Source organism: Schistocerca gregaria, chromosome 6 (assembly GCF_023897955.1).
Source record: "Schistocerca gregaria isolate iqSchGreg1 chromosome 6, iqSchGreg1.2, whole genome shotgun sequence".
In the NCBI taxonomy this organism is placed as follows: Eukaryota; Metazoa; Arthropoda; class Insecta; order Orthoptera; family Acrididae; genus Schistocerca; species Schistocerca gregaria.
The window spans coordinates 640,056-779,467 of record NC_064925.1 but is presented as its reverse complement, the minus strand read 5'-3'; the positions used below and the strand labels follow the sequence as shown (position 1 = coordinate 779,467).

The 139,412-nt window shown below is 46.5% G+C and overlaps 21 protein-coding genes across 21 annotated transcripts; all 21 read right to left on the bottom strand.

Moving 5' to 3' along the window:
- Positions 1-32,356: 32,356 nt before the first annotated feature.
- Positions 32,357-33,694, bottom strand: LOC126278283 (U1 small nuclear ribonucleoprotein 70 kDa-like). Its single transcript, XM_049978293.1, has 2 exons — positions 33,334-33,694; positions 32,357-33,267 (listed from the first exon to the last, which is right to left on the bottom strand). Exons 1-2 carry the CDS (start codon positions 33,692-33,694, stop codon positions 32,357-32,359), a joined length of 1,272 nt encoding a protein of 423 aa, XP_049834250.1.
- A 2,141-nt stretch (positions 33,695-35,835) lies between these two features.
- On the bottom strand, positions 35,836-37,205 carry LOC126278281 (U1 small nuclear ribonucleoprotein 70 kDa-like). The gene is made up of 3 exons (XM_049978286.1): positions 36,845-37,205; positions 36,431-36,709; positions 35,836-36,296 (listed from the first exon to the last, which is right to left on the bottom strand). The coding sequence occupies exons 1-3, from the start codon at positions 37,203-37,205 to the stop codon at positions 35,836-35,838; spliced, it is 1,101 nt and encodes a 366-aa protein (XP_049834243.1).
- Positions 37,206-38,687: 1,482 nt separating this feature from the next.
- LOC126278280 (uncharacterized) lies at positions 38,688-39,482 on the bottom strand. The gene has a single exon (XM_049978284.1). It carries the CDS (start codon positions 39,480-39,482, stop codon positions 38,688-38,690), a length of 795 nt encoding a protein of 264 aa, XP_049834241.1.
- A 2,929-nt stretch (positions 39,483-42,411) lies between these two features.
- On the bottom strand, positions 42,412-43,206 carry LOC126278278 (uncharacterized). The gene has a single exon (XM_049978282.1). The coding sequence runs from the start codon at positions 43,204-43,206 to the stop codon at positions 42,412-42,414; it is 795 nt and encodes a 264-aa protein (XP_049834239.1).
- A 2,380-nt stretch (positions 43,207-45,586) lies between these two features.
- On the bottom strand, positions 45,587-46,519 carry LOC126278277 (uncharacterized). The gene has a single exon (XM_049978281.1). It carries the CDS (start codon positions 46,517-46,519, stop codon positions 45,587-45,589), a length of 933 nt encoding a protein of 310 aa, XP_049834238.1.
- A 315-nt stretch (positions 46,520-46,834) lies between these two features.
- On the bottom strand, positions 46,835-47,899 carry LOC126278276 (U1 small nuclear ribonucleoprotein 70 kDa-like). The gene is made up of 3 exons (XM_049978280.1): positions 47,815-47,899; positions 47,332-47,679; positions 46,835-47,196 (listed from the first exon to the last, which is right to left on the bottom strand). Exons 1-3 carry the CDS (start codon positions 47,897-47,899, stop codon positions 46,835-46,837), a joined length of 795 nt encoding a protein of 264 aa, XP_049834237.1.
- A 108-nt stretch (positions 47,900-48,007) lies between these two features.
- LOC126278275 (uncharacterized) lies at positions 48,008-49,141 on the bottom strand. The gene has a single exon (XM_049978279.1). It carries the CDS (start codon positions 49,139-49,141, stop codon positions 48,008-48,010), a length of 1,134 nt encoding a protein of 377 aa, XP_049834236.1.
- Positions 49,142-50,215: 1,074 nt separating this feature from the next.
- On the bottom strand, positions 50,216-51,280 carry LOC126278274 (U1 small nuclear ribonucleoprotein 70 kDa-like). The gene is made up of 3 exons (XM_049978277.1): positions 51,196-51,280; positions 50,713-51,060; positions 50,216-50,577 (listed from the first exon to the last, which is right to left on the bottom strand). Exons 1-3 carry the CDS (start codon positions 51,278-51,280, stop codon positions 50,216-50,218), a joined length of 795 nt encoding a protein of 264 aa, XP_049834234.1.
- A 108-nt stretch (positions 51,281-51,388) lies between these two features.
- Positions 51,389-52,522, bottom strand: LOC126278273 (uncharacterized). The gene has a single exon (XM_049978276.1). It carries the CDS (start codon positions 52,520-52,522, stop codon positions 51,389-51,391), a length of 1,134 nt encoding a protein of 377 aa, XP_049834233.1.
- A 315-nt stretch (positions 52,523-52,837) lies between these two features.
- On the bottom strand, positions 52,838-53,902 carry LOC126278272 (U1 small nuclear ribonucleoprotein 70 kDa-like). The gene is made up of 3 exons (XM_049978275.1): positions 53,818-53,902; positions 53,335-53,685; positions 52,838-53,199 (listed from the first exon to the last, which is right to left on the bottom strand). Exons 1-3 carry the CDS (start codon positions 53,900-53,902, stop codon positions 52,838-52,840), a joined length of 798 nt encoding a protein of 265 aa, XP_049834232.1.
- A 108-nt stretch (positions 53,903-54,010) lies between these two features.
- LOC126278271 (uncharacterized) lies at positions 54,011-55,351 on the bottom strand. Its single transcript, XM_049978274.1, has one exon. It carries the CDS (start codon positions 55,349-55,351, stop codon positions 54,011-54,013), a length of 1,341 nt encoding a protein of 446 aa, XP_049834231.1.
- Positions 55,352-58,996: 3,645 nt separating this feature from the next.
- On the bottom strand, positions 58,997-60,937 carry LOC126278269 (uncharacterized). The gene is made up of 3 exons (XM_049978272.1): positions 60,232-60,937; positions 59,749-60,096; positions 58,997-59,613 (listed from the first exon to the last, which is right to left on the bottom strand). Exons 1-3 carry the CDS (start codon positions 60,935-60,937, stop codon positions 58,997-58,999), a joined length of 1,671 nt encoding a protein of 556 aa, XP_049834229.1.
- A 5,845-nt stretch (positions 60,938-66,782) lies between these two features.
- LOC126278266 (U1 small nuclear ribonucleoprotein 70 kDa-like) lies at positions 66,783-68,308 on the bottom strand. Its single transcript, XM_049978268.1, has 3 exons — positions 68,155-68,308; positions 67,535-67,882; positions 66,783-67,399 (listed from the first exon to the last, which is right to left on the bottom strand). The coding sequence occupies exons 1-3, from the start codon at positions 68,306-68,308 to the stop codon at positions 66,783-66,785; spliced, it is 1,119 nt and encodes a 372-aa protein (XP_049834225.1).
- An 8,788-nt stretch (positions 68,309-77,096) lies between these two features.
- Positions 77,097-79,401, bottom strand: LOC126278252 (uncharacterized). Its single transcript, XM_049978246.1, has 5 exons — positions 79,248-79,401; positions 78,490-78,768; positions 78,145-78,354; positions 77,663-77,941; positions 77,097-77,458 (listed from the first exon to the last, which is right to left on the bottom strand). Exons 1-5 carry the CDS (start codon positions 79,399-79,401, stop codon positions 77,097-77,099), a joined length of 1,284 nt encoding a protein of 427 aa, XP_049834203.1.
- A 722-nt stretch (positions 79,402-80,123) lies between these two features.
- On the bottom strand, positions 80,124-81,257 carry LOC126278250 (U1 small nuclear ribonucleoprotein 70 kDa-like). Its single transcript, XM_049978244.1, has 2 exons — positions 80,690-81,257; positions 80,124-80,623 (listed from the first exon to the last, which is right to left on the bottom strand). Exons 1-2 carry the CDS (start codon positions 81,255-81,257, stop codon positions 80,124-80,126), a joined length of 1,068 nt encoding a protein of 355 aa, XP_049834201.1.
- A 2,100-nt stretch (positions 81,258-83,357) lies between these two features.
- On the bottom strand, positions 83,358-84,491 carry LOC126278248 (U1 small nuclear ribonucleoprotein 70 kDa-like). Its single transcript, XM_049978243.1, has 2 exons — positions 83,924-84,491; positions 83,358-83,857 (listed from the first exon to the last, which is right to left on the bottom strand). The coding sequence occupies exons 1-2, from the start codon at positions 84,489-84,491 to the stop codon at positions 83,358-83,360; spliced, it is 1,068 nt and encodes a 355-aa protein (XP_049834200.1).
- A 1,762-nt stretch (positions 84,492-86,253) lies between these two features.
- LOC126278242 (uncharacterized) lies at positions 86,254-87,944 on the bottom strand. Its single transcript, XM_049978228.1, has 4 exons — positions 87,647-87,944; positions 87,302-87,511; positions 86,820-87,098; positions 86,254-86,615 (listed from the first exon to the last, which is right to left on the bottom strand). Exons 1-4 carry the CDS (start codon positions 87,942-87,944, stop codon positions 86,254-86,256), a joined length of 1,149 nt encoding a protein of 382 aa, XP_049834185.1.
- A 33-nt stretch (positions 87,945-87,977) lies between these two features.
- Positions 87,978-89,387, bottom strand: LOC126278241 (uncharacterized). The gene is made up of 3 exons (XM_049978227.1): positions 89,234-89,387; positions 88,475-89,098; positions 87,978-88,339 (listed from the first exon to the last, which is right to left on the bottom strand). The coding sequence occupies exons 1-3, from the start codon at positions 89,385-89,387 to the stop codon at positions 87,978-87,980; spliced, it is 1,140 nt and encodes a 379-aa protein (XP_049834184.1).
- A 5,420-nt stretch (positions 89,388-94,807) lies between these two features.
- Positions 94,808-95,872, bottom strand: LOC126278239 (uncharacterized). Its single transcript, XM_049978220.1, has one exon. The coding sequence runs from the start codon at positions 95,870-95,872 to the stop codon at positions 94,808-94,810; it is 1,065 nt and encodes a 354-aa protein (XP_049834177.1).
- Positions 95,873-96,532: 660 nt separating this feature from the next.
- On the bottom strand, positions 96,533-98,011 carry LOC126278238 (uncharacterized). Its single transcript, XM_049978219.1, has 2 exons — positions 97,099-98,011; positions 96,533-97,032 (listed from the first exon to the last, which is right to left on the bottom strand). The coding sequence occupies exons 1-2, from the start codon at positions 98,009-98,011 to the stop codon at positions 96,533-96,535; spliced, it is 1,413 nt and encodes a 470-aa protein (XP_049834176.1).
- A 108-nt stretch (positions 98,012-98,119) lies between these two features.
- Positions 98,120-99,805, bottom strand: LOC126278237 (uncharacterized). The gene is made up of 3 exons (XM_049978218.1): positions 99,652-99,805; positions 98,617-99,516; positions 98,120-98,481 (listed from the first exon to the last, which is right to left on the bottom strand). The coding sequence occupies exons 1-3, from the start codon at positions 99,803-99,805 to the stop codon at positions 98,120-98,122; spliced, it is 1,416 nt and encodes a 471-aa protein (XP_049834175.1).
- Between the last annotated feature and the right edge of the window lie 39,607 nt (positions 99,806-139,412).

Sequence of the window (139,412 nt, the reverse complement as noted above, 5' to 3'; positions counted from 1 at the left end):
GAAAAATGTAAAGGAAGAGAGAGATTGGAATACATCCAGCAGAACATAGGTTGCATGTGCTACTCTCAGGTGAATAGTTGGGCAGAGGAGAGGAACTCATGGCGGGCAACACGAAACCAGTCTGAAGACAAATGATCCAAAAAATAACACATCATTACATAAAAATAAAAAAAAAACGAGAGAGTGGCCTTCCAGTGACTTATAGAGTCAATGCTATGTCAAGTTTGCTTCACTATGCCGCGGGAAAGAAGGTCCGACACGATACTAGGAGGTATCCCCTGACTTTCGTCCCTTCATTGTACTCGGTGAGAGTACAAAAGAAACCATGGAAATTCTACTTTGTCTTTGAATTCACTGTCAGCGGATCGGATGTGTGAACAGACAGTCAACATCGTAAAGTTACCTAAAGCTGCGATTGTAGAATGGCCAAACACCTGGTAACAAATAAGGCTACAATTATGGTACAAATAAGACTTTAATTTACACTAGTCAACAAATTTAAACTTTTTTTCTGCATCTGAATGGATTTCCTAATTTTAAGATGCTGAATTCACAAGTAAAATACACTGCTGGAAATTGAAATAAGAACACCGTGAATTCATTGTCCCAGGAAGGGAAAACTTTATTGACACATTCCTGGGGTCAGATACATCACATGATCACACTGACAGAACCACAGGCACATAGACACAGACAACAGAGCATGCACAATGTCGGCACTAGTACAGTGTATATCCACCTTTCGCAGCAATGCAGGCTACTATTCTCCCATGGAGACGATCGTAGAGATGCTGGATGTAGTCCTGTGGAACGACTTGCCATGCCATTTCCACCTGGCGCCTCAGTTGGACCAGCGTTCGTGCTGGACGTGCAGACCGCGTGAGACGACGCTTCATCCAGTCCCAAACATGCTCATTGGGGGACAGATTCGGAGATCTTGCTGGCAGGGTAGTTGACTTACACCTTCTAGAGCACGTTGGGTGGCACGGGATACATGCGGACGTGCATTGTCCTGTTGGAACAGCAAGTTCCCTTGCCGGTCAAGGAATGGTAGAACAATGGGTTCGATGACGGTTTGGATGTACCGTGCACTATTCAGTGTCCCCTCGACGATCACCAGAGGTGTACGGCCAGTGTAGGAGATCGCTCCCCACACCATGATGCCGGGTGTTGGCCCTGTGTGCCTCGGTCGTATGCAGTCCTAATTGTGGCGCTCACCTGCACGTTGCCAAACACGCATACGACCATCATTGGCACCAAGGCAGAAGCGACTCTCATCGCTGAAGACGACACGTCTCCATTCGTCCCTCCATTCACGCCTGCTGCGACACCACTGGAGGCAGGCTGCACCATGTTGGGGCGTGAGCGGAAGACGGCCTAACGGTGTGCGAGACCGTAGCCCAGCTTCATGGATACGGTTGCGAATGGTCCTCGCCGATACCCCAGGAGCAACAGTGTCCCTAATTTGCTGGGAAGTGGCGGTGCGGTCCCCTACGGCACTGCGTAGGATCCTACGGTCTTGGCGTGCATCCGTGCGTCGCTGCGGTCCGGTCCTAGGTCGACGGGCACGTGCACCTTCCGCCGACCACTGGCGACAACATCGATGTACTGTGGAGACCTCACGCCCCACGTGTTGAGCAATTCGGCGGTACGTCCACCCGGACTCCCGCATGCACACTATACGCCCTCGCTCAAAGTCCGTCAACTGCACATACGGTTCACGTCCACGCTGTCGCGGCATGCTACCAGTGTTAAAGACTGCGATGGAGCTCCGTATGCCACGGCAAACTGGCTGACACTGACGGCAGCGGTGCACAAATGCTGCGCAGCTAGCGCCATTCGACGGCCAACACCGCGGTTCCTGGTGTGTCCGCTGTGCCGTGCGTGTGATCATTGTTTGTACAGCCCCCTCGTGTAGATGACTCATGCGTTTTGGTTTTTCTATTTCGAGAACTTTTGTAAACAGGATTGTCTTTATATGTTGCAGACAAGTTAGATTCTGCGCCATTTAATGAATGGAGTGAAATTCACCTGTAATTTATCTGAGCTTGAAATACTATAGAGCGTCGCGTTGTATACGTTGAATTGCTTGCCTGTATTTGTCTTTTATTGGCGAGAAAATTTTTATAATAATTTAATAATTTAAAAGTCCTTTCCTATCGTAAATTGTGACTTATTTGTTAAATGATTGTTGTTTTCTTTTTAAATATCGTAAAGTCTTGCACCAAATTTGAATAAAGAGTGTTACTGAAAATTGTGTGTAATTTAACCAGTTATTCCTTGGCATCTACTTCCACTTTACATTTTGTGTACTGATTGAGATTAATAACCTTTGGTGAAACAGTAATAATTTTACGGTTCAAATCTTTTTTTTTCGATGTCTTCACATTTTTCCTGCAGCCTTTTCGTTTTAGCTTCCCCTCAGTTCCTATTTATTTGATTCCTCAATGACTTGTATTTCTCTATTCCTGAGTTTCCCGGAACATTTTTTGCACTTCCTCCTTTCATCGATCAGTTGAAGTATTTCTTCTGTTACCCATGGTTACTTCGCAGTTACCTTCTTTGTACCTATGTTTTCCTTTCCAACTTCTGTGATGGCCTTTTCAGAGATGTCCATTCCTCTTCAACCGTACTGCCTACTGATCTATTCCTTATTACTGAATCTGAAGCCTTAGAGAACTTTAATCGTATCTCGTCATTTCTTAGTACTTCCATATCCCACTTCTTTGTATATTGATTCTTCCTAATGTCTTAAACTTCATCCTACTCATCACCACTACTACATTGTGATCTGAGTCTCTATCTGCTCCTGGGTACTCCCTACAATCCAGTACGTTATTTCGGAATCTCTGTCTGACCATGATGTAATATAACTGAAATCTTCCCGTATCATTCGGCATTTTCCAAGTATACCTTCTCCTTTTGTGATTCTTGAACAGAAACTTCGCTATTACTAGCTGAACCTTGTTACATATCTCAGTTAGTCTTTCTCCTCTCACATTTATTGTCCCAAGCCCATATTCTCCTGTAACCTTTTCTTCTACTCGTTCCCCTACAACTGCATTTCAGTCCCCCATTACTATTAGATATTCATTACCCTTTACATACTCTATCACCCTTTCAATATCATCATTCAATTTCTCTGTCTCTTCATCTACAGCTTGTGTAGTCGGCATGTATACCTGAACTATCATTGTCGGTGTTGGTTTGCTATCGATACTGATCAGAACAATCCTGTCACTGAACTGTTCACAGGAGCACAGTGTCTGCCATACCTTCCTATTCATAACGAATCATATTCCCGTTACACCATTTTCTGCTGCTGTTGATATTACCCTACACTCATGTGACCAGAAATCCTTCTCTTGTTTCCACTTCACTTCGCTGAAGCTTACTGTGTATAGATTGAGTCTTTGCAGATTTTCTTTTCAGGTTTTCTAGTTTCCCTACCACGTTCAAGCTTCTCACATTTCACTCTCCGACTCGTAGAACGTTATCCTTTCGTTGATTATTCAATCTTTTTAAAATGGTAACCTTCCCCTTGGTATTCCCCTCCCAGATATCTGAATGGGAGACTATTCCGGAATATTTTGCCGATTTATTTATATAGATATGGTGTCTCTTCTTTAGGACATGTCCGAAAGAACAGACACCATTGATGACCTGCAGCCGTCTAGAACGAAATTAGAATTATATATTAATACTTTCAGCTGCTGACGGGCGTTGATATATATCAACGGGGACAGGTGAAAATGTATGCCTCGACCGGGACTCCAAGCCAGGATCTCCTGATTACAAGGCATACGCTCTATCCATCTGAGCCACAGAGGGCACAGAGGATGGTGTGACTGCAGGGACTATCTCGCTCACGTCTCCCGCGAGACCCACATTCTCACCTAATATGAAGGGCTTATTTCAATAGTGGTACAAGCCCATTACCTTCACTTTTACGTCTATAATGCTTCTGAAATTAGTGAGCAAAATAAAAAGAAAGAGAGGTTCATCTCTAGCAAGAAGCCATATGCTTGAATATTTCTGGTATCTCAAATCCAGATTTTTCAGAGCTCATTTAACTTTAGGATTCTGCATCTCAATATAAACAAAAATGCGCTTGTACCACTATTGAAATGAACCCTTCATATGTCCTCATACAACATTCGTAGTGTCCCTACCCAACGCACTCATTACTCGTGGAAGACATTTTTACAAAGTCCCATAAGAGTTCGGTGTCAGCAGGGTGAAAGTGATAGAAATTCTTGCTGGCTCTTGGGTTGTTTTATTACGAGTACTGGAGTACAGACAATTTTATTGTTTTAAAATCAGGTGAGATCAATTAAAGGCTAGCGTCCATGCTACCTTTCCTGCACTGTATTTGAAGGGGCTAATGAACGACATCAGCTTGCTGTTTTTTTTTCTCAACTAGTTTTTTTTATCATTGAAAAGTCTAATGCCCACTTTACCTCCGACATATTGAAATTACTTTAATATTTGAACAGGCTAGTGTCCAGCATCTATTTGCTAATTTTTCTGTATTAATTGTTTTTAGTAACTTATCATTAAAAGGGGATAGCGCCCGTTTTATCTCCTTCATATTGAAATTCGTTTCATATTTGAAGGGACTCGTACCTGACATCTACATTTATAGTTTCTGTGACAGCTTGCAGGGACCAGTGTCCGTTTACCTTTGCTGTATTCAAATCGTTTTTGACACCTTAAGGGGCTGCTTCTCGTACTTCATTAATTACATTTCTTGTCATGGCTTTCAATGTAAGGAAAGATCAAAAAATGCCTCTGAGCACTATGGGACTTAACTTCTGAGGTCATCAGTCCCCTAGAACTTATAACTACTTAAACATAACTATCCTAAGGACGTCACACACACCGATGACTGGGCAGGATTCGAACCTGCGACCGTAGCAGTCACGCGGTTCAAGATTGTAGCGCCTAGAGCCGCTCGGCCACCCCGGCCGGCAAGAAAAGATCATAACTTATCTTTGGTAATCATACGGTTATCGCCCATGTCAACTAAGTAAACAAACTGGAAGAGCCTCTGAACATTAATTGATAGTATTTTAAAGAGAATAACTTTCAAAGGTTGGTTTGAATTATTGGAACTGTAAATTGTTGAGGTACCAATGTACGCTGTTGTTGTCTAATAAATGCGTTTAAACACTAAAATTAGTTAATCTCCAGACCGCTTACCACACCAGGATCCCTGTATCCTAGCCATCACGCTCCGAAAATGGTTCAGATCATCGTGTCAGAACCAACTATTTGAAATTTTCACACAACAGATCCAGTTCCTCAAACGCTATCGCATCAGAAATTAAATTTGCTTTATCCCGACTTCGGAACGCGAAACTTGGGAAAGCGTCTAAACAGAAAGTATTAACAGTCTCCCAAGAACTAAGTACAAGGGAAGTCAGCTGCCGAGCTACGTTTCTGTACTTGGCTGTCACCACGACCTGACCCCGCAGCGGGATCGACTGGCCACTGTGTATGACCACCTTGCGCCGCGGTGGGCAGCTGCCGCGCCAGTAGGTGTTCTCATTTGTTAGGAACACGACCGCACTAGCGACCAGCTGCAAATCGACCGCCACCCCACCGACGTACAGTTGGGACATGATGCCCTGCATCCCGTCTGCTGCTGCCCGCAGCAGCGGGAGGGTAGCGTGCAGCATGCTAGCGGCCGAGACAGACACTCACGAGACGTTCTGTCTTGCGGCAAGCATAACTGATGATGTCGCGTTGCGGGCAGTGAAGTCGGTGATGACAGGTGCCTCACTCTGAAAGTGATTGGATTGCACAACTTGTGCTGGGGTTCTCGTACAACGACGGGCAGTAAGGTTCTTCAGGCTCCAACGCTCGCTTCGGGACACGTCGACGGGGACCTAACCGGTTTTGCGCGTGTACGAACGTGGAGGGTGCAGAAGCACTAACTACACTCCTGGAAATTGAAATAAGAACACCGTGAATTCATTGTCCCAGGAAAGGGAAACTTTATTGACACATTCCTGGGGTCAGATACATCACATTATCACACTGACAGAACCACAGGCACATAGACACAGGCAACAGAGCATGCACAATGTCGGCACTAGTACAGTGTATATCCACATTTCGCAGCAATGCAGGCTGCTATTCTCCCATGGAGACGATCATAGAGATGCTGGATGTAGTCCTGTGGAACGACTTGCCATGCCATTTCCACCTGGCGCCTCAGTTGGACCAGCGTTCGTGCTGGACGTGCAGACCGCGTGAGACGACGCTTCATCCAGTCCCAAACATGCTCAGTGGGGGACAGATCCGGAGATCTTGCTGGCCAGGGTAGTTGACTTACACCTTCTAGAGCACGTTGGGTGGCACGGGATACATGCGGACGTGCATTGTCCTGTTGGAACAGCAAGTTCCCTTGCCGGTCTAGGAATGGTAGAACGATGGGTTCGATGACTGTTTGGATGTACTGTGCACTATTCAGTGTCCCCTCGACGATCACCAGAGGTGTACGGCCAGTGTAGGAGATCGCTCCCCACACCATGATGCCGGGTGTTGGCCCTGTGTGCCTCGGTCGTATGCAGTCCTGATTGTGGCGCTCACCTGCACGGCGTCAAACACGCATACGACCATCATTGGCACCAAGGCAGAAGCGACTCTCGTCGCTGAAGACGACACGTCTCCATTCGTCCCTCCATTCACGCCTGTCGCGACACCACTGGAGGCGGGCTGCACGATGTTGGGGCGTGAGCGGAAGACGGCCTAACCGTGTGCGGGACCGTAGCCCAGCTTAATGGAGACGGTTGCGAATGGTCCTTGCCGATACCCCAGGAGCAACAGTGTCCCTAATTTGCTGGGAAGTGGCGGTGCGGTCCCCTACGGCACTGCGTAGGATCCTACGGTCTTGGCGTGCATCCGTGCGTCCCTGCGGTCCGGTCCCAGGTCGACGGGCACCTTCCGCCGACCACTGGCGACAACATCGATGTACTGTGGAGACCTCACGCCCCACGTGTTGAGCAATTCGGCGGTACGTCCACCCGGCCTCCCACATGCCCACTATACGCCCTCGCTCAAAGTCCGTCAACTGCACATACGGTTCACGTCCATGCTGTCGCGGCATGGTACCAGTGTTAAAGACTGCGATGGAGCTCCGTATGTCACGGCAAACTGGCTGACACTGACTGCGGCGGTGCACAAATGCTGCGCAGCTAGCGCCATTCGACGGCCAACACCGCGGTTCCTGGTGTGTCCGCTGTGCCGTGCGTGTGATCATTGCTTGTACAGCCCTCTCGCAGTGTCCGGAGCAAGTATGGTGGGTCTGACACACCGGTGTCAATGTGTTCTTTTTTCCATTTCCAGGAGTGTATTAAATCACGTGGCGCTGGACTACCGGATGTACATGTACCAGATGATGGCTTTGACAGAGAGCCATCAGATGATGAAAGAGTACGACGACGACGACTAATACTAGTAACAACGCCGAAACCCAAAGTATCATGGAACAGAGGTTCTGCTGAGACAGTCACGTCACTCCAAGTAGGATCCAATGTTTCTAACGTCTTTGCAGTAAGATCACGGTCCACATCCAGGTGGTTGATAACTTACCAAATTAAAGCATCTGTATACGACGCGCTACACTTTTTTACAGACAAAATCACACTTTCGAGCTGAGCCTCGTAAATCAGCAGCCCACGCTGCCTAGGATCGTTTTGTTTGCTGAACGTGCTGATTGAACTTGAGCCTAGCTGCAACTAGGTGCGTTTGACGAGCGCAGTATTCAGTCATCAAACTGTAAAATTCAGCAATATTTAAACTGGGGTCGGAGAGAGGGCGTAATTTTTGCACCACTCCGTACAATTTAGTACAAGGCGACAGCAACAGTGCACAACGGCGTTGAGGGTAGTCAATTTGCCTTGCTCTGCAGTGCAGTTCGAAACGCTGTAAATAGACTCTCCCTTGGGTAGTCGCAGGAAGTGAATGGTAGAGTAGGGGAGGTGAGGCGGGGGGCAGTCCGAAGCAGCAGCCGCCACCTGTTGTTGCTTTTGGAGCGGCTGCTGCTGCCACAACTTGACTCACACGTTGACCAAAGGAAGCGGCAGTGTGAGAATGTTTCGTGTCGCCAGTTTTTGTCCTGCGTGGCGTATCGTCATTTGTTTCTGTGGTTGCACCAAAGCACAGGGAAACGAACACGAGTTCCTGTAAGTCCGTAACAGACTAAGTTCACGAAGTGAACGAGGCACTGATAATTCCAGGTCGTAGCGTAGTCGGGATAGAAATACCACTGAAACGCCCACTAAACCCTCTGGGCAGAACAGGTAATTAGAATTGTGGAAAGGGCCAACTAAGGTTGGGGTCAGTTTCACCTTCTAATGGTAATTTATTGTAATTTAATAACACATTTACAACCAAAGCGGCACACAGCTGAACCCTTACCAAATGCAACTCTTTCACGGCTGAAGGCCTCCAAAGAAGAAATCGTAACAAATCAACAAGATAATAATCCAATTAAAATAGCAAAAAATAATTTAAGGAAAAACATCTATCACAGGTAGGTGGAAAGCCTCAAAGCAAAGTAGATAGAACAAACATATGCAAGTTGCAATACAAATGGCTGAAGGCCACAATTAAGTTTCAGAATTTTAGAATATATTACCATAGATTTTTAAAGGCAGAAGGCCACAGTGTTTAAAACAAGAAATCTTAAAAATAAAGAAGTTAAAAATGCAATTAAAAAAGCAAATATAAGAACACATGTCACGGCTAAGTGGGAAACCTCAAGGCAAAGCAGATACAACAAACATACGCAAGGTGCAATACCAATCGCTGAAGGCCACAATTATGTTTCAAAATTTTAAAATATATTACCCTAAGCTTTTAAAGGCAGAAGGCCCCAACCTTGAAAGATAATTTTAAGAATAAGGTTGCAAGACTAAAAGCCCACAATTAATTTTGCAAAATTTTTAAGAAAAAAAAACCATAGGCCTTAAATTTTAAGTAGCTGAAAACAGATAATGAAACACCTGTGGAAAAGACAATAAGGACAACGGCACTCAGAAACTTCCATGGAGGTCGGTCTGCCCTCGTTCACTTAGGCGAGACAGGTGGTGAGCCCAACTATACTTGACCCGTCGGAACACAACCAGGGGAGAACCACAGACCGACCGACATAACTAGTTGGTTGCCATCAATCAGTACATGAGAACTCAAACACAAAAGGTTACGAACGTGATAATTCCCAATGATGTATCTATTAGCCGTCAAAATTACACACTATGTTGGACAGCGACAACAAGCGAGGAAAGAACGCTGCCTGAGGCAATGCCCGAGTAGTGTCAGACCAAATGGCGCAGTGGTTAGCACACAGGACTCGCGTTAAGAGGACGACGGCTCAAACTCGTGTCTAGCCGCCCAGATTTAGTTCTTTTGTGATTTCCCTAAATCGTTGCAGGCAGATGCCGAGGTGGTTCCTTTGAAAGGGCGCGACCGATAACTTTACACGTCCTTGGCACAATCCGAGCTTGTGTTCTTTCGCTAATGATCTCGATGTCGACGGGACGTTAAACACAATCAACCTTCCTTCGCAGATCTGGTGTCAACTCCCTTCAGCGACCAACCAAGGCCTCACTGCTCCCTAGCCACAAGACGCGTCGCCGCTGTTATGCGTGCCAAAGGTGGACGTACTGGCTATCACGAACGTGGTCATAATGTCTGTCTGGCCACAGTATATTAGAACCGATTCATGTTCCTCCCTAGTTCTAGTATTGGCGTGACCGAATTGTAACGTACTAAAATGTGCCTATGACATGTGTAAATATACCGACGGCTAGCGTATATTTAAGCACACCTCCTATATATAGTTACGTGCATATCTGTACACTCCACAGTGCTGGCCGGCTCTCGAGCGAGACAGAGGTAAGTTTGCTCGGCAGAGTCACGGTGAGGAGCAACAAAATTACTCTACGTTAATAATAAAAAGGCGGTCGAGAACCATAATTTCCAGCTAAAATACTCATTAACAGAAGAATGCTGAAGATTAGGTTGGTAGATCATATAACTAATGGGGAGGTATTGAATAGGTTTGGGGAGAAGAGCAGTTCGCTGCACAAATTGACTAGAAGAAGGGATCGGTTGGTAGGACATGTTCTGAGGCATTAACGGATCACAAATTTAGCACTGAAGGGCAGTGTGGAAGGTAAAAATCGTAGAGGGAGACCAAGAGATGGATACACTAAGCAGATTCAGAAGGATGTAGGCTGCAGTAGGCACTGGGAGATGGTGGAGCTTGCACAGGATAGAGTAGCATGGAGAGCTGCACCAAACCAGTCTCAGGACTGAAGACCAATACAACAACATAGTTGTTCAAAGCAGAGATCCAACAGAAAAATGCCAAAAGTCTTACAACAGGTTAAATCGACATTTTATAGACTCTGACACGTTAAGCCTCAATATTCGGAAGCGGCAGCAGGCCGACGGGGAGTCCAGCGACCAGCGGAGTTTGCGCAGCAGCTGTCAGCACATCGACAGATTGACGACCGAGCAGGCGGGCAGTGAGAACAGCGACCAGCGCAGTTCGCATATCAGCCGTGGGTGCTCCAGGAACTGTACTCACACTGGACTCATGTGCGTCAAGTATGTGGCGATGCGGAGGAGAACGACAGGAACGAGGGGAAACAAGGAAAGCCGGCACGTGTGTCGACATGGGTCACGTTTCTGCTCAACGTGAGAGGCATAGCTCAACCACCGAAGAGTCAGTAGCCGCCCCAGAACTTTGCGACATGGTGCAAACTTCGAATAAATACCTGTGCCAAACGGGAATTAGGGGGTTCTTTGAGGGTAGAAAGATGAGACAAAGATACGTCGCCTGGTAGTCAGTAAGCGGACGTGATGCTTTACTGCAACGACTTAGCCGCTACGCTGCTGGACGGAAGAAGATATCGGTACCGCGCCAACAGGTCAACACCGAAGATTCCATCTCACATGTTAGCAGAAAGAAGTTCGTGTGGTACATACCCGGGTGGCTGGTGAGAACTAAGGGACTGTGGCCTCACCGAATGGGTCACCTGTGAACCTAGAGGTTGATGAACTCCGCCAGAAGACGCCGAAACTGAGGGACACTTGTTCAATTCCGGGATAGAGCCGCTTGTTAATAACGCAACGAGCGAATTCGCAAGGACAAGACGGCGCCGCAGCCACAGTGCGATTCTGAACGGAAGAATACGCGGCCTGGCGCTTCTCTGCAACACGAGCCGCAGCCGCATCAGCGGTCACTGGAATCTGCATGTTACGACTCCATGCCGCAGTGCTGCTGCGACTAACTGATCGCGTTAAAACACAATGCATTACTCTGTTTGCTTAAAATGTCTTATGGGTCAATAAACGACTGATAGTGGAGCCGCCAATGTGTCACTCACACATCACCCACTGAGCCAAGGAAAGGACCCATTCTACTGCCCACAATGTGTCATCTTCCCTCCCGGCTTCCCTGACAAAATAATGACCTTTGCTCCTCTCAGTCACTGACGCTCAACATCTAGTTTCACAAAACCGCGACTCGCTACATTTGGCATCTGATAACGATGGCTCTATTTTGATGTGTACATGGTAGGGAATTTATGGTACAAGAAATTCATGGAGCCTTTGCTAGCGGTGGGGCGCGAATAGCCACACACAGCATACGGCAACCTGCAGCCATCGGACAGTATTTCAGTGCACAGGTGAGTGCAAATTCGTCCCAAATGCTTCTCCTCTTCACGGCTCGTGTTCACGCCATTTATTGTTTGTTACCTTCTATTACGGTACTGCCGCCTCGTTTTCTTATTCCATTTACTGGCGTCACTATCTTCCTGCCTTCCTTGCCCGTCAGAGGCAGTAGCAGCGCGTATCGATAACTGCACTGTCGTACCATCTCTGGAGCGACCGATACTATTTCCGGGTCGCCATCTGTCTGGCAGTCAGGTCGGGACGGACCAACGGTGAAGTCGGGACGCAGCAGCAATGAAGTGGGGGGATGGAACGCCGGTGACGTGCTGACAGCCAGTGCTCGCCGACCACTGGCGACTCCCATTGAACCGTGCGACGGAGGGAGAATTGAGTGGGACGACCGTTGGTTGGTTGTTCGGTTGGTCGACTCATTGGCTGACGTATACTTGGTCCTTTCACCATTTCCAGGCCTCGGCCGTTAGCCAATTGGGGTGGAGCAGTGAGGAAATCCCCGTGGCTCGTGATTTGGCCGGGCCCACTAGCGGCCTCTATACAGTGTCAGAGTGTGTGGTGCTGTTCCCATTGCTACGAGGTTAGTGGCTCACCGATACTGGACATGAAAGTTGGGTTTTGACTTAAGCTACCAGCAAGTCACGACTGTTCACATTGTGTCGTTTGGAGTTCGTTGTCGGCTGTTGGGATATTCCCGCGACCAACAACGTGTGTTTTCAAGTTGCCAGATTTTAGCCACCCTGGCCGTTGACGTAAATTCAGGCAGTGTATTTTCCTCATCGTGTATCGCTGTCCACCATAGTGTGCAGTTTGACAGCTCAATGTACAATTGGTTGTGGGCGCCAATACCTTCTACGTTGTTACATTGAACTCCCTGTTGTGTGCTGGTCGGGTGAAGCGGAGGTTATCTTGTCGGTGGGTCCGTTGACTGTCTGTCGGTTGGGTTGTCGTCGGTTCAACAAAGGTTGGGCCGACTGCCTGTCTCACCTAAGTGAGCGTTAGTGTTTGAATGCCAGGTCGACCCTCAGAACTTCTGAGCGCCTTTGGTTGTACTGCCTTTTCTTGTTTGTTCTTGTTGTTTGCACTTGTATGGCTTCTAGCCGATTTTTAGATTAAGGCTGTTTTGCCCTTAAGGCGTCAGATGGTTTGGGCCTTCAGCCTAATTTAAGAAATCTTTTACGTAAAGCCTTTGGTATTTTTTAAATTATGTTATTGAGTCTTAAGTGTTGGGCCTTCAGCCGATTTTGAATTTAAGTTGTTTACTCTTAAAGTGTCCGATTCTTTGGGCCTTCAGCCTAATTAATGAACTGTTTTAAGATAAGGCTTTGCCTTTTAATTTTCTGATTTAGGTTGAGCTTTAAATTATTGAGTTTCAGCCGTTTTAAAATTAAAGTGGTCTTGCCCTTAAGGAATGAGATTGTACAGCGCATTCAGCCGCTAATTAAGTTCCAAAACTAAAGCTGAGTTTTTTTAATTTTTCTTGGCTCTTGCAATGTTTGATCAAATAAAAGGTTGTATGTTCGAGTGTAACTGAGAGCCGTTCATTTTTGCCCATTTCCACAACTTAAACTACCTGTCCTGTCCTGCGGGTTTAGCAGGAATTTCATGGTATCACTTTCGTGGTATAAAAATCAAATGATGAAAAGCTCTCATTCTTTCAAGGAAACTTGACAATAGGAAATTTCTTTCCGGATGGTGTTAGAGGTTCTTGTTATTTGAACGAAATTGTAATCGAATTTCTAACGTTTCTTGTTATATAGCTGAGTCTACGTTCTTCTGGGAAAATGAAGTGTATTTGTGGGAATAACCATCTGTCGAACAGGAAAGCATTACAATGATAGACACTGAGACACAAAGATTTTCTACCCACGAGAGTACTTAATCAGGTGGCCCATTTATCCGAGTGTGGGTCGACATCTATCGCAAACCCCTCCCATACTAATTTCATCATCAGCCACCAATGCGACTCCATTCTCTTGCGAGCCAACCGAGGATATAGAACCATTTTTAGCTGATTTGTTAGCAGCCGCTAAACTTGGTTCCTGGTCAAATGAACAGATTTTGCAAATGACAAAGTTACGGTAAATTGGGGAAACTACGGCGCACGCATTATATAATTAGGAGTTATGGAATGCATTAACTTTTGAACAACTGAACCAAGGGTTGCTCAAAAGCTTTTAAAAAGCAGAACAGTTGCCGTTTTTATAGGGAGCAGTTGAACACAACGTCCCAAAGGCACAACGAAACAATAGCAAGCTTTGTGGATAGAGTACAAAACGTTAATAGTAACACTTACCCATTGACAGCCAGAGATGAAGCCAATTAGTATATTATACAAAATGTCTGAAGAATTTCAATGACGGAGTCAACATTACTAAGGCATTACAGGAAATAGACGTCGCAACGAGCTACAAGGGAAAATATGTATTTTCCACACGGGTTTGTTGTTTCAGATGTGATTGGCAGGGACACATCGCAAAAACTGTCGCCAACCACAATACACAAATTGTCAAAGTGTGGGCTATACATATCGTGAGTGTAGCAGTACAGGGAAACTTGCAAACAGGGATCCGTTAAAGAGAAACGGGAACCCCTGAACTGTTGCCATTCGTCTCCATTAAAATTCTATGCTGTTAGAGTGCATGCATGCACAGGCGGAGCGCTGCTTACCAGGCACTGTTGAGAGTAAAACGCGTGGATTATCAGCCGACGCCGGGGCTCACGTGTGTCACTCATAAGTAAACAGTGCACTGAGGTCAGGAGATACGACCCTCCCACATATACGTTAAGTGGTATAAGCGGAGGTAGCATACATTCGGTAGGCTGGACGTGACTGAACTTCCACATTGAGGGTGTAAGATTCCACGAGATTCTGGAAGTCGTATCAAGAGTAAGCGACGAATATGATTTTATCCTCGGGTTAGATTTACTGAATAAACATCACGCCCTAATCAACCGCGGGCAGCACACAGTAAAGCTTAGCGGCACGTTGTTTCGATTTGATGACACAGCTTCCAAGGGCGCTCTGCCGCAATGTCCCTCTCCCCGAAAAGAGGTATTTACGAAACTGCGAGCAATGTCCTCGAAGGTAGATTCACGAGGTAAAATACCATTCGGTACAGGAAAGCTACCTTGGGTGGACATTAATGCTGTTTTACCCGTGAACACACTATATGTAGTGGAGCCGTTAGAGGAAAATTATGAATTGGACAACAGCGCACTGTTTTATGCGCAGGAATATACACTCCTGGAAATTGAAATAAGAACACCGTGAATTCATTGTCCCAGGAAGGGGAAACTTTATTGACACATTCCTGGGGTCAGATACATCACATGATCACACTGACAGAACCACAGGCACATAGACAGCACGTTGGGTGGCACGGGATACATGCGGACGTGCATTGTCCTGTTGGAACAGCAAGTTCCCTTGCCGGTCTAGGAATGGTAGAACGATGGGTTCGATGACGGTTTGGATGTACCGTGCACTATTCAGTGTCCCCTCGACGATCACCAGAGGTGTACGGCCAGTGTAGGAGATCGCTCCCCACACCATGATGCCGGATGTTGGCCCTGTGTGCCTCGGTCGTATGCAGTCCTGATTGTGGCGCTCACCTGCACGTTGCCAAACACGCATACGACCATCATTGGCACCAAGGCAGAAGCGACTCTCATCGCTGAAGACGACACGTCTCCATTCGTCCCTCCATTCACGCCTGTCGCGACACCACTGGAGGCGGGCTGCACGATGTTGGGGCGTGAGCGGAAGACGGCCTAACGGTGTGCGGGACCGTAGCCCAGCTTCATGGAGACGGTTGCGAATGGTCCTCGCCGATACCCCAGGAGCAACAGTGTCCCTAATTTGCTGGGAAGTGGCGATGCGGTCCCCTACGGCACTGCGTAGGATCCTACGGTCTTGGCGTGCATCCGTGCGTCGCTGCGGTCCGGTCCCAGGTCGACGAGCACGTGCACCTTCCGCCGACCACTGGCGACAGCATCGATGTACTGCGGAGACCTCACGCCCCACGTGTTGAGCAATTCGGCGGTACGTCCACCCGGCCTCCCGCATGCCCACTATACGCCCTCGCTCAAAGCCCGTCAACTGCACATACGGTTCACGTCCACGCTGTCGCGGCATGCTACCAGTGTTAAAGACTGCGATGGAGCTCCGTATGCCAAGGCAAACTGGCTGACACTGACGGCGGCGGTGCACAAATGCTGCGCAGTTAGCGCCATTCGACGGCCAACACCGCGGTTCCTGGTGTGTCCGCTGTGCCGTGCGTGTGATCATTGCTTGTACAGCCCTCTCGCAGTGTCCGGAGCAAGTATGGTGGGTCTGACACACCGGTGTCAATGTGTTCTTTTTTCCATTTCCAGGAGTGTAGTTCGTGCCGCAAACATTGATGGAGTGCAGAAGGTACTGATGCATATAGATTACTTTGGAACAGAAAATAAGGAGATACGAACGGTATGTTAATACGTAACGTATGTTCCTTAGAGGAAGGCGACTGTGATTGGACAGACGTAGACAATAGCGACAAACTTGTCGTTTACAGAAGTGCATTGCGTCAGAAGGTACCACACTTAAAAGGAAACGTACGGGATACACAGAAGCAGATCACACAACACAGGATTCTAACTATAGATAACACCTCAGGTTATGAGAGACCATACAGAGTTCTTCACCAATTACAACCGTAACTTGATGAATTCACAGATCAGGAATTAAATAATGGTATAATAGAGTATTAGGATTCGCCAAACAGTGCAAATGTAACTGTGGCAAAGAAATCTGCTAACGGTGCAAAACAACACAGATTTTGTTATGATTACAGCATTTAAATAGCAACACGATTTCGGACGTGTATCTACTACCGAATATCGCAGATACTGTTGACCATCTCGGAAACAGTAAATATTTCTTCACAACTGACTTGAGGAGAGGGTACAGTGAAATAGAAGTTTTTATTTATCGTGGCTTCTCCTGTCTGGTTTGAGAATATCGGAGAATAGAGAAATAATAATAGGTAATGATAATAGTATGTGATCAGAGTATGTTAATACAAACTTAAAGCGCTTGACAATGGCTTTTTGCATAAGGTCCGTGATTGATTTTTCTGAAATATTTCTTTATCGGACTTCGTAGACCAAAGTTTTGGTTCATGCTGGACCATTTGTAACACGGAACCTTTAGCCTTGCCAAGACACCGTTTAATTCGAACAATAGCTTGAAACATAAATGAAACATCAGAGTAAATAATATCGCTGTATTCACAAAATATTATACTTAAGTAAATTAACTCTGTTGCTATGTTCAACTATGAGTACGCCTAGTGAGGTAGCATCTCAATAAAATAGAATAATGGTGGTGTGCCAAATAATTATCTGCAGTGATGACAGATATACGTCCTATCTGGACGGCTTCCAGAACAAAGTAAGTGCCGTCTTCTTGGCAAGACAACTGAACTGCATAATTATTCTAATGAATCAGCGGTTGCACGCCAGACTCGATACAACCGCTTATACTAATTAGCATCTTAAGTAATTCATTTATATTCTGAACTTATATCTACCTTTTTGCCCATCCTGCAAATGTGCCTTTTAAAGTTGCACGATAGGAGAGACATAAAACTGCTTTCTCTACCATTTCAGGTTATTGCCAGTTCTTAAGGATGCCTTCCAGATTAGTAAATCCCTCCGCAACGCTCCAAAGATTGCTAGATGATATGTTACGTGGGTTAAAACCTCGACAGTGCACGATATACCTTGATGACATAAACGTATTTTCAAAAGACATTAAGGATCACGCGAATCGCTTACGAGGAGTTTTACAACATCTCAGGGACGCTAAACTAACCCTTCGAGCGGTGCAGACGTGAAATCCCTCCAAGCTCCACCCTTCATCAGGGGCTGCGGACATCGTTGGCCGCTGCATTGGTATTTCCCATCGGCGATGGAGACGGCATTCACCGTCGCGGCCTGGCCAGTACCTGAGTCTTAATGACGGCATTTACCGTCAGCCTGCACCCCCACCCGCTCAGCGGTATTTCCGCTGGATTTCACAATTGCTGTCCGACATTCGTGCCAACTGGTTCGTGCGATCACCTACATCCTGCTTCTGTGGTGTCGTTTAGCTTTCTACCTATTCATCGGGATTTTAGAGTGCTCTCACTTTTGAGCTCCACAAACAAACGGCACGTCGGCGTGGTTGCACTGACGAAGAAATGCTGGAGATACATGGGGTGACAGTGACAGTGAGTGTGGCATTTTCTGTGACTGCAGTGGTGATGATGATTCTTTAGAAAAATCTCATAGTAATACGCGTCCATGTACATCACTCACCAAGACAGTTCTTCAGATTCTGAGAGTGAAGATGGAAACATCCGTAAATGGCCACTCCTTACTGACAAATTTGAGTGGCAAAAGCGTGACTTTAGTCCAGCTCTCCATGCATTTGATGACTCATCTTCAGGACATAATTCCCAACTCGCTCCTGATTCAAGCCTTTTATCCTTCTTCATGTTAATTCGATCACGAAACCTGGAGAATCTTATAGCACTTGAAAGGAACCGATTTTACACTTTCTCCATGGCAAGTACGTCGGAATCAGTTCATACTCGACTGTCCACCTCCAAACATATTGGTTCCGAGGAACTGTATTGCTCCATCGCCATTTCCCTTTCCATGGCACTTGTTAAAAAGTTGAGAATAAGGGAGTATTGGACCAGAGATATACTCCTCAGCACTCCAATTTCCGGCAGAGTTCTGTCTCGTGACCGTTTTAATTTACTTCTGAGAATGTTGCCTTTTTGTGACAACTCTGCAAATCATGGAGATGACAGTTTGTTTAAAACTGGGAAAGTAATTGATACAGTTCTTACAGCAGTCTGCAGTCCACTTAACGCATACAAAAAGGTATGTGTCGATGAAAGCCTATTATTGATCAAAGATCACTTACCTTTTAAACGAAGTAGATTTGGAATCAAGACATTTGTGTTGTGCAACTGTAAAACTGGATATATCTTGGATTTCATTTTATATACAGGCACAACAACAGAAATTGAAGTCCGTAATAGGGGGAAATCCGGCGATATAGTGGTAATATTAATGAAGCCATAGTGTGAATGTGGACATACCCTGCATGTCGACAATTGAAATACAAGTCCAGACTTGTTCCTCTGTCTTAACAACCATACAACAGCAACATGCGGTACTGTACGTAGCAACAGGCGCAGTTTTCCGAATCTACGGAAGAAATCGAAACGAGGAGAAGTTCAATTTATGTCAACTGACACAGTGCTTGCATAAAGTGGTGCGGAAAGAGAGAAGTGCTGATATAGACTGGCTGTAACATTACTACTATGCGAGACACAGGAAAGACAATCAGAAAGACTGGCGAGAAAGTAATGAAGCCGCAATGTGTTGTCGACTACAGTGCAAGTATGGGCGCAGCAGACCGCTCTGACATACTGTTAATTCAGTTGGATCTGTGCGTAAATCTGTTAAATGGTACAACAAGTCTTTCTTTCGTGTTGTGGACCTTTATGTTTTGATTGCTAACACTCTTCACAGATCGGTGCCACGGAGAAAAATACCATTAACACATCTTCATTTATGTCTCGTACGAGTACTTGTGGATAAATTTGCTACAGAACAGAGAAGAGGCAGAAAAGGAAGACGCTCTTATGACGAGACTCCTCTGCGATTTACTGGAAGGCACTTCCCAAATCTCATTCCAAGTGGCTACTCCACGAAACGGGGACTATGGCGTAGATGTGCTGTCTGCTCCAAACAGAATGTGTGCCGAGAAACGAAATATGAATGCGAAACGTGCAGCGTACTCTTGGACATTATACCGGGTATTGAAACATACACACAAAGAAGAACTTTATGCAAGGTTCAACATCTGAAAGATGAAAGTAAGCAGTTACTTCTGAAAAAATTATTAAAAATAAATACATAAGAACCAAACAATGAAAAATAGGAACAAAATAACAAAAAAAAATTTAACTTCGCCATGCCGGTCCAGTGTTCGGATGAGAAAGAAGGATTGGAAATATAACACTACAAAAGAAACAAATAAATCAATAAAAAATAAAATAAATACATAAAAACACAGTATCATCTGAGCTTGAAGAGCCTCTCCAGATGAATTACTGTGCTGACAAACACAGACTGGATGCTTCAAGTCCAAGACCATAATAAAAAAAAAATATTCATATCGATCGCTTCAGTTGTGAATAACGAAAATCATGCAGATCTCACTGAAAAACTCTTTCAGTATTTCCAGAATTTCCCAACTTTCTGGGAAACTTTTCCAAACTTTTCTTTCATAGAAACTTTGACTTAGGGACGCAAAAAAAAACAAAATCGTCCAAATCAGTTAACCCAGTTTTGAGTTTTAATGAGACTAATGCGCAGCAGTTCATTTTTAATTTAGAGACGTTATGTACTGTACATATATAATGAAGGTTATCATCATTAGATGATGGTCAGTTGCACACACTTGCCCGTTTCTCAGGCACAAATGGTCATTAAGAATTAAAGGTAATGTTTAATTACGTAGCATAAAAACTTTAGTATTTTCTTATCGAATTCTTAGACGAAAGTGATACATCACCGTTTATTTTCACTGTGTAATAACAGTTCCGTTTATTGGGTTAATGATCTCAAAATATAGTGACTAGTTTCGAATGTGTGCCTGGACATCCAGACGCTTCCATCGAAAACTTTGCAGGCAAGGATTTCGCTAGTACAAACGAACATCAACGTTTGATCGTCACAATTCTCCAGCGTTTACATCATAAGTTACATGTAAAAAGCTGATAATTAGGTATCATTATGTCAAATAAAACTCATGTGTATACATAGACATGATGATTTGCAAGAGATTGTTGCAAATGAAACAAAGTCTTTGTTGAGGAATTACATCTTTGCAGTATAAGCAGTTTCAGTGTACATTACGAGGTGCGACAATAAAGTAATGAGACTGATGTAAATAAAATGTTCCTTACCGTTTTAATCACGTTTAGTGTTGTCTCCATCAAAGTAGTTCCCTTCTGATTGCACACACTTTTTCCAACGCTTCTGCCATTGATGATAACATTTCTGGAACTCATCTTCTGTAATATCCTCTAAGACCCTCGTCACAGCTTTTTGGACACCTTGTGTTGTTTGAAAATGGTATCCCTTGACTGACGTTTTGACTCTTGGAAATAGAAAAAAGTCTCGCAGAGCGATATCTGGTGAATAAGGTGCCTATGACAATGGAAATTTGTTCTGAGGTTAAAAATTTCTGTGCTGACAGAGCAGTATGGGATGACGCATTATCCTGATGCAGAATCCAATTGTCAGTTCAGTAATTACTAGACGAACCGTTTCACTATTGACGTTCAGCCCTTCTGCAATCATTTTCACAAATAATCTTCGATCATAACATATGAGTTCACGCACCCTGGCCAAGGTGAGATCCGTCCGTGAGGTTGATGGTCTTCCACTATGGTCTTCATCTTCAACATTCGTTCTCCGTTCACTAAACATTTTATGCCAATCACAAACTCGAGCTCTTGACATAACCTCCTTTCCAAAAGACTTCAGAAGCTTACCGTAAGTTATCGAAGCGGTTTCACCCAATTTAACGCAAAAAGACATGACATACTGTTGCGCAATATTATGCGGTTCCATTTCCGTGACGAGAGACACGAACACGTGTTAACGTATTACAGCACAACTCATGACTGAGCAGTTGCATTGATGTGCCACTCGTACTGGAAGCAACTTATAGACCAAGGTCAAGGCCTACGCAAGCCTGCAGCGTTGCCACATCTTGCAAATAAAATCAGTCTCATTACTTTATTGTCGCACCTCGTATGTCTGTCGAGAAAATCATCTCCAGATTCAAAGCCATAGAATAAGTACCCAAATACACTGTGTTTATTTGTCGCTTATACACTCAGACTGCCAGACAACCATGACTGCCCTGGCCCCAGAAATACTCAGCACAGGGTGAGGTCGGCCGAGTGAAGAGCTCGTGCACAGGCAGCATTCCACAGAGATGGCTGTCAGCGCAGGTAAACGGATTGGGCAACCTCAAGGGCGCGCTCGAGACAGCCAAAGGGTTGACATTAAATATGGGAAAGTGTCACCTCACATTAAAGGAAGAAACATATTTAGGCCATGTTATCACTGAGCACGGAACCAAAACCGATCCACACCCAATAACCACAGTTAAAGATTTTCCAACACCGCAATGGCCTCGTCTGTTGACTGACAGAGACCGCCGACAGTTGAAGAGGGTCGAAATGTGTAACAGCCAGACATCTATCTAGACCATCACTCAGGAATTCCAATATGCATCAGGATACACTGCAAGTACTATGACAGTTACACGGGAGGTGAGAAAACTTAGATTCCATGGTCGAGTGGTTGCTCAAAAGCCACACATCACGCTGGTAAACGCCAAACGAAGCCTCGCTTGGTGTAAGGAGCGTAAACATTGGACGACTGAACAGTGGAAAAACGTTGTGTGGAGTGACGAATCACGATACACAGTGCGGCGATCCGATGGCAGGGTGTGGGTATGGCGAATGCCCGGTGAACGTCATCTGCCAGCGTGTGTGGTGCCAACAGAAAAATTCGGAGGCGGTGGTGTTATGGTGTGGTCGTGTCTTTCATGAAGGGGGCTTGCGCTCCTTGTTGCTTTGCGTGGCACTATCACAGCACAGGCCTACATTAATGTTTTTTTAGCACCTTCTTGCTTCTCTTTGTTGAAGAGCAATTTGGGGATGGCGACTGCATCTTTCAGCATGATCAAGCACCAGTTCATAATGCACAGCCTGTGGCGGAGTAGTTACACGACAATAACATCCCTGTAACGGACTGGCCTGCGCAGTGTCCTCACCTGAATCCTAAAGAACTCCTTTGGGATATTTTTGAACGCTGACTTTGTGCCAGGCCTCACTGACCAACATCGATACCTCTACTCAGCGCATCACTACATGAACAAAGGGCTGCCATTCCCCAAGAAATCTACCAGCACCTGATTGAATGTATGCCTGAGAGAATAAAAGCTGTCATCAAGCTAAGGGTGGGCCAACAGCATATTGAATTGCAGCATTACCAATGGAGGGCCCCACGAACTTGTCAGTCTTTTTCAGCCATGTGTCCAGATACATTTGATCACATAGCATATCAGAGCAGAATACCCAGTAGCCTATGTATCCATACAATTACGTATGGCAGAAAAGAATTACTCAGCAATGGAAAAGGAGTTACTGAGTATCATCTATGGTATAAGATATTTCAGGTGGTGTCTGTATGGGAATAAATTCAAAATAATCACGGACCATACTGTTCTCAAGTGGTTACTTGGGCTAAAAGACTCATCAAGTCATTTGACGTGTTGGCCCCCTTAGTAGAAAGGTAGCAGTATTTGAAGCAGTAGGTCGTGATGCAGAAGAATGACCAAAAGCACAAACTTCAGATGCAGATTGCAATAGATATGTGACAAAGCAGCAGATTTGCCTACAGGATGAGGTCGTGCATGGAACAAGTAGACTCGGATAATGCGTCGAACAAGTAGGCTCGGACTGAGAGTCGTGGTTCCCAAACACCTACGAGAGGAAGTCGTGCAAGAGCCCCATAATCACATTCTTGTAGGGCACGCTGATCAAAGAACTACTGGAAGACGCATGGCTGAACGTTTCTGGTGGGAGACAAGAAAGCATGATGTAGCACAATACGTGCACTATTGCATACCATGTGCCCAGCGATCAGACTGTTGCCATCAATGTATTCTGTTACAAAGACTCCCAAAAGCCTCACATCCATTTCAAATGGTATGAATGGATATGTATGGTACATTTAAATAAACACAGCTAGGAATAGGTAAGTACTAACGACTTTAGGTCATTTCTCAAGATATCAAACCATGGCAAGTGTCCCTAGTCAACAGGCAAACACCACTGCACAGGCTATGGTCAATAATTGGAGTTTAATATTTGGCATACCAGGAGTACTTATAACCAACCAAGGCAGTAACTTCATATCTGACCTCATGAAACAACTTCGCCAATTGCTGAATGTATGTAAATTATACACCACCCCATTACATCCACAGGCAAACGGACAGACAGAAAGCGTCCACTGCCCTTATCAGGAAGATGCTTAGTTATTTTATCAATGACCAACACAGTAATTGCGATATCGTCATTCAGTACTGTGTAAGCACTTACAACGCCAGAACACACGAAGGAATGGGCGTGTCACAAAGAAGGAAAGAATGGAGAAGCAGTTACGAAATTTGCTCGAAACATTAAGGACGTGTGGAAAAAAGTGCAGAAAGAAAATGCCATAGCATTAGAATGGCAAGAGAAATTAGGCATTCTACACGCACTAAGTATCTGGGTTTCAGAATTAGATAATAAGTTTTTTCTCTACTCCTTATCTTGCTAAAGGAAAAATAGAAAAAAAACAGTGAAAATATTATCTGGGCCCTTACCAAGTTGTGGAAATCACATCACCAGTTAACATCAAGTTACAGTTACCCACAAAAACAACTATTGTTCATGCAAGCCGGTTGATATCTTTTAAGGGAGTAACAGATGTAATGCCACCAATGGTAGAAAATACTGTTCCGAAGCGTGCTGGACTACAGAAATGGAAGACACTAATCCACCAACATGAAACACACACTGGGCTACATATAACCTATGGCCACATGCAGTCAATTACGCATTCACAATACAAAATCTACCATTCTAATGCAAATGTAAATAAGCTTTGTATACTACCGATTCTAGCAATAATATACAGGTACAGAAAAGGGAATTAGCAAAATATGCGAAGGGGAATTTTTGGTTTTAAATAATATAAAGTTCTGACATGATTAGACACTGTGTGCTTCAGTAAATTTAACTCATTCACTAGAATGTATTGCTAAAGGTATCTTGGTCATACAAAGTGAACAATAATTTTTATTTTGCCATAAAATCGCAGTTATGTAAGATGCGCTTAGCAATAATGCTTTCCACATTATAGATATCGCCTTCTATCACAATGGGCACTACCTTTCTTGTTTGCAAGTATGAATAACATGAGCTATGGATTACAGGTGCAGCAGTTGAGGAGTGGCGTCATATTTGTTAATCAGGACATAGTGACATTAACTACGCATCAGTGGACGATAGTACTGGAAATTAATCTATGGCAGATTCATAATGTACTAAGGAGGTTAGAGATAGAATTTAGTACCTTAAACTCAGCAGCAAGAAAAGTGGAGGCGTTTGATGAGGTACCAAGCGAATATAAAACATTTCAGTACTCATATGACCAGTTACGAGGTCAATTGCGCCAAACAGAAGGATTAGTGCCACAAACAGTCAAACGATTTAAGTGAGGAATGCAGGTGGTAAATTATTAGAAATCATTTTTGGCACGGCAGACGACGACAGTATCACTTAGTTAAATAATACATTGTTGGACATTACAGTTACAGCAAGTCTCAACAAAACCACCATTGCTTGGCACACCAAGACGCTAAATGAGTTGGAACAAGCAGTACTCAACAACACCAAGGCCGTTAGGAATGTTATGCAAGGAATGAACAAGTATCTCCAAGCTACCACCACGGCATTGAATGCAGATTTAAAAATAATACAAAGCAGACTAGATATAGAGGATAAGAAGATCTTAACAGTGAGGTTGCTTCGATTGCTCGCAGTTCAGTTGATGGATGCACGGCTAACAGCAGAGGATCTCAAGGAAGCTATCCACCAAGCAGTACAGGGATATTTATCGCCAATTTTACTATGGCCAAGAAACTTTACATTCGTATTGATTCAGATCTGTAAACAGTTACTGGAGTCACTATTACTAATCTTGCCTCCAGATAAGGAACTGCGGCCCCACTACTACCACTTTGTTAAGGTACTACTGGACACAGATGACGTAAAATTACGAATTCATATTTCTTTCCCAGCGCCTCGCAAACCAGTTGTCTGTGACTGTTACACAGTGCACTTCTTCCCAGTGAAATGGGGCCAACTTAACAAATCCATACAATTTTGAACAAGTCTGGTATTCCTAATATCGAAAACATCGAATGCTACTGCACTAACAACACCGGAGAATTAAGTAATTGCATACATGATCGGTTTTCCATATGCCCATCTCTAGTCACTGAACAGCGATAATTGTGAATCCTGGCCATTTTTTGAGCAAAACGAATTCTCAGACTGCCCGCGTGGCATACTGACTGCTACACCGTATTTTTTCGAGCAAGTAGGAGAAAAATGGCTTTATGCAGTTAACCACCCATGGTGCCGATACTACAATCGAGCGTGTTAAACTCGGCGGTAAGGGACTGATAGTTAATGGTGCGATGTGTTCTCTCTCAGGAGTGAAATTTCACTTACCCTCAACCATAACCAGTTCGACCATCGTCACGTTATCGTAGCCACTAATTTACTAGCCAGAAACACCTATGCAACTATTCGCTCCTCAAAATTTATCTTACTTAAATAACTCCCTGGATTCCTCCATCCTGCAGGCATTAGATTTCCTTATCACTCCATAACAAGCAAGACTGATGCTAATGCTATGATTCAGCATATTGTACAGTTGAAAGTGAAACATAAAATGCGAATTATGCTATTGGGCACAGGTATTTCTGGGATCCTCTTGTTCACAGTTATGCTTTGTACTGCTTTCCTGTGTATCAGGCGAAAGCCCAAGACACACAATAGCGTATCACTATATCAAATTGAAGTTGAATGGCTTCAAAACTCTTGTACTGCTTAAATATACATAGAGATGATTGTTGCTTGCTACTTCATTGTATTGATACTGATCGTCATTCTACCATATTTCTGACATTACTTTCAGAAGTTTTCTTAATGCTGATGTATTACAAGGAATTATGGAATGAATGTATTGTTTAATTTTCCTGGAAGAGTAAGGCTTCCACGTTGTTTTTGTGTCCTGTTTGTCAGTCGTATGGAGATTAACATATGAGAAACTTCGAGGAAGAATTGTTCTGGACAGGGGAGGAATGTAGGATGAATAATAATTATGTACAAGAACTACGTGTAATTTATGGTTGTTCAGAGCAGAGATCAGGCAAAAAAATTCGTAAAGACTTATTATGGGTTAAGTGAACATTTTATAGACATTGACACGATAAGCCACAATATTCGGAAGCGGCAGTAGTCGAACAAGGAGCCCGATGACAAGCTGAGTTTACACAGCAGCAGTCAGGACTCCGATAGATAGACGACCGAGCAGGTCGGCAATGCTTCTAAAGCAACGGCCAGCGCAGGTCGCACATCAGCAGGAACTGTCAGCATACTGAACTCACGTGCGTGAAGCATGTGGCGACGTCGGAGAGGACGACAGGGTAATGCTCCACCATGCCAGCATGGAGGTGAAACGAGCCACATTTACCACTCATTGCCAGGTAAGCCTCTGAAAGATAGACTAATGATCTGTGGACAATCCCCATCGGCTCGGTAGGTGGTGCGTCAGCGTCCATGGAGTGCAAACCTGTGTTGCGGGATAGCGGACCACCAGCTCATAGGCCCGTGTTTCATAGACAGTACACTGAATGCACACAAGTAATGCGGCTTCCTAAGAGACTATCTTCCACGAATGCTAGAAGGCGTTCCTCAGTAAAGTATGAGGAACCTGTTGTACCAGGATGATGGCTGTCCACCCTTTAGTGCACGAAGTACTACGGCATGTCATCACAAATTGCTTCCAAATCATTGGATTGGACGCAGACGACATGTGCCACGGCCGGCCCGTTCTCCAAGTGTGAGGCCTGTAGACTTTTTCCGTGGGGAAAGCTGAAACTATCTACAAGGACATATCAACTACATCCGATGAAATGTAGTGACGTATCTCTACAGCTTGCTCGGACATCTCCACTGAAATGCTAGCACGTGCTCAGCAGTCATTTCGTACCAGAATGGAAGCTTTATTGCCGGAGTGGCTGGTCATTTTGAACAGAGCCTCTAATGGTCACATGGTTTGTTACTTCTCACAATACACATAACTATTGTATGCATTTGTGTTGTTTTTCATTCTGTGAAAACTGATCACCAATAGCCCTATAATCTCTGCAGTATTAGTGGTGGAAGTTTTAGGCGATTCACACCTACTGACCAGACTCCGACTCTCCACAGCATCAATATAGTTTTCAATATTACCTTCAGTGTTGAAAAATGTGAGTTTCCAGATTGACTGCTGCTAACCGACTGAACGTTTGAAGTTCTGTACCTGACTCGTGATGAACTAACCAGGTAGTGGCTACGCCAATCTGGTGCAAGCTACTCTCGGTGAGCGAGAGTATCTCAGGCGTTAAGAAGTAGACAAACTGTACTCTGCCTGATGGAGTAGCGAAAGGGTAAACATCGCTTAAGAACACATGACAGACCCTCCGTAACCACATCTGATATTCAGAAAGAAATAGCACTTTAAATCCCTCGAAAGTTAGGGAAATATTTATTTAAAAATGCTCCTCGTATATCACATGCGTTTACAGATGCCAAAGCTGAGACGCATTCAGATCACCAAGCGTTCTGACGCAAACGGGGCGTGAAGAAAGACGCTAGAGATTTCGCATGTCAGATTTCCATATAAAAGCTCACGAGAACAGTACGAGATAGTTCTCAATTAACTGACTTTCGAAGTTCTATTCCATAACTTGCCATATCGTCGAAGTAGCCCGGTAACGACTAAGGGAACCTGCTGAGGGGACTGATGACCTTAGATGTTAAGTCTCATAGTGCTCAGAGCCATTTGAACCATTTTGAACCTGCTGAATGTTATTCTCGGTGAGGGAGAGTATCTCAGACGTTACCACACTCCTTTTTGTTTCCCTTCCTCTCATAATACCACTCTTTTTCAAAATTAATTGTACTATCGGTCATTCCATAGATGGAATAGCACTACGTTGTACCTTGCGAAACAAGTGGCATCAATTTCTCTAGAGAGGGATTTCACCGCCTTGCAGTCACGTCTTACTCTTGTCTCTCTGTCACTCATCTGTCTTGTTGTAGATGTGATAAGCAGGGGCGGCATTTTATCATGCTTATTCATTTTATGACAATACATTTGTTAAAATGGCATACTAATGTTCGCCAAAAATTTTATTTTTCTTGTGCTAGCCCATATTCAATTATTGTTTCAGAATATTAAGACTAGGCGGAGTGGAAGTCTTGATAGCGTGATGCAATTAATCGGCCCCCATTATAGCTACCTATATGCAAATTTGCGTGATCAAGCAAAGAACCTGCTATCACTATCTTTTCCTGATTCACGAATCCGATTACCATTTATTCAAAGCATTTTATGCACACCAGCATTTGTGATTCAATATATGAACTAGCATTATCCTATTAATGACTGACCGCGGAAACCAGCACCCCGATCATTTTACAAATCAGAAGAGAACTCTTTTGTATTCAGCTTCCGCAGTGTTTACAACATGGTGCATGTTCAACAGAATGAATAGCCATCAATGGAAGGACATAAACCCTATCACATGAACTGTTTATGATCCGGACATTAACGTGAGATCTGACCACAGGAAGCATTGCTTGGGCATTCGAACATCCATGCCCGAGGCAGGATTCGAACCTGCGACCGGAGTGGTCGTGCGACTCCAGACTGTAGCGCCTAGAACCGCTCGGCCACTACGGCCAGCCCACACTACTGTACCAGCGGTCGTTGTTCACTGAGTAGACTGCCGGGGCGCCAAAATCTCACAGATCTACGATTCGACTCCTCGCCAGGTTTATTTTTTATTTTTAGACGTCTCTTCTCTAGTTTTTGTACATGAAAATAGCGTATCACATTACACTGCATGTATGTTTCTACTAACGTACCGTACAACAGTAAATGGCCGTCACGAAGGAGTACACAGACGATGAATACGCCGATATGGTTTTTGTGCTGGGTGCCTCCCACAACCAAACAGTTGCTGCTGCTGTTCGTGCATGTCCTGCACGGTGCTCTCAAAGGATTAAAGTCGCGGCCTAGTGCTCAGTCTGTGTGGTGGGCAGTGTGGCGCCCGAGGTTGTAGCTGACTGGTTACCAAACAAGTGTTACTATATGTATGTACTGCGTTCCTTGTGTAGCCACCAAACTAGTTAGCAGTGACACTTCTTGTTCATCGTCTCCATCCTCTTCGTGTATTGTTCGCGAATCGGAAGATCCGCTTCGTACCCGTAAATAATGTCCATGGATTCGACCAGGAAATTAGTGACTGGCTGCATGAGAATATCGGTATTTCTGGTGATAATGCTGAGTTCATGCAAATGAATCATGAGAAATACTGTATTTTTGCTATAGTGCATAGTGTTAGAATATTACTGAAAGCAGAGTGCAAATTTCAATTCCGTAATTATGACGATACTTTCATTACCATTTACATAAGTAACTGTAATAGCGTACTGAAAACTGTCAGGTTTCTAAATCTTCCGCCAGAGTTAAACAACAAGGATTTGATACAAGTATTTTATAACTGCTGACAGGTAACAAGCATCGAATTCGAAAAGTGGTCTACTGGATGCAAGATTCAGTGCTGTACGAATGTTGGTTACGTCCGATATCTCGTTCCATATTCTTGTAGGCAATTGCAAAGAATACATAATATATCTTGGTGAAACTCCGACATGTCACGTGTGCAATGGACCAGGATATCTTCGAGAAAACTGACCATGATATCTTCTACATCTACATCTACATCTACATCTACATACATACTCCGCAATCTACCATACGGTGCGTGGCGGAGGGTACCTTGTACCACAACTAGCATCTTCTCTCCCTGTTCCAGTCCCAAATAGAACGACGGAAAAATGACTGCCTATATGCCTCTGTACGAGCCCTAATCTCTCTTGTCTTATCTTTGTGGCCTTTCTGCGAAATGTAAGTTAGCGGCAGTAAAATTGTACTGCAGTCAGCCTCAAATACTGGTTCTCTAAATTTCCTCAGTAGCGATTCACGAAAAGAACGCCTCCTTTCCTCTAGAGACTCCCACCCGAGTTCCTGAAGCATTTCCGTAACACTCGCGTGATTATCAAACCTACCTGTATCAAATCTAGGAGCCCGCCTCTGAATTGCTTCTATGTTCTCCCTCAATCCGGCATAATAGGTATCCCAAACGCTCGAGCAGTACTCAAGAATAGGTCGTATTAGTGTTTTATAATCGGTCTCCTTTACAGATGAACCACATCTTCCCAAAATTCTACCAATGAACCGAAGACGACTATCCGCCTTCCCCACAACTGCCATTACATGCTTGTCCCACTTCATATCGCTCTGCAACGTTACTCCCAAATATTTAAACGACGTGACTGTGTCAAGCGCTACACTACTAATGGAGTATTCAAACATTACAGGATTCTTTTTCCTATTCATCTGCATTAATTTACATTTATCTATATTTAGAGTTAGCTGCCATTCTGTACACCAATCACAAACCCTGTCCAAGCCATCTTGTATCCTCCTGAAGTGTTCGAGATATCTTCTACTGCCTGTATCCTGCTCTCATCATCGTAACCCGCCTACATCGTGCTGCCCAACGCAACGCTTCGTATGCAACAAAAAGTTAAGAGATTTCGCCGAACGCTATCCCCTGACCTAGAAACTTTCTTTCTCTATTAAAAGTATAAGAATTACAGACTCTATTTAAATAAATTCTTTGTTTAGTTTATGTTTGCTTCCTGCTAATGAAAATAAAATTACAATCAGTGAATTAAAAGTTTCCTCGTAGTCACGTCTTCCTCTCATTAGAACTAATTCTCCTTGCATGTCAAAATTATTGTAGTTATTTTATGTAGTGTTATGAGACTACATATATGACAGTGACTAATAAGAGTATTTTGTCGGGAAATATGGCTTCGTGCGAAAATTACGCCGACCGCCATAATTGCTTGCGTTCTGACCAATAACGTAAAAGCTGCATTTCCGTATTTGTGCATTTCCTGACGTGAGCGGGAATTATAAATGTCAGCTGTCAAATCACGTAGGGACTGTTTACCAAGTAATAAAAGTTTTTGATGTTGTATTGCTACGAGTCGTATTATTAAGAGACACTAGTTATACTCAAAAGTGGCCGGATGAAGTGGTCGTGCGGTTACAGGCTCTACAGTCTGGAACCGGGCTACCGCTACGGTCGCAGGGTCGAATCCTGCCTCGGGCATGGATGTGTGTGATGTCCTTAGGTTCGTTAGGTTTAATTAGTTCTACGTTTTAGGCGACTGATGACCCAAGAAGTTAAGTCGCATAGTGCTCAGAGCCATTTGAACCATATACTCAAAAGTGGCTAGATGTATGGTGAACCCCTCCCCCCGCCAACCAGTGTTCATGCAGTTATTAATAGCATTGTGTGTGATTCACGAAATTTTGTCACTTTTTCTAATTCCTTTTAGATATTGTCTTAGATGTCTTTGAAGTTTCAGAGAATATATACACAATTTTGTATAATTTCAGAGCAGTTTCTCGTGAATATTAAAGATTTTAGTTCATAAAAAAAGTGGGATCGTGACCAATTGAGAAGTATAACAAAGAGTGTGGTTTCCCAACTAGAATTTTGGATGACTTCACAGTTCGGATTTTGATAATTTTTTCCTATGGGTTGAGGTCATCACAATTTTAGAAACAATGTGTTACAACTTGCTAGGGCATATGAAGTGTCAGCCTCGGCACAAGTTCTGTTCGATGATGCTTGTGCTTTGGACGTTGTCACTTGTCGTCGGACTCTTAGATCATATGCTCGGTCTCGGTCCAGGTCACCGTCTGCTTTGGACGTTGTCACTCGTCGTCGGACTCTTAGATCATATGCTCGGTCGCGGTCCAGGTCACCATCTGCTTTGGACGTTGTCACTTGTCGTCGGACTCTTAGATCATATGCTCGGTCTCGGTCCAGGTCACCGTCTGCTTTGGACATTGTCACTTGTCGTCGGACTCTTAGATCATATTCTCGGTCTCGGTACAGGTCACCATCTGCTTTGGACGTTGTCACTTGTCGTCGGACTCTTAGATCATATGCTCGGTCTCGGTCCCGGTCACCGTCTGCTTTAGACAATGTCACTTGTCGTCGGACTCTTAGATCATATGCTCGGTCGCGGTCCAGGTCACCATCTGCTTTGGACGTTGTCACTTGTCGTCGGACTCTTAGATCATATGCTCGTTCTCGGTCCAGGTCACCGTCTGCTTTGGACATTGTCACTTGTCGTCGGACTCTTAGATAATATGCTCGGTCACGGTCCAGGTCACCGTCTGCTTTGGACATTGTCACTTGTCGTCGGATTCTTAGATAATATGCTCGGTCGCGGTCCAGGTCACCCTCTGCTTTGGACATTGTCACTTGTCGTCGGACTCTTAGATCATATGCTCGGTCTCGGTCCAGGTCACCGTCTGCTTTGGACGTTGTCACTTGTCGTCGGACTCTTAGATCACATGCTCGGTCGCGGTCCAGGTCACCATCTGCTTTGGACGTTGTCACTTGTCGTCGGACTCTTAGATCATATGCTCGTTCTCGGTCCAGGTCACCATCTGCTTTGGACGTTGTCACTTGTCGTCGGACTCATAGATCATATGCTCTGTCTCAGTCCAGGTTACCGTCTACTTTGGACGTTGTCACTTGTCGTCGGACTCTTATATAATATGCTCGGTCTCGGTCCAGGTCTCCGTCTGCTTTGGACATTGTCACTTGTCGTCGGACTCTTAGATCATATGCTCGGTCTCGGTCCAGGTCACCATCTGCTTTGGACGTTGTCACTTGTCGTCGGACTCTTAGATCATATGCTCGTTCTCGGTCCAGGTCACCATCTGCTTTGGACGTTGTCACTTGTCGTCGGACTCTTAGATCATATGCTCGGTCTCGGTCCAGGTCACCGTCTGGTTTGGACACTGTCACTTGTCGTCGGACTCTTAGATCATATGCTCGGTCTCGGTCCAGGTCACCGTCTGCTTTGGACATTGTCACTTGTCGTCGGACTCTTAGATCATATGCTCAGTCTCGGTCCAGGTCACCGTCTGCTTTGGACATTGTCACTTGTCGTCGGACTCTGAGATCATATGCTCGTTCTCGGTCCAGGTCACCATCTGCTTTGGACGTTGTCACTTGTCATCGGACTCTTAGATCATATGCTCGGTCTCGGTCCAGGTCACCATCTGCTTTGGACGTTGTCACTTGTCGTCGGACTCTTAGATCATATGCTCGTTCTCGGTCCAGGTCACCATCTGCTTTGGACGTTGTCACTTGTCGTCAGACTCTTAGATCATATGCTCGTTCTCGGTCCAGGTCACCATCTGCTTTGAACGTTGTCACTTGTCGTCGGACTCTTAGATCATATGCTCGTTCTCGGTCCAGGTCACCATCTGCTTTGGACGTTGTCACTTGTCGTCGGACTCTTAGATCATATGCTCTGTCTCAGTCCAGGTCACCGTCTGCTTTGGACATTGTCACATGTCGTCGGACTCTTAGATCATATGCTCGGTCTCGGTCCAGGTTACCGTCTCCTTTGGACGTTGTCACTTGTCGTCGGACTCTTAGATCATATGCTTGGTTGCGGTCCAGGTCACCATCTGCTTTGGACGTTGTCACTTGTCGTCGGACTCTTAGATCATATGCTCGTTCTCGGTCCAGGTCACCATCTGCTTTGGACGTTGTCACTTGTCGTCGGACTCTTAGATCATATGCTCGTTCTCAGTCCAGGTCACCATCTGCTTTGGACGTTGTCACTTGTCGTCGGACTCATAGATCATATGCTCTGCCTCAGTCAAGGTCACCGTCTGCTTTGGACATTGTCACTTGTCGTCGGACTCTTAGATCATATACTCGGTCGCGGTCCAGGTCGCCATCTGCTTTGGACGTTTTCACTTGTCGTCGGACTCTCAGATAATATGCTCTGTCTCGGTCCAGGTCACCGTCTGCTTTGGACATTGTCACTTGTCGTCGGACTCTTAGATCATATGCTCGGTCTTGGTCCAGGTCACCATCTGCTTTGGACGTTGTCACTTGTCGTCGGACTCTTAGATCATATGCTCGTTCTCGGTCCAGGTCACCATCTGCTTTGTCACTTGTTGTCGGACTCTTAGATCATATGCTCGGTCTCGGTCCAGGTCACTGTCTGATTTGGACATTGTCACTTGTCGTCGGACTCTTAGATCATATGCTCGTTCTCGGTCCAGGTCACCATCTGCTTTGGACGTTGTCACTTGTCGTCGGACTCTTAGATCATATGCTCGTTCTCGGTCCAGGTCGCCATCTGCTTTGCACGTTGTCACTTGTCTTCGGACTCTTAGATCATATGCTCGGTCTCGGTCCAGGTCACCTTCTGCTTTGGACACTGTCACTTGTCGTCAGACTCTTAGATCATATGCTCGGTCTCGGTCGAGGTCACCGTCTGCTTTGGACATTGTCACTTGTCGTCGGACTCTTAGATCATATGCTCGGTCTCGGTCCAGGTCACCGTCTGCTTTGGACATTGTCACTTGTCGTCAGACTCTTAGATCATATGCTCGTTCTCGGTCCAGGTCACCATCTGCTTTGGACGTTGTCACTTGTCGTCGGACTCATAGATCATATGCTCTGTCTGAGTCCAGGTTACCGTCTACTTTGGACGTTGTCACTTGTCGTCGGACTCTTAGATAATATGCTCGGTCTCGGTCCAGGTCACCGTCTGCTTTGGACATTGTCACTTGTCGTCGGACTCTTAGATCATATGCTCGGTCTCGGTCCAGTTCACCATCTGCTTTGGACGTTGTCACTTGTCGTCGGACTCTTAGATCATATGCTCGTTCTCGGTCCAGGTCACCATCTGCTTTGGACGTTGTCACTCGTCTTCGGACTCTTAGATCATATGCTCGGTCTCGGTCCAGGTCACCGTCTGCTTTGGACATTGTCACTTGTCGTCGGAGTCTTAGATCATATGCTCGGTCTCGGTCCAGGGCACCGTCTGCTTTGGACATTGTCACTTGTCGTCGGACTCTTAGATCATATGCTCGGTCGCGGTCCAGGTCACCATCTGCTTTGGACGTTGTCACTTGTCGTCGGACTCTTAGATCATATGCTCGTTCTCGGTCCAGGTCACCATCTGCTTTGGACGTTGTCACTTGTCATCGGACTCTTAGATCATATGCTCGGTCTCGGTCCATGTCACCATCTGCTTTGGACGTTGTCACTTGTCGTCGGACTCTTAGATCATATGCTCGTTCTCGGTCCAGGTCACCATCTGCTTTGGACGTTGTCACTTCTCGTCGGACTCTTAGATCATATGCTCGGTCTCGGTCCAGGTCACCGTCTGCTTTGGACATTGTCACTTGTCGTCGGACTCTTAGATCATATGCTCGGTCTCGGTCCAGGTCACCGTCTGCTTTGGACATTGTCACTTGTCGTCGGACTCTTAGATCATATGCTCGGTCGCGGTCCAGGTCACCATCTGCTTTTGACTTTGTCACTTGTCGTCTGACTCTTAGATCATAAGCTCGTTCTTGGTTCAGGTCACCATCTGCTTTAGATGTTGTCACTTGTCGTCGGACTCTTAGATCATATGCTCGTTCTCGGTCCAGGTCACCATCTGCTTTGGACGTTGTCACTTGTCGTCGGACTCATAGATCATATGCTTTGTCTCGTCCAGGTCACCGTCTGCTTTGGACATTGTCACATGTCGTCGGACTCTTAGATCATATGTTCGGTCTCAGTCCAGGTTACCGTCTACTTTGGACATTGTCACTTTTCGTCGGACTCTTAGATCATATGCTCGGTCTCGGTCCAAGTCACCGTCTGCTTTGGACATTGTCACTTGTCGTCGGACTCTTAGATCATATGCTCGGTTGCGGTCCAGGTCACCATCTGCTTTGGACGTTGTCACTTGTCGTCGGACTCTTAGATCATATGCACGTTCTCGGTCCAGGTCACCATCTGCTTTGGACGTTGTCACTTGTCGTCGGACTCTTAGATCATATGCTCGTTCTCGGTCCCGGTCACCATCTGCTTTGGACGTTGTCACTTGTCGTCGGACTCATAGATCATATGCTCTGCCTCAGTCCAGGTCACCGTCTGCTTTGGACATTGTCACTTGTCGTCGGACTCTTAGATCATATGCTCGGTCTCGGTACAGGTTACCGTCTACTTTGGACGTTGTCACTTGTTGTCGGACTGTTAGATCATATGCTCGGTCTCGGTCCAGGTCACCGTCTGCTTTGGACATTGTCACTTGTCGTCGGACTCTTAGATCATATACTCGGTCGCGGTCCAGGTCGCCATCTGCTTTGGACGTTGTCACTTGTCGTCGGACTCTTAGATCATATGCTCGTTCTCGGTCCCGGTCACCATCTGCTTTGGACATTGTCACTTGTCGTCGGACTCTTAGATCATATGCTCGGTCTCGGTCCAGGTCACCATCTGCTTTGGACGTTATCACTTGTCGTCGGACTCTTAGATCATATGCTCTTTCTCGGTCCAGGTCACCGTCTGCTTTGGACATTGTCACTTGTCGTCGGACTCTTAGATCATATGCTCGGTCGCGGTCCAGGTCACCATCTGCTTTGGACGTTGTCACTCGTCGTCAGACTCTTAGATCATATGCTCGTTCTCGGTCCAGGTCACCATCTGCTTGGGACGTCGTCACTTCTCGTCGGACTCTTAGATCATATGCTCGTTCTCGGTCCAGGTCACCATCTGCTTTGGACGTTGTCACTTGTCGTCGGACTCATAGATCATATGCTCTGTCTCAGTCAAGGTCACCGTCTGCTTTGGACATTGTCACTTGTCGTCGGACTCTTAGATCATATGCTCGGTCTCGGTCCAGGTTACCGTCTACTTTGGACGTTGTCACTTGTCGTCGGACTCTTAGATCATATGCTCGGTCTCGGTCCAGGTCACCGTATGCTTTGGACATTGTGACTTGTCGTTGGACTCTTAGATCATATGCTCGTTCTCGGTCCAGGTCTCCATCTGCTTTGGACGTTGTCACTTGTCGTCGGACTCTTAGATCATATGCTCGGTCACGGTCCAGGTCACCATCTGCTTTGGACATTGTCACTTGTCGTCGGACTCTTACATCATATGCTCTGTGTCGGTCCAGGTCTCCGTCTGCTTTGGACATTGTCACTTGTCGTCGGACTCTTAGATAATATGCTCGGTCTCGGTCCAGGTCACCATCTGCTCTGGATGTTGTCACTTGTCGTCGGATTCTTAGATCATATGCTTGGTCTTGGTCCAGGTCACCGTCTGCTTTGGACATTGTCACTTGTCGTCGGACTCTTAGATAATATGCTTGGTCTCGGTCCAGATCACCATCTGCTTTGGACATTGTCACTTGTCGTCGGACTCTTAGATCATATGCACGGTCTCGGTCCAGGTCACCGTCTGCTTTGGACGTTGTCACTTGTCGTCGGACTCTTAGATCATATGCTCGGTCTCGGTCCAGGTCACCGTCTGCTTTGGACATTGTCACTTGTCGTCGGACTCTTAGATCATATGCTCGTTCTTGGTCCAGGTTACCATCTGCTTTGGACGTTGTCACTTGTCGTCGGACTCTTAGATAATATGCTCGGGCTTGGTCCAGGACACCGTCTGCTTTTTACATTGTCACTTGTCGACGGACTCTTAGATCATATGCTCGGTCTCGGTCCAGGTCACCGTCTGCTTTGGACATTGTCACTCGTCGTCGGACTCTTAGATCATATGCTCTGTCTCAGTCCAGGTTACTGTCTGCTTCGGACATTGTCACTTGTCGTCAGACTCTTAGATCATATGCTCGGTCGCGGTCCAGGTCACCGTCTGCTTTGAACGTTGTCACTTTTCGTCGGACTCTTAGATCATATGCTAGGTCTCGGTCCAGGTCACCGTCTGCTTTGGACATTGTCACTTGTCGTCGGACTCTTAGATCATATGCTCGGTCTCGGTCCAGGTCACCATCTGCTTTGGACATTGTCACTTGTCGTCGGACTCTTAGATCATATGCTCAGTCGCGGTCCAAGTCACCATCTGCTTTGGACGTTGGCACTTGTCGTCGGACTCTTAGATCATATGCTCGTTCTCGGTCCAGGTCACCATCTGCTTTGGACATTGTCACTTGTCGTCGGACTCTTAGATCATATGCTCGTTCTCGGTCCAGGTCACCATCTGCTTTGGACATTGTCACTTGTCGTCGGACTCGTAAATCATATGCTCGGTCTCGGTCCAGGTCACCTTCTGCTTTGGACGTTGTCACTTGTCGTCGGACTCTTAGATCATATGCTCGTTCTCGGTCCAGGTCACCGTCTGCTTTGGACATTGTCACTTGTCGTCGGACTCTTAGATCATATGCTCGGTCTCGGTCAAGGTCACCGTCTGCTTTGGACATTGTCACTTGTTTTCGGACTCTTAGATCATATGCTCTGTGTCGGTCCAGGTCTCCGTCTGCTTTGGACATTGTCACTTGTCGTCGGACTCTTAGATAATATGCTCGGTCTCGGTCCAGGTCACCGTCTGCTTTGGACGTTGTCACTTGTCGTCGGACTCTTAGATCATATGCTTGTTCTCGGTCCAGGTCACCATCTGCTCTGGATGTTGGCACTTGTCGTCGGATTCTTAGATCATATGCTTGGTCTTGGTCCAGGTCACCGTCTGCTTTGGACATTGTCACTTGTCGTCGGACTCTTAGATAATATGCTCGGTCTCGGTCCAGATCACCATCTGCTTTGGACATTGTCACTTGTCGTCGGACTCTTAGATCATATGCTCGGTCTCGGTCCAGGTCACCGTCTGCTTTGGACATTGTCACTTGTCGTCGGACTCTTAGATCATATGCTCGTTCTTGGTCCAGGTTACCATCTGCTTTGGACGTTGTCACTTGTCGTCGGACTCTTAGATAATATGCTCGGGCTTGGTCCAGGACACCGTCTGCTTTTTACATTGTCACTTGTCGACGGACTCTTAGATCATATGCTCGGTCTCGGTCCAGGTCACCGTCTGCTTTGGACGTTGTCACTTGTCGTCGGACTCATAGATCATATGCTTTGTCTCGTCCAGGTCACCGTCTGCTTTGGACATTGTCACATGTCGTCGGACTCTTAGATCATATGTTCGGTCTCAGTCCAGGTTACCGTCTACTTTGGACATTGTCACTTTTCGTCGGACTCTTAGATCATATGCTCGGTCTCGGTCCAGGTCACCGTCTGCTTTGGACATTGTCACTTGTCGTCGGACTCTTAGATCATATGCTCGGTTGCGGTCCAGGTCACCATCTGCTTTGGACGTTGTCACTTGTCGTCGGACTCTTAGATCATATGCACGTTCTCGGTCCAGGTCACCATCTGCTTTGGACGTTGTCACTTGTCGTCGGACTCTTAGATCATATGCTCGTTCTCGGTCCCGGTCACCATCTGCTTTGGACGTTGTCACTTGTCGTCGGACTCATAGATCATATGCTCTGCCTCAGTCCAGGTCACCGTCTGCTTTGGACATTGTCACTTGTCGTCGGACTCTTAGATCATATGCTCGGTCTCGGTACAGGTTACCGTCTACTTTGGACGTTGTCACTTGTTGTCGGACTGTTAGATCATATGCTCGGTCTCGGTCCAGGTCACCGTCTGCTTTGGACATTGTCACTTGTCGTCGGACTCTTAGATCATATACTCGGTCGCGGTCCAGGTCGCCATCTGCTTTGGACGTTGTCACTTGTCGTCGGACTCTTAGATCATATGCTCGTTCTCGGTCCCGGTCACCATCTGCTTTGGACATTGTCACTTGTCGTCGGACTCTTAGATCATATGCTCGGTCTCGGTCCAGGTCACCATCTGCTTTGGACGTTATCACTTGTCGTCGGACTCTTAGATCATATGCTCTTTCTCGGTCCAGGTCACCGTCTGCTTTGGACATTGTCACTTGTCGTCGGACTCTTAGATCATATGCTCGGTCGCGGTCCAGGTCACCATCTGCTTTGGACGTTGTCACTCGTCGTCAGACTCTTAGATCATATGCTCGTTCTCGGTCCAGGTCACCATCTGCTTGAGACGTCGTCACTTCTCGTCGGACTCTTAGATCATATGCTCGTTCTCGGTCCAGGTCACCATCTGCTTTGGACGTTGTCACTTGTCGTCGGACTCATAGATCATATGCTCTGTCTCAGTCAAGGTCACCGTCTGCTTTGGACATTGTCACTTGTCGTCGGACTCTTAGATCATATGCTCGGTCTCGGTCCAGGTTACCGTCTACTTTGGACGTTGTCACTTGTCGTCGGACTCTTAGATCATATGCTCGGTCTCGGTCCAGGTCACCGTATGCTTTGGACATTGTGACTTGTCGTTGGACTCTTAGATCATATGCTCGTTCTCGGTCCAGGTCTCCATCTGCTTTGGACGTTGTCACTTGTCGTCGCACTCTTAGATCAAATGCTCGTTCTCGTTCCAGGTCACCTTCTGCTTTGGACATTGTGACTTGTCGTCGGACTCTTGGATCATATACTCGGTCGCGGTCCAGGTCGCCATCTGCTTTGGACGTTGTCACTTGTCGTCGGACTCTTAGATCATATGCTCGTTCTCGGTCCAGGTCACCATCTGCTTTGGAGGTTGTCACTTGTCGTCGGACTAATAGATCATATGCTCTGTCTCAGTCCAGGTCACCGTCTGCTTTGGACGTTGTCACTTGTCGTCGGACTCTTAGATCATATGCTCGGTCACGGTCCAGGTCACCATCTGCTTTGGACATTGTCACTTGTCGTCGGACTCTTACATCATATGCTCTGTGTCGGTCCAGGTCTCCGTCTGCTTTGGACATTGTCACTTGTCGTCGGACTCTTAGATAATATGCTCGGTCTCGGTCCAGGTCACCGTCTGCTTTGGACGTTGTCACTTGTCGTCGGACTCTTAGATCATATGCTTGTTCTCGGTCCAGGTCACCATCTGCTCTGGATGTTGTCACTTGTCGTCGGATTCTTAGGTCATATGCTTGGTCTTGGTCCAGGTCACCGTCTGCTTTGGACATTGTCACTTGTCGTCGGACTCTTAGATAATATGCTTGGTCTCGGTCCAGATCACCATCTGCTTTGGACATTGTCACTTGTCGTCGGACTCTTAGATCATATGCACGGTCTCGGTCCAGGTCACCGTCTGCTTTGGACATTGTCACTTGTCGTCGGACTCTTAGATCATATGCTCGGTCTCGGTCCAGTTACCGTCTGCTTTGGACATTGTCACTTGTCGTCGGACTCTTAGATCATATGCTCGTTCTTGGTCCAGGTTACCATCTGCTTTGGACGTTGTCACTTGTCGTCGGACTCTTAGATAATATGCTCGGGCTTGGTCCAGGACACCGTCTGCTTTTTACATTGTCACTTGTCGACGGACTCTTAGATCATATGCTCGGTCTCGGTCCAGGTCACCGTCTGCTTTGGACATTGTCACTCGTCGTCGGACTCTTAGATCATATGCTCTGTCTCAGTCCAGGTTACTGTCTGCTTCGGACATTGTCACTTGTCGTCAGACTCTTAGATCATATGCTCGGTCGCGGTCCAGGTCACCGTCTGCTTTGAACGTTGTCACTTTTCGTCGGACTCTTAGATCATATGCTTGGTCTCGGTCCAGGTCACCGTCTGCTTTGGACATTGTCACTTGTCGTCGGACTCTTAGATCATATGCTCGGTCTCGGTCCAGGTCACCATCTGCTTTGGACATTGTCACTTGTCGTCGGACTCTTAGATCATATGCTCAGTCGCGGTCCAAGTCACCATCTGCTTTGGACGTTGGCACTTGTCGTCGGACTCTTAGATCATATGCTCGTTCTCGGTCCAGGTCACCATCTGCTTTGGACATTGTCACTTGTCGGCGGACTCTTAGATCATATGCTCGTTCTCGGTCCAGGTCACCATCTGCTTTGGACATTGTCACTTGTCGTCGGACTCGTAGATCATATGCTCGGTCTCGGTCCAGGTCACCTTCTGCTTTGGACGTTGTCACTTGTCGTCGGACTCTTAGATCATATGCTCGTTCTCGGTCCAGGTCACCGTCTGCTTTGGACATTGTCACTTGTCGTCGGACTCTTAGATCATATGCTCGGTCTCGGTCAAGGTCACCGTCTGCTTTGGACATTGTCACTTGTTTTCGGACTCTTAGATCATATGCTCTGTGTCGGTCCAGGTCTCCGTCTGCTTTGGACATTGTCACTTGTCGTCGGACTCTTAGATAATATGCTCGGTCTCGGTCCAGGTCACCGTCTGCTTTGGACGTTGTCACTTGTCGTCGGACTCTTAGATCATATGCTTGTTCTCGGTCCAGGTCACCATCTGCTCTGGATGTTGTCACTTGTCGTCGGATTCTTAGATCATATGCTTGGTCTTGGTCCAGGTCACCGTCTGCTTTGGACATTGTCACTTGTCGTCGGACTCTTAGATAATATGCTCGGTCTCGGTCCAGATCACCATCTGCTTTGGACATTGTCACTTGTCGTCGGACTCTTAGATCATATGCTCGGTCTCGGTCCAGGTCACCGTCTGCTTTGGACATTGTCACTTGTCGTCGGACTCTTAGATCATATGCTCGTTCTTGGTCCAGGTTACCATCTGCTTTGGACGTTGTCACTTGTCGTCGGACTCTTAGATAATATGCTCGGGCTTGGTCCAGGACACCGTCTGCTTTTTACATTGTCACTTGTCGACGGACTCTTAGATCATATGCTCGGTCTCGGTCCAGGTCACCGTCTGCTTTGGACATTGTCACTCGTCATCGGACTCTTAGATCATATGCTCTGTCTCAGTCCAGGTTACCGTCTGCTTCGGACATTGTCACTTGTCGTCAGACTCTTAGATCATATGCTCGGTCGCGGTCCAGGTCACCGTCTGCTTTGGACGTTGTCACTTTTCGTCGGACTCTTAGATCATATGCTTGGTCTTGGTCCAGGTCACCGTCTGCTTTGGACATTGTCACTTGTCGTCGGACTCTTAGATAATATGCTCGGTCTCGGTCCGGATCACCATCTGCTTTGGACATTGTCACTTGTCGTCGGACTCTTAGATCATATGCTCGGTCTCGGTCCAGGTCACCATCTGCTCTGGATGTTGTCACTTGTCGTCGGATTCTTAGATCATATGCTTGGTCTGGGTCCAGGTCACCGTCTGCTTTGGACATTGTCACTTGTCGTCGGACTCTTAGATAATATGCTCGGTCTCGGTCCAGATCACCATCTGCTTTGGACATTGTCACTTGTCGTCGGACTCTTAGATCATATGCTCGGTCTTGGTCCAGGTCACCATCTGCTTTGGACGTTGTCACTTGTCGTCGGACTCTTAGATCATATGCTCGTTCTCGGTCCAGGTCACCATCTGCTTTGGACGTTGTCACTTGTCGTCGGACTCTTAGATCATATGCTCGGTCTCGGTCCAGGTCACCGTCTGCTTTGGACATGGTCTCTTGTCATCGGACTCTTAGATCATATGCTCGGTCTCGGTCCAGGTCACCGTCTGCTTTGGACATTGTCACTTGTCGTCGGACTCTTAGATCACATGCTCGTTCTCGGTCCAAGTCACCATCTGCTTTGGACGTAGTCACTTGTCGTCGGACTCTTAGATCATATGCTCGTTCTTGGTCCAGGTCACCATCTGCTTTTTACGTTGTCACTTGTCGTCGGACTCTTAGATCATATGCTCGTTCTCGGTCCAGGTCACCATCTGCCTTGGACGTTGTCACTTGTCGTCGGACTCATAGATCATATGCTCTGTCTCAGTCCAGGTCACCATCTGCTTTGGACATTGTCACTTGTCGTCGGACTCTTAGATCATATGCTCGGTCTCGGTCCAGGTTGCCGTCTACTTTGGACGTTGTCACTTGTCGTCGGACTCTTAGATCATATGCACGGTCTCGGTCCAGGTCACCGTCTGCTTTGGACATTGTCACTTGTCGTCGGACTCTTAGATCATATGCTGGGTCGCGGTCCAGGTCACCATCTGCTTTGGACGTTGTCACTCGTCGTCGGACTCTTAGATCATATGCTCGTTCTCGGTCCAGGTCACCATCTGCTTTCGACGTTGTCACTTGTCGTCGGACTCTTAGATCATATGCTCGTTCTCGGTCCAGGTCACCATCTGCTTTGGACGTTGTCACTTGTCGTCGGACTCATAGATCATATGCTTGGTCTTGGTCCAGGTCACCGTCTGCTTTGGACATTGTCACTTGTCGTCGGACTCTTAGATAATATGCTCGGTCTCGGTCCAGATCACCATCTGCTTTGGACATTGTCACTTGTCGTCGGACTCTTAGATCATATGCACGGACTCGGTCCAGGTCACCGGTAGCTTTGGACATTGTCACTTGTCGTCGGACTCTTAGATCATATGCTCGGTCTCGGTCCAGGTCACCGTCTGCTTTGGACATTGTCACTTGTCGTCGGACTCTTAGATCATATGCTCGTTCTTGGTCCAGGTTACCATCTGCTTTGGACATTGTCACTTGTCGTCGGACTCTTAGATAATATGCTCGGGCTTGGTCCAGGACACCGTCTGCTTTTTACATTGTCACTTGTCGACGGACTCTTAGATCATATGCTCGGTCTCGGTCCAGGTCACCGTCTGCTTTGGACATTGTCACTTGTCGTCGGACTCTTAGATCATATGCTCTGTCTCAGTCCAGGTTACCGTCTGCTTCGGACATTGTCACTTGTCGTCGGACTCTTAGATCATATGCTCGGTCGCGGTCCAGGTCACCGTCTGCTTTGGACGTTGTCACTTGTCGTCGGACTCTTAGATCATATGCTCGGTCTTCGGTCCAGGTCACCGTCTGCTTTGGACATTGTCACTTGTCGTCGGACTCTTAGATCATATGCTCGGTCTCGGTCCAGGTCACCATCTGCTTTGGACATTGTCACTTGTCGTCGGACTATTAGATCATATGCTCAGTCACGGTCCAAGTCACCATCTGCTTTGGACGTTGGCACTTGTCGTCGGACTCTTAGATCATATGCTCGTTCTCGGTCCAGGTCACCATCTGCTTTGGACATTGTCACTTGTCGTCGGACTCTTAGATCATATGCTCGTTCTCGGTCCAGGTCACCATCTGCTTTGGACATTGTCACTTGTCGTCGGACTCTTAGATCATATGCTCGGTCTCGGTCCAGGTCACCTTCTGCTTTGGACGTTGTCACTTGTCGTCGGACTCTTAGATCATATGCTCGTTCTCGGTCCAGGTCACCGTCTGCTTTGGACATTGTCACTTGTCGTCGGACTCTTAGATCATATGCTCGGTCTCGGTCCAGGTCACCGTCTGCTTTGGACATTGTCACTTGTTTTCGGACTCTTAGATCATATGCTCTGTGTCGGTCCAGGTCTCCGTCTGCTTTGGACATTGTCACTTGTCGTCGGACTCTTAGATAATATGCTCGGTCTCGGTCCAGTTCACCGTCTGCTTTGGACGTTGTCACTTGTCGTCGGACTCTTAGATCATATGCTTGTTCTCGGTCCAGGTCACCATCTGCTCTGGATGTTGTCACTTGTCGTCGGATTCTTAGATCATATGCTTGGTCTTGGTCCAGGTCACCGTCTGCTTTGGACATTGTCACTTGTCGTCGGACTCTTAGATAATATGCTCGGTCTCGGTCCAGATCATCATCTGCTTTGGACATTGTCACTTGTCGTCGGACTCTTAGATCATATGCTGGGTCTTGGTCCAGGTCACCATATGCTTTGGACGTTGTCACTTGTCGTCGGACTCTTAGATCATATGCTCGTTCTCGGTCCAGGTCACCATCTGCTTTGGACGTTGTCACTTGTCGTCGGACTCTTAGATCATATGCTCGGTCTCGGTCCAGGTCACCGTCTGCTTTGGACATGGTCACTTGTCATCGGACTCTTAGATCATATGCTCGGTCTCGGTCCAGGTCACCGTCTGCTTTGGACATTGTCACTTGTCGTCGGACTCTTAGATCATATGCTCGTTCTCGGTCCAAGTCACCATCTGCTTTGGACGTAGTCACTTGTCGTCGGACTCTTAGATCATATTCTCGTTCTTGGTCCAGGTCACCATCTGCTTTTTACGTTGTCACTTGTCGTCGGACTCTTACATCATATGCTCGTTCTCGGTCCAGGTCACCATCTGCTTTGGACGTTGTCACTTGTCGTCGGACTCATAGAGCATATGCTCTGTCTCAGTCCAGGTCACCATCTGCTTTGGACATTGTCACTTGTCGTCGGACTCTTAGATCATATGCTCGGTCTCGGTCCAGGTTGCCGTCTACTTTGGACGTTGTCACTTGTCGTCGGACTCTTAGATCATATGCACGGTCTCGGTCCAGGTCACCGTCTGCTTTGGACATTGTCACTTGTCGTCGGACTCTTAGATCATATGCTTGGTCGCGGTCCAGGTCACCATCTGCTTTGGACGTTGTCACTCGTCGTCGGACTCTTAGATCATATGCTCGTTCTCGGTCCAGGTCACCATCTGCTTTCGACGTTGTCACTTGTCGTCGGACTCTTAGATCATATGCTCGTTCTCGGTCCAGGTCACCATCTGCTTTGGACGTTGTCACTTGTCGTCGGACTCATAGATCATATGCTCTGTCTCAGTCCAGGTCACCGTCTGCTTTGGACATTGTCACTTGTCGTCGGACTCTTAGATCATATGCTCGGTCTCGGTCCAGGTTACCGTCTACTTTGGACGTTGTCACTTGTCGTCGGACTCTTAGATCATATGCTCGGTCTCGGTCCAGGTCACCGTCTGCTTTGGACATTGTGACTTGTCGTCGGACTCTTAGACCATATACTCGGTCGCGGTCCAGGTCGCCATCTGCTTTGGACGTTGTCACTTGTCGTCGGACTCTTAGATCATATGCTCGTTCTCGGTCCAGGTCTCCATCTGCTTTTGACGTTGTCACCTGTCGTCGGACTCTTAGATCATATGCTCGTTCTCGTTCCAGGTCACCATCTGCTTTGGAGGTTGTCACTTGTCGTCGGACTCGTCGATCATATGCTCGTTCTCGGTCCAGGTCACCATCTGCTTTGGACGTTGTCACTTGTCGTCGGACTCATAGATCATATGCTCTGTCTCAGTCCAGGTCACCGTCTGCTTTTGACATTGTCACTTTTCGTCGGTCTCTTAGATCATATGCTCGGTCTCGGTCCAGGTTACCGTCTACTTTGGACGTTGTCACTTGTCGTCGGACTCTTAGATCATATGCTCGGTCTCGGTCCAGGTCACCGTCTGCTTTGGACATTGTCACTTGTCGTCGGACTCTTAGATCATATGCTCGTTCTCTGTCCAGGTCACCATCTGCTTTGGACGTTGTCACTTGTCGTCGGACTCATAGATCATATGCTCTGTCTCAGTCAAGGTCACCGTCTGCTTTGGACATTGTCACTTGTCGTCGGACTCTTAGATCATATGCTCGGTCTCGGTCCAGGTTACCGTCTACTTTGGACGTTGTCACTTGTCGTCGGACTCTTAGATCATATGCTCGGTCTCGGTCCAGGTCACCGTCTGCTTTGGACATTGTGACTTGTCGTTGGACTCTTAGATCATATACTCGGTCGCGGTCCAGGTCGCCATCTGCTTTGGACGTTGTCACTTGTCGTCCTACTCTTAGATCATATGCTCGTTCTCGGTCCAGGTCTCCATCTGCTTTGGACGTTGTCACTTGTCGTCGGACTCTTAGATCATATGCTCGTTCTCGTTCCAGGTCACCGTCTGCTTTGGACATTGTGACTTGTCGTCGGACTCTTAGATCATATACTCGGTCGCGGTCCATGTCGCCATCTGCTTTGGACGTTGTCACTTGTCGTCGGACTCTTAGATCATATGCTCGTTCTCGGTCCAGGTCACCATCTGCTTTGGACATTGTCACTTGTCGTCGGACTCTTAGATCATATGCTCGGTCTCGGTCCAGGTCACCTTCTGCTTTGGACGTTGTCACTTGTCGTCGGACTCTTAGATCATATGCTCGTTCTCGGTCCAGGTCACCGTCTGCTTTGGACATTGTCACTTGTCGTCGGACTCTTAGATCATATGCTCGGTCTCGGTCCAGGTCACCGTCTGCTTTGGACATTGTCACTTGTTTTCGGACTCTTAGATCATATGCTCTGTGTCGGTCCAGGTCTCCGTCTGCTTTGGACATTGTCACTTGTCGTCGGACTCTTAGATAATATGCTCGGTCTCGGTCCAGGTCACCGTCTGCTTTGGACGTTGTCACTTGTCGTCGGACTCTTAGATCATATGCTTGTTCTCGGTCCAGGTCACCATCTGCTCTGGATGTTGTCACTTGTCGTCGGATTCTTAGATCATATGCTTGGTCTTGGTCCAGGTCACCGTCTGCTTTGGACATTGTCACTTGTCGTCGGACTCTTAGATCATATGCTCGTTCTCGGTCCAGGTCACCATCTGCTTTGGACATTGTCACTTGTCGTCGGACTCTTAGATCATATGCTCGGTCTCGGTCCAGGTCACCGTCTGCTTTGGACATGGTCACTTGTCATCGGACTCCTAGATCATATGCTCGGTCTCGGTCCAGGTCACCGTCTGCTTTGGACATTGTCACTTGTCGTCGGACTCTTAGATCATATGCTCGTTCTCGGTCCAAGTCACCATCTGCTTTGGACGTAGTCACTTGTCGTCGGACTCTTAGATCATATGCTCGTTCTTGGTCCAGGTCACCATCTGCTTTTTACGTTGTCACTTGTCGTCGGACTCTTAGATCATATGCTCGTTCTCGGTCCAGGTCACCATCTGCTTTGGACGTTGTCACTTGTCGTCGGACTCATAGATCATATGCTCTGTCTCAGTCCAGGTCACCATCTGCTTTGGACATTGTCACTTGTCGTCGGACTCTTAGATCATATGCTCGGTCTCGGTCCAGGTTACCGTCTACTTTGGACGTTGTCACTTGTCGTCGGACTCTTAGATCATATGCTCGGTCTCGGTCCAGGTCACCGTCTGCTTTGGACATTGTGACTTGTCGTTGGACTCTTAGATCATATACTCGGTCGCGGTCCAGGTCGCCATCTGCTTTGGACGTTGTCACTTGTCGTCCTACTCTTAGATCATATGCTCGTTCTCGGTCCAGGTCACCATCTGCTTTGGACGTTGTCACTTGTCGTCGGACTCTTAGATCATATGCTCGTTCTCGGTCCAGGTCACCATCTGCTTTGGACGTTGTCACTTGTCGTCGGACTCTTAGATCATATGCTCGGTCTCGGTCCAGGTCACCGTCTGCTTTGGACATGGTCACTTGTCATCGGACTCTTAGATCATATGCTCGGTCTCGGTCCAGGTCACCGTCTGCTTTGGACATTGTCACTTGTCGTCGGACTCTTAGATCATATGCTCGTTCTCGGTCCAAGTCACCATCTGCTTTGGACGTAGTCACTTGTCGTCGGACTCTTAGATCATATGCTCGTTCTTGGTCCAGGTCACCATCTGCTTTTTACGTTGTCACTTGTCGTCGGACTCTTAGATCATATGCTCGTTCTCGGTCCAGGTCACCATCTGCTTTGGACGTTGTCACTTGTCGTCGGACTCATAGAGCATATGCTCTGTCTCAGTCCAGGTCACCATCTGCTTTGGACATTGTCACTTGTCGTCGGACTCTTAGATCATATGCTCGGTCTCGGTCCAGGTTGCCGTCTACTTTGGACGTTGTCACTTGTCGTCGGACTCTTAGATCATATGCACGGTCTCGGTCCAGGTCACCGTCTGCTTTGGACATTGTCACTTGTCGTCGGACTCTTAGATCATATGCTTGGTCGCGGTCCAGGTCACCATCTGCTTTGGACGTTGTCACTCGTCGTCGGACTCTTAGATCATATGCTCGTTCTCGGTCCAGGTCACCATCTGCTTTCGACGTTGTCACTTGTCGTCGGACTCTTAGATCATATGCTCGTTCTCGGTCCAGGTCACCATCTGCTTTGGACGTTGTCACTTGTCGTCGGACTCATAGATCATATGCTCTGTCTCAGTCCAGGTCACCGTCTGCTTTGGACATTGTCACTTGTCGTCGGACTCTTAGATCATATGCTCGGTCTCGGTCCAGGTTACCGTCTACTTTGGACGTTGTCACTTGTCGTCGGACTCTTAGATCATATGCTCGGTCTCGGTCCAGGTCACCGTCTGCTTTGGACATTGTGACTTGTCGTCGGACTCTTAGACCATATACTCGGTCGCGGTCCAGGTCGCCATCTGCTTTGGACGTTGTCACTTGTCGTCGGACTCTTAGATCATATGCTCGTTCTCGGTCCAGGTCTCCATCTGCTTTTGACGTTGTCACCTGTCGTCGGACTCTTAGATCATATGCTCGTTCTCGTTCCAGGTCACCATCTGCTTTGGAGGTTGTCACTTGTCGTCGGACTCGTCGATCATATGCTCGTTCTCGGTCCAGGTCACCATCTGCTTTGGACGTTGTCACTTGTCGTCGGACTCATAGATCATATGCTCTGTCTCAGTCCAGGTCACCGTCTGCTTTGGACATTGTCACTTTTCGTCGGTCTCTTAGATCATATGCTCGGTCTCGGTCCAGGTTACCGTCTACTTTGGACGTTGTCACTTGTCGTCGGACTCTTAGATCATATGCTCGGTCTCGGTCCAGGTCACCGTCTGCTTTGGACATTGTCACTTGTCGTCGGACTCTTAGATCATATGCTCGTTCTCTGTCCAGGTCACCATCTGCTTTGGACGTTGTCACTTGTCGTCGGACTCATAGATCATATGCTCTGTCTCAGTCAAGGTCACCGTCTGCTTTGGACATTGTCACTTGTCGTCGGACTCTTAGATCATATGCTCGGTCTCGGTCCAGGTTACCGTCTACTTTGGACGTTGTCACTTGTCGTCGGACTCTTAGATCATATGCTCGGTCTCGGTCCAGGTCACCGTCTGCTTTGGACATTGTGACTTGTCGTTGGACTCTTAGATCATATACTCGGTCGCGGTCCAGGTCGCCATCTGCTTTGGACGTTGTCACTTGTCGTCCTACTCTTAGATCATATGCTCGTTCTCGGTCCAGGTCTCCATCTGCTTTGGACGTTGTCACTTGTCGTCGGACTCTTAGATCATATGCTCGTTCTCGTTCCAGGTCACCGTCTGCTTTGGACATTGTGACTTGTCGTCGGACTCTTAGATCATATACTCGGTCGCGGTCCATGTCGCCATCTGCTTTGGACGTTGTCACTTGTCGTCGGACTCTTAGATCATATGCTCGTTCTCGGTCCAGGTCACCATCTGCTTTGGACATTGTCACTTGTCGTCGGACTCTTAGATCATATGCTCGGTCTCGGTCCAGGTCACCTTCTGCTTTGGACGTTGTCACTTGTCGTCGGACTCTTAGATCATATGCTCGTTCTCGGTCCAGGTCACCGTCTGCTTTGGACATTGTCACTTGTCGTCGGACTCTTAGATCATATGCTCGGTCTCGGTCCAGGTCACCGTCTGCTTTGGACATTGTCACTTGTTTTCGGACTCTTAGATCATATGCTCTGTGTCGGTCCAGGTCTCCGTCTGCTTTGGACATTGTCACTTGTCGTCGGACTCTTAGATAATATGCTCGGTCTCGGTCCAGGTCACCGTCTGCTTTGGACGTTGTCACTTGTCGTCGGACTCTTAGATCATATGCTTGTTCTCGGTCCAGGTCACCATCTGCTCTGGATGTTGTCACTTGTCGTCGGATTCTTAGATCATATGCTTGGTCTTGGTCCAGGTCACCGTCTGCTTTGGACATTGTCACTTGTCGTCGGACTCTTAGATCATATGCTCGTTCTCGGTCCAGGTCACCATCTGCTTTGGACATTGTCACTTGTCGTCGGACTCTTAGATCATATGCTCGGTCTCGGTCCAGGTCACCGTCTGCTTTGGACATGGTCACTTGTCATCGGACTCCTAGATCATATGCTCGGTCTCGGTCCAGGTCACCGTCTGCTTTGGACATTGTCACTTGTCGTCGGACTCTTAGATCATATGCTCGTTCTCGGTCCAAGTCACCATCTGCTTTGGACGTAGTCACTTGTCGTCGGACTCTTAGATCATATGCTCGTTCTTGGTCCAGGTCACCATCTGCTTTTTACGTTGTCACTTGTCGTCGGACTCTTAGATCATATGCTCGTTCTCGGTCCAGGTCACCATCTGCTTTGGACGTTGTCACTTGTCGTCGGACTCATAGATCATATGCTCTGTCTCAGTCCAGGTCACCATCTGCTTTGGACATTGTCACTTGTCGTCGGACTCTTAGATCATATGCTCGGTCTCGGTCCAGGTTGCCGTCTACTTTGGACGTTGTCACTTGTCGTCGGACTCTTAGATCATATGCACGGTCTCGGTCCTGGTCACCGTCTGCTTTGGACATTGTCACTTGTCGTCGGACTCTTAGATCATATGCTCGGTCGCGGTCCAGGTCACCATCTGCTTTGGACGTTGTCACTCGTCGTCGGATTCTTAGATCATATGCTCGTTCTCGGTCCAGGTCACCATCTGCTTTCGACGTTGTCACTTGTCGTCGGACTCTTAGATCATATGCTCGTTCTCGGTCCAGGTCACCATCTGCTTTGGACGTTGTCACTTGTCGTCGGACTCATAGATCATATGCTCTGTCTCAGTCCAGGTCACCGTCTGCTTTGGACATTGTCACTTGTCGTCGGACTCTTAGATCATATGCTCGGTCTCGGTCCAGGTTACCGTCTACTTTGGACGTTGTCACTTGTCGTCGGACTCTTAGATCATATGCTCGGTCTCGGTCCAGGTCACCGTCTGCTTTGGACATTGTGACTTGTCGTCGGACTCTTAGACCATATACTCGGTCGCGGTCCAGGTCGCCATCTGCTTTGGACGTTGTCACTTGTCGTCGGACTCTTAGATCATATGCTCGTTCTCGGTCCAGGTCTCCATCTGCTTTTGACGTTGTCACCTGTCGTCGGCCTCTTAGATCATATGCTCGTTCTCGTTCCAGGTCACCGTCTGCTTTGGAGGTTGTCACTTGTCGTCGGACTCGTAGATCATATGCTCGTTCTCGGTCCAGGTCACCATGTGCTTTGGACGTTGTCACTTGTCGTCGGACTCATAGATCATATGCTCTGTCTCAGTCCAGGTCACCGTCTGCTTTGGACATTGTCACTTTTCGTCGGACTCTTAGATCATATGCTCGGTCTCGGTCCAGGTTACCGTCTACTTTGGACGTTGTCACTTGTCGTCGGATTCTTAGATCATATGCTCGGTCTCGGTCCAGGTCACCGTCTGCTTTGGACATTGTCACTTGTCGTCGGACTCTTAGATCATATGCTCGTTCTCGGTCCAGGTCACCATCTGCTTTGGACGTTGTCACTTGTCGTCGGACTCATAGATCATATGCTCTGTCTCAGTCAAGGTCACCGTCTGCTTTGGACATTGTCACTTGTCGTCGGACTCTTAGATCATATGCTCGGTCTCGGTCCAGGTTACCGTCTACTTTGGACGTTGTCACTTGTCGTCGGACTCTTAGATCATATGCTCGGTCTCGGTCCAGGTCACCGTCTGCTTTGGACATTGTCACTTGTCGTTGGACTCTTAGATCATGTACTCGGTCGCGGTCCAGGTCGCCATCTGCTTTGGACGTTGTCACTTGTCGTCGGACTCTTAGATCATATGCTCGTTCTCGGTCCAGGTCTCCATCTGCTTTGGACGTTCTCACTTGCCGTCGGACTCTTAGATCATATGCTCGTTCTCGTTCCAGGTCACCGTCTGCTTTGGACATTGTGACTTGTCGTCGGACTCTTAGATCATATACTCGGTCGCGGTCCAGGTCGCCATCTGCTTTGGACGTTGTCACTTGTCGTCGGACTCTTAGATCATATGCTCGTTCTCGGTCCAGGTTACCGTCTACTTTGGACGTTGTCACTTGTCGTCGGACTCTTAGATAATATGCTCGGTCGCGGTCCAGGCCACCGTCTGCTTTGGACATTGTCACTTGTCGTCGGACTCTTAGATCATATGCTCGGTCTCGGTCCAGGTCACCGTCTGCTTTGGACATTGTCACTTGTCGTCGGACTCTTAGATCATATGCTCGGTCGCGGTCCAGGTCACCGTCTGCTTTGGACGTTGTCACTTGTCGTCGGACTCTTAGATCATATGCTCGGTCTCGGTCCAGGTCACCGTCTGCTTTGGACATTGTCACTTGTCGTCGGACTCTTAGATCATATGCTCGGTCTCGGTCCAGGTCACCATCTGCTTTGGACATTGTCATTTGTCGTCGGACTCTTAGATCATATGCCCAGTCGCGGTCCAGGTCACCATCTGCTTTGGACGTTGGCACTTGTCGTCGGACTCTTAGATCATATGCTCGTTCTCGGTCCAGGTCACCATCTGCTCTGGATGTTGTCACTTGTCGTCGGACTCTTAGATAATATGCTTGGTCTTGGTCCAGGTCACCGTCTGCTTTGGACATTGTCACTTGTCGTCGGACTCTTAGATAATATGCTCGGTCTCGGTCCGGATCACCATCTGCTTTGGACATTGTCACTTGTCGTCGGACTCTTAGATCATATGCTCGGTCTCGGTCCAGGTCACCATCTGCTTTGGACGTTGTCACTTGTCGTCGGACTCTTAGATCATATGCTCGTTCTCGGTCCAGGTCACCGTCTGCTTTGGACATTGTCACTTGTCGTCGGACTCTTAGATCATATGCTCGGTCTCGGTCCAGGTCACCGTCTGCTTTGGACATTGTCACTTGTCATCGGACTCTTAGATCATATGCTCTGTCTCGGTCCAGGTCACCGTCTGCTTTGGACATTGTCACTTGTCGTCGGACTCTTAGATCATATGCTCGTTCTCGGTCCAAGTCACCATCTGCTTTGGACGTAGTCCCTTGTCGTCGGACTCTTAGATCATATGCTCGTTCTTGGTCCAGGTCACCATCTGCTTTGGACGTTGTCACTTGTCGTCGGACTCTTAGATCATATGCTCGTTCTCGGTCCAGGTCACCATCTGCTTTGGACGTTGTCACTTGTCGTCGGACTCATAGATCATATGCTCTGTCTCAGTCCAGGTCACCGTCTGCTTTGGACATTGTCACTTGTCGTCGGACTCTTAGATCATATGCTCGGTCTCGGTCCAGGTTGCCGTCTACTTTGGACGTTGTCACTTGTCGTCGGACTCTTAGATCATATGCTCGGTCTCGGTCCAGGACACCGTCTGCTTTGGACATTGCCACTTGTCGTCGGACTCTTAGATCATATGCTCGGTCGCGGTCCAGGTCACCATCTGCTTTGGACGTTGTCACTTGTCGTCAGACTCTTAGATCATATGCTCGTTCTCGGTCCAGGTCTCCATCTGCTTTGGACGTTGTCACTTGTCGTCGGACTCTTAGATCATATGCTCGTTCTCGGTCCAGGTCTCCATCTGCTTTGGACGTTGTCACTTGTCGTCGGACTCTTAGATCATATGCTCGTTCTCGTTCCAGGTCACCATCTGCTTTGGAGGTTGTCACTTGTCGTCGGACTCATAGATCATATGCTCTGTCTCTGTCCAGGTCACCGTCTGCTTTATACATTGTCACTTGTCGTCGGACTCTTAGATCATATGCTCGGTCTCGGTCCAGGTTACCGTCTACTTTGGACGTTGTCACTTGTCGTCGGACTCTTAGATAATATGCTCGGTCTCGGTCGAGGTTACCGTCTGCTTTGGACATTGTCACTTGTCGTCGGACTCTTAGATCATATGCTCGGTCTCGGTCCAGCTCACCGTCTGCTTTGGACATTGTCACTTGTCGTCGGACTCTTAGATCATATGCTCGTTCTCGGTCCAGGTCACCATCTGCTTTGGACGTTTAGACTTGTCGTCGGACTCTTAGATCATATGCTCTTTCTCGGTCCAGGTCACCATCTGCTTTGGACATTGTCACTTATCGTCGGACTCTTAGAACATATGCTCGGTCTAGGTCCAGGTACCATCTGCTTTGGACGTTGTCACTTGTCGTCGGACTCTTAGATCATATGCTCGGTCTCGGTCCAGGTCACCGTCTGCTTTGGACATTGTCACTTGTTGTTGGACTCTTAGATGATATGCTCGGTCGCGGTCCAGGTCACCATCTGCTTTGGACATTGTCACTTGTCGTCGGACTCTTAGATCATATGCTCGTTCTAGGTCCAGGTCACCATCTGCTTACGACGTTGTCACTTGTCGTCGGACTCTTAGATCATATGCTCGGTCTCGGTCCAGGTTACCGTCTACTTTGGACGTTGTCACTTGTCGCCGGACTCTTAGATCATATGCTCGGTCTCGGTCCAGGTCACCATCTGCTTTGGACTTTGTCACTTGTCGTCGGACTCTTAGATCATATGCTCGTTCTTGGTCCAGGTCACCATCTGCTTTGGATGCTGTCACTTGTCGTCGGACTCTTAGGTCATATGCTCGTTCTCGGTCCAGGTCACCATCTGCTTTGGACGTTGTCACTTGTCGTCGGACTCTTAGATCATATGCTCGGTCTCGGTCCAGGTTACCGTCTACTTTGGACGTTGTCACTTGTCGTCGGACTCTTAGATCATATGCACGGTCTCGGTCCAGGTCACCGTCTGCTTTGGACATTGTCACTTGTCGTCGGACTCTTAGATCATATGCTCGGTCTCGGTCCAGGTCACCGTCTGCTTTCGACGTTGTCACTTGTCGTCAGACTCTTAGATCATATGCTCGTTCTCGGTCCAGGTCACCATCTGCTTTGGACGTTGTCACTTGTCGTCGGACTCATAGATCATATGCTCTGTCTCAGTCCAGGTCACCGTCTGCTTTGGACATTGTCACTTGTCGTCGGACTCTTAGATCATATGCTCGGTCTCGGTCCAGGTTACCGTCTACTTTGGACGTTGTCACTTGTCGTCGGACTCTTAGATCATATGCTCGGTCTCGGTCCAGGTCACCGTCTGCTTTGGACATTGTGACTTGTCGTCGGACTCTTAGACCATATACTCGGTCGCGGTCCAGGTCGCCATCTGCTTTGCACGTTGTCACTTGTCGTCGGACTCTTAGATCATATGCTCGTTCTCGGTCCAGGTCTCCATCTGCTTTGGACGTTGTCACTTGTCGTCGGACTCTTAGATCATATGCTCGTTCTCGGTCCAGGTCTCCATCTGCTTTGGACGTTGTCACTTGTCGTCGGACTCTTAGATCATATGCTCGTTCTCGTTCCAGGTCACCATCGGCTTTGGAGGTTGTCACTTGTCGTCGGACTCATAGATCATATGCTCTGTCTCTGTCCAGGTCACCGTCTGCTTTATACATTGTCACTTGTCGTCGGACTCTTAGATCATATGCTCGTTCTCGGTCCAGGTCACCATCTGCTTTGGACGTTTAGACTTGTCGTCGGACTCTTAGATCATATGCTCTTTCTCGGTCCAGGTCACCATCTGCTTTGGACATTGTCACTTGTCGTCGGACTCTTAGAACATATGCTCGGTCTAGGTCCAGGTACCATCTGCTTTGGACGTTGTCACTTGTCGTCGGACTCTTAGATCATATGCTCGGTCTCGGTCCAGGTCACCGTCTGCTTTGGACATTGTCACTTGTTGTTGGACTCTTAGATCATATGCTCGGTCGCGGTCCAGGTCACCATCTGCTTTGGACATTGTCACTTGTCGTCGGACTCTTAGAACATATGCTCGTTCTAGGTCCAGGTCACCATCTGCTTATGACGTTGTCACTTGTCGTCGGACTCTTAGATCATATGCTCGGTCTCGGTCCAGGTATCCATCTGCTTTGGACGTTGTCACTTGTCGTCGGACTCTTAGATCATATGCTCGTTCTCGGTCCAGGTCTCCATCTGCTTTGGACGTTGTCACTTGTCGTCGGACTCTTAGATCATATGCTCGTTCTCGTTCCAGGTCACCATCTGCTTTGGAGGTTGTCACTTGTCGTCGGACTCATAGATCATATGCTCTGTCTCTGTCCAGGTCACCGTCTGCTTTATACATTGTCACTTGTCGTCGGACTCTTAGATCATATGCTCGGTCTCGGTCCAGGTTACCGTCTACTTTGGACGTTGTCACTTGTCGTCGGACTCTTAGATAATATGCTCGGTCTCGGTCGAGGTTACCGTCTGCTTTGGACATTGTCACTTGTCGTCGGACTCTTAGAACATATGCTCGGTCTAGGTCCAGGTACCATCTGCTTTGGACGTTGTCACTTGTCGTCGGACTCTTAGATCATATGCTCGGTCTCGGTCCAGGTCACCGTCTGCTTTGGACATTGTCACTTGTTGTTGGACTCTTATCTCATATGCTCGGTCGCGGTCCAGGTCACCATCTGCTTTGGACATTGTCACTTGTCGTCAGACTCTTAGATCATATGCTCGTTCTAGGTCCAGGTCACCATCTGCTTACGACGTTGTCACTTGTCGTCGGACTCTTAGATCATATGCTCGGTCTCGGTCCAGGTTACCGTCTACTTTGGACGTTGTCACTTGTCGCCGGACTCTTAGATCATATGCTCGGTCTCGGTCCAGGTCACCATCTGCTTTGGACTTTGTCACTTGTCGTCGGACTCTTAGATCATATGCTCGTTCTTGGTCCAGGTCACCATCTGCTTTGGATGTTGTCACTTGTCGTCGGACTCTTAGATCATATGCTCGTTCTCGGTCCAGGTCACCATCTGCTTTGGACGTTGTCACTTGTCGTCGGACTCTTAGATCATATGCTCGGTCTCGGTCCAGGTTGCCGTCTACTTTGGACGTTGTCACTTGTCGTCGGACTCTTAGATCATATGCACGGTCTCGGTCCAGGTCACCGTCTGCTTTGGACATTGTCACTTGTCGTCGGACTCTTAGATCATATGCTCGGTCGCGGTCCAGGTCACCATCTGCTTTGGACGTTGTCACTCGTCGTCGGACTCTTAGATCATATGCTCGTTCTCGGTCCAGGTCACCATCTGCTTTCGACGTTGTCACTTGTCGTCGGACTCTTAGATCATATGCTCGTTCTCGGTCCAGGTCACCATCTGCTTTGGACGTTGTCACTTGTCGTCGGACTCATAGATCATATGCTCTGTCCCAGTCCAGGTCACCGTCTGCTTTGGACATTGTCACTTGTCGTCGGACTCTTAGATCATATGCTCGGTCTCGGTCCAGGTTACCGTCTACTTTGGACGTTGTCACTTGTCGTCGGACTCTTAGATCATATGCTCGGTCTCGGTCCAGGTCACCGTCTGCTTTGGACATTTTGACTTGTCGTCGGACTCTTAGACCATATACTCGGTCGCGGTCCAGGTCGCCATCTGCTTTGGACGTTGTCACTTGTCGTCGGACTCTTAGATCATATGCTCGTTCTCGGTCCAGGTCTCCATCTGCTTTTGACGTTGTCACCTGTCGTCGGACTCTTAGATCATATGCTCGTTCTCGTTCCAGGTCACCATCTGCTTTGGAGGTTGTCACTTGTCGTCGGACTCGTAGATCATATGCTCGTTCTCGGTCCAGGTCACCGTCTGCTTTGGACGTTGTCACTTGTCGTCGGACTCATAGATCATATGCTCTGTCTCAGTCCAGGTCACCGTCTGCTTTGGACATTGTCACTTTTCGTCGGACTCTTAGATCATATGCTCGGTCTCGGTCCAGGTTACCGTCTACTTTGGACGTTGTCACTTGTCGTCGGACTCTTAGATCATATGCTCGTTCTCGGTCCAGGTTACCGTCTACTTTGGACGTTGTCACTTGTCGTCGGACTCTTAGATAATATGCTCGGTCGCGGTCCAGGCCACCGTCTGCTTTGGACATTGTCACTTGTCGTCGGACTCTTAGATCATATGCTCGGTCTTGGTCCAGGTCACCGTCTGCTTTGGACATTGTCACTTGTCGTCGGACTCTTAGATCATATGCTCGGTCGCGGTCCAGGTCACCGTCTGCTTTGGACGTTGTCACTTGTCGTCGGACTCTTAGATCATATGCTCGTTCTCGGTCCAGGTCACCATCTGCTCTGGATGTTGTCACTTGTCGTCGGACTCTTAGATAATATGCTTGGTCTTGGTCCAGGTCACCGTCTGCTTTGGACATTGTCACTTGTCGTCGGACTCTTAGATAATATGCTCGGTCTCGGTCCGGATCAGCATCTGCTTTGGACATTGTCACTTGTCGTCGGACTCTTAGATCATATGCTCGGTCTCGGTCCAGGTCACCATCTGCTTTGGATGTTGACACTTGTCGTCGGACTCTTAGATCATATGCTCGTTCTCGGTCCAGGTCACCGTCTGCTTTGGACATTGTCACTTGTCGTCGGACTCTTAGATCATATGCCCGGTCTCGGTCCAGGTCACCGTCTGCTTTGGACATTGTCACTTGTCATCGGACTCTTAGATCATATGCTCTGTCTCGCTCCAGGTCACCGTCTGCTTTGGACATTGTCACTTGTCGTCGGACTCTTAGATCATATGCTCGTTCTCGGTCCAAGTCACCATCTGCTTTGGACGTAGTCACTTGTCGTCGGACTCTTAGATCATATGCTCGTTCTTGGTCCAGGTCACCATCTGCTTTGGACGTTGTCACTTGTCGTCGGACTCTTAGATCATATGCTCGTTCTCGGTCCAGGTCACCATCTGCTTTGGACGTTGTCACTTGTCGTCGGACTCATAGATCATATGCTCTGTCTCAGTCCCGGTCACCGTCTGCTTTGGACATTGTCACTTGTCGTCGGACTCTTAGATCATATGCTCGGTCTCGGTCCAGGTTGCCGTCTACTTTGGACGTTGTCACTTGTCGTCGGACTCTTAGATCATATGCTCGGTCTCGGTCCAGGACACCGTCTGCTTTGGACATTGTCACTTGTCGTCGGACTCTTAGATCATATGCTCGGTCGCGGTCCAGGTCACCATCTGCTTTGGACGTTGTCACTTGTCGTCAGACTCTTAGATCATATGCTCGTTCTCGGTCCAGGTCTCCAACTGCTTTGGACGTTGACACTTGTCGTCGGACTCTTAGATCATATGCTCGTTCTCGGTCCAGGTCTCCATCTGCTTTGGACGTTGTCACTTGTCGTCGGACTCTTAGATCATATGCTCGTTCTCGTTCCAGGTCACCATCTGCTTTGGAGGTTGTCACTTGTCGTCGGACTCATAGATCATATGCTCTGTCTCTGTCCAGGTCACCGTCTGCTTTATACATTGTCACTTGTCGTCGGACTCTTAGATCATATGCTCGGTCTCGGTCCAGGTTACCGTGTACTTTGGACGTTGTCACTTGTCGTCGGACTCTTAGATAATATGCTCGGTCTCGGTCGAGGTTACCGTCTGCTTTGGACATTGTCACTTGTCGTCGGACTCTTAGATCATATGCTCGGTCTCGGTCCAGCTCACCGTCTGCTTTGGACATTGTCACTTGTCGTCGGACTATTAGATCATATGCTCGTTCTCGGTCCAGGTCACCATCTGCTTTGGACGTTTAGACTTGTCGTCGGACTCTTAGATCATATGCTCTTTCTCGGTCCAGGTCACCATCTGCTTTGGACATTGTCACTTGTCGTCGGACTCTTAGAACATATGCTCGGTCTAGGTCCAGGTACCATCTGCTTTGGACGTTGTCACTTGTCGTCGGACTCTTAGATCATATGCTCGGTCTCGGTCCAGGTCACCGTCTGCTTTGGACATTGTCACTTGTTGTTGGACTCTTAGATGATATGCTCGGTCGCGGTCCAGGTCACCATCTGCTTTGGACATTGTCACTTGTCGTCGGACTCTTAGATCATATGCTCGTTCTAGGTCCAGGTCACCATCTGCTTACGACGTTGTCACTTGTCGTCGGACTCTTAGATCATATGCTCGGTCTCGGTCCAGGTTACCGTCTACTTTGGACGTTGTCACTTGTCGCCGGACTCTTAGATCATATGCTCGGTCTCGGTCCAGGTCACCATCTGCTTTGGACTTTGTCACTTGTCGTCGGACGCTTAGATCATATGCTCGTTCTTGGTCCAGGTCACCATCTGCTTTGGATGTTGTCACTTGTCGTCGGACTCTTAGATCATATGCTCGTTCTCGGTCCAGGTCACCATCTGCTTTGGACGTTGTCACTTGTCGTCAGACTCATAGATCATATGCTCTGTCTCAGTCCAGGTTACCGTCTGCTTTGGACATTGTCACATGTCGTCGGACTCTTAGATCATATGCTCGGTCTCGGTCCAGGTCACCGTCTGCTTTGGACATTGTCACTTGTCGTCGGACTCATAGATCATATGCTCGGTCGCGGTCCAGGTCACCATCTGCTTTGGATGTTGTCACTTGTCGTCGGAATCTTAGATCATATGCACGTTCTCGGTCCAGGTCACCATATGCTTTGGACGTTGTCACTTGACTCTTAGATCATATGCTCGTTCTCGGTCCAGGTCACCATCTGCTTTGGACGTTGTCACTTGTCGTCGGACTCATAGATCATATGCTCTGTCTCAGTCCAGGTCACCGTCGGCTTTGGACATTGTCACTTGTCGTCGGACTCTTAGATCATATGCTCGGTCTCGGTCCCGGTTACCGTCTACTTTGGACATTGTCACTTGTCATCGGCCACTTAGATCATATGCTCGGTCTCGGTCCAGGTCACCGTCTGCTTTGGACATTGTCACTTGTCGTCCGACTCTTAGATCATATACTCGGTCGCGGTCCAGGTCCCCATCTGCTTTGGACGTTGTCACTTGTCGTCGGACTCTATGATAATATGCTCGGTCTCGGTCCAGGTCACCGTCTGCTTTGGACATTGTCACTTGTCGTCGGACTCTTAGATCATATGCTCGGTCTCGGTCCAGGTCACCATCTGCTTTGGACGTTGTGACTTGTCGTCGGACTCTTGGATCATATGCTCTTTCTCGGTCCAGGTCACCATCTGCTTTGGACTTTGTCACTTGTCGTCGGACTCTTAGATCATATGCACGGTGACGGTCCAGGTCGCCATCTGCTTTGGACGTTGTCACTTATCGTCGGACTCTTAGATAATATGCTCGGTCTCGGTCCAGGTCACCGTCTGCTTTGGACATTGTCACTTGTCGTCGGACTCTTAGATCATATGCTCGGTCTCGGTCCAGGTCACCATCTGCTTTGGACGTTGTCACTTGTCGTCGGACTCTTAGATCATATGCTCTTTCTCGGTCCAGGTCACCATCTGCTTTGGACTTTGTCACTTGTTGTCGGACTCTTAGATCATATGCTCGGTCTCGGTCCAGGTCACCGTCTGATTTGGACATTGTCACTTGTCGTCGGACTCTTAGATCATATGCTCGGTCTCGGTCCAAGGCACCGTCTGCTTTGGACTTTGTCACTTGTCGTCGGACTCTTAGATCATATGCTCGTTCTCGGTCCAGGTCACCATCTGCTTTGGACGTTGTCACTTGTCGTCGGACTCTTAGATCATATGCTCGGTCTCGGTCCAGGTTACCGTCTACTTTGGACGTTGTCACTTGTCGTCGGACTCTTAGATCATATGCTGGGTCGCGGTCCAGGTCACCGTCTGCTTTGGACATTGTCACATGTCGTCGGACTCTTAGATCATATGCTCGGTCTCGGTCCAGGTCACCGTCTGCTTTGGACATTGTCACTTGTCGTCGGACTCTTAGATCATATGCTCGGTCGCGGTCCAGGTCACCATCTGCTTTGGACATGTCACTTGTCGTTGGACTCTTAGATCATATGCTCGGTTGCGGTCCAGGTCACCATCTGCTTTGGACATTGTCACTTGTCGTCGGACTCTTAGATCATATGCTCGGTCTAGGTCCAGGTCACCATCTGCTTTGGACGTTGTCACTTGTCGTCTGACTCTTAGATAATATGCTCGGTCTCGGTTCAGGTCACCGTCTGCTTTGGACATTGTCCCTTGTCGTCGGAGTCTTAGATCATATACTCGGTCTCGGTACAGGTCACCGTCTGCTTTGGACATTGTCACTTGTCGTCGGACTCTTAGATTATATGCTCGTTCTCGGTCTAGGTCACCGTCTGCTTTGGACGTTGTCACTTGGCGTCGGACTCTTAGATCATATGCTCGTTCTCGGTCCAGGTCACCATCTGCTTTGGATGTTGTCACTTGTCGTCGGACTCTTAGATAATATGCTCGTTCTCGGTCCAGGTCACCATCTGCTTTGGACGTTGTCACTTGTCGTCGGACTCTTAGATCATATGCTCGGTCTCGGTCCAGGTCACCGTCTGCTTTGGACATTGTCACTTGTCATCGGACTCTTAGATCATATGCTCGGTCTCGGTCCAGGTCACCATCTGCTTTGGACATTGTCACTTGTCGTCGGACTCTTAGATCATATGCTCGTTCTCGGTCCAGGTCACCATCTGTTTTGGACGTTGTCACTTGTCGTCGGACTCTTAGATCGTATGATCGTTCTTGGTCCAGGTCTCCATCTGCTTTGGACGTTGTCACTTGTCGTCGGACTCTTAGATCATATGCTCGTTCTCGTTCCAGGTCACCATCTGCTTTGGAGGTTGTCACTTGTCGTCGGACTCATAGATCATATGCTCTGTCTCAGTCCAGGTCACCGTCTGCTTTATACATTGTCACTTGTCGTCGGACTCTTAGATCATATGCTCGGTCTCGGTCCAGGTTACCGTCTACTTTGGACGTTGTCACTTGTCGTCGGACTCTTAGATAATATGCTCGGTCTCGGTCGAGGTTACCGTCTGCTTTGGACATTCTCACTTGTCGTCGGACTCTTAGATCATATGCTCGGTCTCGGTCCAGGTCACCGTCTGCGTTGGACATTGTCACTTGTCGTCGGTCTCTTAGATCATATGCTCGGACGCGGTCCAGGTCACCATCTGCTTTGGACATTATCACTTGTCGTTGGACTCTTAGATCATATGCACGGTCGCGGTCCAGGTCACCATCTGCTTTGGACATTACACTTGTTGTCGGACTCTTAGAACATATGCTCGGTCTAGGTCCAGGTCACCATCTGCTTTGGACGTTGCCACTTGTCGTCGGACTCAAGGATCATATGCTCTGTCTCAGTCCAGGTCACCGTCTGCTTTGGACATTGTCACTTGTCGTCGGACTCTTAGATCATATGCTCGGTCTCGGTCCAGGTTACCGTCTACTTTGGAAGTTGTCACTTGTCGTCGGACTCTTAGATCATATGCTCGGTCTCGGTCCAGGTCACCATCTGCTTTGGACGTTGACACTTGTCGTCGGACTCTTAGATCATATGCTCGTTCTTGGTACAGGTCACCATCTGCTTTGGACGTTGTCACTTGTCGTCGGACTCTTAGATCATATGCTCGTTCTCGGTCCAGGTCACCATCTGCTTTGGACATTGTCACTTGTCGTCGGACTCATAGATCATATGCTCTGTCTCAGTCCAGGTCACCGTCTGCTTTGGACATTGTCACTTGTCGTCGGACTCTTAGATCATATGCTCGGTCTCGGTCCAGGTTACCATCTACTTTGGACGTTGTCACTTGTCGTCGGAATCTTAGATCATATGCTCGGTCTCGGTCCAGGTCACCGTCTGCTTTGGACATTGTGACTTGTCGTCCTTCTCTTAGACCATATACTCGGTCGCGGTCCAGGTCGCCATCTGCTTTGGACGTTGTCACTTGTCGTCGGACTCTTAGATCATATGCTCGTTCTCGGTCCAGGTCTCCATCTGCTTTGGACGTTGTCACTTGTCGTCGGACTCTTAGATCATATGCTCGTTCTCGTTCCAGGTCACCATCTGCTTTGGAGGTTGTCACTTGTCGTCGGACTCATAGATCATATGCTCTGTCTCTGTCCAGGTCACCGTCTGCTTTATACATTGTCACTTGTCGTCGGACTCTTCGATCATATGCTCGTTCTCGGTCCAGGTCACCATCTGCTTTGGACGTTTAGACTTGTCGTCGGACTCTTAGATCATATGCTCTTTCTCGGTCCAGGTCACCATCTGCTTTGGACATTGTCACTTGTCGTCGGACTCTTAGAACATATGCTCGGTCTAGGTCCAGGTACCATCTGCTTTGGACGTTGTCACTTGTCGTCGGACTCTTAGATCATATGCTCGGTCTCGGTCCAGGTCACCGTCTGCTTTGGACATTGTCACTTGTTGTTGGACTCTTAGATCATATGCTCGGTCGCGGTCCAGGTCACCATCTGCTTTGGACATTGTCACTTGTCGTCGGACTCTTAGAACATATGCTCGTTCTAGGTCCAGGTCACCATCTGCTTACGACATTGTCACTTGTCGTCGGACTCTTAGATCATATGCTCGGTCTCGGTCCAGGTTACCGTCTACTTTGGACGTTGTCACTTGTCGCCGGACTCTTAGATCATATGCTCGGTCTCGGTCCAGGTCACCATCTGCTTTGGACTTTGTCACTTGTCGTCGGACTCTTAGATCATATGCTCGTTCTTGGTCCAGGTCACCATCTGCTTTGGATGTTGTCACTTGTCGTCGGACTCTTAGATCATATGCTCGTTCTCGGTCCAGGTCACCATCTGCTTTGGACGTTGTCACTTGTCGTCGGACTCTTAGATCATATGCTCGGTCTCGGTCCAGGTTGCCGTCTACTTTGGACGTTGTCACTTGTCGTCGGACTCTTAGATCATATGCACGGTCTCGGTCCAGGTCACCGTCTGCTTTGGACATTGTCACTTGTCGTCGGACTCTTAGATCATATGCTCGGTCGCGGTCCAGGTCACCATCTGCTTTGGACGTTGTCACTCGTCGTCGGACTCTTAGATCATATGCTCGTTCTCGGTCCAGGTCACCATCTGCTTTCGACGTTGTCACTTGTCGTCGGACTCTTAGATCATATGCTCGTTCTCGGTCCAGGTCACCATCTGCTTTGGACGTTGTCACTTGTCGTCGGACTCATAGATCATATGCTCTGTCTCAGTCCAGGTCACCGTCTGCTTTGGACATTGTCACTTGTCGTCGGACTCTTAGATCATATGCTCGGTCTCGGTCCAGGTTACCGTCTACTTTGGACGTTGTCACTTGTCGTCGGACTCTTAGATCATATGCTCGGTCTCGGTCCAGGTCACCGTCTGCTTTGGACATTGTGACTTGTCGTCGGACTCTTAGACCATATACTCGGTCGCGGTCCAGGTCGCCATCTGCTTTGGACGTTGTCACTTGTCGTCGGACTCTTAGATCATATGCTCGTTCTCGGTCCAGGTCTCCATCTGCTTTGGACGTTGTCACTTGTCGTCGGACTCTTAGATCATATGCTCGTTCTCGGTCCAGGTCTCCATCTGCTTTGGACGTTGTCACTTGTCGTCGGACTCTTAGATCATATGCTCGTTCTCGTTCCAGGTCACCATCTGCTTTGGAGGTTGTCACTTGTCGTCGGACTCATAGATCATATGCTCTGTCTCTGTCCAGGTCACCGTCTGCTTTATACATTGTCACTTGTCGTCGGACTCTTAGATCATATGCTCGGTCTCGGTCCAGGTTACCGTCTACTTTGGACGTTGTCACTTGTCGTCGGACTCTTAGATAATATGCTCGGTCTCGGTCGAGGTTACCGTCTGCTTTGGACATTGTCACTTGTCGTCGGACTCTTAGAACATATGCTCGGTCTAGGTCCAGGTACCATCTGCTTTGGACGTTGTCACTTGTCGTCGGACTCTTAGATCATATGCTCGGTCTCGGTCCAGGTCACCGTCTGCTTTGGACATTGTCACTTGTTGTTGGACTCTTAGATCATATGCTCGGTCGCGGTCCAGGTCACCATCTGCTTTGAACATTGTCACTTGTCGTCAGACTCTTAGATCATATGCTCGTTCTAGGTCCAGGTCACCATCTGCTTACGACGTTGTCACTTGTCGTCGGACTCTTAGATCATATGCTCGGTCTCGGTCCAGGTTACCGTCTACTTTGGACGTTGTCACTTGTCGCCGGACTCTTAGATCATATGCTCGGTCTCGGTCCAGGTCACCGTCTGCTTTGGACATTGTGACTTGTCGTCGGACTCTTAGACCATATACTCGGTCGCGGTCCAGGTCGCCATCTGCTTTGGACGTTGTCACTTGTCGTCGGACTCTTAGATCATATGCTCGTTCTCGGTCCAGGTCTCCATCTGCTTTTGACGTTGTCACCTGTCGTCGGACTCTTAGATCATATGCTCGTTCTCGTTCCAGGTCACCATCTGCTTTGGAGGTTGTCACTTGTCGTCGGACTCGTAGATCATATGCTCGTTCTCGGTCCAGGTCACCGTCTGCTTTGGACGTTGTCACTTGTCGTCGGACTCATAGATCATATGCTCTGTCTCAGTCCAGGTCACCGTCTGCTTTGGACATTGTCACTTTTCGTCGGACTCTTAGATCATATGCTCGGTCTCGGTCCAGGTTACCGTCTACTTTGGACGTTGTCACTTGTCGTCGGACTCTTAGATCATATGCTCGGTCTCGGTCCAGGTCACCGTCTGCTTTGGACATTGTCACTTGTCGTCGGACTCTTAGATCATATGCTCGGTCTCGGTCCAGGTCACCATCTGCTTTGGACGTTGTCACTTGTCGTCGGACTCATAGATCATATGCTCTGTCTCAGTCAAGGTCACCGTCTGCTTTGGACATTGTCACTTGTCGTCGGACTCTTAGATCATATGCTCGGTCTCGGTCCAGATTACCGTCTACTTTGGACGTTGTCACTTGTCGTCGGACTCTTAGATCATATGCTCGGTCTCGGTCCAGGTCACCGTCTGCTTTGGACATTGTGACTTGTCGTTGGACTCTTAGATCATATACTCGGTCGCGGTCCAGGACGCCATCTGCTTTGGACGTTGTCACTTGTCGTCGGACTCTTAGATCATATGCTCGTTCTCGGTCCAGGTCTCCATCTGCTTTGGACGTTGTCACTTGTCGTCGGACTCTTAGATAATATGCTCGGTCGCGGTCCAGGCCACCGTCTGCTTTGGACATTGTCACTTGTCGTCGGACTCTTAGATCATATGCTCGGTCTCGGTCCAGGTCACCGTCTGCTTTGGACATTGTCACTTGTCGTCGGACTCTTAGACCATATGCTCGGTCGCGGTCCAGGTCACCGTCTGCTTTGGACGTTGTCACTTGTCGTCGGACTCTTAGATCATATGCTCGGTCTCGGTCCAGGTCACCGTCTGCTTTGGACATTGTCACTTGTTGTCGGACTCTTAGATCATATGCTCGGTCCCGGTCCAGGTCACCATCTGCTTTGGACATTTTCATTTGTCGTCGGACTCTTAGATCATATGCTCAGTCGCGGTCCAGGTCAACATCTGCTTTGGACGTTGGCACTTGTCGTCGGACTCTTAGATCATATGCTCGTTCTCGGTCCAGGTCACCATCTGCTCTGGATGTTGTCACTTGTCGTCGGACTCTTAGATAATATGCTTGGTCTTGGTCCAGGTCACCGTCTGCTTTGGACATTGTCACTTGTCGTCGGACTCTTAGATAATATGCTCGGTCTCGGTCCGGATCAGCATCTGCTTTGGACATTGTCACTTGTCGTCGGACTCTTAGATCATATGCTCGGTCTCGGTCCAGGTCACCATCTGCTTTGGACGTTGACACTTGTCGTCGGACTCTTAGATCATATGCTCGTTCTCGGTCCAGGTCACCGTCTGCTTTGGACATTGTCACTTGTCGTCGGACTCTTAGATCATATGCTCGGTCTCGGTCCAGGTCACCGTCTGCTTTGGACATTGTCACTTGTCATCGGACTCTTAGATCATATGCTCTGTCTCGGTCCAGGTCACCGTCTGCTTTGGACATTGTCACTTGTCGTCGGACTCTTAGATCATATGCTCGTTCTCGGTCCAAGTCACCATCTGCTTTGGACGTAGTCACTTGTCGTCGGACTCTTAGATCATATGCTCGTTCTTGGTCCAGGTCACCATCTGCTTTGGACGTTGTCACTTGTCGTCGGACTCTTTGATCATATGCACGTTCTCGGTCCAGGTCACCATCTGCTTTGGACGTTGTCACTTGTCGTCGGACTCATAGATCATATGCTCTGTCTCAGTCCAGGTCACCGTCTGCTTTGGACATTGTCACTTGTCGTCGGACTCTTAGATCATATGCTCGGTCTCGGTCCAGGTTGCCGTCTACTTTGGACGTTGTCACTTGTCGTCGGACTCTTAGATCATATGCTCGGTCTCGGTCCAGGACACCGTCTGCTTTGGACATTGTCACTTGTCGTCGGACTCTTAGATCATATGCTCGGTCGCGGTCCAGGTCACCATCTGCTTTGGACGTTGTCACTTGTCGTCAGACTCTTAGATCATATGCTCGTTCTCGGTCCAGGTCTCCAACTGCTTTGGACGTTGTCACTTGTCGTCGGACTCTTAGATCATATGCTCGTTCTCGGTCCAGGTCTCCATCTGCTTTGGACGTTGTCACTTGTCGTCGGACTCTTAGATCATATGCTCGTTCTCGTTCCAGGTCACCATCTGCTTTGGAGGTTGTCACTTGTCGTCGGACTCATAGATCATATGCTCTGTCTCTGTCCAGGTCACCGTCTGCTTTATACATTGTCACTTGTCGTCGGACTCTTAGATCATATGCTCGGTCTCGGTCCAGGTTACCGTCTACTTTGGACGTTGTCACTTGTCGTCGGACTCTTAGATAATATGCTCGGTCTCGGTCGAGGTTACCGTCTGCTTTGGACATTGTCACTTGTCGTCGGACTCTTAGATCATATGCTCGGTCTCGGTCCAGCTCACCGTCTGCTTTGGACATTGTCACTTGTCGTCGGACTCTTAGATCATATGCTCGTTCTCAGTCCAGGTCACCATCTGCTTTGGACATTTAGACTTGTCGTCGGACTCTTAGATCATATGCTCTTTCTCGGTCCAGGTCACCATCTGCTTTGGACATTGTCACTTGTCGTCGGACTCTTAGAACATATGCTCGGTCTAGGTCCAGGTACCATCTGCTTTGGACGTTGTCACTTGTCGTCGGACTCTTAGATCATATGCTCGGTCTCGGTCCAGGTCACAGTCTGCTTTGGACATTGTCACTTGTTGTTGGACTCTTAGATCATATGCTCGGTCGCGGTCCAGGTCACCATCTGCTTTGGACATTGTCACTTGTCGTCGGACTCTTAGATCATATGCTCGTTCTAGGTCCAGGTCACCATCTGCTTACGACGTTGTCACTTGTCGTCGGACTCTTAGATCATATGCTCGGTCTCGGTCCAGGTTACCGTCTACTTTGGACGTTGTCACTTGTCGCCGGACTCTTAGATCATAAGCTCGGTCTCGGTCCAGGTCACCATCTGCTTTGGACTTTGTCACTTGTCGTCGGACTCTTAGATCATATGCTCGTTCTTGGTCCAGGTCACCATCTGCTTTGGATGTTGTCACTTGTCGTCGGACTCTTAGATCATATGCTCGTTCTCGGTCCAGGTCACCATCTGCTTTGGACGTTGTCACTTGTCGTCAGACTCATAGATCATATGCTCTGTCTCAGTCCAGGTTACCGTCTGCTTTGGTCATTGTCACATGTCGTCGGACTCTTAGATCATATGCTCGGTCTCGGTCCAGGTCACCGTCTGCTTTGGACATTGTCACTTGTCGTCGGACTCATAGATCATATGCTCGGTCGCGGTCCAGGTCACCATCTGCTTTGGATGTTGTCACTTGTCGTCGGAATCTTAGATCATATGCTCGTTCTCGGTCCAGGTCACCATATGCTTTGGACGTTGTCACTTGACTCTTAGATCATATGCTCGTTCTCGGTCCAGGTCACCATCTGCTTTGGACGTTGTCACTTGTCGTCGGACTCATAGATCATATGCTCTGTCTCAGTCCAGGTCACCGTCGGCTTTGGACATTGTCACTTGTCGTCGGACTCTTAGATCATATGCTCGGTCTCGGTCCAGGTTACCGTCTACTTTGGACATTGTCACTTGTCGTCGGTCACTTAGATCATATGCTCGGTCTCGGTCCAGGTCACCGTCTGCTTTGGACATTGTCACTTGTCGTCCGACTCTTAGATCATATACTCGGTCGCGGTCCAGGTCCCCATCTGCTTTGGACGTTGTCACTTGTCGTCGGACTCTATGATAATATGCTCGGTCTCGGTCCAGGTCACCGTCTGCTTTGGACATTGTCACTTGTCGTCGGACTCTTAGATCATATTCGGTCTCGGTCCAGGTCACCATCTGCTTTGGACGTTGTGACTTGTCGTCGGACTCTTGGATCATATGCTCTTTCTCGGTCCAGGTCACCATCTGCTTTGGACCTTGTCACTTGTCGTCGGACTCTTAGATCATATGCTCGGTGACGGTCCAGGTCGCCATCTGCTTTGGACGTTGTCACTTATCGTCGGACTCTTAGATAATATGCTCGGTCTCGGTCCAGGTCACCGTCTGCTTTGGACATTGTCACTTGTCGTCGGACTCTTAGATCATATGCTCGGTCTCGGTCCAGGTCACCATCTGCTTTGGACGTTGTCACTTGTCGTCGGACTCTTAGATCATATGCTCTTTCTCGGTCCAGGTCACCATCTGCTTTGGACTTTGTCACTTGTTGTCGGACTCTTAGATCATATGCTCGGTCTCGGTCCAGGTCACCGTCTGATTTGGACATTGTCACTTGTCGTCGGACTCTTAGATCATATGCTCGGTCTCGGTCCAAGGCACCGTCTGCTTTGGACTTTGTCACTTGTCGTCGGACTCTTAGATCATATGCTCGTTCTCGGTCCAGGTCACCATCTGCTTTGGACGTTGTCACTTGTCGTCGGACTCTTAGATCATATGCTCGGTCTCGGTCCAGGTTACCGTCTACTTTGGACGTTGTCACTTGTCGTCGGACTCTTAGATCATATGCTGGGTCGCGGTCCAGGTCACCGTCTGCTTTGGACATTGTCACTTGTCGTCGGACTCTTAGATCATATGCTCGGTCTCGGTCCAGGTCACCGTCTGCTTTGGACATTGTCACTTGTCGTCGGACTCTTAGATCATATGCTCGGTCGCGGTCCAGGTCACCATCTGCTTTGGACATGTCACTTGTCGTTGGACTCTTAATTCATATGCTCGGTTGCGGTCCAGGTCACCATCTGCTTTGGACATTGTCACTTGTCGTCGGACTCTTAGATCATATGCTCGGTCTAGGTCCAGGTCACCATCTGCTTTGGACGTTGTCACTTGTCGTCTGACTCTTAGATAATATGCTCGGTCTCGGTTCAGGTCACCGTCTGCTTTGGACATTGTCCCTTGTCGTCGGAGTCTTAGATCATATACTCGGTCTCGGTCCAGGTCACCGTCTGCTTTGGACATTGTCACTTGTCGTCGGACTCTTAGATTATATGCTCGTTCTCGGTCTAGGTCACCGTCTGCTTTGGACGTTGTCACTTGGCGTCGGACTCTTAGATCATATGCTCGTTCTCGGTCCAGGTCATCATCTGCTTTGGATGTTGTCACTTGTCGTCGGACTCTTAGATAATATGCTCGTTCTCGGTCCAGGTCACCATCTGCTTTGGACGTTGTCACTTGTCGTCGGACTCTTAGATCATATGCTCGGTCTCGGTCCAGGTCACCGTCTGCTTTGGACATTGTCACTTGTCATCGGACTCTTAGATCATATGCTCGGTCTCGGTCCAGGTCACCATCTGCTTTGGACATTGTCACTTGTCGTCGGACTCTTAGATCATATGCTCGTTCTCGGTCCAGGTCACCATCTGTTTTGGACGTTGTCACTTGTCGTCGGACTCTTAGATCGTATGATCGTTCTTGGTCCAGGTCTCCATCTGCTTTGGACGTTGTCACTTGTCGTCGGACTCTTAGATCATATGCTCGTTCTCGTTCCAGGTCACCATCTGCTTTGGAGGTTGTCACTTGTCGTCGGACTCATAGATCATATGCTCTGTCTCAGTCCAGGTCACCGTCTGCTTTATACATTGTCACTTGTCGTCGGACTCTTAGATCATATGCTCGGTCTCGGTCCAGGTTACCGTCTACTTTGGACGTTGTCACTTGTCGTCGGACTCTTAGATAATATGCTCGGTCTCGGTCGAGGTTACCGTCTGCTTTGGACATTCTCACTTGTCGTCGGACTCTTAGATCATATGCTCGGTCTCGGTCCAGGTCACCGTCTGCTTTGGACATTGTCACTTGTCGTCGGACTCTTAGATCATATGCTCGGACGCGGTCCAGGTCACCATCTGCTTTGGACATTATCACTTGTCGTTGGACTCTTAGATCATATGCACGGTCGCGGTCCAGGTCACCATCTGCTTTGGACATTACACTTGTTGTCGGACTCTTAGAACATATGCTCGGTCTAGGTCCAGGTCACCATCTGCTTTGGACGTTGCCACTTGTCGTCGGACTCAAGGATCATATGCTCTGTCTCAGTCCAGGTCACCGTCTGCTTTGGACATTGTCACTTGTCGTCGGACTCTTAGATCATATGCTCGGTCTCGGTCCAGGTCACCGTCTGATTTGGACATTGTCACTTGTCGTCGGACTCTTAGATCATATGCTCGGTCTCGGTCCAAGGCACCGTCTGCTTTGGACTTTGTCACTTGTCGTCGGACTCTTAGATCATATGCTCGTTCTCGGTCCAGGTCACCATCTGCTTTGGACGTTGTCACTTGTCGTCGGACTCTTAGATCATATGCTCGGTCTCGGTCCAGGTTACCGTCTACTTTGGACGTTGTCACTTGTCGTCGGACTCTTAGATCATATGCTGGGTCGCGGTCCAGGTCACCGTCTGCTTTGGACATTGTCACTTGTCGTCGGACTCTTAGATCATATGCTCGGTCTCGGTCCAGGTCACCGTCTGCTTTGGACATTGTCACTTGTCGTCGGACTCTTAGATCATATGCTCGGTCGCGGTCCAGGTCACCATCTGCTTTGGACATGTCACTTGTCGTTGGACTCTTAATTCATATGCTCGGTTGCGGTCCAGGTCACCATCTGCTTTGGACATTGTCACTTGTCGTCGGACTCTTAGATCATATGCTCGGTCTAGGTCCAGGTCACCATCTGCTTTGGACGTTGTCACTTGTCGTCTGACTCTTAGATAATATGCTCGGTCTCGGTTCAGGTCACCGTCTGCTTTGGACATTGTCCCTTGTCGTCGGAGTCTTAGATCATATACTCGGTCTCGGTCCAGGTCACCGTCTGCTTTGGACATTGTCACTTGTCGTCGGACTCTTAGATTATATGCTCGTTCTCGGTCTAGGTCACCGTCTGCTTTGGACGTTGTCACTTGGCGTCGGACTCTTAGATCATATGCTCGTTCTCGGTCCAGGTCATCATCTGCTTTGGATGTTGTCACTTGTCGTCGGACTCTTAGATAATATGCTCGTTCTCGGTCCAGGTCACCATCTGCTTTGGACGTTGTCACTTGTCGTCGGACTCTTAGATCATATGCTCGGTCTCGGTCCAGGTCACCGTCTGCTTTGGACATTGTCACTTGTCATCGGACTCTTAGATCATATGCTCGGTCTCGGTCCAGGTCACCATCTGCTTTGGACATTGTCACTTGTCGTCGGACTCTTAGATCATATGCTCGTTCTCGGTCCAGGTCACCATCTGTTTTGGACGTTGTCACTTGTCGTCGGACTCTTAGATCGTATGATCGTTCTTGGTCCAGGTCTCCATCTGCTTTGGACGTTGTCACTTGTCGTCGGACTCTTAGATCATATGCTCGTTCTCGTTCCAGGTCACCATCTGCTTTGGAGGTTGTCACTTGTCGTCGGACTCATAGATCATATGCTCTGTCTCAGTCCAGGTCACCGTCTGCTTTATACATTGTCACTTGTCGTCGGACTCTTAGATCATATGCTCGGTCTCGGTCCAGGTTACCGTCTACTTTGGACGTTGTCACTTGTCGTCGGACTCTTAGATAATATGCTCGGTCTCGGTCGAGGTTACCGTCTGCTTTGGACATTCTCACTTGTCGTCGGACTCTTAGATCATATGCTCGGTCTCGGTCCAGGTCACCGTCTGCTTTGGACATTGTCACTTGTCGTCGGACTCTTAGATCATATGCTCGGACGCGGTCCAGGTCACCATCTGCTTTGGACATTATCACTTGTCGTTGGACTCTTAGATCATATGCACGGTCGCGGTCCAGGTCACCATCTGCTTTGGACATTACACTTGTTGTCGGACTCTTAGAACATATGCTCGGTCTAGGTCCAGGTCACCATCTGCTTTGGACGTTGCCACTTGTCGTCGGACTCAAGGATCATATGCTCTGTCTCAGTCCAGGTCACCGTCTGCTTTGGACATTGTCACTTGTCGTCGGACTCTTAGATCATATGCTCGGTCTCGGTCCAGGTTACCGTCTACTTTGGAAGTTGTCACTTGTCGTCGGACTCTTAGATCATATGCTCGGTCTCGGTCCAGGTCACCATCTGCTTTGGACTTTGTCACTTGTCGTCGGACTCTTAGATCATATGCTCGTTCTTGGTACAGGTCACCATCTGCCTTGGACGTTGTCACTTGTCGTCGGACTCTTAGATCATATGCTCGTTCTCGGTCCAGGTCACCATCTGCTTTGGACATTGTCACTTGTCGTCGGACTCATAGATCATATGCTCTGTCTCAGTCCAGGTCACCGTCTGCTTTGGACATTGTCACTTGTCGTCGGACTCTTAGATCATATGATCGGTCTCGGTCCAGGTTACCATCTACTTTGGACGTTGTCACTTGTCGTCGGAATCTTAGATCATATGCTCGGTCTCGGTCCAGGTCACCGTCTGCTTTTAACATTGTGACTTGTCGTCCTTCTCTTAGACCATATACTCGGTCGCGGTCCAGGTCGCCATCTGCTTTGGACGTTGTCACTTGTCGTCGGACTCTTAGATCATATGCTCGTTCTCGATCCAGGTCTCCATCTGCTTTGGACGTTGTCACTTGTCGTCGGACTCTTAGATCATATGCTCGTTCTCGTTCCAGGTCACCATCTGCTTTGGAGGTTGTCACTTGTCGTCGGACTCATAGATCATATGCTCTGTCTCAGTCCAGGTCACTGTCTGCTTTATACATTGTCACTTGTCGTCGGACTCTTAGATCATATGCTCGGTCTCGGTCCAGGTTACCGTCTACTTTGGACGTTGTCAACTGTCGTCGGACTCTTAGATAATATGCTCGGTCTCGGTCGAGGTTACCGTCTGCTTTGGACATTGTCACTTGTCGTCGGACTCCTAGATCATATGCTCGGTCTCGGTCCAGGTCACCGTCTGCTTTGGACATTGTCACTTGTCGTCGGACTCTTAGATCATATGCTCCGACGCGGTCCAGGTCACCATCTGCTTTGGACATTGTCACTTGTCGTTGGACTCTTAGATCATATGCACGGTCTCGGTCCAGGTCACCATCTGCTTTAGACGTTGTCACTTGTCGTCGGACTCTTAGATCATATGCTCGTTCTCGGTCCAGGTCACCATCTGCTTTGGACGTTGTCACTTGTGGTCGGACTCATAGATCATGTGCTCTGTCTCAGTCCAGGTCACCGTCTGCTTTGGACATTGTCACTTGTCGTCGGCTCTTAGATCATATGCTCGTTCTCGGTCCAGGTCACCATCTGCTTTGGACGTTGTCACTTGTCATCGGACTCTTAGATCATATGCTCTGTCTCAGTCCATGTCACCGTCTGCTTTGGACATAGTCACTTGTCGTCGGACTCTTAGATCATATGCTCGGTCGAGGTCCAGGTCACCATCTGCTTTGGACGTTGTCACTCGTCGTCGGACTCTTAGATCATATGCTCGTTCTCGGTCCAAGTCACCATCTGCTTTGGACGTTGTCACTTGTCGTCGGACTCTTAGATCATATGCTCGTTCTCGGTCCAGGTCACCATCTGCTTTGGACGTTGTCACTTGTCGTCGGACTCATAGATCATGTGCTCTGTCTCAGTCCAGGTCACCGTCTGCTTTGGACATTGTTACTTGTCGTCGGACTCTCAGATAATATGCTCGGTCTCGGTCCAGGTTACCTTCTACTTTGGACGTTGTCACTTGTCGTTGGACTCTTAGATCATATGCTCGGTCTCGGTCCAGGTCACCGTCTGCTTTGGACATTGTGACTTGTCGTCGGACTCTTAGATCATATGCTCGGTCTCGGTCCAGGTCACCATCTGGTTTGGACTTTGTCACTTGTCGTCGGACTCTTAGATCATATGCTCGTTCTCGGTCCAGGTCTCCATCTGCTTTGGACGTTGTCACTTGTCGTCGGACTCTTAGATCATATGCTCGTTCTCGTTCCAGGTCACCATCTGCTTTGGAGGTTGTCACTTGTCGTCGGACTCATAGATCATATGCTCTGTCTCTGTCCAGGTCACCGTCTGCTTTATACATTGTCACTTGTCGTCGGACTCTTAGATCATATGCTCGGTCTCGGTCCAGGTTACCGTCTACTTTGGACGTTGTCACTTGTCGTCGGACTCTTAGATAATATGCTCGGTCTCGGTCGAGGTTACCGTCTGCTTTGGACATTGTCACTTGTCGTCGGACTCTTAGATCATATGCTCGGTCTCGGTCCAGCTCACCGTCTGCTTTGGACATTGTCACTTGTCGTCGGACTCTTAGATCATATGCTCGTTCTCGGTCCAGGTCACCATCTGCTTTGGACGTTTAGACTTGTCGTCGGACTCTTAGATCATATGCTCTTTCTCGGTCCAGGTCACCATCTGCTTTGGACATTGTCACTTGTCGTCGGACTCTTAGAACATATGCTCGGTCTAGGTCCAGGTACCATCTGCTTTGGACGTTGTCACTTGTCGTCGGACTCTTAGATCATATGCTCGGTCTCGGTCCAGGTCACCGTCTGCTTTGGACATTGTCACTTGTTGTTGGACTCTTAGATCATATGCTCGGTCGCGGTCCAGGTCACCATCTGCTTTGGACATTGTCACTTGTCGTCGGACTCTTAGATCATATGCTCGTTCTAGGTCCAGGTCACCATCTTCTTACGACGTTGTCACTTGTCGTCGGACTCTTAGATCATATGCTCGGTCTCGGTCCAGGTTACCGTCTACTTTGGACGTTGTCACTTGTCGCCGGACTCTTAGATCATATGCTCGGTCTCGGTCCAGGTCACCAACTGCTTTGGACTTTGTCACTTGTCGTCGGACTCTTAGATCATATGCTCGTTCTTGGTCCAGGTCACCATCTGCTTTGGATGTTGTCACTTGTCGTCGGACTCTTAGATCATATGCTCGTTCTCGGTCCAGGTCACCATCTGCTTTGGACGTTGTCACTTGTCGTCAGACTCATAGATCATATGCTCTGTCTCAGTCCAGGTTACCGTCTGCTTTGGACATTGTCACATGTCGTCGGACTCTTAGATCATATGCTCGGTCTCGGTCCAGGTCACCGTCTGCTTTGGACATTGTCACTTGTCGTCGGACTCATAGATCATATGCTCGGTCGCGGTCCAGGTCACCATCTGCTTTGGATGTTGTCACTTGTCGTCGGAATCTTAGATCATATGCTCGTTCTCGGTCCAGGTCACCATATGCTTTGGACGTTGTCACTTGACTCTTAGATCATATGCTCGTTCTCGGTCCAGGTCACCATCTGCTTTGGACGTTGTCACTTGTCGTCGGACTCATAGATCATATGCTCTGTCTCAGTCCAGGTCACCGTCGGCTTTGGACATTGTCACTTGTCGTCGGACTCTTAGATCATATGCTCGGTCTCGGTCCAGGTTACCGTCAACTTTGGACATTGGCACTTGTCGTCGGTCACTTAGATCATATGCTCGGTCTCGGTCCAGGTCACCGTCTGCTTTGGACATTGTCACTTGTCGTCCGACTCTTAGATCATATACTCGGTCGCGGTCCAGGTCCCCATCTGCTTTGGACGTTGTCACTTGTCGTCGGACTCTATGATAATATGCTCGGTCTCGGTCCAGGTCACCGTCTGCTTTGGACATTGTCACTTGTCGTCGGACTCTTAGATCATATGCTCGGTCTCGGTCCAGGTCACCATCTGCTTTGGACGTTGTGACTTGTCGTCGGACTCTTGGATCATATGCTCTTTCTCGGTCCAGGTCACCATCTGCTTTGGACTTTGTCACTTGTCGTCGGACTCTTAGATCATATGCTCGGTGACGGTCCAGGTCGCCATCTGCTTTGGACGTTGTCACTTATCGTCGGACTCTTAGATAATATGCTCGGTCTCGGTCCAGGTCACCGTCTGCTTTGGACATTGTCACTTGTCGTCGGACTCTTAGATCATATGCTCGGTCTCGGTCCAGGTCACCATCTGCTTTGGACGTTGTCACTTGTCGTCGGACTCTTAGATCATATGCTCTTTCTCGGTCCAGGTCACCATCTGCTTTGGACTTTGTCACTTGTTGTCGGACTCTTAGATCATATGCTCGGTCTCGGTCCAGGTCACCGTCTGATTTGGACATTGTCACTTGTCGTCGGACTCTTAGATCATATGCTCGGTCTCGGTCCAAGGCACCGTCTGCTTTGGACTTTGTCACTTGTCGTCGGACTCTTAGATCATATGCTCGTTCTCGGTCCAGGTCACCATCTGCTTTGGACGTTGTCACTTGTCGTCGGACTCTTAGATCATATGCTCGGTCTCGGTCCAGGTTACCGTCTACTTTGGACTTTGTCACTTGTCGTCGGACTCTTAGATCATATGCTGGGTCGCGGTCCAGGTCACCGTCTGCTTTGGACATTGTCACTTGTCGTCGGACTCTTAGATCATATGCTCGGTCTCGGTCCAGGTCACCGTCTGCTTTGGACATTGTCACTTGTCGTCGGACTCTTAGATCATATGCTCGGTCGCGGTCCAGGTCACCATCTGCTTTGGACATGTCACTTGTCGTTGGACTCTTAGATCATATGCTCGGTTGCGGTCCAGGTCACCATCTGCTTTGGACATTGTTACTTGTCGTCGGACTCTTAGATCATATGCTCGGTCTAGGTCCAGGTCACCATCTGCTTTGGACGTTGTCACTTGTCGTCTGACTCTTAGATAATATGCTCGGTCTCGGTTCAGGTCACCGTCTGCTTTGGACATTGTCCCTTGTCGTCGGAGTCTTAGATCATATACTCGGTCTCGGTCCAGGTCACCGTCTGCTTTGGACATTGTCACTTGTCGTCGGACTCTTAGAATATATGCTCGTTCTCGGTCTAGGTCACCGTCTGCTTTGGACGTTGTCACTTGGCGTCGGACTCTTAGATCATATGCTCGTTCTCGGTCCAAGTCACCATCTGCTTTGGATGTTGTCACTTGTCGTCGGACTCTTAGATAATATGCTCGTTCTCGGTCCAGGTCACCATCTGCTTTGGACGTTGTCACTTGTCGTCGGACTCTTAGATCATATGCTCGGTCTCGGTCCAGGTCACCGTCTGCTTTGGACATTGTCACTTGTCATCGGACTCTTAGATCATATGCTCGGTCTCGGTCCAGGTCACCATCTGCTTTGGACATTGTCACTTGTCGTCGGACTCTTAGATCATATGCTCGTTCTCGGTCCAGGTCACCATCTGTTTTGGACGTTGTCACTTGTCGCCGGACTCTTAGATCGTATGATCGTTCTTGGTCCAGGTCTCCATCTGCTTTGGACGTTGTCACTTGTCGTCGGACTCTTAGATCATATGCTCGTTCTCGTTCCAGGTCACCATCTGCTTTGGAGGTTGTCACTTGTCGTCGGACTCATAGATCATATGCTCTGTCTCAGTCCAGGTCACCGTCTGCTTTATACATTGTCACTTGTCGTCGGACTCTTAGATCATATGCTCGGTCTCGGTCCAGGTTACCGTCTACTTTGGACGTTGTCACTTGTCGTCGGACTCTTAGATAATATGCTCGGTCTCGGTCGAGGTTACCGTCTGCTTTGGACATTCTCACTTGTCGTCGGACTCTTAGATCATATGATCGGTCTCGGTCCAGGTCACCGTCTGCTTTGGACATTGTCACTTGTCGTCGGACTCTTAGATCATATGCTCGGACGCGGTCCAGGTCACCATCTGCTTTGGACATTATCACTTGTCGTTGGACTCTTAGATCATATGCACGGTCGCGGTCCAGGTCACCATCTGCTTTGGACATTACACTTGTTGTCGGACTCTTAGATCATATGCTCGGTCGCGGTCCAGGTCACCATCTGCTTTGGACATTGTCACTTGTCGTCGGACTCTTAGATCATATGCTCGTTCTAGGTCCAGGTCACCATCTGCTTACGACGTTGTCACTTGTCGTCGGACTCTTAGATCATATGCTCGGTCTCGGTCCAGGTTACCGTCTACTTTGGACGTTGTCACTTGTCGCCGGACTCTTAGATCATATGCTCGGTCTCGGTCCAGGTCACCATCTGCTTTGGACTTTGTCACTTGTCGTCGGACTCTTAGATCATATGCTCGTTCTTGGTCCAGGTCACCATCTGCTTTGGATGTTGTCACTTGTCGTCGGACTCTTAGATCATATGCTCGGTCTCGGTCCAGGTCACCATCTGCTTTGGACGTTGTCACTTGTCGTCAGACTCATAGATCATATGCTCTGTCTCAGTCCAGGTTACCGTCTGCTTTGGACATTGTCACATGTCGTCGGACTCTTAGATCATATGCTCGGTCTCGGTCCAGGTCACCGTCTGCTTTGGACATTGTCACTTGTCGTCGGACTCATAGATCATATGCTCGGTCGCGGTCCAGGTCACCATCTGCTTTGGATGTTGTCACTTGTCGTCGGAATCTTAGATCATATGCTCGTTCTCGGTCCAGGTCACCATATGCTTTGGACGTTGTCATTTGACTCTTAGATCATATGCTCGTTCTCGGTCCAGGTCACCATCTGCTTTGGACGTTGTCACTTGTCGTCGGACTCATAGATCATATGCTCTGTCTCAGTCCAGGTCACCGTCGGCTTTGGACATTGTCACTTGTCGTCGGACTCTTAGATCATATGCTCGGTCTCGGTCCAGGTTACCGTCTACTTTGGACATTGTCACTTGTCGTCGGTCACTTAGATCATATGCTCGGTCTCGGTCCAGGTCACCGTCTGCTTTGGACATTGTCACTTGTCGTCCGACTCTTAGATCATATACTCGGTCGCGGTCCAGGTCCCCATCTGCTTTGGACGTTGTCACTTGTCGTCGGACTCTATGATAATATGCTCGGTCTCGGTCCAGGTCACCGTCTGCTTTGGACATTGTCACTTGTCGTCGGACTCTTAGATCATATGCTCGGTCTCGGTCCAGGTCACCATCTGCTTTGGACGTTGTGACTTGTCGTCGGACTCTTGGATCATATGCTCTTTCTCGGTCCAGGTCACCATCTGCTTTGGACTTTGTCACTTGTCGTCGGACTCTTAGATCATATGCTCGGTGACGGTCCAGGTCGCCATCTGCTTTGGACGTTGTCACTTATCGTCGGACTCTTAGATAATATGCTCGGTCTCGGTCCAGGTCACCGTCTGCTTTGGACATTGTCACTTGTCGTCGGACTCTTAGATCATATGCTCGGTCTCGGTCCAGGTCACCATCTGCTTTGGACGTTGTCACTTGTCGTCGGACTCTTAGATCATATGCTCTTTCTCGGTCCAGGTCACCATCTGCTTTGGACTTTGTCACTTGTTGTCGGACTCTTAGATCATATGCTCGGTCTCGGTCCAGGTCACCGTCTGATTTGGACATTGTCACTTGTCGTCGGACTCTTAGATCATATGCTCGGTCTCGGTCCAAGGCACCGTCTGCTTTGGACTTTGTCACTTGTCGTCGGACTCTTAGATCATATGCTCGTTCTCGGTCCAGGTCACCATCTGCTTTGGACGTTGTCACTTGTCGTCGGACTCTTAGATCATATGCTCGGTCTCGGTCCAGGTTACCGTCTACTTTGGACGTTGTCACTTGTCGTCGGACTCTTAGATCATATGCTGGGTCGCGGTCCAGGTCTCCGTCTGCTATGGACATTGTCACTTGTCGTCGGACTCTTAGATCATATGCTCGGTCTCGGTCCAGGTCACCGTCTGCTTTGGACATTGTCACTTGTCGTCGGACTCTTAGATCATATGCTCGGTCGCGGTCCAGGTCACCATCTGCTTTGGACATGTCACTTGTCGTTGGACTCTTAGATCATATGCTCGGTTGCGGTCCAGGTCACCATCTGCTTTGGACATTGTCACTTGTCGTCGGACTCTTAGCTCATATGCTCGGTCTAGGTCCAGGTCACCATCTGCTTTGGACGTTGTCACTTGTCGTCTGACTCTTAGATAATATGCTCGGTCTCGGTTCAGGTCACCGTCTGCTTTGGACATTGTCCCTTGTCGTCGGAGTCTTAGATCATATACTCGGTCTCGGTCCAGGTCACCGTCTGCTTTGGACATTGTCACTTGTCGTCGGACTCTTAGATTATATGCTCGTTCTCGGTCTAGGTCACCGTCTGCTTTGGACGTTGTCACTTGGCGTCGGACTCTTAGATCATATGCTCGTTCTCGGTCCAGGTCACCATCTGCTTTGGATGTTGTCACTTGTCGTCGGACTCTTAGATAATATGCTCGTTCTCGGTCCAGGTCACCATCTTCTTTGGACGTTGTCACTTGTCGTCGTACTCTTAGATCATATGCTCGGTCTCGGTCCAGGTCACCGTCTGCTTTGGACATTGTCACTTGTCATCGGACTCTTAGATCATATGCTCGGTCTCGGTCCAGGTCACCATCTGCTTTGGACATTGTCACTTGTCGTCGGACTCTTAGATCATATGCTCGTTCTCGGTCCAGGTCACCATCTGTTTTGGACGTTGTCACTTGTCGCCGGACTCTTAGATCGTATGATCGTTCTTGGTCCAGGTCTCCATCTGCTTTGGACGTTGTCACTTGTCGTCGGACTCTTAGATCATATGCTCGTTCTCGTTCCAGGTCACCATCTGCTTTGGAGGTTGTCACTTGTCGTCGGACTCATAGATCATATGCTCTGTCTCAGTCCAGGTCACCGTCTGCTTTATACATTGTCACTTGTCGTCGGACTCTTAGATCATATGCTCGGTCTCGGTCCAGGTTACCGTCTACTTTGGACGTTGTCACTTGTCGTCGGACTCTTAGATAATATGCTCGGTCTCGGTCGAGGTTACCGTCTGCTTTGGACATTCTCACTTGTCGTCGGACTCTTAGATCATATGCTCGGTCTCGGTCCAGGTCACTGTCTGCTTTGGACATTGTCACTTGTCGTCGGACTCTTAGATCATATGCTCGGACGCGGTCCAGGTCACCATCTGCTTTGGACATTATCACTTGTCGTTGGACTCTTAGATCATATGAACGGTCGCGGTCCAGGTCACCATCTGCTTTGGACATTACACTTGTTGTCGGACTCTTAGAACATATGCTCGGTCTAGGTCCAGGTCACCATCTGCTTTGGACGTTGCCACTTGTCGTCGGACTCAAGGATCATATGCTCTGTCTCAGTCCAGGTCACCGTCTGCTTTGGACATTGTCACTTGTCGTCGGACTCTTAGATCATATGCTCGGTCTCGGTCCAGGTTACCGTCTACTTTGGAAGTTGTCACTTGTCGTCGGACTCTTAGATCATATGCTCGGTCTCGGTCCAGGTCACCATCTGCTTTGGACTTTGTCACTTGTCGTCGGACTCTTAGATCATATGCTCGTTCTTGGTACAGGTCACCATCTGCCTTGGACGTTGTCACTTGTCGTCGGACTCTTAGATCATATGCTCGTTCTCGGTCCAGGTCACCATCTGCTTTGGACATTGTCACTTGTCGTCGGACTCATAGATCATATGCTCTGTCTCAGTCCAGGTCACCGTCTGCTTTGGACATTGTCACTTGTCGTCGGACTCTTAGATCATATGCTCGGTCTCGGTCCAGGTTACCATCTACTTTGGACGTTGTCACTTGTCGTCGGAATCTTAGATCATATGCTCGGTCTCGGTCCAGGTCACCGTCTGCTTTGGACATTGTGACTTGTCGTCCTTCTCTTAGACCATATACTCGGTCGCGGTCCAGGTCGCCATCTGCTTTGGACGTTGTCACTTGTCGTCGGACTCTTAGATCATATGCTCGTTCTCGGTCCAGGTCTCCATCTGCTTTGGACGTTGTCACTTGTCGTCGGACTCTTAGATCATATGCTCGTTCTCGTTCCAGGTCACCATCTGCTTTGGAGGTTGTCACTTGTCGTCGGACTCATAGATCATATGCTCTGTCTCAGTCCAGGTCACTGTCTGCTTTATACATTGTCACTTGTCGTCGGACTCTTAGATCATATGCTCGGTCTCGGTCCAGGTTACCGTCTACTTTGGACGTTGTCAACTGTCGTCGGACTCTTAGATAATATGCTCGGTCTCGGTCGAGGTTACCGTCTGCTTTGGACATTGTCACTTGTCGTCGGACTCCTAGATCATATGCTCGGTCTCGGTCCAGGTCACCGTCTGCTTTGGACATTGTCACTTGTCGTCGGACTCTTAGATCATATGCTCCGACGCGGTCCAGGTCACCATCTGCTTTGGACATTGTCACTTGTCGTTGGACTCTTAGATCATATGCACGGTCTCGGTCCAGGTCACCATCTGCTTTAGACGTTGTCACTTGTCGTCGGACTCTTAGATCATATGCTCGTTCTCGGTCCAGGTCACCATCTGCTTTGGACGTTGTCACTTGTGGTCGGACTCATAGATCATGTGCTCTGTCTCAGTCCAGGTCACCGTCTGCTTTGGACATTGTCACTTGTCGTCGGCTCTTAGATCATATGCTCGTTCTCGGTCCAGGTCACCATCTGCTTTGGACGTTGTCACTTGTCATCGGACTCTTAGATCATATGCTCTGTCTCAGTCCATGTCACCGTCTGCTTTGGACATAGTCACTTGTCGTCGGACTCTTAGATCATATGCTCGGTCGAGGTCCAGGTCACCATCTGCTTTGGACGTTGTCACTCGTCGTCGGACTCTTAGATCATATGCTCGTTCTCGGTCCAAGTCACCATCTGCTTTGGACGTTGTCACTTGTCGTCGGACTCTTAGATCATATGCTCGTTCTCGGTCCAGGTCACCATCTGCTTTGGACGTTGTCACTTGTCGTCGGACTCATAGATCATGTGCTCTGTCTCAGTCCAGGTCACCGTCTGCTTTGGACATTGTCACTTGTCGTCGGACTCTCAGATAATATGCTCGGTCTCGGTCCAGGTTACCTTCTACTTTGGACGTCGTCACTTGTCGTTGGACTCTTAGATCATATGCTCGGTCTCGGTCCAGGTCACCGTCTGCTTTGGACATTGTGACTTGTCGTCGGACTCTTAGATCATATGCTCGGTCTCGGTCCAGGTCACCATCTGGTTTGGACTTTGTCACTTGTCGTCGGACTCTTAGATCATATGCTCGTTCTTGGTCCCGGTCAGCATCTGCTTTGGACGTTGTCACTTGTCGTCGGACTCTTAGATCATATGCTCGTTCTCGGTCCAGGTCACCATCTGCTTTGGACGTTGTCATTTGTCGTCGGACTCATAGATCATATGCTCTGTCTCAGTCCAGGTTACCATCTGCTTTGGACATTGTCACATGTCGTCGGACTCTTAGATCATATGCTCGGTCTCGGTCCAGGTTACCGTCTACTTTGGACGTTGTCACTTGTCGTCGGACTCTTAGATCATATGCTCGGTCTCGGTCCAGGTCACCGTCTGCTTTGGACATTGTCACTTGTCGTCGTACTCTTAGATAATATGCTCGGTCGCGGTCCAGGTCACCATCTGCTTTGGACGATGTCACTTGTCGTCGGACTCTTAGATCATATGCTCGTTCTCGGTCCAGGTCACCATCTGCTTTGGACGTTGTCACTTGTCGTCGGACTCTTAGATCATATGCTTGTTCTCGGTCCAGGTCACCATCTGCTTTGGACGTTGTCACTTGTCGTCGGACTCATAGATCATATGCTCTGTCTCAGTCCAGGTCACCGTCTGCTTTGGACATTGTCACTTGTCGTCGGACTCTTAGATCATATGCTCGGTCTCGGTCCAGGTTACCGTCTACTTTGGACGTTGTCACTTGTCGTCGGACTCTTAGATCATGTGCTCGGTCTCGGTCCAGGTCACCGTCTGCTTTGGCCATTGTCACTTGTCGTCGGACTCTTAGATCATATACTCGGTCGCGGTCCAGGTCGCCATCTGCTTTGGACGTTGTCACTTGTCGTCGGACTCTTAGATAATATGCTCGGTCTCGGTCCAGGTCACCGTCTGCTTTGGACATTGTCACTTGTCGTCGGACTCTTAGATCATATGCTCGGTCTCGGTCCAGGTCACCATCTGCTTTGGACGTTGTGACTTGTCGTCGGACTCTTAGATCATATGCTCTTTCTCGGTCCTGGTCACCATCTGCTTTGGACGTTGTCACTTGTCGTCGGACTCTTAGATCATATGCTCGGTCTCGGTCCAGGTCACCGTCTGATTTGGACATTGTCACTTGTCGTCGGACTCTTAGATCATATGATCGGTCTCGGTCCAGGGAACCGTCTGCTTTGGACATTGGCACTTGTCGTCGGACTCTTAGATCATATGCTCGGTCGCGGTCCAGGTCACCATCTGCTTTGGTTGTTGTCACTTGTCGTCGGACTCTTAGATCATATGCTCGTTCTCGGTCCAGGTCACCATCTGCTTTGGACGTTGTCACTTGTCATCGGACTCTTAGATCATATGCTCGTTCTCGGTCCAGGTCACCATCTGCTTTGGACGTTGTCACATGACATCGGAATCATAGATCATATGCTCTGTCTCAGTCCATGTCACCGTCTGCTTTGGACATTGTCACTTGTCGTCGGACTCTTAGATCATATGCTCGGTCGCGGTCCAGGTCACCATCTGCTTTGGTTGTTGTCACTTGTCGTCGGACTCTTAGATCATGTGCTCGGTCTCGGTCCAGGTCACCGTCTGCTTTGGACATTGTCACTTGTCGTCGGACTCTTAGATCATATACTCGGTCGCGGTCCAGGTCGCCATCTGCTTTGGACGTTGTCACTTGTCGTCAGACTCTTAGATAATATGCTCGGTCTCGGTCAGGTCACCGTCTGCTTTGGACATTGTCACTTGTCGTCGGACTCTTAGATCATATGCTCGGTCTCGGTCCAGGTCACCATCTGCTTTGGACGTTGTGACTTGTCGTCGGACTCTTAGATCATATGCTCTTTCTCGGTCCTGGTCACCATCTGCTTTGGACGTTGTCACTTGTCGTCGGACTCTTAGATCATATGCTCGGTCACGGTCCAGGTCACCGTCTGATTTGGACATTGTCACTTGTCGTCGGACTCTTAGATCATATGATCGGTCTCGGTCCAGGGCACCGTCTGCTTTGGACATTGTCACTTGTCGTCGGACTCTTAGATCATATGCTCGGTCGCAGTCCAGGTCACCATCTGCTTTTGTTGTTGTCACTTGTCGTCGGACTCTTAGATCATATGCTCGTTCTCGGTCCAGGTCACCATCTGCTTTGGACGTTGTCACTTGTCATCGGACTCTTAGATCATATGCTCGTTCTCGGTCCAGGTCACCATCTGCTTTGGACGTTGTCACATGTCATCGGAATCATAGATCATATGCTCTGTCTCAGTCCATGTCACCGTCTGCTTTGGACATTGTCACTTGTCGTCGGACTCTTAGATCATATGCTCGGTCGCGGTCCAGGTCACCATCTGCTTTGGACGTTGTCACTCGTCGTCGGACTCTTAGATCATATACTCGTTCTCGGTCCAGGTCACCATCTGCTTTGGACGTTGTCACTTGTCGTCGGACTCTTAGATCATATGCTCTGTCTCAGTCCAGGTCACCGTCTGCTTTGGACATTGTCACTTGTCGTCGGACTCTTAGATCATATGCTCGGTCTCGGTCCAGGTTACCGTCTACTTTGGACGTTGTCACTTGTCATCGGACTCTTAGATCATATGCTCGGTCTCGGTCCAGGTCACCGTCTGCTTTGGACATTGTGACTTGTCGTCGGACTCTTAGATCATATGCTCGTTCTCGTTCCAGGTCACCATCTGCTTTGGAGGTTGTCACTTGTCGTCGGACTCATAGATCATATGTTGTGTCTCAGTCCAGGTCACAATCTGCTTTGGACATTGTCACTTGTCGTCGGACTCTTAGATCATATGCTCGGTCTCGGTCCAGGTTACCGTCTACTTTGGACGTTGTCACTTGTCGTCGGACTCTTAGATAATATGCTCGGTCTCGGTCGAGGTTACCGTCTGCTTTAGACATTGTCACTTGTCGTCGGACTCTTAGATCATATGCTTGGTCTTGGTCCAGGTCACCATCTGCTTTGGACGTTGTCACTTGTCGTCGGACTCTTAGATCATATGCTCGGTCTCGGTCTAGGTCATCATCTGCTTTGGACGTTGTCACTTATCGTCGGACTCTTAGATCATATGCTCGTTCTCGGTCCAGGTCACCATCTGATTTGGACATTGTCACTTGTCGTCGGACTCTTAGATCATATGCTCGGTCTCGGTCCAGGTCACCGTCTGCTTTGGACATTGTCACTTTTCATCGGACTCTTAGATCATATGCTCGGTCTCGGTCCAGGCCACCGTCTGCTTTGGACATTTTCACTTGTCGTCGGACTCTTAGATCATATGCTCGTTCTCGGTCCATGTCACCATCTGCTTTGGACGTTGTCACTTGTCATTGGACTCTTAGATCATATGATCGTTCTTGGTCCAGGTCACTATCTGCTTTGGACGTTGTCACTTGTCGTCGGACTCTTAGATCATATGCTCGTTCTCGGTCCAGGTCACCATCTGCTTTGGACGTTGTCACTTGTCGTCGGACTCATAGATCATATGCTCTGTCTCAGTCCAGGTCACCGTCTGCTTTGGACATTGTCACTGTTCGTCGGGCTCTTAGATCATATGCTCGGTCTCGGTCCAGATTACCGTCTACTATGGACGTTGTCACTTGTCGTCGGACTCTTAGATCATATGCTCGGTCTCGGTCCAGGTCACCGTCTGCTTTGGACATTGTCACTTGTCGTCGGACTCTTAGATCATATGCTTGGTCTCGGTCCAGGTCACCGTCTGCTTTGGACATTGTCACTTGTCGTCGGACTCTTAGATCACATGCTCGGTCTCGGTCCAGGTCACCGTCTGCTTTGGACATTGTCACTTGTCGTCGGACTCTTAGATCATATACTCGGTCGCGGTCCAGGTCGCCATCTGCTTTGGACGTTGTCACTTGTGGTCGGACTCTTAGATAATATGCTCGGTCTCGGTCCAGGTCTCCATCTGCTTTGGACGTTGTCACTTGTCGTCGGACTCTTAGATCATATGCTCGTTCTCGTTCCAGGTCACCATCTGCTTTGGAGGTTGTCACTTGTCGTCGGACTCATAGATCATATGCTCTGTCTCAGTCCAGGTCACCGTCTGCTTTGGACATTGTCACTTGTCGTCGGACTCTTAGATCATATGCTCGGTCTCGGTCCAGGTTACTGTCTACTTTGGACGTTGTCACTTGTCGTCGGACTCTTAGATAATATGCTCGGTCTCGGTCGAGGTCACCGTCTGCTTTGGACATTGTCACTTGTCGTCGGACTCTTAGATCATATGCTCGGTCTCGGTCCAGGTCATCGTCTGCTTTGGTCATTGTCACATGTCGTCGGACTCTTAGATCATATGCTCGGACGCGGTCCAGGTCACCATCTGCTTTGGACATTGTCACTTGTCGTTGGACTCTTAGATCATATGCTCGGTCGCGGTCCAGGTCACCGTCTGCTTTGGACATTGTCACTTGTCGTCGGACTGTTAGATCATATACTCGGTCTCGGTCCAGGTCACCGTCTGCTTTGGACATTGTCACTTGTCGTCGGACTCTTAGATCATATGCTCGGTCTCGGTCCAGGTCACCGTCTGCTTTGGACATTGTCACTTGTCCTCAGACTCTTAGATCATATGTTCGTTCTTGGTCCAGGTTACCATCTGCTTTGAACGTTGTCACTTGTCGTCGGACTCTTAGGTAATATGCTCTGTCTCAGTCCAGGTCACCGTCTGCTTTGGACATTGTCACTTGTCGTCGGACTCTTAGATCATATGCTCGGTCTCGGTCCAGGTTACCGTCTACTTTGGACGTTGTCACTTGCCGTCGGACTCTTAGATCATATGCTCGGTCTCGGTCCAGGTCACCGTCTGCTTTGGACATTGTGACTTGTTGTCGGACTCTTAGATCATATACTCGGTCGCGGTCCAGGTCGCCATCTGCTTTGGACGTTGTCACTTGTCGTCGGACTCTTAGATCATATGCTCGTTCTCGGTCCAGGTCTCCATCTGCTTTGGACGTTGTCACTTGTCGTCGGACTCTTAGATCATATGCTCGTTCTCGTTCCAGGTCACCATCTGCTTTGGAGGTTGTCACTTGTCGTCGGACTCATAGATCATATGCTCTGTCTCAGTCCAGGTCACCGTCTGCTTTGGACATTGTCACTTGTCGTCGGACTCTTAGATCATATGCTCGGTCTCGGTCCAGGTCACCGTCTGCTTTGGACATTGTCACTTGTCCTCAGACTCTTAGATCATATGTTCGTTCTTGGTCCAGGTTACCATCTGCTTTGGACGTTGTCACTCGTCGTCGGACTTTTAGATCATATACTCGTTCTCGGTCCAGGTCACCATCTGCTTTGGACGTTGTCACTTGTCGTCGGACTCTTAGATCATATGCTCTGTCTCAGTCCAGGTCACCGTCTGCTTTGGACATTGTCACTTGTCGTCGGACTCTTAGATCATATGCTCGGTCTCGGTCCAGGTTACCGTCTACTTTGGACGTTGTCACTTGTCATCGGACTCTTAGATCATATGCTCGGTCTCGGTCCAGGTCACCGTCTGCTTTGGACATTGTGACTTGTCGTCGGACTCTTAGATCATATGCTCGTTCTCGTTCCAGGTCACCATCTGCTTTGGAGGTTGTCACTTGTCGTCGGACTCATAGATCATATGTTGTGTCTCAGTCCAGGTCACAGTCTGCTTTGGACATTGTCACTTGTCGTCGGACTCTTAGATCATATGCTCGGTCTCGGTCCAGGTTACCGTCTACTTTGGACGTTGTCACTTGTCGTCGGACTCTTAGATAATATGCTCGGTCTCGGTCGAGGTTACCGTCTGCTTTAGACATTGTCACTTGTCGTCGGACTCTTAGATCATATGCTTGGTCTTGGTCCAGGTCACCATCTGCTTTGGACGTTGTCACTTGTCGTCGGACTCTTAGATCATATGCTCGGTCTCGGTCCAGGTCATCATCTGCTTTGGACGTTGTCACTTATCGTCGGACTCTTAGATCATATGCTCGTTCTCGGTCCAGGTCACCATCTGCTTTGGACGTTGTCACTTGTCGTCGGACTCTTAGATCATATGCTCTGTCTCAGTCCAGGTCACCGTCTGCTTTGGACATTGTCACTTGTCGTCGGACTCTTAGATCATATGCTCGGTCTCGGTCCAGGTCACCGTCTGCTTTGGACATTGTCACTTGTCATCGGACTCTTAGATCATATGCTCGGTCTCGGTCCAGGCCACCGTCTGCTTTGGACATTTTCATTTGTCGTCGGACTCTTAGATCATATGCTCGTTCTCGGTCCAGGTCACCATCTGCTTTGGACGTTGTCACTTGTCATTGGACTCTTAGATCATATGCTCGTTCTTGGTCCAGGTCACCATCTGCTTTGGACGTTGTCACTTGTCGTCGGACTCTTAGATCATATGCTCGTTCTCGGTCCAGGTCACCATCTGCTTTGGACGTTGTCACTTGTCGTCGGACTCATAGATCATATGCTCTGTCTCAGTCCAGGTCACCGTCTGCTTTGGACATTGTCACTGTTCGTCGGGCTCTTAGATCATATGCTCGGTCTCGGTCCAGATTACCGTCTACTATGGACGTTGTCACTTGTCGTCGGACTCTTAGATCATATGCTCGGTCTCGGTCCAGGTCACCGTCTGCTTTGGACATTGTCACTTGTCGTCGGACTCTTAGATCATATGCTCGGTCTCGGTCCAGGTCACCGTCTGCTTTGGACATTGTCACTTGTCGTCGGACTCTTAGATCACATGCTCGGTCTCGGTCCAGGTCACCGTCTGCTTTGGACATTGTCACTTGTCGTCGGACTCTTAGATCATATACTCGGTCGCGGTCCAGGTCGCCATCTGCTTTGGACGTTGTCACTTGTGGTCGGACTCTTAGATAATATGCTCGGTCTCGGTCCAGGTCTCCATCTGCTTTGGACGTTGTCACTTGTCGTCGGACTCTTAGATCATATGCTCGTTCTCGTTCCAGGTCACCATCTGCTTTGGAGGTTGTCACTTGTCGTCGGACTCATAGATCATATGCTCTGTCTCAGTCCAGGTCACCGTCTGCTTTGGACATTGTCACTTGTCGTCGGACTCTTAGATCATATGCTCGGTCTCGGTCCAGGTTACTGTCTACTTTGGACGTTGTCACTTGTCGTCGGACTCTTAGATAATATGCTCGGTCTCGGTCGAGGTCACCGTCTGCTTTGGACATTGTCACTTGTCGTCGGACTCTTAGATCATATGCTCGGTCTCGGTCCAGGTCATCGTCTGCTTTGGTCATTGTCACATGTCGTCGGACTCTTAGATCATATGCTCGGACGCGGTCCCGGTCACCATCTGCTTTGGACATTGTCACTTGTCGTTGGACTCTTAGATCATATGCTCGGTCGCGGTCCAGGTCACCATATGCTTTGGACATTGTCACTTGTCGTCGGACTCTTAGATCATATGCTCGTTCTAGGTCCAGGTCACAGTCTGCTTTGGACATTGTCACTTGTCGTCGGACTCTTAGATCATATGCTCGGTCTCGGTCCAGGTCACCGTCTGCTTTCGACATTGTCACTTGTCGTCGGACTCTTAGATCATATACTCGGTCTCGGTCCAGGTCACCGTCTGCTTTGGACATTGTCACTTGTCGTCGGACTCTTAGATCATATGCTCGTTCTCGGTCCAGGTCACCATCTGCTTTGGACGTTGTCACTCGTGGTCGGACTCTTAGATAATATGCTCGGTCTCGGTCCAGGTCACCGTCTGCTTTGGACATTGTCACTTGTCGTCGGACTCTTAGATCATATGCTCGGTCTCGGTCCAGGTCACCGTCTGCTTTGGAGATTGTCACTTGTCGTCGGACTCTTAGATCATATGCTCGGTCTCGGTCCAGGTCACCGTCTGCTTTGGACATTGTCACTTGTCGTCGGACTCTTAGATCATATGCTCGGTCTCGGTCCAGGTCACCGTCTGCTTTGGACATTGTCACTTGTCGTCGGACTCTTAGATCATATGCTCGGTCTCGGTCCAGGTCACCGTCTGCTTTGGAGATTGTCACTTGTCGTCGGACTCTTAGATCATATGCTCGGTCGCGGTCCAGGTCACCATATGCTTTGGACATTGTCACTTGTCGTCGGACTCTTAGATCATATGCTCATTCTAGGTCCAGGTCACAGTCTGCTTTGGACATTGTCACTTGTCGTCGGACTCTTAGATCATATGCTCGGTCTCGGTCCAGGTCACCGTCTGCTTTCGACATTGTCACTTGTCGTCGGACTCTTAGATCATATACTCGGTCTCGGTCCAGGTCACCGTCTGCTTTGGACATTGTCACTTGTCGTCGGACTCTTAGATCATATGCTCGTTCTCGGTCCAGGTCACCATCTGCTTTGGACGTTGTCACTTGTGGTCGGACTCTTAGATAATATGCTCGGTCTCGGTCCAGGTCACCGTCTGCTTTGGACATTGTCACTTGTCGTCGGACTCTTAGATCATATGCTCGGTCTCGGTCCAGGTCACCGTCTGCTTTGGAGATTGTCACTTGTCGTCGGACTCTTAGATCATATGCTCGGTCTCGGTCCAGGTCACCGTCTGCTTTGGACATTGTCACTTGTCGTCGGACTCTTAGATCATATGCTCGGTCTCGGTCCAGGTCACCGTCTGCTTTGGACATTGTCACTTGTCCTCAGACTCTTAGATCATATGTTCGTTCTTGGTCCAGGTTACCATCTGCTTTGGACGTTGTCACTTGTCGTCGGACTCTTAGGTAATATGCTCTGTCTCAGTCCAGGTCACCGTCTGCTTTGGACATTGTCACTTGTCGTCGGACTCTTAGATAATATGCTCGGTCTCGGTCGAGGTCACCGTCTACTTTGGACATTGTCACTTGTCGTCGGACTCTTAGATCATATGCTCGGTCTTGGTCCAGGTCACCGTCTGCTTTGGACATTGTCACTTGTCGTCGGACTCTTAGATCATATGCTCGGACGCGGTCCAGGTCACCATCTGCTTTGGACATTGTCACTTGTCGTTGGACTCTTAGATCATATGCTCGGTCGCGGTCCAGGTCACCATCTGCTTTGGACATTGTCACTTGTCGTCGGACTCTTAGATCATATGCTCGGTCTAGGTCCAGGTCACCATCTGCTTTGTACGTTGTCACTTGTGGTCGGACTCTTAGATAATATGCTCGGTCTCGGTCCAGGTCTCCATCTGCTTTGGACGTTGTCACTTGTCGTCGGACTCTTAGATCATATGCTCGTTCTCGTTCCAGGTCACCATCTGCTTTGGAGGTTGTCACTTGTCGTCGGACTCATAGATCATATGCTCTGTCTCAGTCCAGGTCACCGTCTGCTTTGGACATTGTCACTTGTCGTCGGACTCTTAGATCATATGCTCGGTCTCGGTCCAGGTTACTGTCTACTTTGGACGTTGTCACTTGTCGTCGGACTCTTAGATAATATGCTCGGTCTCGGTCGAGGTCACCGTCTGCTTTGGACATTGTCACTTGTCGTCGGACTCTTAGATCATATGCTCGGTCTCGGTCCAGGTCACCGTCTGCTTTGGACATTGTCACATGTCGTCGGACTCTTAGATCATATGCTCGGACGCGGTCCAGGTCACCATCTGCTTTGGACATTGTCACTTGTCGTTGGACTCTTAGATCATATGCTCGGTCGCGGTCCAGGTCACCATATGCTTTGGACATTGTCACTTGTCGTCGGACTCTTAGATCATATGCTCGGTCTAGGTCCTGGTCACAGTCTGCTTTGGACATTGTCACTTGTCGTCGGACTCTTAGATCATATGCTCGGTCTCGGTCCAGGTCACCGTCTGCTTTGGACATTGTCACTTGTCGTCGGACTCTTAGATCATATACTCGGTCTCGGTCCAGGTCACCGTCTGCTTTGGACATTGTCACTTGTCGTCGGACTCTTAGATCATATGCTCGTTCTCGGTCCAGGTCACCATCTGCTTTGGACGTTGTCACTTGTGGTCGGACTCTTAGATAATATGCTCGGTCTCGGTCCAGGTCACCGTCTGCTTTGGACATTGTCACTTGTCGTCGGACTCTTAGATCATATGCTCGGTCTCGGTCCAGGTCACCGTCTGCTTTGGATATTGTCACTTGTCGTCGGACTCTTAGATCATATGCTCGGTCTCGGTCCAGGTCACCATCTGCTTTGGACATTGTCACTTGTCGTCGGACTCTTAGATCATATGCTCGGTCTCGGTCCAGGTCACCGTCTGCTTTGGACATTGTCACTTGTCCTCAGACTCTTAGATCATATGTTCGTTCTTGGTCCAGGTTACCATCTGCTTTGGACGTTGTCACTTGTCGTCGGCTTCTTAGGTAATATGCTCTGTCTCAGTCCAGGTCACCGTCTGCTTTGGACATTGTCACTTGTCGTCGGACTCTTAGATCATATGCTCGGTCTCGGTCCAGGTTACCGTCTACTTTGGACGTTGTCACTTGTCGTCGGACTCTTAGATCATATGCTCGGTCTCGGTCCAGGTCACCGTCTGCTTTGGACATTGTGACTTGTTGTCGGACTCTTAGATCATATACTCGGTCGTGGTCCAGGTCGCCATCTGCTTTGGACGTTGTCACTTGTCGTCGGACTCTTAGATCATATGCTCGTTCTCGGTCCAGGTCTCCATCTGCTTTGGACGTTGTCACTTGTCGTCGGACTCTTAGATCATATGCTCGTTCTCGTTCCAGGTCACCATCTGCTTTGGAGGTTGTCACTTGTCGTCGGACTCATAGATCATATGCTCTGTCTCAGTCCAGGTCACCGTCTGCTTTTTACATTGTCACTTGTCGTCGGACTCTTAGATCATATGCTCGGTCTCGTTCCAGGTTACCGTCTACTTTGGACGTTGTCACATGTCGTCGGACTCTTAGATAATATGCTCGGTCTCGGTCGAGGTCACCGTCTGCTTTGGACATTGTCACTTGTCGTCGGACTCTTAGATCATATGCTCGGTCTCGGTCCAGGTCACCGTCTGCTTTGGACATTGTCACTTGTCGTCGGACTCTTAGATCATATGCTCGGACGCGGTCCAGGTCACCATCTGCTTTGGACATTGTCACTTGTCGTTGGACTCTTAGATCATATGCTCGGTCGCGGTCCAGGTCACCATCTGCTTTGGACATTGTCACTTGTCGTCGGACTCTTAGATCATATGCTCGGTCTAGGTCCAGGTCACCATCTGCTTTGGACGTTGTCACTTGTCGTCGGACTCTTAGATCATATGCTCGGTCTCGGTCCAGGTCACCGTCTGCTTTGGACATTGTCACTTGTCGTCGGACTCTTAGATCATATACTCGGTCTCGGTCCAGGTCACCGTCTGCTTTGGACATTGTCACTTGTCGTCGGACTCTTAGATCATATGCTCGTTCTCGGTCCAGGTCACCATCTGCTTTGGACGTTGTCACTTGTGGTCGGACTCTTAGATAATACGCTCGGTCTCGGTCCAGGTCACCGTCTGCTTTGGAAATTGTCACTTGTCGTCGGACTCTTAGATCATATGCTCGGTCTCGGTCCAGGTCACCGTCTGCTTTGGACATTGTCACTTGTCGTCGGACTCTTAGATCATATGCTCGGTCTCGGTCCAGGTCACCGTCTGCTTTGGACATTGTCACTTGTCGTCGGACTCTTAGATCATATGCTCGTTCTTGGTCCAGGTTACCATCTGCTTTGGACGTTGTCACTTGTCGTCGGACTCTTAGATAATATGCTCGGTCTCGGTCCAGGTCACCGTCTGCTTTTTACATTGTCACTTGTCGTCGGACTCTTAGATCATATGCTCGGTCTCGGTCCAGGTCACTGTCTGCTTTGGACATTGTCACTTGTCGTCGGACTCTTAGATCGTATGCTCTGTCTCAGTCCAGGTTACCGTCTGCTTTGGACATTGTCACTTGTCGTCGGACTCTTAGATCATATGCTCGGTCGCGGTCCAGGTCACCGTCTGCTTTGGACATTGTCACTTGTCGTCGGACTCTTAGATCATATGCTCGGTCTCGGTCCAGGTCACCGTCTGCTTTGGACATTGTCACTTGTCGTCGGACTCTTAGATAATATGCTCGGTCTCGGTCCAGGTCACCGTCTGCTTTGGACGTTGTCACTTGTCGTCGGACTCTTAGATCATATGCTCGTTCTCGGTCCAGGTCCCCAACTGCTTTGGATGTTGTCACTTGTCGTCAGACTCTTAGATAATATGCTCGGTCTTGGTCCAGGTCACTGTCTGCTTTGGCCATTGTCACTTGTCGTCGGACTCTTAGATAATATGCTCGGTCTCGGTCCAGGTCACCATCTGCTTTGGACGTTGTCACTTGTCGTCGGACTCATAGATCATATGCTCGGTCTCGGTCCAGGTCACCATCTGCTTTGGACATTATCACTTGTCGTCGGACTCATAGATTATATGCTCGTTCTCGGTTCAGGTCACCATCTGCTTTGGACGTTGTCACTTGTCGTCGGACTCTTAGATAATATGCTCGGTCTAGGTCCAGGTCACCGTCTGCTTTGGACATTGTCACTTGTCGTCGGACTCTTAGATAATATGCTCGGTCTCGGTCCAGGTCACCATCTGCTTTGGACGTTGTCACTTGTCGTCGGACTCTTAGATCATATGCTCGGTCTCGGTCCAGGTCACCATCTACTCCTCCGAGCTCTCGTACGTCCAGCGGTCAGAATTCAATAGTGAGTACCTCTTCGCCTTCCCAGTTGGTAGACGCGGAAAGACGAAAGTGGTTAGGTCGCCGTTGATGTATGGCAAAGCCAGCGGTGGCTCCTAAAGTAGTTCACTGATCGTTGCTGTACGAGAACCATAGCACAAGGGCGCTGTCTAATCGTGCCTGGAGTGCGGCCCTCAACATCATCTACATCACTGCCCGCAACGCGACGCCATCAGTTATGCTTGCTGGAAGCCAGAACACCTTGTGAGCGTGTGCCTCGGCCGCTAGCGCGCTGCACGGCTCCCTGCCGTAGAGAGCCTGTATACAGAGAGCGTGGCCATAGGTGAAGTTGCCCGTGATTGGTTGATTAGCTTTGGCAGAAAAATGAAATCAAACGTCTCTCGCACTTCCTATGTTCGCCGTACTTTTGAGTTGAATTGAAGTTCAGAAGACTTTTTGGAAACGATCAAAAGCTATTTGAATTATTGACAGACTTGTTATTTAGTTGTATATCGTTTTTAGTACGTAATTAGCGTTTGCGATCTTAAATACGAGTTGAAATGATGAAGCGTTTTGTGATCAAGTCGGTAGGCCCACTTGTTTGAAGCAAACATGTTAGTAATTGTACAGTATTGTTTTTGACATCTGTTATTCGTTCTGCAGTCGTTCGTAAACGATGCCAGGTTGTCCTGCATTTGGTTGTTCGAATAGAGCCGAAGGTGGATTTCGCATGTTAGCATTGCCACGCAATGAAAGAAAGACAACAGGGCTGACATAAATCAAACAGGAGTCTTGTGGAAACCAGCCAAGTACTCTTATCATTGCGAAGGAAGTCGTTTTTGCTTTTTACTACATATAAAACAACTTGCAATGTACATAGATAAATTTGTAAAGAGACCTGTGAATTGGCTCTGTGAAAATAATTATAACAAATTATTCTTATAAACAAAGGCATTTAACGAATGATTTCGCCATATTGTCTTGTGTTTTTGATTCGGTAAGTGTGTAGTCCACTACTGGCCATTCTAAAGTCCCGCCCGCAGTTTGGCAGAAAAATGGCAGCCGTATCATCCGGTTGGCCACTCTGTCTCTCTACCCTGCCGCTGCAACGGGCAACCGCAAACGGGATGCAGGGCATCATGTGTCACTGGACGTCGATGGGATGACGGCGGTATCCCAGTTCGTCGCTAGTCGGGTCGTGATTCTTAATAATGAGCTGCCCACCGCTGCGTCCACCGCGTCACAAGGTGTTCACGCACAGTGGCCAGTCGATCCCGCTGCGGAGTACAAAAACGTAGCTCGCCAGCTGACTTCCCTTGTACTTACTTCTTGGGCGACTGCTAACATTTTTGGTCTCGACACTTTCGCACTTTCTGGGTTCCGAATTCAGGATCAGGCGAACTTAATTTCTGATGCGCCTCCGATTGCGGAACTGGAAGTGTTGTGTCAAAATTTCAAATAGTTGCTTGGGATACCATAAACTGAACCCTTTTTGGTCCATGATGGCTAGCATAAATGATGGTAAGCGCTCGGGCGATGAACTATTTTTAATACTTAAACACACTTATTTAACAAGAACAGCATACCTTGGTTCTTGATCAATTTACAACTTTAAAAATTTAGTAAACTACTATTGGCACTTAAACACTTTAAAATACTGGCAATTGATGCTCTGATCCTCTTGCAGTTCATTTACTTAGTTGACACGGGCAATATCAGTAAGCTTACCAAAGACAAGTTACGATCTTTCCTTACATTGAAACCCAAGACAAGAAATATAATAAATAAAGGTCGGCACCCAGCTCCTTAAAGTGTCAAAAACTGTTTGAATATAGCAAACGGTAAACGGACACGGGTCCATGAAAGATGTTAGAGGAACTTTACATAAAGATGTCACGTATTCATAAATTAAACGAATTTCAATTAAAGGAGATAAAACTGGCGCTATCCCCTTTTAATGACTAAAAACAATTAATACACAAAAATAAACAAATAGATGCCGGGATCTAGCCCCTTCAAATATTAATGTTATTTCAAAATGGGAAGGTAAAGTGGCAACTACACTTTTCAGTGACAAAAAAACTCTAATCCAGTAAAATCGGCAAGTTTGTGCGGGGCGCTAGACGTGTCAAATATCAAACAGATTACACTGTAGGGGACATAAGTTGGCCGCTAGCCTTCATTTGATCTGAGGTGATTTTAAAACAATTAACTGGTCTATAAAGTATCACTCGTATAAAACAGCCAGGGAGCCATCAGAAACTTAAATCAACTCACCTTACCAACACAGTGCCACAAGTGCCGGAATTACTCAGTGAGTTGACAGTCGTCCAAAACACTCGGGTTGTGCCTGGCATTGGAACGTTGCTACTGCCCACAGCAAAATGCCACAGAGATGAACAGCCCACAGGAAAACAGGTTAAGTCATATTTGGTAAATTTCTCAGGATAGCAATGTTAAACTTTCAAGATTACAAAAAATACGCACTTAAAATATCAAATTTAATAATGGTAGAAGATGTACAGTTGTGCTCAAAAGTATCCGAACGACGAGAATTGCATTTCGCATGCAACCCGCATAACGCAGCTGTCTAGCAGGTCCTCTAATCTCTCCTCGGTATAGTCGTTGGACCATTGAAAATGGTTCCAACAAGTCACCACTAGAAAACACTGCTCTGTATCGCAATAACTCAAGATGTAAAGTAATACCACGATACTACAAATATCAGGGAACAACTTATCACAGATAAGTCTGTCCTTAACGCTTGTAAGCTGACATTATAATAAATGACGTACCTGAAATGTTACCACTCTCATTATTACGTCAGATACGTAATGAACGTAGTAAGTTTGCCGTATTCATGATCTCCTCTTCAGAGTAACATACCGTTCTTATTATTTAACAGAAAATGACATTAAAAATTTAAGTTATTCACGAGCAGCTAATTGAGAATATGTATGAACTTCAAATGACACGACGAACCGTCACGTTCTGCATATGGATTCAAACCTAGGTCATGCAGAATAAGCAAAGATTTTGTGAGTGACAGAAAGTAATAGTCATTCCTCACTGGGCACACCGAGAGTGATATACCTCGAATGTAGACAGTATCACTTAGGAAATATCAACTTTAAATTACAAACCGTAATCCGAGCAAGGTGGCGCAGTGGTTAGCACACTAAACTCGCATTCGGGAGAACGACGGTTCAATCCCGCGTCCGGCCACCCTGATTTAGGTTTTCCGTGATTTCCCTAAATCGCTCCAGGCAAATGCCGGGATGGTTCCTCTGAAAGGGCACGGCCGACTTCCTTCCCCGTTCTTCCCTAATCCGATGATACCGATGACCTCGCTGTTTGGTCTCTTCCCCCAAAACAACCCAACCCAACAAAACGTAAACATTTTTAAGGTGCGCGAATTGCTACCCAGCATCTATTGTCCCTGTTAACGAATTACGAGAGATGTTAAATACTGCTTCTTCACAAGTGACTTACTTGAAATGCCGTGAAGTAAAGCTTTGTGTTGGACAGCGATTTGAACCCAAAACCTATTCGGATTGTTATCGAAGCACAATCAACTGTGACATAGCGGATTTTCTCAGCAGTAACTAGATGTTTGAACTAAAATTACGATATCAAACATTAACATCCTCATCAGGACTCCAACCCGGCAACTATCGCTGTTATATTCTAGAGAAAACGGACGTTAAATGCGGGTCTGTTACTCCAGCAGCGACATGTGAGCATGTTTGAACTAGAAATAATATGACGAAGAGTTCAGTGCTGAATGGGAATTGAACGGCACACGTCTCGTTGTTGACTACACACAAAGAGATGTCAGCTACCGGATTTTTCTCCACCAGCAGCTCGGAATAACATCCTTGAACTTACAGTGATTTCGCAAATACTTCTGTGTCTCACTGGGAGTCACAAACGTCAGATAACGTTAGTGTTGACAACGAATGAAAATACATTAAAAATGAAAATTATGATCCACCAGCAGATAGGTGTTCTTGTGGTAGAGCTAGATAATACATAATAAAAACTATAGTGCCGGGCCATAATTCGAACCCATTCACGCGCATATGTGGAGATGGCAAGGAATCTTGTTTTGAACAAACAACAAATTGTAGTCGAGCTGTATTGTCACTAAGGGCTCAGATTCCGCGGTAAGGGCGGTCTGAGTTACATTCCCAGTTCAGAACCAATTTTATCGACGTACAGGAGCACAAATAAAAGATGGAGTAAGTGTCCTGTGATCCTACATAGCATTTGTATCATCACTAGAAATAAATAACTAGTATAAGGAAGGTTGCTGGTGATAGTTTCTACATGTCGCCACTCCTGACTTTATTGTGGTTCAAGCTAACGTCTACTTGGTAGCGAAGGAATATCATGTTTAATGTGAATTTCAGACCACAATGCCAGTATACGTTCTTCACTTGGCGTGGCCAGAAGAAAATAAAATCCGTCTCACCCTATCAAAAATGTCCTCAGAATATGGAATCAAACCCAGACCATAAGTAAACGAACCTATTATCAATCCAACAGACCACCAAATCCTCTTCTCGGTGAATCATTTTTCTATCGTAACGCCGTTGCGCCACACTTGATTAGAATTCTAACACACAGGGTCCCTGTAGTGATTTGTAACATGTTCAGTACATTCATTTACTTGATTGACCAAATCGCCATAAACTAGCTGCCTCGGCTACCCAGTGCATACATTCGATTCTATCTTGTAATCGCCGAAATAAAATCATATAACTGACACCTACACAGAACTAAAAACGCTGTAGGATGCAGAAATTTAAATGGGAAGTGTTCCTTTCCACTTGAGGTTGAGAACGTTTTGTTGTTTGTTGAGAACGTGATGCAGTGTCTGTCTCTCAGAAGTCTAGATCCGTTCAAATGCATTATCTCACAGTACTGTGAAACGTAGAAGTTCTAGAGGAATTGTTGTTGACTACTGGAGCTGCTGTAGCTATGTGTCAGCTAGTAGCGTCATGGTAAGTGACGCGAGTTCGAATACATTCATTGTTTTTTTTTTTTAATGCAGTTCTGATGTCTGCTGAAGTTATCAATCTAATGGAACTTTGAACATAATTCCCTTTATTTCTAAACCCAAAATAGCAGCATGTAGATAAAGGGCCAAGTTCTATGACATTTTGTTCTTTTCAGTTTTAATAGACGGTCAGGCAGCAGATGCATCAGAAAAGTACTTCCTACTTTCGCTGTCGTGTGGTAGTGGCATTTTATTCTTCTTCAAACCTTGTTTGACAGCCTTAACTCAGAACAAGTTTTCTGCATGCATATAATCAATGAACTGCACGTGCATTGGCAGACTTTTATAGATAACATCAGAGAATTCGCATGTATCGTTGATGATTAATTTCTCTCTCATGTTTACTATTGTTTTACCAACACTCGAAGAAACCTTACGGAAAGTGTGCACTGTATTATAAGAAGTGAAATAAAACTACCCACGATAACCTTCTGACGAAAGTCTGTTTTAATAAAATGGAGTATTTGTACACAAGCGTGCCTCTATCAGCACGAATTAATAAAATACTACTCACTTAGGTTTCGACTGGATCTATGTTTATTTGGTATGCTCTGTCATACACATGAGGTATGAAAATGTGGCATTTCATAAACAAAGTTATGTATTCCAGAATGAGATTTTCACTCTGCAGCGGAGTGTGCGCTGATATGAAACATCCTGGCAGATTAAAACTGTGTGCCCGACCGAGACTCAGTTTTAATCTGCCAGGAAGTTTCATATCAGTGCACACTCCGCTGCAGAGTGAAAATCTCATTCTGGAAACATCCCCCAGGCTGTGGCTAAGCCATGTCTCCGCAGTATCCTTTCTTTCAGGAGTGCTAGTTCTGCAAGGTTCGCAGAAGAGCTTCTGTAAAGTTTGGAATGTAGGAGACGAGATACTGGCAGAAGTAAAGCTGTGAGTACCGGGCGTGAGCCGTGCTTCGGTAGCTCAGATGGTAGAGCACTTGCCCGCGAAAGGCAAAGGTCCCGAGTTCGAGTCTCGGTCGGGCACACAGTTTTAATCTGCCAGGAAGTTTCAAAGTTATGTATTCCCAGAAACCCAAAATTTGCTTGTCAGCAGCGGAAAGAGGCGTTACCTGTTGTGCAGCATTGTATATTTTTCACCATAGCACTATGAGGCGAAAGTATTTTCTTACGATTTCCTTATCACTGTTTGACCTGCCTGCTTGTACCTCTTTCACAGAATGGATAAAATTGTTACTGTCAGCGAGACTGGATCCGCGAACCATAACAAACGCTTCTTCACAGGTTAGCACGTAACCAAAGAGCTAGGGAAGAGATATGTATTTTGGTTTCCGCTTACATGGCCAATAGCGACTAGAACTCCTAAACAGCTATTTAAATGACGAGATTAGTTGAGATTACCAAGTGCAACGACTTCCTTATAGCCAGTGTGACTGGAACCGTGAACCGTAACAGGTGGTTCCTCAGAGGTCAGCGTGTTGCCACAGAGCTAGCGACGTGTCTGATCTTCCTCTTACGATGCCAATAGTGCCGAGCACTCGTAAACCGCTATTTAAAGGACGAGATTAGTTGCGATTTCCACGTGCAACCACCTTCGTGGGCTGAAAACCGTAAATTTACAATCTTTTGGTACACCTCAAGCGATAATAACACAGATTATTCAAAGGAAATGACAGGAAAAATCAACTTGACTTTGAGACTTAATGCCGTGCACACCAGAAAGTAAATCGTTGATCACAGAGTTGCCAAACATACCTTGCCTTGTTGCCAAATCTCAGTTACAGTACCAGCAGGAAGAAGACGAACCGTTGTGATCCTACAGTGGGCTGGGAAGTGACCAAAGTTGGCGTCTCAGAGATACGGCTACAACGGGCTGGAATACGTAATGCGTCTGATTCACATTTCTGTAACTAAGTTCATTGACTGGAGCGTAGTTAACAATAATACTCAGAACTGACTGCAAACTAAGCATCATAAATCAGTAACTCTCACAGTTGTTTTTATATTCCTTTCCTTTGTACTCAAAACTAAGAAACTCATTCAAGGAGGTTTTCATGCCTGGTCGATAGTCGAGCACAACAAACAAATAATAATAATAAAAAAAGAATTTGTGTGTCTGAAAGAGACATAAATATAAAAAAGAATGAGAGAGAGAGAGAGTAAAAAATTGTTGTAAAGAAATTGAAAAATGGTATGTAAAAAAACCTTTCATTAAAATGACATGTTCCACATCATTATGTATTCATGACCTATGGCACAAGTATTGATCCAATTTAATTATATCATATTCCTGACTATCCATGAAGAATCAGGAATTACCGAAATTTTCGCCAATATCAGTAACCAAATCTAAGGTGGAAAATAAAAATTCAAATGGCTCTGGGCACTATGGGACTTAACATATGAGGTCATCAGAACTTAGAACTACTTAAACCTAACTAACCTAAGGACATCATACACATCCGTGCCCGAGGCAGGATTTGAACCTGCGACCGCAGCAGTCACGCAGTTCCATACTGTAGCGCCTAGAACCGCTCGGCCATCCCGGCCGACATGAAAATAAAGACGACAGATTTTGTAATAAACCGGGACACCTATCAAGACCCTATTGTCCCTGTTAACTAACCACGAAAGATGTCTGATATAGTTCCATTCAGAAGTAACAAAGTGTGAATGCTTTTTAAGATGAAACACATGATGAGAAGTTCTGTGACGGCGATACGAACCCAAGTCATAATCGGATTCTTAATTAAGTAAAATGAAATGTTACATATCAGTTTTTCTTGCAAGCTCCTAGGTGTTTGAATCTTAAATAAGAGTACAAATGTTTGTGCTTGGACGACAATCGAACCGCACACCTACCGTCCTTCTTTATCATCCACGACTCTAGCTTAAGTATCAGTTGCTGAGTCACCAACAGTAAGATGTGTGCGTGGTTGACCAGAAATAACGACACCTATTGCGATTGTTGACAACACATGAACAGACATTAAAAATGCACGTTAATTTTCACTATCAGGCTGGTGTGTACGTGAAGATGAAATTATGAATATTTTTGTACTTGATCAGGATTCGGACCCACATACTTACCTTCGGAGGAGACCTAGAGAAGACTGCAGTCTTGGGGAAAGGAACGAAATTATTGATCTATACTGCTCCGAGAGATTCGGATCCTCAAAAGAGGAGATACGATTTCGAATCACAGTCCAGCACCAAATTTTTCAACGTCTCTAGTTCAATCAAGTACAAATAAAATAAGAGGCCTGTTCCTTTAAATGGCTATCGGTTCATCAAATAAAATAAAATTTTCCAATTATAAGCAAGTTTACTTTCGACAGTATTTCTGTTTACCATGACTTCCGTCTATGTCATTTCCCAACGTAAACCGGCTCTGCCCAGTTGGTAATGAAGGAACGTGATGTTTAATGCGGATTCTGGATTATAACGCCTTTGTCTTGAGGTTACCAGAGGTTAAGTAAATCTGTTTGTGTGTCTCAATTGTAAATGCCTGAACCCACGCGTTGCACCTGTGTTAGCTCATTCCACCACATCATTGTGGCAACACTTACCAGCCCCAGAAGTGTGCTGTAACAGATGATCTGCTTAGCTTACAAAATTAGTCACGGTGGAAAAAATGCGAGTCTACTAAATGGTTAAGTAGAAGCAAGCTTCTGACGTGGAGATTATGCTATTCTCATTTCAACGGGATGTAAAGACTATTCCAGGCATCATAGCCCCGATGTGAAGCCATTTTAAAATTTTCACCCGTTCAGCAAATTTCTTAGTACAAGAAAATCCATTTACCTTACACATAGTCGCTGACCATAAATACTAGCTCAGAGTGACCCCAGTTTAAGATGCCTAATGTAGAGAAGACTGTTTGCTAGTGCTCTTTCTCACCGGAAAATAGGCAGTTCACTCATTGGGCTCCATAAGTACACTGTAACAGTAATTTCTGTGTGTATGCAATGCATACGGATTGTAGAATTTAGTGGTGCTCTCTCTTCCACTTCTGCATACAATGTGCCTGACCTAAACGATTCCTTCATCATTAAGGCCCTGGGCAGTGCAACATCATACTGACAATAGTAATGTGCTTATACTCACAACCGCCTTGTTCGTTTTACCTGATTGTGCAATCATTTAAATAAAGCAACGTGATCTTCTAGTGGGAGACGTTTCGTCCCCCTTTTCTTTCTGTGAAATTTGTCAGTAAGCTTTTTGCCTTCCAACCAGCAAAATGCGGCAGAGTACGGCCGGTAAATGATTCACAAACCACGATTTAGTGCTGTTAAGACGATTTCTTTAAACACTGGCGTAGCTGAAAGAATTTAGTTTCTTCTTAAATCGACTTGTGCAGCAACGTTCACAGATATCTCAAATAGGAAAAGCTCTTTATCCAGGTACGAAGGCTGTAAAACAAATATTCTCACAGTTTGTGTCAGGTTTATCTTTTCGTCTGATAGCACTGCATTAGTATTTTGTCTAAGAGATATCACAAGTAGTGTTCCTGTAGCTGTGGGAATCATTGTTTAAAAACGAGGTTAACACCAATGGGTACGGTAGTGCTAAATATTAAAAATGATTATGATTTTGTCTGGAAATTCGCCGCTCCATTATATAATAAAAAAAAGCTTGTACATGCTGGCACCTACCACGTTTAGAACTGACGACTAAGTGAGCCGTTGCAACACGAGACATGGGCGGTACAATGGGGCTATGGACACACAGCTGCCAGCACCCTTCTCTCATCATGGTATTGGTCGCTTAGCCTCATAGCGCATCGTGAAAGATAATAAAATTTGTCACTTATGTGAAGAATAGCATTTCTTTAGCAAAAAAATCGAATTTTCGTTCTCAGCATCTTAGTTTACGTGAGAATTATACAGCGCGAATAATTCAAATGGAAAGGGAATATCAAGTGAATTTAGAGAGTCAGTAGAGTACCATACGTGGAAGTGGCTGCTCTGTCGCAGTGCTGCCAAATGTTTGTGACTATGCTGCCAATTGTCAGCTGCGCTAGGAACAGCACACAGAGGTATTCGACTGAAACATAGCCATGACCAAGATTGTAACTGGGGTTGACAGCATCGTCGTCTACCACCTTGAAAACTCGAACGGTGACAGTGCTCGGACAGTTACTTACGTTTACTGGTATCAAAGCTACAGCATGAAAATAGAAAAAATGTTAATAACCCAGAGATCATTAACTTTGGAACCCGGAGTAAAGTAAAGCAGTCATCAGTCGGAAGATTGGTTTGGACACCATAGTGCTTTAATAGGAACAACCTTGTTGGAGGTGGTATGTCGTTGCTTTCCTCCGACCTTTGAGTTGACTTACCTAGCCAGTTAACAGGGCAACCTACAGTTTAACGAGGCTTTCGGACCACAACTCGGCATTTTTCACATCAACAAACACTGCCCGAGGGGAAATGTGTGTGAAATGGCACATAAAAACTGTGGTATTGACAAGAGATCAAACCTGAGAACTTCGTATTCCTCGTCTTGCACTTCACCACTTTGCTGCCACGTTGCCTCCAATGTGGCTTTTGCTTGGCCTTAACTTTAAGGATATCTCGTTTGTGCCTGCGCTGGCACTTGGGAAATATAAAAATATCTCTGAGAGTTACTGATTTATGATGCTTAGTTTGCAGTCAGTTCTGAGTGTTATTAGTAACTCTACTCCAGTCCCTAAAACTAGATACAGAAATGCGAATCAGATGCATTACGTATTCCAGCCCATGGCAGCCCCATCTTTGAGACGCCGGCTATGGCCACTTCCCAGCCCCGCTGTAGGAACACATCTGTTCGCCCTCTTCCTGCTGGTACTGTAACTGAGATTTGGCAACAAGGCAAGGTGTGTTTGGCAACTCTGTGATCAACCAGCTACTTCCTGGTATGCACGGAATAAAGCCTCAAAGTTCACTTGATTTTCCCTGTCATTTCCATTGAATAATCTGAGTTATATTGCTTGAGGTGTAACAAAAGATTGTAAATTTACGGTTTTCAGTCCAAGAAAGTCGCTGCACTCTGAAATCGAAACTAATCTCGTCTTTTAAATAGCGGTTTACGAGTTCTAGCCAGTTTTGGCCTCGCAAGAGGATGTTAAGACACATATTTCTTCGCTAGCTTTGTGGTAATGTACTGACCTGCGAAAAACCATCTGTTATGGTTCCCAGTTCCAGTCACACTGACTGTGGAGTTTTTATTCCTTCTGTGAAAGATCTACAAGCAGTCAGATCAAACGTCGATAAGGAAATCGCAAGAAAATGCTTTCGGCTCATAGTGCAATGGTGAAAAGCTTGCAATATTGAACAACAGGTAACGGCTCTTTTTGCTGCTGACAAGGAAATTTTGGGTTTCCAGGATTATATAACTTGGCTTTTGAAATGCCACAGCGCGCAGTTTTTGTGATGTTTCTTTTAGTGTTGTTAAAACGATAGTAAACATGAGAGACAAATTAATCATCAACGATATATGTGAATTCTTTTATGTTATCTATAACAGTCTGACAATGCACATGCATTTATTGATTACATGCATGTAGAAACTTGTTTGGAGTTAAAGCTATCAAACACGGGTTGAAGATGAATAAAATGCCACTACCACATGACAGCTAATGCAGGAAATACTTTTCTGATGTAGTTTCGCAAGATGCGCTCTCTCGATACTTAATACTAAGGTTTGGAGATGCATCTGCTGCCTGGCCGTCTATTAAACCTGAAACGAACAAAATGTCGCAGGAGTTGGCCCTTTATCTACATGCAGCTATTTTGGGTTTAGAAGTGAGGGGAATTATGCTCAAAGTTCCATTAGACTCATTACTTCAGCAGACAGCAGAATTGCGTTTTACAAAGAAAAACAGCAGTGAATGTATTCGAAGTCGCGATGCTACTTGCTGACACATAGCTACAGCGGCTCCAGAAGTCAACAACAATTTCTCCAGAACTTCTACATTCCACAGTACTCTGGAATAAGGCATATGAACGGATCTAGACTTTTGACAGACAGACAGTTAGACCTTTTCTTTTGCAGTGCACGATGTTCTCAACAAACAGATAGCGTAATAGAGTAGCTCACACTTCCCATTTAAATTTCTGCAACCTACAGTATTCCCAGTTTTGTGTAGGTGGCAGTTACGAGTATATGATTTTATTTTGGCGATTACAAGATAGAGTCGAATGTATGCACTGGGTAGCCGAGACAGCTAGTTCATGGCGATTCGGTCAACCAAGTATATGAATGTACTGAACATGTTGCAAATACTACAGGGAGCCTGTGTGCTAGAATTCTAATCAAGTGTTACGGTAGAAAAATGAGTCACCGAGAAGAGGATTTGGTGGTCTGTTGGATTGATAATAGGTTCGTTTACTTATGGTCTGGGTTTGATTCCATATTCTGCCGATGGTTTTTGATAGAGTGAGACCGATTCTATTCTCTTCTGGCTACGCCTAGTGAAGAAGGTATACCGGCATTGTGGTCTGAAATTCACATTAAACATGAGATTCCTTCTCTACCAAGTAGACGTTAGGTTGAACCACAATAAAGTCAGGAGCGGCGACATGTAGAAACTTTATCACCAGCAAACTTTCTTATACTAGTTATTTATTTCTAGTGACGATACGAACGCTATGAAGGATCACAGGACACTTATTCAATCTTTTATTTGATACGTCGATAAAATTGGTTCCGAACTGGGAATGCAACTCAGACCGCTCTTAACGCGGAATTTGAGCCCTTTGTGACAATACAGCTCGACTACAATTTGTTGTTTGTTCGAAACCAGATTCCTTGCCATCTCCACATATGCGCGTGAATGGGTTCGAATTATGGCCCGGCACTAATGTTTTTATTATGTATTATCTAGCTCTAGCACAAGAACACCTATCTGCTGGTGGATCATAACTTTCATTTTTAATGTATTTTCATTCGTTGTCAACACTAACGTTATCTGACGTTTGTGACTCCCAGTGAGACACAGAACTATTTGCGAAATCATTGTAAGTTCAAGGATGTTATTCCGAGCTGCTGGTGGAGAAAAATCCGGTAGCTGACATCTCTTTGTGTGTAGTCAACAACGAGACGTGTGTAGTTCGATTCCCAGTCAACACTGAACTCTTCGTCATATTATTTCTAGTTCAAATATGCTCGCATGTCGCTGCTGGTGTAACAAACCCATATTTAACGTTCGTTTTCTCTAGAATATAACAGCGATAGTTGCCGGGTTGGAGTCCTGGGATGGAAAAAATTAACGTTTGATCTCATCATTTCAGTTAAAACACCTAGCTACTGCCGAGAAAATCGGATATTTCACAGTTGATTGTGCTTCGATAACAATCCCAATAGGTTCTGGGTTCGAATCTGTGGTGTCACCGCCAGACACCACACTTGCTAGGTGGTAGTCGTTAAATCGGCCGCGGTCCGTTAGTATACGTCGGACCCGCGTGTCGCCACTATCAGTGATTGCAGACCTAGGGCCGCCACACGGCAAGTCTAGTCTAGTCTCCCTAGCTCTTGCCCCAGTTGTACAGCCAACTTTGCTAGCGATGGTTCACTGTCTACATACGCTCTCATTTGCAGAGACCACAGTTTAGCATAGCCTTCAGCTACGTCATTTGCTACGACCAAGCAAGGCGCCATATTCAGTTACTATGAATGTATTCTGAACAGATAATATTTGAATCATGTACCGTCAAAAGCTACGTTCATCATTAATGGATTAGAGTTAAGTATCAAACTAATTACGTCCGCTTTATGAATTCTAATTCCTTGTCATTTTAAAGACCTTACGTCAGTACAGTTCTTCCCTCCTCACGCCAGCCTGCGTGAGCTAAAGCGCGTGCCTCCCCTAGTAACACGGTGTTGGCTCTTCTGCCAACACGACAGAATCCCTGTCCAACACAAAGCTTTACCATTTCAAGTAAGATACTTGTGAAGAAGCAATATTTAACATCTCTCGTAATTCTTTAACAGGGACAATAGAAGTTGGGTGGCAATTCGCGTACTTTAAAAATGTTTACGTTATGTATTTTGAAATTGATATTTCCTAACTGATACTGTCTACAATCGAGGTATATCACTCTCTGGTTGCCCAGTCAGGCATGACTCTTAGTTTCCGTCAATCACGAAATTTTTTCTTAGTCTGCATGAACTTGGTTTGAATCCATATGCAGAACGAGACGGTTCGTCGTGTCATTTGAAGTTCATTCATATTCTCAATTATTTTTGTTAAATAATAAGAACGGTATGTTACTCTGAAGAGGAGATCATGAATACGGCAAACTTACTACATGCATTACGTATCTGAGGTAATAATGAGAGTGGTAACATTTCAGGTACGTCATTTATTGTAATAAATGTCAGCTTACAAGCCTTAAGGACAGACTTATCTGTGATAAGTTGTTCCCTGATATATGTAGTATCGTGGTATTACTTTACATCTTGAGTTATTGCGATACAGAGCAGTGTTTTCTAGTGGTGACTTGTTGGAACCATTTTCAATAGTCAAACGACTATACCGAGGAGCGACCTGCTAGACAGCTGCGTTATGCGGGTTGCATGCAAATCAGGCGAAATCCAATTCCGGTCTTTCGGATACTTTTGAGCACGACTGTATATCTGGGCTACTTCCAAATTTCCCTTGTTGCTCTTCCTTCACCAATTTTTTTCTTTTACTTGATTCATGTTCCAGCATTTAAATTATTCTCCCGCTTATTATGGGAATCAAATTTGGTTCATTAAACAGTGTGTTCATTTATTTTTCCATTCTTCTTCTTCTTCTTCTTCTTCTTCTTCTAACATTTCCCTTTGCACCTCTGTAACAACCACAGTCTCACCCATCTACATTTACACCTCTAGCAATCGACGACGCTGTTCTTAGGAACTTTTGAATACTAAATGAAATAGACATTTAAGAAATCATTGAGCAATGAGAATTGTACAAGCATACTATGGTTCGACATTGGTACTAACTTCCCTCTGGCAAGAACAGGCATCCTTGGCGTACTGAACAAAGAAAGTAAAATAGAAAAGTAAGTCCGCAGTACAGACGCAAGTCCAATTTAGTTTTACGGACAGTACTCTGTGGTATTGGCCTCTTACTTTGCTCTCTTTTATAGCAACTCGCTCGCCCAGTGCAGGGCCCCGAACGCCTACAGGAAAAGACAGGTGACTCCTGTATGCAAGAGGGCTAGAAGGACCCACCCACAAAATTACGCACCAGTATCTCCAACATCGGTTTTCTGCAGAATTCGTAAACAAATTACGAGTTGGAATGTAAATTCCCTTGAGACGGAAAAGCTTCTGTTCACAAATAAGCACATTTCGGAAGCTTCGCTAATGCGAAACCTGGCCTTATGTCGCATGAAGTCCTACGTTCCGCCGGCCGCGGTGGTCTCGCGGTTCTAGGCGCGCAGTCCGGAGCCGTGCGACTGCTACGGTCGCAGGTTCGAATCCTGCCTCGGGCATGGATGTGTGTGATGTCGTTAGGTTTAAGTAGTTCTAAGTTCTAGGGGACTAATGACCACAGCAGTTGAGTCCCATAGTGCTCAGAGCCATTTGAACCATCCTACGTTCCGTGGGTGAAGGGCAACATGCGGTTTCCATATTCAGATTGTTTCGGAATATGCTTGAAATGGTGTCAACTGAAGACTGTTAATGAAGGTCTGAGCATGCGCAATAGTGGCTCGAACACTTCTTAAGTAAAGAACCCAGCACGTTCTCGACAACGGCCACTGTTCAACAGCGACAAGGCTATCGCCACTAATGCTCCAGTCAAGTGTGATAGAAACGCTGGTATCCTCTACAAATTTACTTATAAATGGTCTGGCACTCTTTGGTAGAAGCTGTATATGGCTGTTTTCTGTTGATGTTGTGGTATACAGAAGGGTGTCGAAGTTGAGTGACTTTAGGAGGATACAAGGTGACGTAGACAATACTTCTAATTTTTTTTGATGAATGATATCTTGCTCTAAAAGTAGAAAAATATTAGTTAATGACGAGTAAAAAGAACAGTTATTTAAATTCAAGTACAGTAGTGGTGGAGTGGCGCTTCATAGGGTCACATCAATTAAGTACCTAGGCATTAGACCGATGCAATTTCCCTGTTTGACTCCTCTCTCCACTGCGAGAAAAAATGGCTCTGAGCACTATGGTACTTAAATTTCTGAGGTAATCAGTCCCCTTGAACTTGAGGAACTTTAACCCAACTAACCTCCATACACGAGGCAGGATTCGAACCTGCGACCATAGTGGTGCGCGGCTCCAGACTGTAAGGCCTAGAACCGCTCGGTTACAGCACTCTCCGTCACAGTCCCCAGAAGTAAACCTACTGACTGCTGGGCTGGCAGGGCACAGCGTGTGTGTAGGTGGGACAGCAGCGTCTGGAGCCCTACTGAGAAGGGGGCAACCAAGTCGGGTAGCTTCTGGCAGCTGTGGCGTATACATGACTTGCATCTGGCACTGCTGATATAAGTTACATGTTAACGAATGATCTTAGGTCGATCTTTGTACCATGTATTTAAGAAGTCAAGGAGTTATTGTACTATTTTCGAAGTATGTAGAAAATTGTTCTATAGCATCATAAACACACATGACACAACTACTGATCTAAGTTACTGTTAGAGTGCACTGGTGTACAAGACTTTTTTGATTTTAGCACCGTTATTTCCACTTCAAATCTCTTTATTTATCAAAACTGGTCTTTGTCTCATATCAATATGAGGGCCATACAAACGTTATAGTGATCCCCAAGGCGGGGAATCAACATTATCTTGCAGTACAAAACATTTGCCATACTTTGCTGACAATGCTGACATGTTACCGCACAGTGGAGACTACAAGACAGTTCTCACACCATACTTCGTCATTTTACAGAAACCTATCGTAAATGGTGTTGACTTCATGGTACAATAAACAGTAAAAGCTTCTGACCATTTAATGCAACATGGGGATGTGTAGGATATTTTACGATAGTTTTCGAGTAGCACATTGAAGTATGCCACAAGTTATAATTTAGGTGCAGAATGTGTATTTGTAGAGCAGTTAGTTACAATTTGCCGTAAATGGTTACGATTCGTTAGAACACGTTATAGTATAAGGTATTTTCTTATATATTGGGCAATATGTTACAACTTTGTTGTATTATACATAACTTTCTTACAATTTTGCTGAGGGAGAGCGGATTTTTGGAGCACTTTGTAACAACTTTTCTGTAAATAAGGCGATGTAATGAGTAATTTCTTACAGTTTTGCTGTAACATGGGGTAATCTATTACAAATTTACTGAAACGTAGTCATCAATGAGGCAATTTGTTATAATTGTCCATTGGCAGATACAGTTGATTCCTTTGATTGGGGCTTACTAACACATTTAGTTGATTTTGATATTGGTTTTAGTTGATAAGTTTTGGCAAGTAATGCACACGGTTTAGCTGTGGGAATAAAATGTTTACTTGCATAGAAACATCAGCATATTCCCACTGACAAGTGCACTTAACCTCTGAGTCAGATCATGTGCCATGTGTGCTTTGTATTCTTCTAGGAAACAGTTCTCCGTATTTTCATAAATAATATATCCAACTCTTGCTTTCTATAATCTGTGGTGCAAAAGTCGGCATGAAATCGTTGATAAACATGCATATTATATCACTGATGCCAACATATCAGCCAAAAGTACTGTGAAGCATAATACAGACAAGTACACGTGGAAATATGCAATTTTAGGTTCCATTGTGCCTTGCAAAAGTGCTTCAGTGACCAATATGTTCAAGTTAAAAATTTTATTCATCCGTAACGTAAATCACCATTTTCTTTCATAATTTCGTTTCTATACGCGTATTAATAGTGAAGTGCTGCGCAAATACGTAGTTTTAGCGATAAAGTGCAGTAAAGTTCTTGTCATGGGACGGTGATTTTTGCCCACAGTCTCTTGTACAGCTACCAAAAGCTATGAGCTGCGAGCTTAGCAAGTTATTTTAGTGCATCACGTGTTATATCAGAGTATGATGTAGATGTATATTACTGTTTCAGATAATTTGAGAATACGCGTTTACGGTTTTACGCCTCGGTCGGAGTTACACGATCTTATCCTTTGTACATGTTGGGTGTTTGCATATTGTATTGGGAACATGATAAAACTTCCTCAGTATAGTAAGATGATATGTAGTGCAAGTGGTACAAGGCATTAGATGTTGTTGCTGTTGTGGTCTTCAGTCCTGAGACTGGTTTGATGCAGCTCTCCATGCTACTCTATCTTGTGCAAGCTTCTTCATCTCCCAGTACCTACTGCAACCTACATCCTTCTGAATCTGCTTAGTGCAGTCATCTCTTGGTCTCCCTCTACGATTTTTACCCTCCACGCTGCCCCCTAATACTAAGTTGGTGATCCCTTGATGCCTCAGAACATGTCCTACCAACCGATCCCATCTTCTGGTCAAGTTGCGCCTCAAACTTCTCTTCTCTCCAATCCTATTCAATACTTCCTCATTAGTTACGTGATCTATCCACCTTATCTTCAGTATTCTTCTGTAGCACCACATTTCGAAAGCTTCTATTCTCTTCTTGTTCAAACTAGTTATCGTCCATGTTTCACTTCCATACATGGCTACACTCCAAACAAATACTTTCAGACATGACTTCGTGACACCTAAATCTATACTCGATGTTACCAAATTTTTCTTCTTCAGAAATGCTTCACTTGCCATTGCCAAACTACATTTTATATCCTCTCTACTTCGGCCATCATCAGTTATTTTGCTCCCTAAATAGCAAAACTCCTTTACTACTTTAATTGTCTCATTTCCTAATGTAATTCCCTCACCATCACTCGACTTTATTCGACTACATTCCATTATCCTCGTTTTGCTTTTGTTGATGTTCATCTTATATCCTCCTTTCAAGACACTATCCATTCCGTTCAACTGCTCTTCCAAGTCCTTTGCTGTCTCTGACAGAATTACGATGTCATCGGCGAACCTCAACATTTTTATTTCTTCTCCATGGATTTTAATACCTACTCCAAATTTTTCTTTTGTTTCCTTCACTGCTTGTTCAATATACAGATTGAATAACATCGGGGAGAGACTGCAACCCTGTCTCACTCCCTTCCCAATCACTGCTTCCCTTTCATGTCCCTCGACTCTTATAACTGACATCTGGTTTCTGTACAAATTGTAAATAGCCTTTCGCTCCCTGTATTTTACCCCTGCTACCTTCAGAATTCGAAAGAGAGTATTCCAATCAACATTGTCAAAAGCTTTCTCTAAGTCTACAAATGCTAGAAACGTAGGTTTGCCCTTCCTTAATCTAGCTTCTAAGGTAAGTCGTAGGGTCAGTATTGCCTCACGTGTTCCAACATTTCTACGGAATCCAAACTGATCTTCCCCGAGGTCGACTTCTACTAGATTTTCCATTCGTCTGTAAAGAATTCGCGTTAGTATTTTGCAGCTGTGACTTATTAAACTGATAGTTCGGTAATTTTCACATCTGTCAACACCTGCTTTCTTTGGGATTGGAATTATTATATTCTTCTTGAAGTCTGAGGGTATTTCGCCTGTCTCATACATCTTGCTCACCAGACGGTAGAGTTTTATCAGGACTCGCTCTCCCAACGCCGTCAGTAGTTCCAATGGAATGTTGTCTACTCCGGGGACCTTTGTGACATTACAGCCTTTATCACTGCGATTTTTAACATGTAAAGGTTTTTTTCTGTATTCGCGTCAGTATGTGCGATTTTTTAACATATACCAATGAATTTTGTAACCAGATATCTTTGCCGCGCTCCTGAAAAGTGCAGAATATCACGATAGCTATAAACTGTTATAAGCTGCTATCGATCAGTAAAAACACGACGCACCTATGTTTCAAAATAACAATTGCCAATTTTTTTACTTCTGCAGGGAGCCGCGCCGCTCTCTAGCTGTTCGTCTGTGAATGTATTGCGAGGCGGACGCAAAAGTATTGTGGTCCATACTGATATAATCATTTTATTGTAACTTTAAGAGTTTAAGTGATTAAAAAGATATGAAGCCACAAACAAGCGAGAATGTGTATCATGAAAATTCGCTCCACCGCCACAATGGGTGGCCCTGTTAATGTAAGTTTCCGTTTCATAATAAAATACTTGAAGCCTTGAAGTTTATTTAATTTCAAACAAAGTCTCTCAACCTTATTTTCATTAGTTATACTTGTGACAATCTTTTCTGTTTAAAAGATTTATGCAGCTTATGATCCAGCGTGTGTTCTGTCGGAACAGGAGGCTGTCGTGACCACATCGTTATAGTATTTATTCCAAGTTCTTTCACTTCTGTTTATATGTTCGTACAAATCCAATTAGTTGGTCCCTTAGGTTTCTTTCATGTAACTTCTGTCTGTTTTCTCCGCGCGATCTTCCTCCGAAAAAATTTCTGTTCATTTTTTTAGTAATTTTCGATATCGCGAATGAGAAAAGACAGCCGCCTCCTGCTCCGAACGGAACACCAGGACTTTTCTAACGTCGGAGAGTACAGCACGAATTTTCCGCTAAAAGGTAATAGAATTTCTTAAAGCTGGATCAATTACACATGTTGCTGCTGTTCTCCGACAATTAATAGTAATTTATTCTGTCACGACAAAAAGAACCAATTTTACTTTTACCAAAGCAACAAAGCTTTCAATTAAATTAATAAAAAAAAATCATACTAGATCTGGCGCCCGAACAGGGACTTGACTAAAATATTGAAAGTGTCACGGTACTAATTTATGATTGTCTTAATTCATGTATCGATCTTTGGAACCAAATGCTGCATAAAATTACGGATGAGCAATAAATATACGCAATATTGAAGCACGCGGTATTTACACAAATATCTTGGGATTTAATAAGACGAAGATTTGCAGTTTTGAAGACAACGCCGAGTGAGTACCAAATTTTCGTTTGCCATAGTTCTGTCTAAAGAGTAGCTCATTTGACCTTCAAATTCGACTTCACTCTATCCTTTCGGTAGTTTAACGTAAAAAACCTTTTTTTTTCTACGTGAATATTTGAACATTTTCTATAACCTTTTGCTTGGACTATTTGTTTTATACTGTAGTTAGTATTCTCGCGTAAGTTCAAGATGGATGCCATTTCAGTCTTTTCTGTGTAACAGCGTTGGCAATCAATTGTTTCAACGGCGTTGACTCCATCTTGTCTTTTTGCTACAGACGTGTGTCAGTTATTACCCACGTAACATTAGACTTTTGACGAACACGCCGCGACTTTAACTTGCGCGGCAAGAATAATTGACAATCAGAATTTCAGTTGGCAGTACCCATTTTAAGTTGGCAATACTTGAATTTCATTATGGCGGACGGACGATCGAGCGCGACCTCTCCAGACGAAAGCGACGGCACTGTTAACAAACATTACCGACTCCGCCACGCGGAACGACGGCCAGGGCAGTCGACAGACAAGAGGTAGCGAACGTGGACGACACTCAGCAGCAAACACCCACCTCCCCGATAACGGTATCAATTGACATTGTCAAAATGTTACAGGAATTGATACTATACAGACAGGAGAGGGAACAGCGCCAACGTGATCGCGAACAACGTGAGAAAGACAGAGACAAGTTTTTATCAGAGTTGAAAACGGATATGACGACACAGATTGACTCAGTTACTACGCACGTAGGCTCTCTCACAGCACAGATTGACTCAGTTAGGAATGACGTAAATACCACCATTGATGCGAAAGTAGGTACCCTCACTATGCAACTCGAGGCCGTAAAAACTGACGTAAATACCACCATTGATGCGAAAGTAGGTACCCTCACTACGCAAGTAGGCTCTCTCACAGCACATATAGATTCGGTTAAGGGTGACGTCACGGCGCAAGTATACACTTTTACAACACAGATAAGCACTCTGGATAACAAAATTGATAACATTGGTCAGAATCTCACAACTCAAATTGAAGCGTGTCGCAAAAGAAACCAATTCGGTAAAACTTGCGTATAAAACAGTTGCACAACAGGTAGACGAGTTAGCGACAGCGGTAGCCACTGTAGAATCAAAAGTAAGTGCAATAGCGAATGACATTTCGGACCGAACTATTGAGGAAAGAGTTAACAGTAGTGTTGCTTCGCACACTAAAGCACTTACCGAACATTACAAAGAATGGATTGATGTACAAGAGAAGCTTGTTGAGGGGAAGGTTACACGTGACTTGAAAGATGTTGTTAAATCCGCAACCTTAGACATATTATCTGCACCCGGCAGTTCAGGAGACACTGTACTGAACTAGGCAAAATTAGACGAGTGTTTACCCGGGATTTGCCGGAATGGCGGAAGCAAGCAACAGATGAGATATCCGACCTGAAACAGCAAATTCAAACACTACAGTATGATAACCAGAGTGACGGGAAACACTCACTACCTTCTGAGCCAGATGAACATCAATACCAGACAACACAACACACCACAGTACATTCCGCGACCGAAAAATGAATTTAACGATTCACACAACAACAACACTAAGCAATTGACACTCACAACCCTCATGAAAGAGGAGAGTGTATTGAAACACAGAGTTTTTCAACCATTCCAACCGGAAAAGCGAAATATTCATCCAGTCGTTTTCCTAAAGAACTTTTCAGGAGCCTTTCCAGATGCCTGGAATGACAAACAGAGAACGCAATTCATTACCGGATACCGGATACATACAAGGAGAAAGTGCTATATGGTGAACCGAGATGGTTGATAAGTGCAAAACATTTAGCGAGTTTGAGAAGAACTTTTTAAGCAAATTTTGGAGCGCAGGTGTTCAGCAACGCCTACGCAAAGAGGTCTACAACGCCGAACCTTTCCATTCGAACAGTGGCGGACTTCGCCGGTACTTTGAAAAGTTACTGAGAAAGACACAATATTGGGACACTCCCATAACAACAAAAGATGTTATATGATTCTTAAGTCAAAACTACCTATTTCCATACGCGAAAAATTAGTGAACGTGTCAGAGGAAGATGGGGACGCCTTTTTATCCGTCCTTGATTCGCTCGATCTTATACACGAAGACGCGCGTGCGAGTGCTAACCGTAAGAACAACATCGCAGGCACGTATTCGAATGGAAACGGGAGTAATGGAAGTGGTTCACACGAAACACAGTACGGGAACAAACAGTACAATAACCGCAATAGAGGCCGAGACAATGGTTACCGTAATGGTAAACATAAAAACAAGCATTACGGCAACCAACGGTACAATCCAATATACAACACGCAACAACAGTATTAACAATAACGGTAGTAACTTCTACCAGAATGGGAACAAATACAAGGGTAAACGTTGCAACGATCAAAATCGCGGAGGTCAGCTACCTCCACCACAACCCTATGGGCAGCCACAACACCAGCAACAACAGCAATACACGCCTCAGCAACAACCATTCATGCAACAACAACAGTACACGCCACCACAACAGGACTTTAGATACAATAACAATAAACCAAGAAAACAATGCAATCCACCGGTATATTTTACGCAGGCAAGTAATGTACCGATTTTTCAGCCTAGTAACCAAGTGCAGTACCAACAAGGGTTTGATACAAATCAACACACACAATGGGTAAAAAAACCAGCGAGAATGGTCAAGTGATGTGACAGAAGAATCAAATCAGTCGCATCACAAGAAAGCGGAATACTAAAGGCAGCACCTTTTCGCCTCCTTGGGGATGCTGCGGGACATAATGGGGGCAAACTCGACCTTGAACGACTTAACGTAATACGTTATGATCGCGACACTGACTTGAGAGACGATTTGTTGCAGGAAAATATTGAGACAGACTTGAATGACGTACGGGAAGACGAAGTATAAGCAATGACTAAAATTTACATAGCCAATACACCAATAGATGCTATTATTGATACTGGTGCAAACGTAAATGCTTTATCACTATGTATGTTTAAGAAAGTTTCTGCAGAGATGAATATTTTAACGTTACCAGTACAAGGTGGTTCAGTAACAGGAGCGGTAGGATCTTTATCACAGCGAGTCAATTTGCAAGCTCAGGTACCGATAACGATTAATTCTACTTCTTTCATGTGTGTATTTCTAGTAGTTAAGAATTTGTCAGTGTCATGCTTATTAGGAATGGAGTTCCTGAGGAAGAATAAGGCAGTGATTGATATAGAAAAGGGTATCTGTACAATCCCAGTAGGTGAACAGGAGGTAACGGTGCAATTGTTGCGCGGCAAGGTCAAAAGAGTCAACACTGAGCACAAAGTTAAGGTACGCAGACTGGTACAGCGAATGTTTTTGAACCAAGCACACATGACAAGACAGGGTAACAGTTGGACGGATTTTGATACTGATGACGGACTTCCGACTAGAGAAGAGATTTTGAATAAAGTAAGCCAATCAAGTGAACTTGATTACAGACAAAGGCAAGATTTACTGCACTTCCTTATGAGGTATCTTCATGTCTTTTCTTCGAAACCTGGAGTAATACGTGACTACGAATATGACATGAAGGTCGCTCCCCATTCTACTTTTTGCAAGACAACGTACTGTGTCCCGTATGCAAGGCGCGAGGCTGTGAAAAATGAAATACGTAAAATGCTTAAGTGGGAGATCATTGAACCGTCAGACTCACCTTACAGTAGTCCGTTATTGTCAGTTTTGAAGAAGGATGGTAGTGTACGTATAGCTTTGGATGCAAGAAACATAAATAAAATAATTATTCCAGGAAGAACTCGACATGAGGCTATGGATGAACAATTACAAAGGTTTCATGGAGTAAAATTCCTCACATCGGTAGACTTGAGCTCGAGCTACTGGCAGGTCAAGATGACATCACAGTCTCGAAAATATACAGCGTTTATACACTCCTGGAAATGGAAAAAAGAACACATTGACACCGGTGTGTCAGACTCACCATACTTGCTCCGGACACTGCGAGAGGGCTGTACAAGCAATGATCACACGCACGGCACAGCGGACACCAGGAACCGCGGTGTTGGCCGTCGAATGGCGCTAGCTGCGCAGCATTTGTGCACCGCCGCCGTCAGTGTCAGCCAGTTTGCCGTGGCATACGGAGCTCCAGCGCAGTCTTTAACACTGGTAGCATGCCGCGACAGCGTGGCCGTGAACCGTATGTGCAGTTGACGGACTTTGAGCGAGGGCGTATAGTGGGCATGCGGGAGGCCGGGTGGACGTACCGCCGAATTGCTCAACACGTGGGGCGTGAGGTCTCCACAGTACATCGATGTTGTCGCCAGTGGTCGGCGGAAGGTGCACGTGCCCGTCGACCTGGGGACCGGACCGCAGCGACGCACGGATGCACGCCAAGACCGTAGGATCCTACGCAGTGCCGTAGGGGACCGCACCGCCACTTCCCAGCAAATTAGGGACACTGTTGCTCCTGGGGTATCGGCGAGGACCATTCGCAACCGTCTCCATGAAGCTGGGCTACGGTCCCGCACTCCGTTAGGCCGTCTTCCGCTCACGCCCCAACATCGTGCAGCCCGCCTCCAGTGGTGTCGCGACAGGCGTGAATGGAGGGACGAATGGAGACGTGTCGTCTTCAGCGATGAGAGTCGCTTCTGCCTTGCTGCCAATGATGGTCATATGCGTGTTTGGCGCCGTGCAGGTGAGCGCCACAATCAGGACTGCATACGACCGAGGCACACAGGGCCAACACCCGGCATCATGGTGTGGGGAGCGATCTCCTACACTGGCCGTACACCTCTGGTGATCGTCGAGGGGACACTGAATAGTGCACGGTACATCCAAACCGTCATCGAACCCATCGTTCTACCATTCCTAGACCGGCAAGGGAACTTGCTGTTCCAACAGGACAATGCACGTCCGCATGTATCCCGTGCCACCCAACGTGCTCTAGAAGGTGTAAGTCAACTACCCTGGCCTGAAAGATCTCCGGATCTGTCCCCCATTGAGCATGTTTGGGACTGGATGAAGCGTCGTCTCACGCGGTCTGCACGTCCAGCACGAACGCTGGTCCAACTGAGGCGCCAGGTGGAAATGGCATGGCAAGCCGTTCCACAGGACTACATCTAGCATCTCTACGATCGTCTCCATGGGAGAATAGCAGCCTGCATTGCTGCGAAAGGTGGATATACACTGTACTAGTGCCGACATTGTGCATTTTCTGTTGCCTGTGTCTATGTGCCTGTGGTTCTGTCAGTGCGATCATGTGATGTATCTGACCCCAGGGATGTGTCAATAAAGTTTCCCCTTCCGGGGACAATGATTTCACGGTGTTCTTATTTCAATTTCCAGGAGTGTATTTTCAGGTAGATCATACCAATTCAAAGTAGTTCCATTTGGTTTGAATGTGAGTTCAGTCTTATTCATAGCTGCACTTGATCATGTATGAGGACCTGAACTGTTGGATCGAGTAAAAGTGTATTTTGATGACTTACTGATTGCTACGAAATCTTGGGAAGAACATTTAGACATAATAAGCAAAGTTTTCCAGAGGTTTGTTGACTATGGAGTCACAGCTAATATACATAAGACTAAATTTGGTAAAAGCGAGATTAAATTTTTAGGACATCTTGTATCATCACAGGGAATTACCCCAGATCCAGACAAACTAGCACCTATTAAAAACTTTCCTGTGCCCTCTTCTAAATGCCAGTTGAAGGGCTTCCTCGGAATGACTTCCTTTTTCATTAAGTTTATTTCGGACCAGTCGATGAACAGTCAAGCATTGCATGATCTTCTAAAGAAAAATACTCACTGGCATTGGACGCCAGAGTGTCAGGCAGATTTTGATCGCATTAAACAAGCACTTCTTAACAGCAATATTTTGTTCCATCCAGACATGGATAAAGAATTCTGTATTTCGTCAGATGCTTCATTTCAGGGGCTTGGTTCTTGCTTGTTTCAAATAGAAGTAATTGATGGAAAAGAAGAGATAAGAGTTATCAGCTTTGCAAGTAGGGTTCTCACAGAATGTGAGAGGTCATACTCGGTGACAGAGTTGGAGGCTCTGGCCGTTGTATGGTCCTTTAAAAGGTTCAATTACTACATCCATGGTCGGAAAATTAAGGTCTTTTCTGATCACCAAGCTCTTAGTTTCTTGCTCTCGTGTAAACTTCTTCATCCTCGTCTTACACGACGGAGTCTCTTCTTGCAAGAGTATGATTTCGAAATAGTATACATCAAGGGTCAAAACAACATTATCGCGGATGCTTTGTCACGCATGCCGCAAGGACTTCCCGACTCCAGTGAACTTATCGAGCAGATGTCTAACTACCGAATTCTTCTAATGAAAGACCCACTACATAGAAAGTATTTCCTTCAGCTCGGCAAGCAGATGCCTATACTCCAAGAAACAGATCCCAAATGGCGTAATGTCAAACAACTTCTTCTAACAAAACCCGATCACCACTTATCCAAATTTTATAAACTATACAACGATGTTTTATTCCATCGAACTTCTCTCCTCTCTGGTAGATGGTGTGTGTGTACACCACACGCATACGTTGAACACCTTTATCTGGTACACACATCTTTCATGGGGTCATTACGGACCTGAAAAATGCAAACGAAAGATTTCTGCTTATTGCTATGTAGCAAACTTGCACCATCGAATCCACAAGTTGTTAAGTACATGTCTTATCTGCCAGAAGGCAAAACCCTTCAACCATTCGAACCTAATTCCTCTGAGTCCAATTATTACTGAGAGACCAAATCAAGTTCTGGCCCTTGATCTCGCCGGCCCCCTGCAGCAAGGGAGGGGAGGGGTGAAATACCTAGTCGCATTGTTGGATCTTTTCACAAAACATGTGAGACTTTATGCAGTGAAATCATCCAGTGCACTTTCGATCATCCGTCGAATCGAACAAGACTATTTTCCTCGATTTGGCAAGCCGGAGGCCATTCTATTAGATAATGCATCGAATTTCACTGGCAGAAAATGGCGCAATTTTCTTGCCAGACAAGGCATCAAATAAATACTTATATCTCGTTTCAGACCGCAATCTAATCCCACCGAACGTATCTTCAAAGAATTCAATAGATTCATTCGAACCTACATACCTAATCGACAAACCCGTTGGATTGACTTTGTATCTTCATTCGAGCAGATTGTCAACAATCTTCCACACTTCTCAACTGGATTTACACCTGCGGAATTAATGACGAGTCATCGGGAAAGAAATGAATGGTTAGATCCCATACCTAAAATTGTAGAACCAGAATTAGATTTAGATGGAAAACTGAGGCAAGCATTGGTATCCTTAGCTGTACAGGCGAATCTACGCAAGAAGTCTTATGACAAGAAGGTATCTAAGGCTCTTACTTATGATATTAATGAAAAGGTACTTTTACGGACACATTTTAAGCCATCGAAGTTGTTGAAAAGAAATCGGAAATGGAGGCTATTGTACGACGGACCATTTGTAGTAATTAGAAAACCACATACAGGATGTTATCTAATAGCGGATCCAGCATCTGGCAGAATTAAAGGATTGTATCACCACCAGGATCTCAAGAAGTATAACGAGGCAAAGTAACAAGCAAAGGGACATTAGCCTAAGATTTAACCTGTGAAACACTTCGGTATTCAAACACACCAATACGAGTACTCACACTTTGGCGAAAAACTATGGAGGTAATTGAAGATTTGATTTATTATGGCGTACGAAAAAGAAAGCACATTCCATTTGAGAGGATAGATTCTCAGTTAGTTTTAAGTTAGTCATAGGTGTAAGCAGTCCAAGTTGGCTGCCACCTTTCAACTCCAATGAATATATATGTATTTGAAATATTAGGTTAAGCAATTTCTTTTTCAGCCCTCAAGATGGAATGTTAGTCTTTAAGTGTACAGAGTACAGCCTATTGCGTGTAAACTGTGCGTTATTGTAACACCGCCATGAACTATACTTTTTGTTAGCGCGATCTTCAGAATTTGTGTAGCCAAGTGTTTGAACTGTCAAAAGCAGTAAATAACAGAGAGAGAGAGAGTATCACGTAGTATTTGATAGTTTTCAGGAGATTCAATCTCAGATTCAAAGTATCATCTACGAACAGTAAGCCTTATAAAGATTTAATAGCTAAGCAACAAAGCATTTCCTTTATTCTGTTTTACAACAGCTGTTAGGTCATGTAGTCGAGAGTGCCACTACATGGAAACATATACGCCGTACTGACAAGTCTGAAGTATTCCTGATGGCAAACGTTTCTTCTTTAAACATGTAAGATGCACTAAGGTAATTAGCTATTTCACAGCCTAGCCCGACAATCGCCCAGAAGGAAGCGTGAGAAACTAGAAAGCTATCACCAGATATGACTCACATTATAATAATAAAACTAAGATCTGATATTAGATTAAAGAACAGCCACTTGAAGGCACACGTGACGCATGTCATGCATCTAAGGTCACAAAAATATCCTAGTGTACTTGTGCTAGAATTTGTATATGTATATAGCGTATTTATGTTCATATTTGATCCTCTCCTCTTCCACTTCCCCATCCTATCCCATTTAAAAAAAAGTGAGGATTAGAATTTGACAGGCTCATCTGAGTGCTCTTTAGACGGTTGAAGTGGAAACGAAATTTGTGGGAGAGATCCGTTAGCGAAAGTTTCGTTCTAATCGCGTATCTTGAGTAGCAATGTTGAGAGATTATAATACATTCCACGAGTAGTACTTGCAGCCAGTAACTTTATGAAGCATGAATCTTCCGGAGAGAAATGCAAGAGTATGCTCGACCAGTAGAGACAGAATTTGTTCAAACTGTGCTCTACATAAACAGTGACATTAAATTTTGAAGAGAAACGAAATAACAAGCTGCTTAAAAGATTTGTTTTAAGAAAAATTTTACTTTTGTAAAAGGGAGAGAGAATAACCGAAATAATAGTGCCCTGATGCACAAGTAGTGGTATTCAGTACGCTAATCCGGCGTGGCGTGACTTGAAAGGTTAACAGAATTTTGTGACTGTAAGCAAACTTAAGAAATGTATTATAATATAATAAAATGATAATATAATAGGATAGGGAATGAATGATAATAAAATGTTGGAATGTGTGGCTTTTTTACAATGGATGAATTAAAGAGATTAATTCTTTGGCATGAAGGACAAGCACAATAAGCTAGGCATTGCCTGTAACGGGAAAGGAATCATTTTAGTTTATATTTATATAAATAAATCGTCTTCATAGTATTTTATGCGTACTAATTATTAATATTATGTCCAATCGCCGTCTCCTTGACTGTGGCCGTGTTGTTATATTCGGATCTTCGTAAATTTTCCGAAGTACACAGGTGGGCTTCCGTTCTTCTTATTGCATTACTACTTGAAATAATAATAACTCTCACAAATATTCTGTTAATAAAACACTACTATATTTCTGTTCGATGCACATAGAAAATACACACAATGGCGGTCTGCAATTACTCGCTAAAAAATGGCGGTTCTCCCTCGTTCACTCACTGAGCGAAACCTTCCTTCCAACAACTCGTACCAGAACAAAAACTGCTCTGTCTTTTAACATCTGAAAGTCAAAAATACCTGACGGTAGGCACAGGATCTACGCTGGGCTACTACCACCTCATCTTTTCTCTTTGCTTTTAAAGAGGATGAAAACATAAAAGTAAGAAATGCAAAAGGTATATCACAGTATGTATGTATGTATGCAATTTATGGACATTATTTAATCTTGTAATGTATATACCTGTGAGTAACTTGAACTGTGAACTTCGAAATCGCAATGTGAGATGGGAGATGTGAATTTGCAGACACTCTAAGACGTTCTAAACAAAATGCGAGTGATAAAGTGTACAAAATACGTGTGCAGTGACGTGTGTACACGCAAGTGCAGGTAGTGACAGCGATCACAGCAAAACATTTTGCAAACTATATGTAAAACGTTGGCTTCACTTACCTGTGTGTAAGCAGCATGGCAGGTCGCAGGGACTGTCGTGTGAAATCCTCGAAACAGACGGTGGTATTTTCTACCCAAGTTTTCGATACGCCGATCGCCGATGGAGAAAGGACACTAGACGTGTGTTTTCCGCGTGTTCTCATCTTAGCAGAGCGCTAGTGACACACGTTAAACTTCATACGAGCATACACAAGCGCGTGTTGCACTGGACTAGTAACCGGCAACAGCGCGGAGCTGCTTGCAGTTCGACTCAACAAGTAACATTTGAAACACACTGAGGCGTGTCATTGACCTTAGAATGTTTTCCGTCTCGCAACTCCGCAAAAGACATTGCTAAAGCTATCACAGTGAAACTTAATTATGAACTTTATTTATTCTGTAAAAAGAGAAGTCTTAGCTTCAAATTAATTTCCATTTAATCAGTCACGTCGGATATTTTGCGATAGATAATTAAATAAAGACAAGGCATTACTGATCACTGAAACTTTAACTGGAAGGGAAGGTTATCAATCCTGTCCAGAATCCTATAAAACCTTTACCTGTAAGTCTAGATTATAGCACGAACATAACACAGGTTTCTTTCTGTTTATTTGCAAGCAAACGACATGACGCTTGATGCGAGACACTAGAGCGGTAACACGAGCGAACACAAAAAAAACGCTACCCAGGGTCGTGACCTCTCGGACGACGCCGCTCACCGAACGAGAATAGACGTTCCAGACTCCGGTTAAGTGAGCGCGTGACAAATAAAAGTGTACAGTGTAGTGTCAAGTGCAACGTCCTGATTAACAACGACATTCTAAAAGAATCTAATGAAACGGATAAAAAACATTACGAGACCAAACAGGACACAGACAATTTTAGAGGACTGTTTAAGTAATTATTTCAATGTATCTGTGGATGTTTGTCTACTGACATGTTTTGTTTTCTATATAGAGTATTATTCATTTATCTTTGTGTGTGTTAGACTTAAGATTATTTTTTGTCATATTTTGTTTCACAGTACCAGCAATTAAGATAACAGTGCAAGGACACCTTACAATGAACTGAGAGAAGTGCCAAAGTGCATAAAAGACACTGAAAGACTTTATTTGTTTTCATAACTGTACTGGAAGCATAAAATAACTAGATGACAAACTCATTCCAATTTTATGTTAGAACGAAAGTAAATAGATGATAAAACGCAGTAATGTCTTGAAACTACATGTGAGTCCTGATGATCCTTCCGGAATCATCATGCCTCACATGGGAGGCATTGTGACATTACAGCCTTTATCACTGCGATTTTTAACATGTAAAAGTTTTTTTTTCTGTATTCGCGTCAGTATGTGCGAACTTTTAGCATATACCAATGAATGTTGTAACCAGATATCTTTGCCATGCTCCTGAAAAGCGCAGAATATCACGACAGCTACAAACTGTTATACACTGCTATCGATCAGTAAAAAAAAGATTCACCTATGTTTCAAAATAACAATTGCCAATTTTTACTTCTGCAGGGAGCCGCGCCGCTCTCTAGCTGTTCTTCTGTGAATGTGTTGCGAGGCGGACGCAAAAGTATTGTGCTCCATACTGATATAATCATTTTATTGTAACTTTAAGAGTTTAAGTGATTAAAAATATATGAAGCCACAAACAAGCGAGAATGTGTATCATGAAAATTCGCTCCACCACCACAATGGGTGGCCATGTTCATGTAAGTTTCCGTTTCATAATATAATACTTGAAGCCTTGAAGTTTATTTAATTTCAAAGAAAATCTCTCAACCTTATTTTCATTAATTATACTTGTGATAATCTTTTCTGTTCAAAAGATTTATGCAGCTTATGATCCAGCGTGTGTTCTGTCGGAACAGGAGGCTGTCGTGACGACATCGTTATAGTATTTATTCCAAGTTCTTTCACTTCCGTTTATATGTTCGTACAAATCCAATTAGTTGGTCCCTTAGGTTTCTTTCATGTAACTTCTGTCTGTTTTCTCCGCGCGATCTTCCTCCGAAAAAATTTCTGTTCATTTTTTAGTAATTTTCGATATCGCGAATGAGAAAAGACAGCCGCCTCCTGCTCCGAACGGAACACCACGAGTTTTCTAACGTCGGAGAGTACCGCACGAATTTTCCGCTAAAAGGTAATAGAATTTCTTAAAACTGGATCAATTACACATTTTGCTGCTGTTCTCCGACAAATCTGGTGTGATTAATAGTAATTTATTCTGTCACGACAAAAAGAACCAATTTTACTTTTAGCAAAGCAAAAAAGCTTTCAATTAAATTAGTTAAAAAAAATCATACCAGACCTTGTTTCGACTCAGGTCTTTCAGTGCTCTGTTAAACTCTTCACGCAGTATCGTATCTCCCATTTCATCTTCATCTACATCCTCTTCCATTTCCATAATATTGTCCCCAAGTACATCGCCCTTGTATAGAACCTCTTAATAGTCCTTCCAACTTGCTGCTTTCCCTTCTTTGCTTAGAACTGGGCTTCCATCTGAGCTCTTGATGTTCATACAAGTGGTTCTCTTATATCCAAAGGTCTCTTTAATTTTCCTGTAGGCAGTATTTATCTTACCCCTAGTGAGATAAGCCTCTACATCCTTACATTTGTCCCTTAGCCATCCCTGCTTAGCCATTTTAGGCATTAGATATCTCGTCGAAAAGTATCATTCCTGTTGTAGCGTGTGTACTTAAGTACCATAAAAATACAACATTGATGGTTAAACACGTTACCACATGTATCTAAACGTTCTAAAGTAATACAAACAGCATTAGCGTTCATTAACATCGATTACTTTTAAGCGTAAAACTTCCATCCCCTCCTCCTCTATAAAAATAATTAACAGTATGTCAGGCGATGAACATTCGATCTTTGTACAGAGAGTTCATTGCCTCAGGTAGATCTAAAATAGCAATGCCAATATCCTTTCATAATTTGTTAATTACCACAGACAATTAGGAGATGTGTACAAAAACGAATTTTGCTACTTAATCAGCTATGGTGAAATGTGCATTTCGATAGATAATAAATGTATTTTAGACGCTGAAGTACTGTAAGGTACACCAATATTATCAATATCTTAACACAGTCCATTAAAAAATACAGGTAATACTTAATTTGGAGAATTGTTGGCTATTAGAAGGTACAGAGAACAAGGAGAGCGACTGGCAGTTTCGTTTGAAAGGCAAGTTTAATACTGTACTCTGACTGGCTGTTTCAGTTCTCATGGCTGGTAAATTAATGCGTGAGACTGGAGCGTTGAGACATTATGAAACGACAGAAGTAGGCACGGCGTAGGCAGGGACATGGCTTCCACCTGCCACAGTCGGAGTCTCTACCTACCGTCTTCGGAGAAAGGAATGGTGTGCACACTTGACCCTCAAACCCCTTACATTCCTACTGATGAAGAGTGCAGGTGGGGCGTACGTAGGTAACCTCGCTCTAATTTTAAACGATTAGCAAGGCGAGATCAGCACAGTTGGTATACTCAACGAATAAATAAGATCTAGCAGAACCATAATAGCTCGATACATCAGTCTGTATCGAACTCCGATTCAGTTCTGTATCTCGGTAACAGTGAGTTTGTATACAGTGGATAAAAGTCACCATTTGGCCATGATAATGGAAGGAGGAGGTTTATTTAGTCAAAACATTAATGAACCCAATCATATGAGGTCTGTATAAGATGATAGTTACAATATTACATTAATGCTGACAGCCTCCCAATGTACCGTTACTTTACTACGGCTTTTGGTATTACTTGCATTATAAAAGTGCTTCTACATTTTTAATTGTATCAGTACTACTATATTTTTAATAACTTTACCTATCCAACGTACCAGTAGACTCTTGAAAAAGATCGTGGATAACAGATTTAGTTATTAATTAGTGGACATACACACTTTTTCCATTATGTGTCAGCATTTTATTATCATGTAGATAGCGTGGAGTGAGTCAAGAGCATGAACGTTTGCTGATACATCCATAAGTGCATGTGTAATGTCAAGTTGTTAACTAGCTATGTTTCTGGCAAAGAATGCAAACAAAATATGTATGACGGAAATATACAGTAGTCTAAAATGTGTTGTGCCATGGTTGGTCACGGAAATGATTCAGTTTATTCTACCGTGGAACAGAAAGTCGATGCTGCCTCATCTGTACGCCACGATGGGCACCGTATCTTCGTCTTTTAAGTGAATAGTCGCTCCGTCAAGCGTCACATTCAGGTTGCTGTGTAAGGTACGAGAATGAGTTATTTACAAAAGTAACTGATTAATCACTTTTCTTGTAAGTCTGTTAATAGTAGCAAAGTTTTATAATGCACATAAATTTTTATATTTCTGGTAAATTCAATATAGAGAGCAAAGTTTGATGGAATTTCCATCGTGCAATCATTGAATCATCAGCCTTTAGTCTTTAGCCTTTAGCTTTAGGACTGCTGATGTTATCATTATTTAATTACAGGTGCTCCTTCCTTATTTTGCCAGCATTTGTATAGGATCAAGTGATGATTTCTTTGTGTGAAACGTATCAGTCATTGCCTTCCATGGGCTGTCGTTGATGACCGCACAGACGATTTAGCTTTCACTTTAGCTCGGACATTTCATACCGAATAAGCTGCGTGTTTTCGTGTGTACTGTATAAAAACACTTTCGTGTCAACGGCCTTCCAATGAAGAATGATCTCACCGTCAGTAAGCTGTATGCCACTGTTCTTCATGTACCACGTGGCCATGGCTACACATAAAATGACCTCTCATCGTTCATCGATGGCTCTCATTTAAGGCAGCATGCGTGTCAAAACATATATTGAGAAAGAATATTACTGTGTGAATTTTATCGGAATCAAGATCTATTAAATAGAGCGTAATGTGTATACCACCATGTGCCCATGACTGTACAGACAATGGGAACCTCTCCTTGTGCATAGCTTTCAGATCAGGCAGTGTGCGTATGTTAATGTGAATTTGATATAAATCATTTGTGTGCGTTGTAGTCGATGCGTGGACGATGTAGCTGTGAGTAAGGTATATGAAATATCTCTACTACGCTCGCACGTGGTCACAACTACATAGACGATGAGGTTTCTTCTTTCTTGGCCTGTACGATGTGCATTTTGTTACGCTGATATATCGATGAGCTCACCTTCTTTTAGCTATTACGCTTACTTGCTTAACTTCTGCAATCAGTTGGTATGTGTGCTCTCTCTGTGTACCGTTTGGAAATATTCAGTCTCCGTTCTGATTGCCCACAATTTCTGGTAGGCGTATGGTGCCCCAATTGATTTCTTAAGACTTTTAAAGTGACTGTATTATGGCCCAGCTATAAAACCGACCAATTAGTTGCTTAGGACACTTCCATATCCATTGCACTAAATTAAATGAGACAATTTAGCATACTGAGATGGTACATCACACCCTGCACCTACTGTATGTACTTACAAAGTTGTATGCTTTGTTTTCCCACCACACACTAGCTTTCAAATAATACACGTTGGTGTAGCAAACGGAAAAAATCTCTGCTGCTCACGCATGTACTTTCGTAGCCCATTAAAACCGTAAATAACTGGGTCCTTTTACATACCGCAGATGAGCACATAGCGCAAGAATACTCATTGAGGATAGGAATGAGTGTCATAAATAAGCTGAGTGGCGTACGATACATTTCTTTCACGTTATAGCGTGCTACGCAGATGAGAAGCTGGTCAGAGACGGATACGTGCTCCAATTTGGACTCTCCCTGCAGCACCACTACTACTCTATTTCTCCTCTCTAGGGATTTTCCCGAGTTAAAACGATAGGAAAACTGAAACAACCCAATTTATTGCGCATTTATGATTAGCGCAGAAACGTACCAGAAAGTAATGAGACTATAGCAGCTTAACTACAGTTTGTATATTCCGGTATGTCATGAGAGTATTTTTAAACAAGCTACAAAGAAACTCAGTGGAGAGGCACGGGGGATCACAAACAAAACGTTGCAAATCTGTCAACTCTCAGATTGAAGGATGTACGCTTCTACGAAAAAGAAGTTAGCTACATAGGGGAGAACACATTACAGCAACCTCTGCAATATTCTTTCGGCATTTTTCATTCAACGCACTCCCACACGTGTTGCAGCCATGAAATACATTCACAGATATTGGTCACAAGTGCGGACAATTGCCCAGGCCATGATCCTCCTCAAAGTCATTAGAGACATCAGACCAACGATATTGCGGCTGGTTACCTAACGCCCTCTAACAACTATAAAATCATACTACGTAAATCGGCATTATGTGATGTTTGCAATACACAAGTGAATGTCACTGAGAGAGCTTCATAAATGCCTTAGCCTGAGCTCTGGGTTTAGTCTATTGATGATTTGATTGTAGCGACAGGGAGAGAGTCACCTATAGAATAAACTGAAAATGATTCGTACTCTCAATTCGGCAACTATTATTGTTGCAGATGTACACTAAAAAACAAGAGAACAGTTGGTGAAATACGAAAAATTTATTTTTTCCCTTTAAGTAAACCAAGGATTATTAATGAAACTTGAAAAATGAATTAACACAAACAACATTAAATGAACACAGAAAAAAAGTAAACTCTGAACGACAAAAGGAAAAAAAAAAACAGAACAAAATCGAACACAAACAAGAACTTTAGGTACAAACGAACATTTTTTCAGTGGGTGCAAGCGGCACCTGAGGGCTGGCTACAGGGTCTCTCAGCTGCCCCCTCCACATCTACATGGACTTCCTCCATGTTGTCAGCACCCATGTGACTTTCAGCTGCCTCCTCCTCTATATATTGATGGGCTTGTTCCATTTTGGCACCATTCACGAGGCCCTTAGCTGCCCCTTCGTCCTCATCTCCACACGCTCCACCAATCTCAGCAGCATACACGAGAGCATCATCTTCCCCTTGCTCAATCTCTCCACAAGCTTCACCCATCTTTTCAGCACCCATGTGACTCTCGGGTTCTTCCTCCTCTAAATCTTGATGGGCTTGTTCCATCCTGGCAGCATTCACTACACACTCAGCTGCCCCTTCCTCCTCATCTCCACATGCTGGGTCAATATCAGAACCATCTACAACACACTCATTCGCCCCTTCCTCAGTGTCACTACATGCTTCGCCCATCTTGGCAGCACTAATGAGACTTTCAGTTGCCCCCTCCTCTAAATCTTGATGGGCTTGTTCCATCTTGGCATCATTCACGAGACTCTCAGCTGCCCCTTCGTCCTCATCTCCACATACTGGCTCAGCAGCATCTACGAGACCCTCATCTTCCCCTTCCTTAATCTCTCCACAAGCCTCACTCATCTTGGCAACACCCATGTGACTCTCGGGTTCTTCCTCCTCTAAATCTTGATGGGCTTGTTCCACCCTGGCAGCATTCACTACACACTCAGCTGCCCCTTTCTCCTCATCTCCACATTCTGGGTCAATATCAGAACCATCTACAACACCCTCATTCGCCCCTTCCTCAGTGTCACTACATGCTTCGCCCATATTGGCAGCACCAATGAGACTTTCAGCTGCCCCCTCCTCTAAATCTTGATGGGCTTGTTCCATCTTGGCATCATTCACGAGACTCTCAGCTGCCACTTCGTCCTCATCTCCACATACTGGCTCAGCAGCATCTATGAGACCCGCATCTTCCCCTTCCTTAATCTCTCCACAAGCTTCACCCATCTTGGCAACACCCATGTGACTCTCGGGTTCCTCCTCCTCCTTTAAATCTTGATGGGCTTGTTCCATGTTGGCATCATTCACGAGGCTCTCAGATGCCCCTTCGTCCTCATCTCCACATACTGGCTCAGCAGCATCTACGAGACCCTCATCTTCCCCTTCCTTAATCTCTCCACAAGCTTCATCCATCTTGGCAACACCCATGTGACTCTCGGGTTCCTCCTCCTCTAAATCTTGATGGGCTTGTTCCATCTTGGCATCATTCACGAGACTCTCAGCTGCCCCTTCGTCCTCATCTCCACATATTGGCTCAGCAGCGTGTTCCATTTGGACAGCATCCAGGAGACCCTCAGCTACTCTCTCCTCCTCTTGATCCATCTTGGCACCGTCCACCTAGGCAACCAAGATAGTG

Coding starts and splice junctions, on each gene's coding strand:
- LOC126278241 (XM_049978227.1), bottom strand. CDS start 89,387: ATGTCCAAAGCAGACGGTGACCTGGACCGAGACCGAGCACATGATCTA. Junction 89,099..89,233: donor GACAATGTCCAAAGCAGACG/GTGACATGGACT, acceptor CGTCCAAAGCAG/ATGGTGACCTGGACCGAGAA. Junction 88,340..88,474: donor GACAACGTCCAAAGTAGACG/GTAACCTGGACC, acceptor CGTCCAAAGCAG/ATGGTGACCTGGACCGAGAA.
- LOC126278273 (XM_049978276.1), bottom strand. CDS start 52,522: ATGTCCAAAGCAGACGGTGACCTGGACCGAGACCGAGCATATGATCTA.
- LOC126278283 (XM_049978293.1), bottom strand. CDS start 33,694: ATGTCCAAAGCAGACGGTGACCTGGACCGAGACCGAGCATATGATCTA. Junction 33,268..33,333: donor GACAACGTCCAAAGTAGACG/GTAACCTGGACT, acceptor CGTCCAAAGCAG/ATGGTGACCTGGACCGAGAA.
- LOC126278239 (XM_049978220.1), bottom strand. CDS start 95,872: ATGTCCAAAGCATATGGTGACCTGGACCGCGACCGAGCATATGATCTA.
- LOC126278272 (XM_049978275.1), bottom strand. CDS start 53,902: ATGTCCAAAGCAGACGGTGACCTGGACCGAGACCGAGCATATGATCTA. Junction 53,686..53,817: donor GACAACGTCCAAAGTAGACG/GTAACCTGGACC, acceptor CAACGTCCAAAG/CACATGGTGACCTGGACCGA. Junction 53,200..53,334: donor GACAACGTCCAAAGTAGACG/GTAACCTGGACC, acceptor CGTCCAAAGCAG/ATGGTGACCTGGACCGAGAA.
- LOC126278237 (XM_049978218.1), bottom strand. CDS start 99,805: ATGTCCAAAGCAGACGGTGACCTGGACCGAGACCGAGCATATGATCTA. Junction 99,517..99,651: donor GACAATGTCCAAAGCAGACG/GTAACCTGGACT, acceptor TGTAAAAAGCAG/ACGGTGACCTGGACCGAGAC. Junction 98,482..98,616: donor GACAACGTCCAAAGTAGACG/GTAACCTGGAAC, acceptor CCTCCAAAGCAG/ATGGTGACCTGGAACGAGAA.
- LOC126278250 (XM_049978244.1), bottom strand. CDS start 81,257: ATGTCCAAAGCAGACGGTGACCTGGACCGAGACCGAGCATATGATCTA. Junction 80,624..80,689: donor GACAATGTCCAAAGCAGACG/GTGACCTGGACC, acceptor CGTCCAAAGCAG/ATGGCGACCTGGACCGTCAC.
- LOC126278277 (XM_049978281.1), bottom strand. CDS start 46,519: ATGTCCAAAGCAGACGGTGACCTGGACCGAGACCGAGCATATGATCTA.
- LOC126278281 (XM_049978286.1), bottom strand. CDS start 37,205: ATGTCCAAAGCAGACGGTGACCTGGACCGAGAAAGAGCATATGATCTA. Junction 36,710..36,844: donor GACAACGTCCAAAGTAGACG/GTAACCTGTACC, acceptor CGTCCAAAGCAG/ATGGTGACCGGGACCGAGAA. Junction 36,297..36,430: donor GACAATGTCCAAAGTAGACG/GTAACCTGGACT, acceptor CGTCCAAAGCAG/ATGGTGACCTGGACCGAGAA.
- LOC126278271 (XM_049978274.1), bottom strand. CDS start 55,351: ATGTCCAAAGCAGACGGTGACCTGGACCGAGACCGAGCATATGATCTA.
- LOC126278266 (XM_049978268.1), bottom strand. CDS start 68,308: ATGTTCAAAGCAGATGGTGACCTGGACCGCGACCGAGCATATGATCTA. Junction 67,883..68,154: donor GACAACGTCCAAAGCAGATG/GTACCTGGACCT, acceptor CCTCCAAAGCAG/ATGGTGACCTGGAACGAGAA. Junction 67,400..67,534: donor GACAACGTCCAAAGTAGACG/GTAACCTGGACC, acceptor CGTCCAAAGCAG/ATGGTGACCTGGACCGAGAA.
- LOC126278280 (XM_049978284.1), bottom strand. CDS start 39,482: ATGTCCAAAGCAGACGGTGACCTGGACCGAGACCGAGCATATGATCTA.
- LOC126278248 (XM_049978243.1), bottom strand. CDS start 84,491: ATGTCCAAAGCAGACGGTGACCTGGACCGAGACCGAGCATATGATCTA. Junction 83,858..83,923: donor GACAATGTCCAAAGCAGACG/GTGACCTGGACC, acceptor CGTCCAAAGCAG/ATGGCGACCTGGACCGTCAC.
- LOC126278275 (XM_049978279.1), bottom strand. CDS start 49,141: ATGTCCAAAGCAGACGGTGACCTGGACCGAGACCGAGCATATGATCTA.
- LOC126278274 (XM_049978277.1), bottom strand. CDS start 51,280: ATGTCCAAAGCAGACGGTGACCTGGACCGAGACCGAGCATATGATCTA. Junction 51,061..51,195: donor GACAACGTCCAAAGTAGACG/GTAACCTGGACC, acceptor CGTCCAAAGCAG/ATGGTGACCTGGACCGAGAA. Junction 50,578..50,712: donor GACAACGTCCAAAGTAGACG/GTAACCTGGACC, acceptor CGTCCAAAGCAG/ATGGTGACCTGGACCGAGAA.
- LOC126278276 (XM_049978280.1), bottom strand. CDS start 47,899: ATGTCCAAAGCAGACGGTGACCTGGACCGAGACCGAGCATATGATCTA. Junction 47,680..47,814: donor GACAACGTCCAAAGTAGACG/GTAACCTGGACC, acceptor CGTCCAAAGCAG/ATGGTGACCTGGACCGAGAA. Junction 47,197..47,331: donor GACAACGTCCAAAGTAGACG/GTAACCTGGACC, acceptor CGTCCAAAGCAG/ATGGTGACCTGGACCGAGAA.
- LOC126278269 (XM_049978272.1), bottom strand. CDS start 60,937: ATGTCCAAAGCAGACGGTGACCTGGACCGAGACCGGGCATATGATCTA. Junction 60,097..60,231: donor GACAACGTCCAAAGTAGACG/GTAACCTGGACC, acceptor CGTCCAAAGCAG/ACGGTGACCTGGACCGAGAA. Junction 59,614..59,748: donor GACAACGTCCAAAGTAGACG/GTAACCTGGACC, acceptor CGTCCAAAGCAG/ATGGTGACCTGGACCGAGAA.
- LOC126278252 (XM_049978246.1), bottom strand. CDS start 79,401: ATGTCCAAAGCAGATGGTGACCTGGACCGCGACCGAGCATATGATCTA. Junction 78,769..79,247: donor GACAACGTCCAAAGCAGATG/GTACCTGGACCT, acceptor CCTCCAAAGCAG/ATGGTGACCTGGAACGAGAA. Junction 77,459..77,662: donor GACAATGTCCAAAGCAGACG/GTAACCTCGACC, acceptor CCTCCAAAGCAG/ATGGTGACCTGGAACGAGAA.
- LOC126278278 (XM_049978282.1), bottom strand. CDS start 43,206: ATGTCCAAAGCAGACGGTGACCTGGACCGAGACCGAGCATATGATCTA.
- LOC126278242 (XM_049978228.1), bottom strand. CDS start 87,944: ATGACAACGTCCAAAGCAGATGGTGACCTGGACCGAGAACGAGCATAT. Junction 87,099..87,301: donor GACTATGTCCAAAGCAGACG/GTGACATGGACT, acceptor CGTCCAAAGCAG/ATGGTGACCTGGACCGAGAA. Junction 86,616..86,819: donor GACAATGTCCAAAGCAGACG/GTAACCTCGACC, acceptor CCTCCAAAGCAG/ATGGTGACCTGGAACGAGAA.
- LOC126278238 (XM_049978219.1), bottom strand. CDS start 98,011: ATGTCCAAAGCAGACGGTGACCTGGACCGAGACCGAGCATATGATCTA. Junction 97,033..97,098: donor GACAATGTCCAAAGCAGACG/GTGACCTGGACT, acceptor CCTCCAAAGCAG/ATGGTGACCTGGAACGAGAA.